At 41.5% G+C, this 144179-nt stretch overlaps 2 protein-coding genes and 1 pseudogene across 2 annotated transcripts; 2 read left to right on the top strand and 1 right to left on the bottom strand.

The window, feature by feature from the left end:
* The first annotated feature begins 38682 nt into the window (after positions 1-38682).
* Positions 38683-42086, top strand: TEX37 (testis expressed 37). The gene is made up of 3 exons (XM_055327065.1): positions 38683-38709; positions 39635-39727; positions 41664-42086. Exons 1-3 carry the CDS (start codon positions 38683-38685, stop codon positions 42084-42086), a joined length of 543 nt encoding a protein of 180 aa, XP_055183040.1.
* Positions 42087-63201: 21115 nt separating this feature from the next.
* On the bottom strand, positions 63202-128435 carry EIF2AK3 (eukaryotic translation initiation factor 2 alpha kinase 3). The gene is made up of 17 exons (XM_055327555.1): positions 127922-128435; positions 116263-116392; positions 94645-94839; positions 93513-93643; positions 91617-91851; positions 90190-90352; positions 89054-89194; positions 88063-88185; positions 86296-86516; positions 85827-85939; positions 83953-84075; positions 81014-81163; positions 79227-80004; positions 74972-75139; positions 69652-69753; positions 66233-66295; positions 63202-64397 (listed from the first exon to the last, which is right to left on the bottom strand). Exons 1-17 carry the CDS (start codon positions 128224-128226, stop codon positions 64197-64199), a joined length of 3342 nt encoding a protein of 1113 aa, XP_055183530.1. The 5' UTR covers positions 128227-128435; the 3' UTR covers positions 63202-64196.
* Positions 128436-128534: 99 nt separating this feature from the next.
* LOC129510877 (eukaryotic translation initiation factor 4B-like) lies at positions 128535-139916 on the top strand (annotated as a pseudogene).
* Positions 139917-144179: the final 4263 nt, after the last annotated feature.

Here is a 144179-nt window from a genome sequence, read left to right as displayed (position 1 = left end):
CAGTATCCACTGCCATCCCTGTTGCTGCTGCAAACATGTACATGGGTTTTTACAGAAGAGGAAAATTTTACTATCCCATTCAGACTTCCAAACAACCATTGATGATTGATGACCATTTTATTTTATTTTAATTTTTTTAAAGATTTTATTTCAGAGAGAGAGGGCACTCACAAGTAGTGGGAGGAGCAGAGGGAGAAGCAGACTCTGCTGAGCAGGGAGCCCAATGCAGGGCTCTATCCCAGGACCCTGAGATCATGACCTGAGCTGAAGGCAAATGCTTAATTGACTGAGCTACCCAGGCGCCCCAACTGATAACCTTTTTTTTTTAAGATTTTATTTATTCATGAAAGACACAGAGAGAGAGTGAGGCTGAGACACAGGCAGAGGCAGAAGCAGGGTCCATGCAGGGAGCCTGATGTGGGACTCAACGCCGGACCTCCAGGATCACACCCTGGGCTGAAGGTGGCGCTATACCGCTGGGCCACCGGGGCTGCCCCTGATAACCATTTTAATATGAAAACACACACACATACCAGTTTAACAGAAAGGTTAGAAAATGAAGTGGAAAGAATTTCTCAGAAACCAGAACAAAAATACAAAATGAAAAATAGGAGAGGATAAAGAAATTAGTGTAGTAAGAAAGTCTAACATCCAATAATATGAATTCCAAAAATTTTCAAGGAAGTGGAAGGAAAGTATAAAGAAATAATACAAGAAACCATCCCAGTTTTAAAGCCTCAGGATCCATTGAGTGGCCAGGACATTGGATGATAATAAATGACCCAGCAGGGCATACCATCACAGAAATTTAGCATCAGGAATAGAAAGAATATTCTGAAAGCTGTTAGAGTAAAAGTTAGAAGTCACACAGAATTGCGTCAGATTGCAGTAGTAATAACTGGTCAATGGGGGGGAGGGGAGATCCATAGAAGTGTCTTCAAAATTCAGAGGGATAACCAAAAAAGGAGAAACAAGCCCAGGACCCATTAACTGATGAACAGATAAATAAAAGTGGCATAGCGATACAAGGGAGCCTTGCTTGGCAGTAAAAAGGGATGAAACAGTGAGGTGCTACAACATGGATGAGCCTTGCAAGCATGATGCTCGGGAGCCAGTTATAATAGACCACATATTATAGGATTCCATTTATAGGGAGGGAATGGGAAGTGACTGCTAATGGATATGCAGTTTCTTTGGGGGAAATAAAAATGCTTTGCTCTCAATTCTCAGGGCTATTCACTGTTCCAGTGTGATCATTTGATTATTATACTCATTTGACCATTATAACTTTGTTGTTTTGCATGCTAAGATCTCTTGAAGAATCATCAGACTAAATGCAAGTGTCTTTTGGAATGGCCACACTTTATTGTTAACTAAAACATCAGTTATCAGTTATTCCCTTGTTAGAGTTTAGCTGCCTGGTAGCATGTGAGAACCTCCCATGCCCAAACTTGCCAGTCAGGGATACTTGTACCTACTTACCTGTCCTGCAAAGCCCAATGATGAGTGGTGGGAAGGAGTCTTTTCAAGTGGCTGAGAAATGAGGCGGTAGGGAAAACACTCAGCTCTCCTTGCAGGGGAGGCAACAAAGAGGACAATATTTCTTTTATCTACACTTGCAAAGACCTTTGATTCATTTATCTACCTGTTGTTTTGCTTACTACCACCTGGATGCAGGTACCGTGCCAGAGGCAGGAATATAGAGATGGATAAGCTATCAACTGCTCCTGAGGAGTTCTCCATATCTTGAGAAAAGTAGCAGGATGCTTGAAACACAAGCAGGACCTTGTATTTTGGTCCTCATATTTTTGCCAAATTTGGTCTATTCCAGTAAGAGCTTATCACCCTTCCTCAACTCTTACCCACTTGGTGTCATTAATTGAAAATTAAGGCAACTTCTTGTTTCATAGTAAAAATACATGGCATGGAAGGATTAGATGGCTGTGACGCTGTGGCCCTCTGTCTAGGATGACACATCCTGGCTAAGTCTGCATCAGTCAACAAATATTTATCAAGTTGTTTCTATGGGCCATGTTCTTGGAACAAGACAGACGAGGTCCCTTCACTTTGGCTGGAGGAGGAAGGAGGTGAAGTAGGGACTACTTTGGATAGAAAGAGCAAGGACAGGTGTCTCTCAAGGATGAGAATGAGACACCCAGGCTATGAACAAGTATTTTCCACCACACTGCACTGGGGGCACGCATGATCAGTCTTGCTCCACGGAGGAGGAGGAAATAGACTTTCACCCCCACTTTCTCCTGCTCCACCCCAGTCATTTTCTGTCTCCCACTCCCATGTCCCTCAGATGTGAAACAGCAGAGGACCATGGGTCAGATTGGAGAGGGAATGAGATCCAAGGTGAGTGTTAAAGAACAAGGAGGAAGTAGAGGTGGAAGAGAGGAACAGGATAGGTCTGGAAGCAGGGGTCTCCTTGCTTCTCTGCTGTTCTCTGGTCATTTGCCTGAAACGCTACACCTCTCCAAAGAATGGAGACTTATTCTTGTCCCAAGAGAAGGCTTGCATAAAACATTTTACTGATTTCTGAGCATTTGAAAAGTGTGTGGGAATCTCCCCCACCCAAGCTCACCAGCCAAGAATGCTCGTATCTCCTTACCTATCCTTCAGAGGCCAATGGCAGGTGGTGGAAACTAGTCTTTTCAGGTGGCCGGGGAGGCAGGAGGGGGAAACACACACCTCTCTCTGCACAGGAGGTAACAGATAGGATGGGCTCCCATGTTGTGCCTGCAAACATTAACACACATTCATAAAAAGCTGGGCTTTTACAAAGCATGAGGCCCTCAGTCTGTCATCAACCAGGCTGGGAAACTGGGATCCCACCTGAGCCATCCTTCTTCTTCAGGACACTTCACCAACCTGGCCTCTGAGAACCATAAATAAAGATCACTACGAATGGCTTTTCTGTCTGACCCTTTAACCTGAAATAAAAATAAAGCTTGGAGAATGTAATCCTGACTCAAGTCTCCTTCATGGGCTGCTCCTTCCCTTACCTGTTGACAGGTGCCTGCCAGACCTCACAGTTACCTTTGATTTAGCTGTAATGGCATCTCCACACTTAGCCAAGGTCTGCCCTGTAATCCTTTCCAAAGCTTAAGTCAATTTATATGGTAACCTGAGAGCCATTTCTTGCTTCCAAATGATGTCACTGTCTGTTAACACATACTAGAATGATCGCCAAACTCATGCTTAGGGCAACGGAACAGATCACTCTCGAAGCCAGAGCTGGGTTAAAACAAATATTTGACAAATTTTCAAAATAAAAAAGAAGCTCTGTTCCCATATGCCTTTTTTGATAAACTCCTGTGGTATTGCAATACTTATTTTCAGAGAACCGAGAGTAGTTCTTCTGAATCAAATTCTGCACCTGAGAAGTTGACATGTATTTATGGAGGTAAAGGTGGCAGATTTGAAACTGAGTCAGAGAATCACAGACATAATGACTAAAACCTCCAGGTGAATTTGAAACCACATATTTTTCTCCATTTGAACTCCGAAGTGAGTTTGCATTAATAAAAGCCCCAGCATTTGTTTGTTTGACCACAGTTCCTGGTACAAAAGGGTTTTAAATTTCTTTGTTCCCAATTTATTTGGGGTCCTAGAGTGAACAGGGTAGTAGTTTCTTTGTGCTAAATGGTATCTACTAACCATTTTGTTATAGGACAAATGGACTATATTGATTAAGTGGTGGACAGAGATCTGTGTTCGTGATGATGTGTTCACATTGTGCTTTCTTTTATTTATTTATTTATTTTAATTAATTAATTAATTAATTAATTAATTAATTAATTTAATTTTCATTTATTCATGATAGTCACACACAGAGAAAGAGAGGCAGAGACACAGGCAGAGGGAGAAGCAGGCTCCATGCACCGGGAGCCCGACATGGGACTCTATCTCAGGTCTCCAGGATCACGCCCCGGGCCAAAGGCAGGTGCTAAACTGCTGCACCACCCAGGGATCCCCTGTGCTTTTTTTTAAATGTATGAAAATGATTAACCTAAAGAGTCTTTGGCTTTAAATTTTATGAATACATCTAACTCCAAAATATCAATGTTCTCCTTCCCTACTGTATTGTTTTCCTATTGCTGCTATAGTAAGTTACTGCACACTTAGTGTTTAAAGGAATACAAATGTATTCTCTTAGAGTGTCGGGAGTCAGAAATCTGAAATCAAGGTGTTAAGAGGGCTATGTTTCTTCCAGAGTTTGCGGGGAAGAATCCGTTTTCTTGCCTTCCCCATCTCCTAGTGGTCCCCTGCTTTCCTAGGCTTGTGGTCCCTTCCCTCTGTGTCTAAAGCACACCATTCCAACCTCTGCTTCTGTCCTTGCTGCTATTTCTGACTCTGATCTTTCAGCCTCCCTCTTACAAGCACCCTTGTGATTCCTTTGGGCCCACCCAAATAATCCAGGATAATCTCCCATCTCAAGATCCTTAACTTAATCACACCTGCAAAGCCCCCTTTACCATGTAAAGTAGCATATTTCCAAATCCCAGGGATTAGAACACCAGGCGTCTTTGAAGGGGCGTTATCCAGCCTACTACAACCACTTTCACAAGTATTTCCGAACCAGGGAGCTGGAAGGCAGACTTCCAGAAGCATAGCTGAGATGCAGATGAAAAGCTGTTTACACACCCAGAGCACACCCCTCACTGCGGCTCACTCCAGGAGACAGCTTTTCTGTCTGCCCTCCACCGAAGCCTTCTCCCCAGCACATCACGGCAGCTCTGCTTCTTGCTGCGGGGTGGCCAAAAGGGTACTGGACCTGATGGGGCTTTAAGCAAGACCGTTGATCTCCTGAGGGCGGTTTCCTCATGTACAAAAGGGAAATAACTACACTGGTCACAGCCTCAAGGGGTGAATGAGGCGGGTGCTAAAAGTGCTTCATTAGCTGGAAAGATTTTGTAAGCACGGACTCCAGCAGGACTCATTTTAAGGTCGTGAGAGGAAGAAGAGACTTGAGATCTAGGGTTCCAAACCCTCATGACAGATATGACATCTGGGGCTCATGTGCCATCGTCGGTCACAGAGCTCATGACTGGTTCCGTGTTCTTTCCATTGCAACCCAATACAGTGGTGATGTGTTCCACTCAGTACACCGTGAGCCACTCACCAGGTTTCTCTACCCAGGTGGGTCTTGAGGCCCCCTCCACCGTTCCTGCTAACCAGACTTCTGCCCCCACCCCCTGCAGTGTTGATAAAGTGAAACTAAGAGCCACACATGGTAGCACCTGGATTCTCTTGAGTCTGTACCTCTCTTCTGTTTCTTACAGCTGATGTTCATTTAGTCCTCTCTTTTCCATCTACTCTGTTTAAAACCCTTACTAACCCTTACTGATTCTTGTTTTTCACCATCTTCTAGGGTTTTTTTTTTTAAGATTTTATTTATTTGAGAGAGAGAGAGAGAGCACACAGAGGGAGAGAGAGAGAGAGAGAAGCAGACTCCACACTGAGCAGGGAGCCCAACTTGGGACTCAGTCCCAGGACCCTGAGATTAGGACCTGAGCCAAAGGCAGGTGTTTAACTGACCGAGCTATTCAGCACCCCACTATCTTCTAGTTTCTTAAGGTAGAAGCCAAGATCGTTGATTCAGGTAGGTTGCTTGATGGAATATAGGATACTTGGTTAAATTTTAATTTCAGATAGTCTTTTAGTATAAGCATATCTCAAACATTTCATGGGGCATTGTCTACACTAAATAAAATTTCATTGTCTATCTAAAATTCAGATTCATCTGAGTGTCCTGTATTTTTAATAACAAACTATAGAAGTGATTCCTGAAAGTCTCATCTTTATCCTGTATTTTTATTTGCTAAGTCTGGCAACACTTTCTTAAGACCTTTCTTCATTTCTTTCTCTTTTTTTTAATTTTTAAAAAAGAATTTACTTATTTGAGAGGAGAGAAAGAGATAGCACAATTGAGGTAAGGGGCAGAGGGAAAGGGAGAAGCAAACTGCCGGCTAAGCAAGAGAGCTCAATGCAGGGTTCCACCCCAGGACCCCAAGCAGATGCCCAACCAACTGAGAGCCACCCAAGCGTTCAATGAGATTTTTCTTCATTTGTAATATAAGTATTTAATGTTATAAATTTCTCTCTAAGCTTTATCTGCATCACACAAATTTTGATGTTATTTTTCCATTTAGTTTAATATCTTTTTAATATCCCTTTTTATTTCTTCTTGAGTTATTTAAAACTATGTTATTTAGTTTTCAAATATTTGGAGATTTACCAGACACATTTGATTTCTATTTTAATTCCATTGTGGCCAGAGTACATGTTTTGCTTGATTTTATTCCTTTTAAATTTGTTGAGACTTGCTTATGGCCCAGAACATAGTCCACCATGGTAAATGTTCCATGTGAATTTGAAAAGAATGTATATTTTGCCATTGTTGGTTGGAGTCTTCTAAAATGTCAATTCAGTCAAGTTGACCAAGTCTTCTTACTGATTTTCAGTCTACTTATTCTGTCAAATATGGATAGAGGCATATTGAAATCTCCAACTTTAACTGCAGTTCATCTATTTCTCCTTGTAGTTCTATCAGTTTTGTTTCTATGTTGCTGAAGCTCTGATATGAGATGCTAAATCTTTAGGATTGTCCCATCTTCTTGAAGAATTGATCATATCATCATTATAACATTACTTTCTTTTCTTTGGAATCTGAAATCTTCATTGTCTGATGTTAATATAACCATACCAACCTTTTCTTTTTCTTTTTTTAAAGATTTGATTTTAGAGAGAAAGAGAAAAGAAAGAGAGAGCAGGGGGAGAGGCAGAGAAAAAGGCAGAGAATTTTTTTTTTAAGATTTTATTTATTCATGAGAGAGAGAGGCAGAGACAGAGGCAGAGGGAGAAGCAGGCTCCATGCAGGGAGCCCAACATGGGACTCAATTCTAGGTCTCCAGGATCACGTCCTGGGCTGAAGGCAGCGCTAAACCACTGAGCCACCCGGGCTGCCCAAAGACAGAGAATCTTAAGCAAACTCCACACTGAGTGTGGAACCCACCGTGGGGCTCAGTATCACGAACTCTGAGATCATGATCTGAGCCAAAACCAAGAGTTGGACACTTAACTGACTGAGCCACCTAGGCACTCCCCGTTTTCCTTTTCTTTTTAAAGATTTTATTTATTCCTGAGAGACAGAGAGAGAGAGAGAGAGGCAGAGACCCAGGCAGAGGGAAAAGCAGGCTCCATGCAGGGAGCCCCACGTGACATTCGATCCCAGGTCTCCAGGATCACTGGGCCAAAGGCGGCGCTAAACTGCAGAGCCACCCGGGCTGCCCCCATTTTCTTTTTAGTGTTAGCATGGTATATATTTTTCCATAATTTAATTTATTTTATATTTATATTTAAATCATGTTTCTTGTAAGCAACATCTAGTTGCTTTTTATTCAATCTGATAGTCTCTGACTTTTCATTGTGGTGTTTGGACAGTTTTCCTGTATTTTTATGTCAGACATTTAAAGTAGCTCTTTTGCCTGGAAGAAGGAATACCAATATACATATACTGATCAAAAGGTCTGGCCTTAAGTGCTATAAAAAAAAATAAAATGTTTTCAAGAGTCACATTTCATTATTGATGTATTTATCTACTTGCATTTGTTCTTAAAACTTAAATCAATACAAAACCCACCATGTTTTAATATTTAGGTTTATGGGCCCCTCTCCCAAAGAGTCTGATTTAAGTCTCGGTCTGGTCCTGGAGCCTGTGCTTCATGACACAAACTGCGCCTCTCTCTGCCATCACTGTGGTAACACCATGGCAGGAAGTTCTCAGATCACAGTTGGAGGAACACTAGGAAAGCAGCCAGGTTCACTAGAAATACCATCATCTGTTTTTCTTTTATTTTTTGAGGTTATCAAAAGTAGTGAATAATTATACTGAGGTTTGCCTTTCCATTCTCAGCTGTGGGACAACATGAGCCAATTTCCTTTTAATTCAAGCCAATTTCCATTGACATAAATTGAGCTCTCTGGGGAAGCAAATTTATTCTTCAGGGCTAGGTCTCCATCCTTTAGCAGAATCTTTGTTACCAAGAAATGAAAGAGAAGAAGAAAACTACTCAAATGAAATCTGAATTTAATGAGGACAAAAGGTTTTAATGATTTATTTAATTGCAACAATAACAGCATATGTATATAATAGGAGAAAGTATCTTGCATTTGCCAGTCATCTATTTTGAAACCTTTTCTTGTTATTGTTGTTGTGGTTGGTGGTGGTGTTAGAGATTTTTTTGCTCATGCTGATTTTTTCCCTCTGGAGTCTTTCTTCCCAACTACCCCCTATCATGGCCCAGCTGAATCTTGCCCATTCTTCAGGGCCAGCCCAAATAAGTTCCTTTCTACGGTTCTGCTTCTCAGATTTAATATAAAGCTAGAGTTGTTTATGCAAGTTGGTCATTTGGTAAATGATTTTCAGCCCCTTGGTATGCTGGACCCATAACACTAGAACAAATCAGCTTTGGAAGCCAGATGTCAAATGAGGAGAAGAAATTACAACCTGGGCCCGTAAATTGGGGGAAAAAAGTATTGGTTCCCTGGATGCTGGGATGGATGGGAAGTCCCACCTGCCAGAACAGGTGCTGAGAAGAAGCAGCAGGTATGAGGAGAAAGTACCACCAAATGCAGAGCACTAAAGATTAAAAGAATTTTTTTTCCTGTGTTAGTAAACATGAGTGTAAATAAATTCAGTAGACTTTTATTTAAAATTCTAGCAGCAAAACATCATTTAGCCTCTCCCATACCAGGAAGTCTCTGATGTAGCCTCAGCCAAATTGGCACAGAAGTCAGGCGCATGAACAGACCATGCAGTGAAAATCTTAGGCAACCCAGAGGAGGCTTCTGGAGAAAGTGACATAGGAACTGGGTAGTCTCGAAAGGAAGAATGAGCATTTCTGATGGTTTTTTTTTTGTGTGGGAATGGCTGGAAGTGCAGTTGAGGTTGCAAAGATGGGGGATTGGGTTGGGACCAGACCAAGAAGGACCTTAGATGTCAGAAGTTTGAAAGTCGTAAGAAGCCAGAATCTTGCACGTTGACATTGGAACTTCATCAGCTCATGCGGGGCCTAAGGGGAACGATACAGAGACACAGATGTGATATCTTGCAGTGTATGGCAATTAAATCTGCATTTGATTTGTGTTGTTGTTTTAATGCTCGTTGAAGTTTCTAGGCCGTCTCACCAATGATGGGCAGTGATCTGTGCACAGACTGAGCAGTGTAAGAAGATAGATCACCACGAGAAGGGGCTCTGTTTATCCACAAACACCTTGACAACTTGCCATGATGGAAAAGGAGACAGGCAAAATGGCAGGTGGAATAGGCAGTGGTCAAATTGGCAATGCTTCCCTTCCCTCTCTCAACTTTGTTCTTTTCCTGGCCATGTTTTTGCAGCCTGTGATGGCTTAGTAGTCTGTGGCCCTGACCCCAGTGCAGAGATCTTTTCAAAGTATTGCTTTCAGCACGTGTTCATGTGCTAATGAATATGATCTAGGTGGTTTCAAAGCTAGGCAGGAAGAGAAATAGGGATATCCAAGTTTCCAAACTGCAGCCCTAAGATCTGTACCTCCCTAGTGGCATCACCTCAGCTGCCATCTAAAACTATGTCTGAGTCCTTTTTCATCCTCATGTAACTCCTATGTCTCACCAATAATATAACCGCTCAATGGTCAATAGCAAAGGACTTCTCCTGGTGGTTGTTTGAATCTATACCTGATATTGGGATACTTCTCATGAAAGTATAAAATAAGAAAGACTATGGAAGAGAATACTAGACAGAATGGATGTTTGTTTTTTTTTAAGATTTAAAATATTTATTTATTCACGAGAGACACAGAGAGAGAGGCAGAGACATAGGCAGAGGGAGAAGAGGTTCCCTGCAGGGAGCCTGATGCGGGACTTGATCTCAGGATCATAGGATCACGCCCTGAGCCAAAGGCAAATGTTTCACCACTGAGTCACTCAGGTGCCCCTGGATGTATGTTTTAAATATTGCTTGCATTTTTTTTTTTTAAGATTTTATTTACTCATGAGAGACACACAGAGAGAGGCAGAGACACAGGCAGAAGGAGAAGCAGGCTCCCTGTGCGGAGCCCGATGTGGGACTCCATCCCAGGACCTAGGGATCACGACCTGAGCTCACAGCAGATGCTCAACCACTGAGCCACTCAGGTGCCCCGCTTGCATATTTTAAATCTTGGCTCAGATGATCAGTGAATTGTTTCTTTTATTATTATTGTTGTTGTTTATATTAGTTTAAGTATACTCCACGCCCAATGTGGGGCTTGAACTTATAACCCCGAGATCAAGAGTTGCATGCTTTACTGACTAAGCCAGCCAGGTGATCCTGAATTGTTTCTTTCAAAGTAAAGTTTATAAAATGAAGCATTTATAAATTAACACAAGTAGAGTATAGAACACTTAGGAAATATTCAAACATTGAAAGAAAAGAAATAATATATATTTCTGCCAACCTAATACATCAGTTATTAACATTTTGCTGATTTCCTTTCAGACTTTTTTTATACACAGTTTTGATATCTTTTTTAAATAATAAATTTCTGTGGGCCAGCCCTGGTGGCGCAGCGGTTTAGCGCCACCTGCAGCCCAGGGCCTGATCCTGGAGGCCCTGGATCGAGTCCTGCGTTGGGCTCCCTGCATGGAGCCTGCTTCCTCCTCTGCCTGTATCTCTGCCTCTCTCTCTCTCTCTCTCTCTCTCTCTCTCTCTGTCTCTATGAATAATGAATAAATAAATAAAAAATCTTTAAAAATATAAATAAATAAATAAATAAATAAATAAATAAATAAATAAATAAATTTCTGTCAAAAGTGTCAGGGGAGCACCTAGAATTCCTGACAATTACTTTTTACTTTTTATTTTTAAAGTTTTATTTATTTATTCATGAGAGACACAGAGGGAGAGAGGCAGAGACACAGGCAGAGGGAGAAGCAGGCTCCATGCAGGAAGCCTGATGTGGAACTCGATCTCCGGACTCCAGGATCATGCCCTGAGACGAAGGCAGGCATTAAATGGCTGAGCCACCCAGGCGTCCCTATTTTGGAACTTGAGAGAGGTGATCACTATTCAACATTGTGAACACAGTAAATGCTACTGAACTTTATAGTGTAAAATGATTAATTCTATATTATGTGAATTTCACTTGAATAAGAGTTGTTAGATACAGATATATAAAGGCTTATACATACATAAACTAGATTTTTCATACCTTAGAGATTTTATTTATTTATTAATGAGAGACACAGAGAGAGGGTGTGTGCAGAGACACAGGCAGAGGGAGAAGCAGACTCCATGCAGGGAGCCCGATGCGGGATTCGATCCCAGGTCTCCAGGATCAGGCCCTGGGCTGAAGGCAGTGCTAAATCACTGAGCCACCCAGGCTGCCCACCTTTTACTTTTTTTTTTATTTATTTATGATAGTCACACACAGAGAGAGAGAGAGGCATAGGCAGAGGGAGAAGCAGGCTCCATGCACCAGGAGCCCGACGTGGGATTCGATCCCGGGTCTCTAGGATCATGCCCTGGGCCAAAGGCAGGCGCCAAACCGCTGCGCCACCAGGGATCCTCCACTTTTTACTTTTTAAATGAGAGAGACACGCTTAGCCTGATGTCACCCAACTTCTGGATAGGTCAGTAGAAACACTTTGATATCCAGAAACCTTAAGACAAAAATGAATTTGGGCCATTATTTCCTTTGCCAACATTGAGCCCCTCTTCTGTGGTCTGCATGGTAGTAGGCATGAGGTAAGTTAAAAATTACTGAATTCTCCAGGTGGCTAGATGTGAAAAACAAAAATATGTTCATTAGTCAAAGCTGCTAGTTGACAGGATTTGAGTGATGACAGGGACAATGACCAAATCTGGAAGATAAATGGAAACCATGGAGAGAAAATGATTTTTTTTTCAGTTTAAATAACAACCTACTATGTGGTTAATGTTCAAAGATATAGCAGGATCACATGCTGTAACGACAGGACCGAATTGCCCCTTCAGGTAAAGTTCCTTCAGTTTCTGGATAAAGTGAGTGGCAGAAGGATGTCCCAGGGGGGCAGCAAACTGCCTTCAGAGGAACCCTGCTACTTCTCATGAAGTGGGCACAGTGTGGAGACAACACACAGCCCATAATAAGTCATCAACTTTACTTCTCCCCACAGGTACCCTGGACATGAATAATACTCCTCACATCTAATGATGACAACTGAAGTCCAGAGAGGTCCAGGAATGCCTGTGAGCCCACAGCCCAGAAAAGGTTGAAGCCAGTATCCAAACAATCTATTGTTTCTGCTCCTGAAAACAAAAAATGCCTCATCTCTGAATAAAGGGCTTGCTCTGTTGGCAAGGCAGGAGGATATACCAATCACCCTATCAGGTTCCCCAAAAAAACCTTTTATCTACAAATCAAAGAGCAGTATCTCCATGTCTTACTCAGCTTGATCTACAATGAGTAGCTAATCAGTGTCACCTTCAAATCACAATGGCAAATATTTTATTTCATGGTTGTGCAAAATAAGAAACAGAAGCCTGGAGTTCTGGAGAGCCAGTGTTTTTGTCTACAGGCTACTGCTTCTGAATAATACTAGTGATACCTCTGCTCATTTCCAGGATATCTGATTTATAAAATTAGGATGAAAGTACTTTGTGTTTAGCCAAATTAGGGAGGGTGGGGAAAAGATTCCTGGAATAGCATCTCTGGTTCCACAGTGGTTTATCTCTACTCTGGTTAATCACTTTGAAATTAATGGGGCCTCAGGGCCTTGGGGTTGGGGAATGGCATAAAAATGCACAAAGAGAGAATTTCACATTTTACTGCACTGCCAATGAACGATATGAAGTCAAAAGAGGGAAACAAACCAAAAAAAAAAAAAAAGAGAGAGAGAGAGATAAACTTTAGAACTAGAAAAATCATTGGTGATCTTCATGAGCCTTTCCCTCAGCCCCCCAAGTCAGATAAAAAGCCCTCTTTTGGGATCCCTGGGTGGCACAGCGGTTTAGCGCCTGCCTTTGGCCCAGGGCGCGATCCTGGAGACCCGGGATCGAATCCCACGTCGGGCTCCTGGTGCATGGAGCCTGCTTCTCCCTCTGCCTATGTCTCTGCCTCTCTCTCTCTCTCTCTGTGTGTGACTATCATAAATAATAATAATAAAAAAGCCCTCTTTTGCATCACTGTACTTAGCTGTAGGATCTTCAGTTTGTGGTAATATCCATGGAGTGAGGGACAAAGGGGTAGGCCATAATTGAAGGGTTAAACAAAATGCCTTTCCTTTTAATTGGTATCATGGTGATGATTATTTTCAATAGTACAGAGACACTGCATTTAGATTTTGGTAACAGAAGATTGAACCACACTGAAAAGAAAACAGAGGAGCCTCCAAAAACTCACAGCCTGCTTCAGAGCCCCCAGATTTTATGATGTTTCAGAGACCCCTGACTTCATTTTGAGCTTCTTAAAGTCTTGAGAGAAGCAACTGACCATCCCAGGGCAGGTTCATTAAGGAATTCAGAGGGTAGATTTTCAGGAGAGAGGAAGTGAGACGGTATGTCTGGGGAAAAGCAAACAATTCACATTTGAAGGTGGACTGAAATTTCTCTCTTGCCCTACCCCTCCTCTCCCATGACCCTTAAGATCCTTGATGCACCTTCGCTGAAGTACAGATCAAAGGGACAGGGTGCCTCTTGACACAAACTGAAACCATCCAGTTGTTTAATTATCTCTTGATGCAAAAGGCCAGGTCTTACTCTGCTCGTCCCTCAGTGTGGGCAGGTAGCTGGTTAGTACCATGGTATTTACTTTCTGGGAGAGGTTCATGTTACCTAACAGCACAAAAGTGGGCCAATAACAGAAAATCTTGGACTTAATTATCCATTTTGGAATGATCGAACTAATGACTCATTTTGTAACCAACATAATATCTTTTAAGCATATGAAATGTAGGCATTACACTCAATTTAGAATTTCATGCTAGAGAACCTGAATAGACATTTTTCTAAAGACAGGCAGATGGCCAACAGACACATGAAAAAAATGTTCAACATTTCATCATCAAGGAAAAGCATATTAAAAACACGATGAGGGGCGCCTGGGTGGCTCAGGAGGCTAAGCACCTGCCTTCAGCTCAGGTCATAATCCTGGGGTCCCAGTATCGAGCTCCAAGCAGGGCTCTCTGCTCGGCAGAGAACCTGCTTCTCCCTCTCCGCTGCCTACTGCTCCCTCTGCTTGTGTTCTCTTGTTCGCTTGCTCTCTCTCAAATAAATAAATAAATGAAATATTTAAAAATAAAATAATAAAATCACAATGAGATATCAGAATGGCTAAAATAAAAAACACAATAAATAATAAGTGTTGGCAAGAAAGTGGAGAAAGGGATCCCTGGGTGGCACAGCGGTTTGGCGCCTGCCTTTGGCCCAGGGCGCGATCCTGGAGACCCGGGATCGAATCCCACGTCGGGCTTCCGGTGCATGGAGCCTGCTTCTCCCTCTGCCTATGTCTCTGCCTCTCTCTCTCTGTGTGTGACTATCATAAAAAAAAAAAAAAAAGAAAGAAAGTGGAGAAAAAGGAACTCTTGTGTACTGTTGTTAAGAATGCAAATTGGTGCAGCTACTGTGGAAAATAGTGTGGACGTCCCTCAAAAAATTAAAAATAAAATTATCATATGATCCAGTAATTCCACTACTAGGTATTTACCCAAAGAAAATTAAAACAGTAATTTGGAAAGGTATATGCTCCCCAAGATTTATTGTAGCATTATTTACAATAGCCAGGATAGTCAAGATAGGACCAAGTGTCCATCCATAGATAAGTGGATAAAGAAGATATGGTACAATAGAATATTATGCAGTCATAAAAAGAATGAAATCTTGCCCTTTGCAACAACAGAGGTATAATGCTAAGTGAAAGAAGTCAGAGAAAAACAAATACCATATGATATCACTCATATGTGGAATTTAAAAAACAAATGAACAGCAAAGAAAAAAAAAGAGACAAACAAAAAACCAGACTCAAATACAAACTGATATTTGCCAGAGGGGAGGGTGGGCTGAAATAGATAAAAGGGATACACTTACAGTGATGAGCACTGAGAAATGTATAGAATTGTTGAATCCTTCTATTGTGCACCTGAAACTAATATTACACTATGTTAATTATACTTGAATTTAAAAAATTTACTGAGACACACCAAAAAAATAGAATTTGATGCTAACTGTATACTTAGTCTTAAAAAAAGGTCTATAATTAAATTGTCAAATTCCTTACTTTCTCTGACATCAAACTAAAATATTCTCTGCTAGTTCTGCTTGAGCATCAATCCGCTTTTCTGTCTCAGCTTCGAGTTTTAGGAACATGAGGAGTTTCAGTAACGGCAGCTCTGTTTAAGGATAAAGTCACAACATTTCTGCTTGTAAGGGCAGGAGGATACTTTATAAATAGCAGTCCAAGTCCAAACTGAGGCCTAAGAGGCAATGTAATAGCTGAAAAAGAGTGGACTTTTAAGCCAACAAATGGGTTACTTTCCAGCTTTGTGATCTTGGGTTTCAGTTTCCTTATCTGTAAAACTGGTGTTCTGATAGATTACAGGATTGTTATGAGGATTAGTGATAATATTCATGGGGTAGGAAGTACATGATCACTTTCTAAATGACCTTGGGTAAAGATTATAACAATGGCATATTAAAGTTGTATCATATTATACCATATTATGGTTTACCCATTAGTACGCTAATTATAAAATACAACTCCAGTGAATTTAGGAATTATAAGAGTTGTGCTTTCAAGTCAAATTTTGACCTACCGATTAGATATTTTGTTGGAAGTGACATGTGTACGAAGCACTTTTAAATTCAAAGTCCCCTGCAAACAGTAACCAGAAGAAATGACTGTATTGTTAACCATTTGTGTTTCTCTTGGAAGAACAGGTGGACAGCTTTTGTAATAAAAGTATAACCTATCCCAACTGCCCCCTCCAATGGACCTGGTTTTTAGAGCTCTGGAACTGTAGCAATACTGAAGGAGCACTGCAGGACATCTACAAACCAGTTCAAAGGTAGGTTCAGATTGAAAATTAAAGGTCTTCACATTAGCGGCAGCATCAGTTCAGCCAAGAGACATTGCTAAAATTTTATGTTTTGTGAGATTGAAGGGTTGGTTATAGTAACATTTTTTTTTTTTGAAACGCAGAATGTAAAAAAGGAAAAACTGCTCTGTGATTCAGAAAAAAAAGGTAATGGTGCAAGCTCATGAGACAATATATCATAATATGTGTGTGTGTAGGAAGGGAGAGACAGAGAGCAGAGAGCACAGCGGTTATAAAATGTATGTCAGAGGAAGAGTATTTGCTTCATAAAAGATTCTCTGTTTAAACCAAAAAAAACAGCTTATCACTGGAGTCTGTGGATTGCCCCCCAAGGCTCTGGGAATTCCTCAAAGGTGTAGGTATGATTTTTTTGCATGTGAATAGATTTCCACGTTTCTGGAGAAAACGTCCATGGCTTTCATCTGATTAATAGTAATAATAATAATAATAATAATAAAGGAATGTGGAGGGTGGCAGTACAGTTGCTTTAAATATTGAAATTTTAAAAAATAAAATAAAAAATAAAAAATATTGAAATTTTATTTTTTATGTCTTTAAAGATAAAAAAAATTTTTTTAAAAAGTAATCTCTACACCCAACATCGGGCTCAAACTCACAGCCCTGAGATCAAGAGTTACATGCTCTACCAACTGAGCCAGCCAGGTGCACCTAAATATTGAAATTTTAGAAACATTTCAAGTGAGTTTCATTACCTATTTATGGGAAATGTTAAAACTGACTATAAATAGCCCTTGTATTATGGTTCACCAATGAACACCTTAATTTTAAATGCAAGTCAAGGGAACTTGGGAACCATAAGAGTTGTGATTTCTTTCTCTCTTTTCTTTCTTTCTTTCTTTCTTTCTTTCTTTCTTTCTTTCTTTCTTTCTTTCTTTCTTCTTTTCTAAAATTTTATTTATTTATTCATGAGAGACACAGAGAGGCAGAGACATAGGCAGAGGGAGAAGCAGGCTCCCTGTGGGAAGCCTGATATGGGACTCGATCCCAGGACCCCAGGATCATGACCTGAGCCAAAGGCAGACGCTCAACCATGAGCCACCCAGGTACCCCAGGCATTGTCCTATTAATATCTCCTATCAACATCAGGATCTGTTAAGCTGGACACTATTGGTTGTTTTAGGTTGAACAAATAAAATTCACTAAGTTGTGTGTAAAATATAAATGCCCCTGTTGGAATGGGTACAGCCATCGGTGGATTTGGAAATGTGCCTCATGGCTGGGTTACAGGGGCTCCTGACTAACCAGCGGGGAGCAGTGCCCGGAATCAGCACAGAGCGGATTATCTATACCAGCTAGCAGGACCCTGTAACTGAACTGAATTCTGTAGTGGTGGTGGAAGCCCCAAAGCAGAGGGAAGTCAACTGAGTTTGACACTTAGTGTGGCATTTCATTACCTTTGTAACTTAGGGCAAGTTTCTTAACCCTCTGGGCCTCAGTGTCCTTATCTATAGGATGGGCTTGATAATGGGAGCTCCCCCTTAGTGCTATCACAAGGATAAAAAGGAGGTAAGCCTTATTAGGGTATTTTGCATAGTACCTAATACTACATAGTAGATACTAAGTTGTGTGAGTTAATAAGTACTTACTGCAAAAAAAAAAAAAAGTACTTACTGCATGTCTGACTTGATACTGAATTTTAAAATCTGAATTAGCTCTTGTAAAAGTATCTCTGAGGTAGGTGCTAGTAATATCCCTGTTTTATACAGAAGGAATCTGGGCATAAAACATTTGAGAAAGTTGCCCAGAGTCAAGCAGCTAGAGAAGGAGGAAGGCAGATTCGTCAGGATCTGCTGGATCCCCGCCATGGTCACCGCACTGTCAGCCAGGTCTTTGTTAGATCAGGATTCCTCTATGCCTGGCACTGGCCTTGAGCTTCCAAATCCCTCCACACCCAAAGTGGTGGCAAAGGAGGACAGAGAGTAAATCCCTTAGCCCAGAAAACTGTCTCTAGATCACTCAGATCCCACAAAATGTACCAAATGGACACACAAACAATGGTGCATTAGGTTTGTCTAGCATCTTCTCTATGTGGGGACAAAAATCTGTGCCTAAGGAGTTTATGTGTTGGAGGAATCTGGAGGAAAGCTAAGCTTTAAGTAGTAGTGGGGGCTCTGGTGAGAGGGTAAGAGCACTCAGAGAAAAAGGATCATCAGCAGCAGTTAGGGGTTTGCCTCCTTCAGTGTATGATTTGCCTAAGGCGAGGTCTGAAGGAAGTTTTCAAGAAGTGCCTCCTAATTGCAGGATGACTCCCCACCCTCTTCCGAAGCCACACAGGCTCTACTTTGCCTTTTTGGCCCAATCGGTATCCTCAGATTTAACAGTAGGGAGCCTGGCCTTTGTGACTACCCAGCCCCCAGCCCAACAATCCTATCTTTCTGGCTATTAGTGGCAATATCAGTGTGAAGGCCTTCCCTAGATGGAGCCCTTCATTTGGCCACATGGGTGGGCCTTGTCATTTTAATGAGATCGAGTCACTCAGAAAGGGAGACAGGCTGTCTCAGGGCAGCCCAGGTTGAAACAGCATTCCTTTTAGCCGATCACGTCTCACGTCTCCTGGTTTTAAGAAGCAGAACTTATACTTCTGCAGAAATAGATGTTCTGCACACCCACTGATGGATTGAATCATGTTCAAGTTATTTTTCTGGAAATACGTATGGAAATACACTTGATATTTCAGATTTCATAAGTGGTCAAATGAAGCAAAACAGAAAGGACATCTGTGCAGCAAGAAGATGGTAAAATCGTCTTCAAATATTTATAATATTGAAGTGTACATAATGGTGTTATGGATGTCCCTCCTTCCAGCCTCAAGAAGGGATTGGGTTTAAAGGATGTGAAGAACTGGCTGTATTCAAAAGCTGAAATCTTTGAATTCAACAGTTCACTTGGATATGTCATACCTCATCAGACTGACCATGTTCAATGCATACTTGGGGGATAAACTAGAAAGAAAATCAAGGAGGCAATATGCTGTAATCAGGGTATCAAAAATAATAAAATAAAATAAATAAAATCAGGGTATCAATTACCTTGGTGAGAGGGATGTTTGGGATCAAGAAGAACCTTGGAAGATCTGGTGATTTGCAGGGTTCTATTTCTTGACTTGGGTAGAGGTTATATACATACAATGTGTTAGAATAATTCATTAAATGGTACATGTATATCTTAAGCATTTTTCTTTACGTGGACATTTTCACAATGACCAAAAAAGAAAGAAGTTACCCATATAAGCCTAGGCCTCCCTCCATTCTCTACCATTTCAGTCATCAGTAGCACCACCATTAAGGATCTAAGACCTGAGCATTATTCTTGACTCTTTCCTTCCATGCCTCCATCCATTCCATCAACAGCCCAGAAAGTTCTCTCCTTGCTTCAGGCCTCAGCATCTCCAACTGCTCCCACATTGTTCAACCTCAGCCATGTCTTGCGTGGATAGCTGGTCTCCTCTTATCCACCTGTTCTCCTCATACAAACCATGAACTTATAAAAATACTGCCTATTTGAAATGATTATAGATTCACAGGAAGTTGTAAACATAGTAGAGAGAGGTCTCATGTGCCTCCAGTTGTTCTGAGTGTTAAGGTCTTCTGTAACTACACTGTACCATCAACACAGGAAGGTGATATAGGTATAATCCCTGGAGCTTGTTTGGATTTTATCAGTCTTACTTGCTCTTGTGTGTGTGGAGTATGTGTGAGTGGGCAGGTGGGTCTCAGTCTATGTAATTTTATCACAAGTGTGGTTTCATGTAAGTACACCACAATCAAGACATAGCCTAATGCCCTGGAGATCCGTTCACGCTGCTGTATTGGTAGTTGGTTTCTTTTCAATGCTGACTAGTATTCCATGATACGGATGTGGAGTAATTTTTTTTTAAAGATCTTATATATTTATTTGAGAGAGAAAGAAAGAGAGAGACAGCACAGAGAATGAGTGAGAGAGACAGACTGCTCGCTGAGCAGGGAACCCGATATGTGACTTGATCCCAGGACCCTGGAATCATGACCCGAGCTGAAGGCAGACACTAAACGGACTGAGTCACCCAGGTGCCCCTAGAGTAATTTTTTTAAAAAAGGATTTCGGCTCAGGTCATGATCTTGGAGTTGTGAGATCAAGCCCCATGTTGGGCTCTGCACTGGGCATGGAGCCTGCTGGGGATTCTCTCTCCTTCTCCTCCTGCCCCTCCTGCACCTCTAAAAAAAAAAAAAAAAAAAAGAGCACAGTCTTGCATCATTGCAAGATGCCTATCAGTAGTATCTGCAGCCACTTGCTTTATATTCAGGGAGGGGCCACCATAAATCTGTGTGCCCATCCCTGACTCGGTTGTAAGGCAAAGGAAATAATATACCCTGACTAGTATAGACCTGTGCTTCTCTACATCTGGTCTTTGGGCAAGCAGCATAAGGATTTGCCGAAAATACAATTCCTTGGGATCAGAATCTGAATGAAGGACTCAGGGGAATGGTCCAGCAATCTGCACTTAACAAGCCCTCTAGGTAATCCTGATGCACAGTCAAGTTCGAGAACTGTGCTTGGAAGTATCAGATCCCATCTGTGGAGCCGGTGGTGGAGTTTTCCTATCCAAACTATATAACCATTACACAGTGGCAGAAGGACAGAATGGATAATGGGGAGGCAACCCTAGTGGCCACTACCTTTAGTGGTTATGACAACTATCATGATAGCCAGCTTTTACTGAATATCTATCATATGCCAGGTCACTCTGATGAACACTTCATGTGCAGGATCTCATTTGATCCTCACCACAACCCTGTGAGTTAGGTACTATTATTATCTGTGACCATTGAAGAAACTGAGGCCCAGTGCAGTTGAGTAAAGTTATTTAGGGTTGCACAGCTAAGTATCAGGGCTGTAGTTTGAGGCTATGTGCTAATAAAGAGCCAGCTGCCATGATGTGAAGTGAACAAAACAATAGAGGAAGTTCTGGGTGTGTTAGGGGCACTATGGAGGCACCTAACATGCTCTAGTGGGGGTCACAGAGGACTTCCTGAAGGAAGTGACAAGCTGAAGAGGAGTTTGCTGGCTGGGTAAAGAGGAGGAGGAGGAAGAGTGTGCAGGGATGTGGAGTCCAGAGACGGCTTGCCATGCTTGAGGGACTGGCTGGCTTCAGTGTGATGTTGGAGATGGGAGGCAGGGAGTGGGGAGAGAGGTGGGCAGAGGCTACACCTAGAAGGGCCCTGTGGACCAAGTGAAGAGGTTCAGCTTTGTCCTAAGTAGGAATAGTAGGGAACACAGGGAGTTCTAACCCTGGGGGGATGAATACTTGGGACAAGACCTCTAAAAAGATTATCCTGTCTGCAGGGTAGAGAATTGAGCAAAGACAGAAAAGCTGCCCCTTTGCAGGCAGGGGTCCATCTCCATAAAAATGATGGTGGCTGGAAGAAGGGTATGGAGAAAAACTGACACATTGAGGACTTGGTGAGTAACTGGGTAGCTCTTGATTGTCTGGCTTGGGCTGATGGGTGACCTTCTTCACAAAGACCTCATCACAAAGATAAGAAAGAGAAGATTTGGGAGAGTGAAGCTCAGTTTTTGACCTGATAGACTTAACAAAAATTGCAATGAATTAAATATGTAGGATTTTTATTAGTAGTATTCAGTAAAATTGACAGTGTTGTATTAGTTTCAAGTGCACAATAGAACGATTCAATAATTCTGTATATTTCTCAGTACTTAAGATAAGTGTACCCCTTTTATCTATTTCACCCTCTCTGGCAACCCCCAGTTGTTCTCTGTATTTAAGAGTCTGGTTTTTTGTTTGTGTCTTTTTTCTTTGTTCATTTGTTTTGTTTCTTAAATTCCACACATGAGTTAAATCATATGGCATTTGTCTTTCTCTGACTGATTTCTTTCACTTAGCATTATACCCTCTAGGTCTGTCCAGGTTGTTGGAAATGGCAAGATCTCATTCTTTTTATGACTGCATAATATTCCATTATACCATATATTCCATTATGCCATATTTTATCTGCTCACCTATAGATGGACACTTGGTCCTACCTTGGCTATCTTGGCTATTGTAGATAATGTTGCAATAAGTATAGGTGTGCACATAACTTTTCCAATTAGTGTTTTTATTTTCTTTGGGTAGATACCCAGTAGTGGAATTACTGGATCATATGGTAATTTTATGTTTAATTTTTTGAGAGACATCCATACTGTGTTCCAGTGGCTGCATCAATTTGCATTCTTACCAACATTGCTTGAGGATTCCTTTTTTCTCCACATCCCTGCCAACATTTGTTATTTGTCATGTTTTTTATTTTAGCCATTCTGATAGGTATAAAGTGATATCTCATTGTGCTTTTAATTTGCATCTCTCTAATGATTAGTAATGCTGAGCATTTTTCATGTGTCTGTTGGTCATCTGCATGGCTTCTTTGGGAAAATGTCTATTGAGGCCCTCTGTCCATTTTTTTTCTTTTTTTTTTTTAATTTTTATTTATTTATGATAGTCACAGAGAGAGAAAGAGAGAGAGGCAGAGACATAGGCAGAGGGAGAAGCAGGCTCCATGCACCGGGAGCCCGATGTGGGATTCGATCCCGGGTCTCCAGGATCGCGCCCTGGGCCAAAGGCAGGCGCCAAACCGCTGCGCCACCCAGGGATCCCCCTCTGTCCATTTTTAATTAGATTATTTATCTTTATATATTTTAGATATTAATCATGTTTCAGATATATCATTTGCAAATATCCTTGGAGAACAAAATTTGAAGATTACACAAACAAATGGAAAGACATTCTATGCTCATGGATTGGAAAAACCAATATTGTTAAAATGTCCATACTACCCAAAGCAATCTACAGATTTAATGCAATCTCTATCAAAATACCAATAGCATTTTTCACAGAACCAGAACAAATAATCTTAACATTGCATGGAACCACAGAAGCCCTGAATAGCCAAAGCTATCTTAAAAAAGAAGAACAAAGCTGGAGGTATCACAATCCCAGATTTCTAGGTATACTACAAAGCTGTCATAATAATCAGAATAGTATGGTACTGGCACTAAAATAGACACATAGATCAATGGAACAGAATAAATAACCCAGAAATAAACCCAGATTATATGGTCAATCGATCTTCTATAAAGGAGGCAAGAATATGCAACGGGAGAAAATCTCTTCAACAAATGGCAAAACTGGGAAGCTACATGCAAAAGAATGAAACTAGACCACTTTACTACACCATACACAAAAAACAAATTCAAAATGGATTAAAGACCCAAAAGTGAGGCATGAAACCATAGAATTCCTAGAAGAAAACATAGGCAGAAATTTTTCTGATACTACTATAGAAAAATTTTTCTAGATATGTCTCCTCTGGCAAGGGAAATGAAAGTAAAATACATATTTTTAAAAAAATATATAGAGGGACACCTGGGTGGCTCAGCGGTTGAGCATTCTCAGGGCATGATCACAGAATTCCAGGATCGAGTCCCCCAGGATCTTAAAAAAATAATAATAATAAATAATAAAAATAATTTAAAAAATAATAAATACATAGAGTTGAGGATTTTTGGGGGGATAACTATCAGTTGGTGAGCTTTTACTGTTCAGCAGATGCTTTATATACATATATGTTTGTGTATATATATAATTTTGAATGCATTCAACTACTCTACAAGGCAGATATTCTTTTAAAAAATGTTTATTTAGGGATCCCTGGGTGGCGCAGCGGTTTGGCGCCTGCCTTTGGCCCAGGGCGCGATCCTGGAGACCCGGGATCGAATCCCACGTCGGGCTCCCGGTGCATGGAGCCTGCTTCTCCCTCTGCCTGTGTCTCTGCCTCTCTCTCTCTCTGTGTGTGACTATCATAAATAAATTAAAAAAAAATGTTTATTTAAATTCATTTAACACATAGTGTATTATTAGTTTCAGAGGCAGAATTTAGTGATTCATCAATTGCATATAACACTCTTTACATCAGGTGCTCTCCTTAATGTCCATCCCCCGCCCTCCTCTTGCAACCTTCAGTTTGTTTTCTTTTTTTTTTTTTAAGATTTTATTTATTTATTCATGAGTGATTCAGAGAAAGAGGCAGACACATAGGCAGAGGGAGGAGAAGCAGGCTCCACGCAGGGAGCCAGATGTGGAACTCAATCCCGGGACTCCAAGATCATGCCTCGGGCCAAAGGCAGGCACCTAACCGCTGAGCCACCCAGGGATCCCCTATATCCACATTTTCTTTATCCATTTATCTGTCTTTGGACTTCTGGGCTCTTTCCATATTTTGACAGTTGTGGACATTGCTGCTACAAACATTGGGGTACATGTGTCACTTCCTATCACTATGTTTGTATCCTTTGGATAAACACTGTAGTAGAACAATTGCTGAGTCGTAGGGTAGCTCTTTTTTTTTTTTTTAAGATTTTATTTATTTATTCATGAGAGATACAGAGAGAGAGGCAGAGACACAGGCAGAGAGAGAGGCAGAGAGAGAGAAGCAGCCTCCATGCAGGAAGCCTGATATGGGACTTGATCCTGGGTCTCTAGGATCACGCCCTGGGCCGAAGGCAGGCGCCAAACCACTGAGCCACTATCCACTAGCTAGTAGCTAGATAACCACTAGCTATCCCCATGGGTAGCTCTATTTTTAACTTTTTGAGGAAACTTCATTCTGTTTTCCAGAGTGGCTGCACCAGTTGATGTAGGCATTCTTATCTGCATTTTCTGTAAGAGGAAGCAGAGATAAATTATCTTCCCTGGGAATCACACTCAAGTGGTAGGACAACTGAATTGAACCTAAGTCTTCGTCCCATGCAGGGAATCATGCTGCCTCCCCAAACCACAACCATCACTAAAGCCTTCTATGGATCAGGTATATTCATGAGTTATTTCTAATCATTTCTATAGTTATACTTACATGATTAGTTATGTCTATAAAACCCACTCTAGAAAGTGAAAGGGTGGGACATGTCCCTTGTTCACTCATACATGTCCAATGCCAGGCATATATTGGGTGCTCAATAAATATTTGTGAAAAAAAAAAAAGAATAAAGGTAGGAAGGAGAGAGGGAGGAAATGGTGAAAGTTCCGGGCATGTTACACATAGGTGGTTAATCAGTTTTAACCAGTGAAAAGGTTACATTCAAGGTTTTGATTGAAAGAGTAGGGAAAAACAAAATTCTTACCTGTGTATACTACATGTTACAAATGAATACAAATAGAAACTCTCTGGGAACTGAAGATAGTTTTTTTTTTTCCCACCAAGCTTTAAAACTTTTGTTTTATTTTATTTTGTAAACAAATTCTTGTTTACAGCTCTGAGCTGTTTAATGTTTACTAATTAAGTGAGTCAATAAATGTATCTACATTTATTGTGCATGTATCTACACAATATGACTTGATGTCTTCTTATTTTTTGTTCTAAATTTTTTTTTGTTATGTCTGATATTGCTGGACTATAACAGAGGTGCCCACTTAAATCAGGGTTCATTTATTTTTAAATATTCTCTACACCAGGGGAATGGAGTACTTGACTAGGGTCACTTGACTACTTGCAAAAATGCTTCACACCAAGATATGATCAGTCATAATGGGATTTTGAAATACTTACCTGTGGACAAAATATCACTAAGGCCTTCCTCGGTTGTCCCCAAACTTCAGGGCACAAAGGAATTCCTTGAGAGCAAGTTTAACATGTTGATTCCCATACCTGACCCCAGTCCCCCATCAGATTCTGATTTGGAAGATACGTAGTAGAGTCTTGAAACTGTGTTCTTAGCAGTCACTTCGGGAGGTCCAAGGACCACACTTTAAGATAGACCAGATCTTAAATACTAGAAAGTATTTGTAACCGGAAGAGTTACAAAAAGTATTTGTAGCCCACTGCCAGGTTGCGTTATGAGGTGCGAAGGGGCTGACCTCAAATTGACTGGCCAATCTGTCAGCGCAATTCCTAGGAGAGATGCTCCTCTCGGCACTTCATTCCAATGTGATGGCATGAAGGGAGATCCCCTCACAGATTACACCACTGGTGCCAGGTCAAGCAGGGAGGGACAGAGGTGTGACTTACTGGTCACCTTGCCCTTTCAACATCTAAATGGCCCGACCCACCACTGACCCCAGATTCATGGCCCAAAAGGCATTTGGAAGAACTTAGGAAAGTTGACAGAGGCACAAGGAGAAAAATTACACGCTGCTAATATGTTGCTGTAACTGCTAGGCAGAGTAAGATCTCTAAGGGATAATATTCTTCTAATTCTTTTGGGCATTGAATCTTCACCATTACCATTTTCATCTTCATCATCATCATCATCATCATCATCATCAAAAACAATTACAATAATCAATTGTTACTGAATACCCATAGAATGCATCTTAGATTTATTATGGGCAAGAGACCCTGAGGGTTATGAATTTCCATTCCATTTCCAGACCTTTGAGCCAAAGCATCTTATCGACCCATCTCCAGAGACAATGAATCATTCTTTAGTATCTTCACAGAAATGGTTTTCTTCTTCTCAAGAACATGGACATCCTTCCATTTCAGTTCACCTGAAGATCTATCTTTTTTTTTTTTTTTAATTTATTCATGAGAGAGAGAGAGAGGCAGAGACATAGGGGAGGAGCAGGCTCCATGCGGGGAGCCTGATGTGGGACTCGATCCCGGGTCTCCAGGATCATGCCCTGGGCTGAAGGCAGCGCTAAACCGCTGAGCCACCGGGGCTGCCCAAGATCTATCTTATTTTCTTTAAAGAACACTAGTATTTCATAGTGTGGGTGGACCCATATCTATTTAATCAGTTCCTGCTGATATAGATTTAGCTTGTTGCAGGTATTTGTTATTTCAAGCAATGCCATAATGAACATGTCATGCCTATCTTTGTACATGTGAATGAGTGATCGTTGATGTAAGAGCAACATCTAGAAGCATAATTGCCAAAGGTCAAAAGGTACAGCCATTTCAATTTTTGGCAGGTACCTCCTGTTGCCTTCAAAAAGATTATGGCAGCCTATACTCATAACAATAGTGTGTGAGACAGGGCAGCCTGGGTGGCTCAGCGGTTTAGTGCCCCCTTTGGCCCAGGGTGTGATCCTGGAGACCTGGTATCAAGTCCCATGTCGGGCTCCCAGCATGGAGCCTGCTTCTCCCTCTGCCTGTGTCTCTGTCTGCCTCTCTCTCTGTGTCTCTCATAAATAAATAAATAATATCTTAAAAAAAAAAAAAGCGTGTGAGGCAGTGCCTGTTTTCTTCACACGAGGACTGGATATTATATTTAAAACGTTTTTGGCGCTCTGATAGGTGGGAAATTGCCTCTGTTTGTTTGCATTTCTTTTGATTTGTGATGATGTGGTTATCAGTCATTTGAGTATTTTAATTCTGAGAAATGCCTGATCTTCTACTAAACATTTGAAAAATTATTAAACAAGTTAATTTTTTGGAAATATGTTATTTTAAAAATCATAAGCTTCACTTAATGAGAAAATGTATGCTATAAGGCCACTGAACACCTCACCCCTCACTTACAGCACATATTTTGAGCTTTATTGTAATAGAAGAGAGAAGCTGATCATCTGGATGGATTTTTTTAAACATTTTATTTATTTATTCATGAGAGATAGAAAGAGAGAGAGAGAGAGAAAGAGAGAGAGAGAGGCACAGACACAGGCAGAGGGAGAAGCAGGCTCCATTCCATGCAGGCAGCCTGACGTGGGACTCGATCCGGGGTCTCCAGGACCACACCCAGGACTGAAGGTGACGCTAAGCCACTGAACCCCCCGGGCTGCCCTGGATGGATTTTTTTAAAAAGGTTTTTGGTTTTTATTTTTTTTAAGATTTTATTTATTTATTCATGAGAGACACAGAGAGAGAGAGGCAGAAACACCAGGGCTGCCCTAAAGTGTTTTTGAACATTACTGAAACAACAGTAAAATAAAACAAATTATGGAAATTATGGGCAGCCCGGGTGGCTCAGTGGTTTAGCACTACCTTCAGCCCAGGACGTGATCCTGGAGACCAGGGATGGAGTCCAATGTTGGGCTCCCTGCATGGAGCCTGCTTCTCCTTCTGCCTCTCTCTCTCTCTCTCTCTCTCTCTCTCTCTCTTTCTCTCTCATGAATAAATAAATAAAATATTTAAAAATTAAAAAAAAAATTAAGAATTATAAGGGTGCCTGGGTGGCTCAGTCGATTAAGTATCTGACTCCACTCAGATCCTGATCCTGGGGTCCTAGGATAGAGCCCCTCATTGGGCTCACTGCTCAGAGGGGAGTCTGCTTCTCCCTCTCCCTCTGGCCCTCCCCACTGCTAGTGTTCTCTCTCTCAAGTGAGTAAATAAAAATCTTCAAAAAAAAAAAAAAGAATTGTAGTCTGAGTTCTCTCTGCCAGTCACCAGGGTATACATGGCCTCATGTCCTAGTACTAAATCTTCTTAACAATTCTTTGATGTTGGTAGGATTCTCATCCTCACTTCAATAGAAAATTCGTCCCCCCTTTCTACAGGAGAGATTAGAGAAACACAAAAATGAAGCAACCAAAGATGAGGACTGTGAGGCTTTCCAAGGCCCCAGCCATGGATAGGACAGTGGTCATTTTTTGTGTCTAGGACAATGTTCCTGGCTTATGTGTGTTCAAACGTAATTATCCAGTTGTCTTGTTTTTGTCATGATCCATCATGATCACAGTGGTCTTGTCCGACATGGGTATTGTGGGAAATTGTTTGTGTTCAACTGAAGAATACCACATCCTCAGTATGGGTGCCAGCCTCCAGGATCAGGGGCTGCTTTTCACTTTGTGAGGGAATTCAGGACATTGTTTGAAATGAAGACTATCCCCCAAATTCCAGCATATAACTTGTCCTCTTTAGAACCCCATCCTGGGACGCCTGGGTGGTTCAGTGGTTTAGCGCCTGCCTTCGGTCCAGGGCGTGATCCTGAAGTCCCGGGATCAAGTCCTGCATCAGGCTCCCTACATGGAGCCTGCTTCTCCCTCTGCCTGAGTTTCTGCCTCTCTCTCTGTGTATCTCTCATGAATAAATAAAATCTTAAAAAAAAAAAAAAAAGGAAAGAAAAGAAAAGAAAAGATAGAACCCCATCCTATTTCTGTCCAGGGCTACAGAGGCCATAGGGCCCAGTGACTGAAGACATGAACTGGCTGCAGACAGTTGGGGCTGAAATCCTGCCTCTGTCACTTACTAAATGTGGGGGACCCTAAGCAAGTCATCTATCCTTTCTGTGCTTCATTTTCCTCATTTACAAAATGGGGAGAGTAAGGAGAATCTACATTGTAGGGTTTTGGTCAAGCTGTCAGGACAGAACCCAGCACAGAGATGTGCTCTGTTGTTACCACTATCACAAAATGTCCATTCAATTCTCAAGTGCCTGGCCGAGTGTAGGAGCCTCTGGCTGCTATCATTTCTTCTGTTGCCTTCCCCCTTCTCTGTCTGTGTTGTGCACCTCTCCCACACTGATCTTCTTTAAAAAGTCCCTTTCATCATGTTCTTTTCTTTTTTTTTTTTTTTTTGTAAAGATTTTATTGATTTGAGGGAAAGAAAGTGAGCAAGAGAGAGCACCAGCGGGGGAAGGGCCAGAGAGAGAGAGAGAGAGGGAGAAGCAGACTCCCCACTGAGCGGGGAGCCTGATGCAGGGCTTGATCCCAGGACCCTGGGATCAGGACCTAAGCCCAAGACAGACATTTAACCAACTGAGCCACCCAGATGTCCCCTTTTTCATTATGTTCTGTTGAGTCATATGTTCCATACTCTTGTTTATTGAGCATGTGCTAGGTAGGGGCCAGATGTGGGGCTTGAGCAGGGCATTTACAGCATTCTCATCCATTCCCCTGAAAGGTAGGGGCTTTTAATCCCTTTTACCCCGGAGAAGGAAACTGAGAAGATACTATAAGGAACTTACCCAGGGACACCTGGTTTGTAAGCGGCAGAGCTGGGTTAAAATGCAAAATCATCTGACTCTCAAAACTCTTTGCTATCTATACTAGGTCTCCCCTCTGAAAGTCCCCACCTCTTCACCCTGCATGGAAGGTGTTTGGTGTGCAGCCCCAGCCTGACTGTTAAAAAGCCCCCAAACAACCAAAGAACACTCTTGGAGGGTCTAGCATTTATGAGTCTAGTCTGGCATGCTCAAGAGAGGCAAAAGGCAGTTAAATCTTTTGGGGCAGTAAGAAATGCATACCTAAATAAAGACATGGAAATGGCATCAATTAAATGAGAGATATCTCCCGGAGTATTATGTTTAGAGACAAGGGATGTGGATGAGCATGAGCAGGCAGGAAGGGATTCTCTCCAGAGAGAGGGGGTTGCCTGAACCTTCAGAGATGAGCCAGATTTGGACAAAAGAAGGCTTTTTATTTAACACTTGATTTCATCCCATCGTTTCTGCCACGTGACTAGTTCCCTCTTATACCAGATGGCCCTCACTCACTTCTGGCCCCCCTCCCTGGGCCTACTCACTCTCACTTTGGGCACTTCCTCCCCCCTCCCCATCACCAGTTTGTAAAGTTCTTGATGGCAGGAACCTTATCTTTTCCATCTTTCTTTATCACGGTGCCCCTTCCTACTTCTACCCATCCATCCTCCAGGGACACACATAGCATCTGACATCATGCCTTGCTCACCTAAGGGAGACAACAGTTGCATTTGTTGTTGTTGTTTTTTAAAGATTTTATTTATTTATTCATGAGAGACACACAGAAGACGAGACATAGGCAGAGGGAGAAGTAGGCTTCCCCCGGGGAACCCACTGGGGGACTTGATCACAAGACTCTGGGATCACGACCTGAGCCCAAGGCAGATGCTCAACCACTGAGCTGCTCAGGTGTCCCCAACAATTGCATTTTGAACAAATGAAGCAGAAGACCCTAAGTTCTTAGCCCAGGGTAACAATTTTCCAGGCTTTTTCTGTATCAGTTCTGGCTTCCTGTGTGCATCTACCACCCTGCATGCCCCCCAGGTTGGGCCCTGATTGGCTCTCTGCACTGGTACAAGTCCTTGGAAGACTGTGGTCCTCACCTCCATCCTCTATAAAGAGCTAGGATGGCCTGGCCATAGTTTCCTTGTAGGTGAGTATAAGAATCAGAAGAATCTCCCGTGAAGCTCCTTAAAAGTTAGACTCTGGGGGACACCTGGGTGGCTCAGTAGTTGAGCGTCTGCCTTCCCCTCAGGTCCTGATTCCGGGGGTCCTGGGATCGAGTCCTGTATCAGGCTCCCTGAGGGAGCCTGCTTCTCCCTCTGCCTATGTCTCTGCCTCTCTCTGTGTCTCTCATGAACAAATAAATAAATAAATAAATAAATAAATAAATAAATAAATAAATAATCCCAGAGCCAAGACTCTGGGCTTGGCTCCTTCTCCCAGAGTTTCTGACATGGAAGGTAGCAGCAGAAATCTAGGTTTTAATGCGTATCCAAGGGACTCTGAAGCAGGTGGCCACTGGGGAGCCTTTGGAGAGCGCCTACACTAGGTGACTCAGCTAGGGCCTATGAATCCAGAATGAAAAAAGTTGGCAGACCCTGTGTTTGGGGCCGATGAAGGCATCTGTGGGAGGACAGACCTCTCCGAAGCACAAACGGGTCTTAATTTTCAGAGCTGTCCACTTGAAAGCTAATGAGCTGGTTGTGTGAGTCCCCAGGGGAAATCTAGAAGAGCTGAACTGTGGGCCCATCTAGCGTCCGGCCCCCTCTGGAAGACGCGGTCCTTCCGCTTGGCCTCTTGCCGCCTGAGCTGCGTGGCAGGGGCTGATCTAAGACCACGGATCTGTTTTTGTTTGTTTGTTTGTTCTCCACGGGAAGAGGTGTCCATTTCTGCGGAGGGCCCTCCCGGCTAAGGCACCCTGTTTGGGAAAGGCGACGTTGGCTAAGCCCTTCGGAGGCTCCTGGCTCCCGGAGAGGGATCAGTATCCCCATCGCTCTGGGAGGAGGCCTTTGTAGTGTCGACTTGCTGTTTGTGTTTCAGCCTCTAAGGGAAGGTTTGCTCCTAATTAAAGGCGTAAATGCTTTAATCCCTGGCCTGAGGGCTTCCCATAGCGCATTAGCCGTATTAGGAAGGAAATGGATTGTAATCCCTTTAATATAAGCCTGGAGGAACTCTGAAGGCTTCTGGTTTGGGAAAAGAATTTCCTCCTGTGATTTAACAATATTAACATGCTGAATTTGCATAGACAGAAACCTGAGGCCCAGCTTTCCCTCCAGAAAGAGCCAAGCTGATTCTCTCGCAGATGAATGAATGCTACAGTAATTAAGCTCCTACAGCATACCAGACCCGATGCCAAGGCACATATTTTTCTCCTTTAGTTTTGTCATCCAACCCTGTACATATGTATTTTGTCAATAAGGAAATGAATGAAGATAGAGAAGTGAATATTCTCACAGGAGGAAGGGGAGGAGGATCTCCGTGAGAGCCTTTGGTGTGCCCTGTGCTTTTTGTATACACTGCTTATGGATTGCTGTCCACACGATGTTTTTTATTTATTCATGAAAGACAGAGAGAGAGAGAGAGAGAGAGAGAGAGAGAGAGAGAGAGGCAGAGACACAGGCAGAGGGAGAAGCAGGCTCCACGTAGGAAGCCTGACATGGGACTCGATCCTGGGTCTCCAGGATCCCGCTGGATGGAAGACGGCGCTAAACCGCTGGGCCACCCAGACTTTTAAACAGTGTGTGTTCTTTTAAACAATGTTTACTTCACCCTGACCATGCTTTTAGAAATACGTTCATGTCGGGATCCCTGGGTGGCTCAGCGGTTGAGCATCTACCCAGGGCATTATCCTGGAGTTCCGGAATCGAGTCCCGCATTAGGCTCCCTGCATGGAGCCTGCTTCTCCTTCTGCCTCTCTCTCTCTCTCATGAATAAATAAATAAAATCTTAAAAAAAAAAAAAAAACCACTCATGTCAGTTTCATTTGTGCAATTTAATTGTCTTACCCTACACAGTTTGAACCCAACACTTGTATTTAGGTTTAAAAAAACAACAACAGGATTTGCTTTCTGGCTTATTTTTCAGCCCTGACAAATGTTGAAAAGATCCCTTTTGCGTGCTGCTAAAGGAGACAGCAAGGACCATGAGAAACTTACCTGTGTTATTTCAGAGAAAGAACACGGGTCATACCACGAAAACTTAAACGTTGGTACATGGCGATTTTGCCAGGCTTCAGGGTGAGCTTACAAAAGTCCCTCACTCTGTCGTAGTGTGGATGGAGGAAGTCTCGGTGCTTCAGTTCTCAGTGAAGAAACGAGGATACAGGCTCTCCGAGGGGACTTTGCCCACCGTTACAGGATTCGTGATGCCTTAGCACCCCTGGTTCTTGGTCACATCGCTTCAAAGAATGAAGACCAGACAAGGAGTGATGGGCAGCAAAGCAAAGTTTATCGAGCAAGATTATAAAGCTCGAGGAGAGGGAAGGGGATCTGAGTAGGTTGCCCTCAGAGTTTCTAAGTTTGGGGGTTTTTATGGGGTCTTTTGAGGAACTCTTTTAAGCAATCAGGGTGTGATAAGTCGTGCCAATCAGGGCTTTGGTCACATATCTGCCTAACTGTTAGGTTAATGTCCATGTGCTGATGCTCCTTTTTTTGCTGATGTCTGGGGGCTTACGTCTTAATTGCCCCTTGCCCGTAATATTGACAAAAGGTTTGGTGGTTAATTGTCTTATTTTAGGACAGTTTGCAGAAGTCATTTCTGTGTGGTCCTGTCTAAGCTGCAGAACAGGATGTCAGTGCAGTTTTCTTTTAGCTGTCCTGACTCCATATTTCCTTGTAGGGGACCCCAGCCCCGACTACCTCACTGTCCAACTAACCCCTATCACCATGGACCAGTGGCCTCAAGTGGCCCAACTGAGGCCCCGCCCAGCTCCTGCAGGTTGTCACATTGATGCTGCTGCATTAACTCTGAAGCCCAGAGATTCTGCAGAAACCTGACCACAGTGAAATCGGCAAACACCGAAAACCAGAGAGAAGACTGAGTACTGGACCCCTCTCCATCTCCTCACTCCCATGGCCTGATTTCCCGTCCTGCTGCCCTTAAGGAGGGCAGCAGAGAGTTCTTCAGGGCAGCCTCGCACTGCGGGGCCACGTGGGAGGGAGGCTATGTGCCCCAAAATGCGGCAGACCCTCTCTGTTCACTTCAAATGCCGCCTATATCACCAGCAGTTCCAGAATGTCTGGAGCTTTCTTCCCAGGGCTATAGATTCTCTTACCCAGGTGTTCACCCCGCTTCTCCACTCGGAAGCCACGCAGGCTGCACAAATGTAGTCAGTGGTCTTACCCCCAGGCTGGCTCCTCCTACCTTACCAAAGGGCAATCAACCCCTAACAGCTCATTTCAGAAATCTGAGAATCATCTCTAATACCTCTCTCTATCTTGCCCTTGCCAATTCCTGATAAAGATGAAATTCTATAGAGTTTACTTCCAAAATTCCTCTCCAATCTACCCCCTGTTCTCCATATCACTACATCTCCTCCAACCTGTCCCAGCCACCATTGTCATCAGCCAGTGGCCTAATCACCAGGATCCTGTCTCATCCTCCTCCCAGCCCATTGTTCACCAGTGATGTTTTTGATAAGTTGCTTCATCTTTCTGCTTAAACTCCCCAGTACTTCCCACTATTTTCAGGATAAAACCCACTGATCCTCCCGTACCCCACTGGAGGAACCACCCCCCACCCCTAGCCTCATCTGGAGCCACACGTGGCCTAACACAGCAGCCTCCATCTTCCACATAGGACCAGGCTCCCCTTAGCTCTAGAGTGGTCACGCAGGCCAGAACATCCCTCTTCCTCCCTAGGACTGAGTTATAAAGTCACTACTTGACGCGGGTCTTCCTTCCAAGACTGGGTCAGGTCCCCTCACCCCACTTCTCTTCCATGGCATTGTCACAGTTATAATTAAAGACTCACTTGCATAAGATCTATCATCACACTGTAACTTCATGAAGGCAGAGGCCTCTTCTGGCTTACTTCACTCCTCTGATTATAGGCCCTATACAATGCCTGGCAGAGAGCAGAAACTCAGACAATGTGGGTGAACCCTAACATGAAGAATACCAAGGACCACCAAGGACCATCACAGACACATCCATTTGACTTTCTACATTCATTTCTGGTGGAGATTACACCTCTGTTTCACAGATGATCACACTGACTTCTATTGAACTTACATGATTTACCCAAGGGTGTGAAGATAGCAAGTATCAGGGTTTATTATTTTTTTTAAGATTTTGTTTATTTATTCATGAGAGACACACAGAGAGAGGCAGAGACATAGGCAGAGGGAGAAGCAGGCTCTCCACTTGGAGCCCCATGTGAGACCTGATCCCAGACCCCGAGATCACGCCTTGAGCCGAAGGCAGCAGACGCTTAACCTCTGAGCCACCCAGGCATCCCGCAAGTATCAGGATTAAAGGCAGAACTCCAAAATCAACTTGGTAATATTTTCCTGAAAATGTCCTTGAGGCACAAAAATCCCTTGCTGTGGCCCAGTTGTCCCCTCCACTTTCACCTCTGCCGCCTTTCTGTTCTTCACTCTGTCCTTTGTTATTTTTTTTTAAGATTTTATTTATTTAGTCATAGAGACAGAGAGAGAGAGAGGCAGAGACACAGGCAGAGGGAGAAGCAGGCTCCACGCAGGGAGCCTGACCTGGGGCTCAATCCCAGGTCTCCAGGATCACGCCCTGGGCTGCAGGCGGCGCTAAACCGCTGTGCCACCGGGGCTGCCCTGTTCTTTGTTACTTTCTTCAGTATTCTGTTCACACAAGCACGTCGTAAATCCCTACATGTCAGTAGCAGTGGACCACGGGATGAAAAGGTGACTAAGACCAAGTTCTTTACCTGAAGGATACTACAGTTTGTTAGGGGGATTAACTACTTCAGCTCTCCAACCTTGAATTTGTTGGAACTGCTTCAGTTGTTAGCTACGTAAACTCAACTAAAACGGGCCTCAGCAGGAAAAGGAACCCAATGGCTCACGTAAACTGCAAAGTCCAAATGTAGTTAGGCTTCAGGCATGTTGTATCCAGGGACTTAGTGTCCTCATGATGCAGTCACTCTCTGCCTTCATCCCTTGGGTCTTCTTTTCTGTGCTGATTTTATTCTTGACCAGGCTCTCTCCACTTGGTGACAAAGATGGCCCCAGACAGCTCCCGGGTTCCCACAGTTCTTAGTACCTGCTGTCTCAGAAAGAGGCAGACTCTGCCAGGAGCTGGGGGTGATGCTTCTCAGCCCACCTTGGGTCATGAGCCTCTCCTTGAACCAATCACGGTGGCCTAGGAAATGGAATATTCTAGGGACAGCACACCCGTTTAGAGCTGGAGAAGAATCAGTATCACACAAACCACATGATCCCGATAGGGAAGAAAAATAGTTCTCCAAAAGGAAACTGGCATGCCATTACAGAAAGCAGAAAATCAGAGATTCACAACACCCTTGCTCTTGGCCTCTTGCCCTCACCCACTCCTCTCCTGGGCCCTTCTCATTCCACTTTGTTCCTGTCTTACAGGCATTGTACTCGCTGACCTGTGCTAAGAAGCCCTATCCTCCAGATCTTTCCATGACTGGTTCTTAAGCTTCCGATCTCTTCTCTAATGCCACTGTCTCCAAGAGGCCTTCTCAGATCCCCCTGAAGCAACTCATTAATTCTCTCACACTTCTTTTTTTTTTTATTTGCTGGATCTGAAGGAGCAGTTAAGCAATTATTATTTTGTTTACTCTGTGTTTTGCTCTCATCAGAATGTAAACTCTGTGCAATCAAGGGGGTTCCCATCTATTTTGTTCACTTGTTGCATCTACACAGTTCAGAACAGTGCCTGACACCAAACAGTGCTCAGTAAATATTGGTTGGATAAACGAAAAGAATCTAGTGGCATCTAGTGAGAGACCAAGGAGAGCTTCCTGGAAGAGGTGACCCTTAAAGAGAATGAATAATTTTTATTGTCTTAAATACATAAAACAGGGCAGCCCGGGTGGCTCAGTGGTTTAGTGCCACCTTCAGCCCAGGACCTGATTCTGGAGACCCAGAATCGAGTCCCACATTGGAGCCTGCTTCGCCCTCTGCCTGTGTCTCTGCCTCTGTGCGTGCGTGTGTGTGTGTGTGTGTGTGTGTGTGTGTGTGATGAATAAATAAATAAAATCTTTTTTTAAAAGGTATGAAAGCCTAAAGGTGTGAAAGAGGGTGAAATTTTGACGGAGGAGGGACAAGCCAGCTTTTCAGGCAACAGCACCCTGGAGGGGCCATGGTATGCAGTGGATGGATTCGCACACGATCTGATGTGCGAAAAGCCATGTGGGGTTCTGTTTACCTCCCTCTCCTGGAAATGACTGATTCTGTAGAGTATTGGGTAGCCAGGGTCTCCCCGGTACCTTCTAATGCTGCTGCCAGAGTTCACATGGGATCAGGCCTTCTGGAACACCAGCGGCTTGCCGTGGGAGGGTGAGCCAGGAACAGAGGAATTGACACCCAAGAGGTTAGCCAATCACCCATCACAATGACCAGGGACTATGACCAAAGCAACCTGCATTACATAGGTGGGGGTTCATCTCAAAGACAGGTGTGGCAGTGGGACACAGTGGCAGCGCTCTTCATGCAGCAGGGGCACCTGGAGTTGCAGGGGCAGGAGCATCATCGTCCCCCTGAGAGAAGGAGTGGTAGGTGCTGTTTACACCGAAGCTGGCCCCCAGCCCCAGGAAAGGAGCTGTCTGTGCACAAAAATAATGGGACATGGGGACTATTTGAGGTCTGGCAAAACCACCGTGCTGAGCCACAGCCTACTGAATGGAGTGAGGCTCAGGGACCTGTTCCGCGGGACTGAAGCAGAGTACCCATCAAGAACCTAGGGGTCTGTGCACACTGGATAGGATGAGCTCAGATTGCTCCCCTGTGCCCAGCTGTAAGGCTCCCCACTAGGACTTCAGGGCTGGGGGCAGCGAGGGGCAGGATTGGACCTATCTGCTGCTCTTGTTCAACAGGGAATGCAGAGCCCTGCAACTTTCTTCAACCTGGTTATCCCCAATCCCTGCTAGAAAACATGATTTGTGTTTCTGAATCAGGCAGGGCACCTCTAAGTCCTGGGTCTGCAGCCTGCTTCCTCAGGCCAGACCAGAGCCCCGATTCGGTGGGACCATCCTGGCTCTGGGAGCCCGTTCTGTGTTTATCTTTGTGACTGGCATTAGTGACATTATGCTGATGGCTTGAAATAGGCCAAGATCAGAGCATTTACACCTAAGGAACTGGTAAATGCTATCAAGAGTGTTTATTCATTTTCCTAAAAAAAAAAAAAAAAAAAAAAGTGGTTGTTAAAGATTTTACCAGCACACTAACTGCCCTGCTTGAGAGGTGAATCTGATGTTCTCATCAGCTCTGATTCCTGCTGGGCCTTCTCCTGCCCCTTTGTCCCAGGACCCCTGTCCACCTGCCCATTTATCCTTGCTGCTGCCATTAACCCTTGGATGACTGTATAATGTGCAGGGTGGCCCTAGGAGGATTGGGTTGGTTGTGCTTGGTGGCACAGCTTTGGGGATGATGGCAGTTTTCCCCGACCTTTCCTGATTAGAGACCTGTGGCAGAAGCAGGGCTAACCAACTTGTCTGTGTCTAGGTTATCTGCTATGGCAGGTGTGGTGTACCCCAGACAGGTGAGTATTGTGGATTTCTGTCCCCTGTGACCACCGCAACATTGAGCAGCTTTAGCAAACAGGCCCTGGCATCTTGGGGCTCCTTCTGGTCGTCATTCTGGAATGGTGTGTGTGTGTGTGTGTGTGTGTGTGTGTGTGTGTGTGAGGAGGGATGCCGGGGTGGCTCAGCCATTAAGCATCTGCCTTTGGCTCAGGGCATGATCCTGGAGGCCCCTGGATGAGTCTCACATCGGGCTCCCTGCATGGAGCTTGCTTCTCCCTCTGCCTATGTTTCTGCCTCTCTGTGTGTGTGTTTCTCATGAATAAATAAATAAAATATTTTTTTTAAATAGGCAGAGGAAAGTAAGGATTTACAATTTTCTGGGAGTTCATTTATGTATTCAGCATGCATTTATTAGCACCCTCAGTGTGTCAGGCTCCATGCTAGGCTTTGAGGCTGCAGAGATGAAAAAGATTAGGTCCTAATCTAGTATACTTCATTTAGTCAATTACAATTACCATAGTAAGTGCTGTAATGAGAGATGCTAAATGTGCTACAAAAGCAGAGGAGAAAGAGTTCAATTTGGGGGGTGGTAAGGAATAAAAGTGTGGGATAGCTGTTTTGGGAGAGAAATTTCATCCGGGTTTTGGAGGCTATGTAGGAGTTTGCCAGGACTTGAGGAATACAACTAGCATTTCCAGCAGGAGATAAGAGCATGTGCACCTGTGAAAAGTGGAAAGTAGTAAGGTTGGAGAACAGAAGGCATGGAGGGAAGCCAAGCAGGGCAAGATGGTAAAGGTCAGTAGAAGCCAGATGATAAAGGCTCCGAATGCCAGTCTCAAAACTTGGTCTTGGTCCTATAGACAATGAGAAGCCATTGAATGCTTTTGGGTGGAAGAATAGCAGGATGGGATCTCCTGTCTTATACTCTCCCTTGCCCTGCAGGCCCCTGTGGATTTAGACATATACCAAAGCTCCTACATGGTTGACTATCAACCCTACGGGAAGGACAAATACTCCAGGGTCACACCACAAGAGGTAAGAAGTCACCCAATCTTATCTTCTGTTCAATGGCCCACTGAAATTATCTTTACTTCATTTTTATTATGTGTGGATATTGGGGGCACTGATTTAGAACAATATCTGTTGCCAGGATATCTAAAGAAGTCTTTTATGGGTATGCTTTGGGTATATGTTTTAAAATGTACATCAATGCTAAGTCATGCACATGAGAGGTAAATAATATACATTCACAGTTTAAATACCATTGACAAAACAAACACTAGTATACCCATTATCAGCCAGCTGAAAACCGCACATTAGTAGTCCCCTAGATGGGACCCCTGGGTGGCTCAGCAGTTGGGTGTCTGCCTTTGGCTCAGGGCATGATCTGGGAATCCCAGGATCGAGTCCCGCGTCGGGCTCCTGCATGGAGCCTGCTTCTCCCTCTGCTCGTGTCTCTGCCACCCTCTCTCTATGTCTCTCATGAATAAATAAATAAAATCTTAAAAAAAAAAAAAGAAGTCCTCTAGAGCTGCCGCGGCCCTTCCCTTTTCCCACCTCCCGAGGTAGCCACTATACTGACTTTTGCATTAATCATTCCCTTGTGTGTCTTTTAAAAAATCACTTAAATCTGTATGTATGTATCTCTTTAAACAAATATTGAGGTTTGCCTTTGAGCTCTATTATATACTGGATCATACTATTTGTACTTTTCTGTGACTTTTACTTTTTGCTGAACATTATATTACACATAATACATTATTCATTTTCTGCTGTGTAGTATCACATTGCATGAATGTGCCACCATACATTTGTCCCCTCTCCTGTTGGACATCAGAGTTTTTACTTTTTTGCTGCTCCTCCCACTGCCCCATGCCGCAAGGCAGGTTGCACAGCCCAAGGCTCAAGAGTCCACCGCCCCAGGAAGGGCAATTGCCTGTCACAGGGAACATCCCTATTTGTCAAAGTGGCTGTGTCGATGCAGTAGAGGCAGCCTGTTCTGTAGTTCTCCAACCTTGCTGCCAACTCAGTATTAAAAGCCTTTCCAATTTTGACACATTTGGTGGGTTTGAAATGATATTTTTCTTGTGCTCATAATTCTCATTTCACTGCTTATTAATGAGGTTCAGCATCTTTTTGTATGCTTACGGATATTTATTGTTCTGTGAGATATCATGTCTTTTGCCCATTTTTTTTTTAATTGGGATGATGCTTGTCTTTTTCTTCTTAATTTGTAGGAGTTCTTTAAATATTCTGGACATGTTCCATTTGTCAGTTATACATGTGGCAACACTCTTTCCGTGAATGGAAATTTTCACTTTAACATAGTCAGCTGTTGCCTTCTTTCCCTTTATCAGGTGTTCTTCTTAAGCCTCGTTCAAAAAATCCTTTCCTGTCTCCTGATAACTCCTTTGAAAATAAGAAGAAAATCTGTACAAAAATGGAACAATTTCTGGAATATATTATTTAGTGGAAACAAAATGCAGAGCGGGATTATAACACACATCATTTGTGTACAAATTGAGGTGTGTGAAAGAGGGGTGAGAAAGAGACTTCTTTTTCACTAGAAACCCTTTTCTATTATTTCAGTATTTCCCTGGGTCATAGTATATATCACCATTCAAAACCCAATTTTATTTTATTTATTTATTTATTTATTTATTTATTTATTTATTTATTTATTGATTGATTTTATTTATTTATTCATGAGAGACACAGAGAGAGAGGCAGAGATACAGGCAGAGGGAGAAGCAGGCTCCATGCAGGGAGCCCAACGTGGGTCTCGATCCCGGGACTCCAGGATCACACCCTGGGCCAAAGGCAGGTGCTAAAACCACTGAGCCACCCAGGGATCTCCTAATTTTTTTTTTTTTTTTTTAAATAAAGAGAAGTGTGCTCTGTCTCGGATGAGGCCAAGGAAGCTTCACCTCTCACCTCTCTCAGCCCTCCATGCATGTGATTTATTTCACAGCAGGTGAAGCTGGATGCCCAACTCCGGGACAAAGAATTGTATAGGCCCATCCCCAGCTCCAAGCCCAAGCTAGAGGATGGGTACCCCGCCTTCAAAACACTCCACATGACCGCCAGAGACCTGGGGCAGCCTGGCTTCTTCCCCCCGCAGGACCATGGGACCGCAGCAGAGGACGAATGCAGGTTCACCAGCATCTGCCATTCCGTGTACCCCGCTTCCCACACCCTGTACCTGGCCCAAGGTGATCCCAACCGGGGCCGCCAGAGCACCAGCTTTCCATGCCTCCTGGAGCCTGAGCGCCAGCCTGCGGCGGAGGTGGGCAAAGGCTACTTTCTACTGCCTGGCTGTCTCTGTCCTTATCACCACAAAGTCAAGTTCCCCATCTTGAACCGATGGGGCCCCTTGATGCCATTTTACCAGTAGGAAGGGCAAGAGCCCCTTCGGGGGTGCCGTGGCAATCCTCCCTCTTCCAAGGAAGCCCCCCCCCCCCCGCCGTGGCCCTGGGAGAACTGAAAATAAAACCCTGCAAAGGTGTCACCTTGTTAGCTGGCCAGCCCTGGGACGGCATCCCCACCGTGGCACCACTTGCAGAAGGAGGGGGAAGGGGGGAAAGTTGGTGCATGGAGCCTGGATTTGGGTAACACCTCATTACAACGAAGAGCCGTGGTGAAAAGGTTCTTGCTGTTTTAGACATTTTCTTACAAAGTGGGAAAAATCGTGCTTCCCGTAGTTGTCTACACGTTGAGTGTGATTGTAAAATACTGCTGGGTCACTTTCCCTCGGTACGCTTAGTTTGCTCACCGCCCCCACCCCTTAATGATCAGTGTAACCATTTCCAGGGCCTCATTTTATACTTTCCTTCTTGGTCAGTGGAGCTTTTTGTAAACATATACCTGTGTGAGTCGGTGAGGAAGCCAGTGAAGCCACCGAACAAAGAGCTGAAGAGCCGTGGCTTGAACAACATACTAGCTTCTCCCCGGTCTAAGAGTTCAAAGGGAGGCCAATGAGCAGGGCAGGGCATCACTGCTCTGCCCCCATCTCTGGGTCGAAGGTGGCTGCCATAGACTAAATTGTGTCCCTCTCCAAATTCATAGGTTGAAGCCCTAACCTCTCATGTAACTGTATTTGGAGATAGGGCCTTTAGGAAGTAATTAAGGTCAAATGAGGTCATAAGAGTGCGAGCCTGTTCTGAAAGGATTGGCAGCCTTCGGAAAAGAGGAAGAGGAAGAGAGCTCTCTCTCTCTCTCTCAGCATACACACACACACACAGACACACACACACTCTAAGGAAAAGCCATGAGAGGACAGACATAGCAGGGAAGGCAGCCATCTGCAAACCAGGAAGAGAAGCCACTCTAGAGACCACCTCTGTCAGACATTGATCTCAGACTTCCAGCCGCCAGAAGTATGGGAAAATAAATTTCTGTTGTTGAAATAAAATTCTGTTGTCCTGTGATATTTTGTAATGGTAGCCCCCAAGCTAAGACAGTGATCATTCAGGTATTGACATTTTCCTGTTAGCAGAAAGTGAGAAATACCCAGAGGGCCACAAGGCAGAAATGATATTCTTCACTTCCAATCCTGTCCTCTTGGCCAGAGTTCAGCTCATGGTCCCATCAAACTGCAAGGCAGGCTGGGAGATCTACCTATATCCTGGGTGGCCATATGCCCAGCAAAAAATGAGAAGTTAGTAGAATAGAAGGAGAGGATTATTTGGATGGATGACTATCCATTTTTGCCACAACACATGAGAAGGCTTTCCCATTGGAATCACCTTATACATCAGTGCTTCCCTAGGGGATCTTGTTAAAATGGAAATTGGGAGTTGGTTGGCCTTGGGTGAGGGCAAGATTCTGCATTTGCAACAAGCTCTCAGGTGTGCGGTGCTAGACAGGAGACCATACCTGAGTAATGAGGGTCTACACAATACTCTGTGTCTTCCTTTTCTCTCAAGTCATTATTTATGGGTCTAGTTATTTTTTTTTAAGATTCTTTTTTTTTTTAATTTTTATTTTTTTATGATAGTCACACAGAGAGAGAGGGAGAGGCAGAGACACAGGCAGAAGCAGGCTCCATGCACCGGGAGCCCGACGTGGGATTCGATCCCGGGTCTCCAGGATCGCGCCCTGGGCCAAAGGCAGGCGCCAAACCACTGCGCCACCCAGGGATCCCCCCGGGTCTAGTTATTTTTAATGGCTGCCCAATATTCTATTGAATTGATGGATCTTGATTTATTAAACTGCTTCCTTATTGGGGGGCAGTCATGCTTTTCCAATTCGCTTCCTACAAATTATGCAGCAATAACAATTCCTGAACACATATCCTTACAAATGATGCTTTTATTTTTCCTGTAAGACAGAGTCTCACAAGTGCTGGGTTTGTGCTGGGTGGGGTGGGTGTATGGTGTTAACAGATACCACCAGAACGGTCCCCTTCCTCCCAGCCCCCTTATTCCCATCTCTTCACCAGCGTATGGATATTAGCAATCTTTTTTATTTTTGCCAATCTAATGAATAGTAAATGGTATCTTATCATGCCTTTAATTTGCAATTACTTGGCCACTAGTGAGATACAGGATCTATTTTATATCATTAGCCATTGGGCTTCCGAGTCACATCTTTTGTCCTGAATTATCTTTTTCCTTATCAACTTATAGGAGTTTTTATGCACATTGCCCACGTTAGCCCGTTATCTAGCACATGTTCCAAGCATGTTCGGTCTTAACTTTTAAATATACAATTTTAAATATGTAATCTGAACATATTTTTTTCTAACATAAAATTAATACCTTCAGTAGAAAATGTTGCAATGTGAAGAAAGGTGTGAAGGAGAAAAAGAAATCACCTCTAATCCCACTGCTCAGTCAGTGACAACTACTGTTAACATTTTGATGCCCAGGGCGGCAGATAATGGTTAGATCCTTGGGCTGTTGAGCCAGACAAATCTCAATTCACCTCTGAGTTTACTCTGTGCAGCTGAAGGGTATTCTGGAAAGTTATTTCATGTCTCTGAACAGCAATGTGCTCACCAGTAAGAGGCATTAATTAATTAATTAATTAATTAATTCCTACCTTCTGAGTAAATTTGCACAGCATCTGAGATAAAGTCAGTGTTCAGAGAGACCTTTTATAGACATTTTTACAAATCTCATTACTGAATACATAATTTTAAATCCTGCTTGGTCTTCATTGTACTAACTATAAGCATTGCTTCTCAACCTTAAAACTTTATAAATATCCTTGCACGAACATACCATAATTACTAATGTTAAACATTCAAGTTGTTTCCAGTTATGTATTTTTCTCTACAAAATAATATTTTTTTCTGGAATTAGGTAGAAAAAGAAACGAAATTACTGTGTCAAAGTGTATGGATATATTCTCAGTGAGTATTACCAAGCTGCTTTCTTTTTATTTATTTATTTATTTATGATAGTCACACAGAATGAGAGAGAGAGGCAGAGACATAGGCAGAGGGAGAAGCAGGCTCCATGCACCGGGAGCCTGACGTGGGATTCAATCCCGGGTCTCCAGGATCGCGCCCTGGGCCAAAGGCAGGCGCTAAACCACTGCGCCACCCAGGGATCCCCCAAGCTGCTTTCTAAACAGGTGTGTCTTTAATATTAAGGAATCACATGTGTTAGGTGCCATGGTCGCATTGTGGTTATGTTAGAGAGATTTCATTTGGAAATATTTACAGAAGAGTTTATTTATTTATTTATTTATTTATTTATTTATTTATTTATTTATTTTGAAGTTTACTTTAAAATGCTATAACAAGGGCACCTGGGTAGCTCAGTCCGTTGAGCGGTTGAGCATATGGCTTGGGCTCAGATCATGATCCCAGAGACCTGGGATCAAACCCTGAAAGGTGGGAGGGGGCTCCTTGATCAGCAGGGAGTCTCCTTCTCCCTTGCCTTCTGCCCCTCCTCCCTGCTTGTGTGTTCTCTCTCTCAATTAAATAAATAAAATCTTTTTAAAAAAAATGCTGTAACAAAGCAGTTTTATAAGAACAAGGGAATAAATAAAACAAGATCAGCGACAAAATAAAAGCTGTAGCTGATGATGGATGCTCAGAAGTCCATTGTCCTATTCTCTCCACTTTTGTGTGCATTTGAAATTTCCCATCACAGACATTAAAAACAGGAGGAAATGAGGAAGGGAGGGAAGGGAAGGAAGGGAGAAAAAAAGAAAGATGCACTCCTTTAGACTATTGCTAGCCATTTGTAAGCATATCTAATTCATAATATTTTTGTTATCATTGCATCTTTCAGCAAGAAAGAAAAACACGAAGGAAGGTAGGAAAGGAGGGAAAGATGAAGGAAAGGAAGGGAGGGAAGGGGGAAGGAAGGAGGGAGGGAAGGGAGGAGGGAAGGGAGGGAGGGTGGGAGGGAGGGAAGGGAGAAGGAGACTCCCTGCTGATCAAGGAGCCCCTAGACAGTTTTAACACATAGTTATTTCCACAAAATGATTTAGGTGAGGTGAAAACATTCCTAACAATAGCCACCCTTTAGGGAGCAGGCTCTGCGCTGCACACATCACACACATTATTTTGTCCTCACATAACGGTGAAGAAACAGAGGTTCAGGGAAGTTAAGTGACACTCGGGAGGCACACATGGTAAAGCCAGAATTTGAATCCTAGATTTATCTGATTCTAGCCCCAATGGCCCAGTCATTTTTAGAATGTTGCATGCCATTTTTATTCTAAACAAATGATGGAAAGCCCTTCAGTATGATAGCTGTCTTGCTCCCTAATGTCCAAGTTTCCGGGATTAACCACCCATTGGGGGAACAATCACTCAACCAAGATGGACAGATGCCGAGCTCCCTCTGGATTCTAAGTCTGAGGTGTTCAGGAGGTCATAACCCCCATCAGACTCATGAGGGCTGTGACTCCCTGTGCTTAAGATCTGAAATGGACCACAGAGACAAGCCCGAGGGCTCCCTGGGAGGGGACATGCCCTAGGGCTCCCTGGGAGGGGTCATGGGCAGACCGGGGTTCTGGGCCGCTGGGTGAGGGCAGGAGAGCATAGGGAGGGACTGGCTCCAGTGACCAGAATGACTGGAGACCCCAACACGCCACACTTGAGATGCTGGCCACACAGTCCCATGGGGAGGCTTCATGGTGACCCTGAGCTGTGTCTGGGCAAGAGCCACTGAAGTCCAGAGAGCCCCCCTCAGCAATCTCTTTCTGACTGGGCCGTTGCTGTCCCCACCGCAGGCACTCAGGAGCACCTCCTGCAGGTCCTCCCCATATCCCCCCCCCCCCCCCCCAGCGATCTGAAGGCACAGGTCATTATTCCTCATCTCCTGCCTAACCTGGCTCCATGGCCCTCCACCTGCACACGACCCTTCCCACCCCAGGTCCCCGCCTTCCCCAGGTGCACACTGCCCACCTCTGTGCCTGTGCACTTGCTGTTTCTTTCTGTCTGCTAGAAACACCCTCCACCCCCCACCCCTGCCCGTGCTGAGTTATTGTCTCCTTGGAAAAGCCTGTCTTGACAATCCCCTGTCCCTAACAGTTTGCCTTTCCTGCGAGAGTTCCCAAGTCCTGTGAGTTCCCATGTCTCTCAGAGGGGTGCTGTAAGGCCAAACACCTAGGGCCGAGCAGAGAAGCTCAATCATTGCTAGAACTTTTTAATTTGTATTTTTATTGGTCTTTAGAATTATTATGGTTTTATTTATCTCCAAGAGTGTTTTATTTATTTTTGTTACTCCTGGAACCTGGCATACAGTAGAGGCTCAATAAATATTGAAGGAATGTAGGGGGTAGGAAGGAGGAAGGGCTTTCCAAAGGGAAGCCCAGCAATGAGGTGGCCCCAGGCCTGACCTCGGGGCACTTTCTGCAGCAGCTCTCCTGGCTCTTGCCTCTAGAAGCTTCAGGCTCCCTGCAGGGTTGTGAATCCACCTTCAGCCAAGGAAGTTCTCAGTACCTGGTGATGTCAGGTGAAGTTACCTGAGTGACATTCCTCAGGATGGCCCACAGCTTTGCCCACTGAATTACTCTTGCCCAGATGCCCACTAATTACTCTTTACCAGATGGAGTTGTCTTTGGGAAGACAGCAGGACTGTGGGAACTCCACACTGGCTTTGGGCCACCCTCATACCTTTCCCAGTCCCTACTTTGGCCCTAGTGCAATAGCTGTGTTTAATTAATAGATTCAGGAGAAACCTGCTTTGCTCAGCAACATTCTAATATTCGCAGAAGAATATTCCCAGGTCCTGGTTCAGTTTACTCCTGGGGCAGAATACGGCTGCACACCAGCAGCCATCCCGGCCATCTTTATTCCTCATGCATTTTTTTAGAGCCCCCAGAAGTACCTCAACATAAGCGAGAAAGCACATAGTGCCACTGGGTGTGCCAGCCCATGTCAGGCACAGCACAGATATTACCCTATTACAAACCTACTATAAGCATCACTTAATACAGCTGTCAACCCTATTTGATAGTTGCGGAAACCGAGGGCTCAGGCAATTTGGTCAAAGGTCACAGGATTTGGAGTTAGGCTTCTTTCTTCCATGAAATCTCACTTCCATAAAAGCCTTCACTTTTGGGGGTACCTTGGCTCAGGGCATGACCCCAGGGTCCTAGGATCAAGTCCCACATTGGGCTTCCTGCATGGAGCCTGCTTCTCCCTCTGCCTGTGTCTCTGCCTCTCTCTCTGTGTCTCTCATGAATAAATAAACAAAATCTTTAAAAACCAAACCAAACCAAACCAAAAAACCCCTTCAGTTTTATCATCTATAAAAAGAGAGTAATTATGTTCCTTTTACAAGGTACAAACATGAGTGAACTAAAAAAAAATTTTTTTCAGGTTAATAAAGTGCCCCTTTCAACTATTAACATAAAAGACAAGGAGCTGACACCTGTTTTGCTGCCCTTGCTTGGAGATTTGCCTGGCCCAGCACCGTGCCCCACCCCCAGCATGAAGTCAACCTGAAGGGATGTTTTTGTCATTCCTTGGCCTGGGGAGGAGCCCTGATTCTGATGCTGCAGAAACAGGATTGGGAGGCTCCAAGATAATGCTAACAGCCCTTACATGTGTATATTCTTCTGAGTTTACAAAACACAGCCACAGATGGTATCTCCCTTCAATCTCATTTCATCTCAGTGACATAGGAAATCTTACTCCCATTTCACAGAGGGTACCAGCTAAAGGCTGAGTGGGGATGCAGACCCCCGCTTGTTTGTACTGTGCCTTTTCTAGATCAAGCAGCCATTCACCACTGATCCTTAGCTCTGAAAGAGTGCCTTGTATTTGAGCACCTCGGTAAAATGCTGATTCCTCAGTTCCACCAGGTCTGGATGGAGGGTCACCAGGTCTGAAGCAAACTCCAAAAATCTGTATTTTTATCCAGGTCATGTGAAGGTTGGGTCGCTGGTGCTATGTGGGTCACACTTTGAGAAGCAGCAGAGGAGGATGTGGAATTCTTGGAAGTCTCCGGGTAGACACTAGTAAATCTCTGCTGGTGATAAACATAACTGGAGGGGTGTGGGAGTGGTGGGCGTGAGGGCTGGAGGAAGATCAGAGCAGGTGTGCATATTGAAATATCTCAAGAATGTTTGGACCAAGCACCATGCCGGAATGTGTTCATTTATTTCCAAACATTAAATATATATTTTGCTTCTATGAGGTACCTAGAGTAGCCAAACCTACAGAGACAGAGGGTAGAATGTTGGTTGCCCACGGCTAGGAGGAGAGGGGATGGGAGGCACAACAGTGTGATTTTACTTACTGCCACTGAACTATACACTTAAAAATGGGTGAAATTGGGTACCTGGGTGGCACAGTGGTTGAGCGTCTGCCTTCAGCTCAAGTTGTGATCCTGGGGTCCTGAGATCGAGTCCCGCATCAGGCTCCCGTGAGGTACCTGCTTCTCCCTCTGCCTCTTTCTCTGTGTCTCTCATGAATAAATAAATAAAATCTTTTTAAAAAAATGGGTGAAATGTACCTTTTATGTTAGGTGTATATTTTATCACCATATATATATATGTGTGTGTGTGTATCTATGTATGTGTATATATGTGTGTATATATATGTGTGTGTGTATATCTATCTATCTATCATCTATCTATCTATCTATCTATCTATCTATCTATCTATCTATCTATCTATCTATTCCCCATAGTAAAGGGAGCTTCTCTAAGTATGACCTAATATCTGGAAACTATAAATTAAAAAAAATAATAATACATTGCTTACATAATAATAAAAATTTCTGCATGGAAAAAATTGTACAAAATCAAAATACTCAAAATCAAAAGGCAAAGAACAAACTGAGAAAATATTTGCAATACAAATGACAAAAGCATCTGAGTCCCTTGTATACCAAGAAAAAAAAGACCAACAATGCAAGGAAAAAAATTCCTTTTTAAATTCAATTATTTGTGCTTTTAGAAAATATTTGTTTAACACATGTGTGCCTGACAGAGTTCTAAGTGCTGGGAACCTAGCAAGAAATAAATAAACAAATAAAAATAATATTCAGATGAGGAGATTCCATACCAGTTGGGGAAAATGACAATAAACTAAATCAGGAAAGTATATAATGGGTTGGAAAGTAATGAGTGATAGGGAGGAAAGGAGAGCAGGCGTGGAGGACAAGACAGCTGGGCTGAGGGGCATAGGTTAAGTGGTTCATCAGAGCAGGTCTCACTGTGAAGGTGATATTTGAGCAAAGCCCCGAGGGGGAGAGAGATATTCTCACGGTGATGAGTGGGGCCAAATGACCAGGAAAGACCCTGAAGGGTCAGGCCTGGGAGGCTGTCAGGGCAGCACAGTGAGGTCAGGGAAGTCACAGGGTCCAGCACAATTGTCTACAGATGGGTGAGCGGGTCCAAAGGCTCTTAATGTTCTTTCACATGAGATGGGAGCCACTGGCAGGTAATGAGCAAAGAGATGACATAACCCAATTTTTGTTTTTGTTTTTTTTTTAAAGATTTTACTTACTTATTTCAGAGAGTGACAGAAAGAGAGCACACATGGGGGGAGGAGGAAGGACAGAAGGAGAGGGAGAGGCAGACTCCCTGCTGAGGGACTCTATCCCAGGACCCTGGGATCATGACCTGAGCCAAAGTCAGATGCTTAACCAACTGAGCCACCCAGGTGCCCCCCTAATTTTTTCCCAATTTTTAAAGAAAGATCTTGGCCACTGGATTACAAAAAGTCTCAGAGGGACAAAGGCAGAGGCAGAGAAATGGATTAGGAGAATCCAGGCAGGAGATGCTGGTGACCGGGACCAAAGCATCAGCCATGGAGAGAGTAAGTGGCTGGCTTTGGGATGTCTTTGAAGGGACAGCCAGTGGAATTTATTAAGAGATTGGTGGGGGGCACGGGAGAGAAAGAAAGGTGTCAAGATGACTCCATGTTTTGGGCTTGTGCAAAGGGGAAAGGTGAGCTGCTTTTCTTTGAATTGGAGACTGATGACAATTGAAATGGGTTTTGGAGGGAGATCAGTTTGAATCAGGCAATATTAAATCCAAAATGCCTCTAGAACATCCAAGTGCAGATTTGAAGAGGCAGTTGGCTACACAGGAGAGGTCAAGACCAGCTGGAGATCTGAACTTGGCAGTCAACAGCTTATGGGTGGTATAAAAAACCAGGAGACCTGACGCCATTGCCAAGGTGAGGAAGTGGTCCAAGGCCTGACGTCTGGGGCAGGTCAAAGTTGAGAAGTCAGGGAGATGGGGAGGAGCTGTTAGGTGGGAAGATAACCAGGGGAATATGTTCTGGAAACCAGGTGAAGAGAGGTGTCAGGGAGGAAGGAGTCATCGTAGGATCGGTGGGGTCAGTTGCTGCTTCAGGGCCAGCAGGTGAGAGCACTGAGGATTCCTGCCAGATGCAGAAAGGTTGTTGACAGCCTGGCAAGGAGCCTGGGGTGGGGCTGGGGGAAGAAGCCTGGCAGGAGAGATTGAGACAGAAGAAATGGGAGCACTGAGAACAGAGAACAGTTGAGAAGCTTTGAAGTAAAGGGGGGTGGGGGGAGGGGAACAGAAAAATGGGCAAGGATGTGCAAAGGTCACAAAAAAAGAAATACATATGGCTTTTAAACACATGAAAAGATGCTGGACTTCATAATCAAATAAACCACTGAGATGTCATTTTACACCTAGTATTAAGAGAAGTTAATACTATATCGTTGGGAGGGCAGAGAATCCAACCATCATTCCTTGTTTTAGGACTTTTAAATTAGTACAGCCTTTCTGCTAGGTAAAAATGCACTTACTCTTTAACTGTGTAATTCTACTCCTTGGAATGTCCCAGTGCATAAAGTCACACAGATATTCAATGACTATGTACAGGTATATTCACAGCATCATTATTTATAATATTTATAATATAACCCTGGAAGAAATCCAGATGTCCATCAACTAGCCTCACGGCGCAGCCATACATCGAACACAAGCAACTATACATAGACGTGACAGGATCGTTCTGGACCAGTAAACAAGGAAAGCAAGTGTGTATCATCTCTCATTTGTGACGAAAGGCGACACCTAACATACATGCCTGTGCAAGTCTGGGAGGCATCTAGGAACACACACAAGAAACTGAAGACAGGGGTGACCCTGACCCTGGAAAGGTAGACTGGGGTTCAAAGGTGGAGACATATTTTCCTTTTGCACTGTTGGAAATTTTACCCACAAACATGTACTGTGTTAAGAGTTCATTTTAAAATAAAAACTTTCGGGGCACCTAGGTGGCTCAGTGGTTGAGCGTCTGCCTTTGGCTCAGGGTGTGATCCCGGGTCCTGGGATTGAGTCCTGCACTGAGTTCCCTGTGGGGAGCCCTCTGCCTATGTCTCTGCTTCTCTCTCTGGGTCTCTCATGAATAAATAAATTACAAAATAAAATAAAAAAACTTCTAGTGAGGTCATACCATGCAGAGTTGGAGAAGACTTTCGGGTGATCTAACCCAATGGTTCCCACACCCCAGTCCATGGTCGGGGCTGCATCAGAATCACCGGGGGGCTGTGAGGACACCGAGCTGATGTGCAGAGTCGCATCTTGAGGCCCTGTCTAATTGTGTAGGTAACCGCTCCTCAGGCCATTCTGCAACAAGGCAGAAGAATTCGGTGGGCACTGTGCTCACCACAGCATGTCAAGCATGTCAAGTGTCAAACACTGCTCTGGGGGCTGTCCTCCACCCCCAAACCCAGGAACAGTCAGGTAAGAAGACCCCAGAGAGCATCCCTATCGATAAGAAGAGACCGTTGATAAAGCAATATAATAGCTTGCATGAACTATTTTACAGAAGATAACTCATGCCTTTAGCAACCCTATCTCTTACTATCCCTGTTTTATAGATGAGGAAACAGAGGCATAGAAAAGTCACAAGCTAGCGGCAAGCAGTTGAGCTAGGATTTGAATCTCAGGAGTCTCGCTCTTAAGATTATAAATATGATGAGGGGCGCCTGGGTAGCTCCAGTCAGTTAAGCATCTGCCTTCGGCTCCGGTCATGATCCCAGGGTCCTGGGATTGAGCCCTGATGGGGCTCCCTGCTCAGCGGGAGTCTGCTTCTCTCTCTCCTCCCAGCTTGTGTGCTCTCTTTCACATAAACAAGTAAAATCTTAGGAAAAAAAGATTATAAACATGATGAAAAGAAAAAAGAAAAGGATTTGGCCTGACAGAGTGGAAGAGCCCCTCCGGTAGGTGGTGAGAGCAGATCTCCTTGCTAACCGGAGAGACAAAGACTGCAGGGGGACAGACTCGTGGCAAACACTGGGCCCTCTGATGGAGCTGATGGCTGACTGCACTCATGGGACAGGAAGAAGGCCAGCATGACTGGCTGTGCCAATTGAGAAGGACAGACTGAGTGAATATCTGATCACTTTATTTTTTTATTTTTATTTTTTTTAATATCTGATCACTTTAAAGCAGCATTTCTCTCTGGTGTGAACTTCCTTAGGTGGTGGGGAATACCTGCATTGCCTATTCCATTATATGCCAGTCCTGTTCTTTAGGAAAGTCTTCCTTGGCTTGAGTTTTGCTGACTTCCCCCAACAGCCACTCTCTCTTCTGGATTAAGAGAACTCTAAGTTCTTTAGGGGGCCATGGCCACCTGGACTAAAAGCCTACATTTCCCAGTTCCCCTTGCATAAAATGTGGCCATCTAAGTTTCAGCCGAGGGGCCATAAGTAGAAGTGACGTGTGCATCTTCCCCTCCTCCATCTAGTAGCTTAGACAAATTGTGAGCCAGATGAACCTTGTGGATGGTAAGACAAGAGAGAAGGAGGTTGGATGTCTGAGTGGTACCCAGCAGTCATATCAGCTCTGGAATGTCACATGGGAGAGAAACAAACTACCAAAGGTTCTCAACCTTGACCAAACATTAGACTCACCTGAAGGAGCTTAAAAAAAAAAATGTTTATTACTTGTCCTCTCCTCCTCAATTTCTGATTTAATCAGTCTGGGGTATAGCTTGAGCATTAGATATTTTAAAAGTTTCCAGCCACGGTTGAGAACCGATGGTTTGGGCGCCTGGGTGGCTCTATCGTTAAGCATCTGCATTTGGGTGAGGTCATGATCCTGGGGTCCTGGGATGGAGCCCTATATCGGGCTCCCTGCTCAGTGGGGAATCTGCTTTTCCCTCTTCCCTTCACCCCACTTGTGCTCACTCTCTCACTCATTCTGTCTCTCAAATAAATACATAAAGCCTAAAAAAAAAAAAAAAGAAAAAAGAACCTGGGATGCCTGGGTGGCTCAGTGGTTGAGCATCTGCCTTTGGCTCAGGGTGTGATCCTGGGGTCCCGGAATCGAGTCCCACATCTGGTCCCCAGGATCACATCCTGGGCTGAAGGCAGCGCTCAACCACTGAGCCACCCAGGCTGCCCTCTCCTTAGTTTAAAAGTCAAATTCAGGGATCCCTGGGTGGCGCAGCGGTTTGGCGCCTGCCTTTTGCCCAGGGCGTGATCCTGGAGACCCGGGATCGAGTCCCACGTCAGGCTCCCGGTGCATGGAGCCTGCTTCTCCCTCTGCCTGTGTCTCTGCTTCTCTCTCTCTGTGTCTCTCGGGAATGAATAAATAAAATTAAAGTAAATAAAAATTTGGAAAAAGGTTGAATTCATGAGCTTGGCATTGGAGGCCCTGCACCAGGTGACCAGCTAAGCCTCAATTCTGAATAATCACCCTGTGCTTGCTCAGCTCAGGAATAATGACTGAACCTCAGTCTTCCCTCTAGCTGCCTAGCTCCTCAGCTTCTCTTTTTGTCACCTCTTTTCTCCTCCCTCTATCCACATGAACCCTCCCCTCCTCCAAAATCCCTGCTTCCTAGATTAGATCTCAAGATTACAATCTCTGACTCTCCTCCTGATCAACCTTCATCCCAATGATGGCAGAAGAAGGAGGAGGCATGTCACCTGACGTCAGATTTGAAGAACAGTCCAGCAAGAGCAATGGGACTATTTGCTGGGCACAGCTTTTTAAAAGCCAAAACTCATCAGAGCCAGGACTAGTTAGGATACAGGTTTAGGTGTGTATAACACAAACCCAAATCAACAGTGCCATAAACCATAGGTTCTTTTTTTTTTAAATTTTTATTTATTTATGATAGAGAGAGAGAGGCAGAGACACAGGCAGAGGGAGAAGCAGGCTCCATGCACCGGGAGCCTGACGTGGGATTCGATCCCGGGTCTCCAGGATCGCGCCCTGGGCCAAAGGCAGGCGCTAAACCGCTGTGCCACCCAGGGATCCCCATAGGTTCTTTTTTTTAAAAAAAGATTTTATTTGTTTATGAGAGACACACACACAGAGAGAGAGAGAGACAGACACAGGCAGAGGGAGAAGCAGGCTTCCTGGAAGGAGCTTGATGTGGGACTTGATCCTGGATCCCGGGATCATGCCCTGAGCTGAAGGCAGATGCTCAACCACTGAGTCACCCAGGTGTCCCATGAATTTGACTTTTAAACTAAGGAGAGGGCAGCCTGGGTGGCTCAGCAGTTTAGCGCTGCCTTCGGCACAGGGTGTGATCCTGGGGACCCGGGGTCAAGTCCTACATCTGGCTCCCTGCATGGAATGGAGCCTGCTTCTCCCTCTGCCCGTGTCTGTGTCTCTCATGAATAAATAAAATCTTAAAAAAAAAATTAAGGAAGACTAGGAGCTTTCAGAGGATACTAAGTAGGGAATAAATCACATGGCCAGATTTGTGCTGTTATATCAGTATGAGAATTGGAGGGGGGGCAGTTTTGAGGTCCAGTGAAAGGTAATATATAGACACAACTTACTTGAGTCTTAAGTCTTACTAGATGCCTCACGTTGATTTACTTGAAGCTTTAATCACCCTAGAGTTCTGGCTGAATGCACTTGTATTGCTTCCAGGCTGCTTTTTTCCCAACCTGCATTGGTCCAGATTTTAGCCATCTGGAGGAAGGTTATAGCTCCGTTCCCCACAGGGGTTGCTTGGGAGATACTAGCAGAATTACTTGTGGCCCTACTGCTTTTTATTGATGCAGCCCAGAGTTCCAGCCCACTCTCTCAGCAGCTGAGGCTACAGGAGGAAGACTGAAATATAGCTAAAGCCTCACATACAATCTATTGCAAATATTAATGTGCATATGGATCACTTGGGGTTCCTCTTGAAATGTGGATTCTGACCCAGCAGGTCTGGGATTGAACCTGATTCTGCATTTCTGCCAATGTTCCCAGTCCTGCAGCCACACTGCAAGTGGCAAGGCCTACGCTTCTCAGCCTTGACTGCACCTGGGAATCACCTGGGAGCTTTAAAAACTCCCAATACCTGGGCCAGACACCCAGTGCTTATGTTAGAGGGCTGGAGCCATATCCTGGCTGTCAGCATTATTTTTAGAGGACCCAGCTTTTTAAACTGCCTTCAAGATCAAGAAGAGTGTTTTAGAATTATCTAGGAGCTTTTTTGTTTGTTTGTTTGTTTTTTTACTGTAGGTTCTAGGGCAACCATTTTATTTTAGTAAGTGCTGCAGGTGAATGATACTTAGACTTGGAAGCTTTCCCCTATGAAGATGCCAGAGGGCAGTAATTCCCGAGAAAAAGGCTGGCAGGGGGTTGGGGTGGGTGGTAGTGGGAGGCGCTGATTCTCAGAATTAGCAAGTGCCCTAGACTCCGGGCCTCTACAGCAGGGAGGCAACAAGGAGTAAATCACGGTTAAAGAAACAATCCCTTCACTTGCCTTTCCCACTAAGGTCAATACATCTGCGTGACTGTTCCTGTAGAACAGATCCCAGAAGTAAAATCGCTGCATGATGAAGAATCGGCTTTCAGATTACGACAGACACCTACCCAGAAAATTCACTGAAATGCGCCCCAGGTAAATCTTTCTGCCACGTAGGGAGGACGTGGCTTTCACTTGCAGCTCCCTGGTGAGTAGCGAGGTTGAGCTCTGGTCATTCATTGACTTACTGACGACTCGCCTGGTTTGCGGGACTATACTCGTGGGGGAGAAGGCCCTGGACTTAGTAACCCCCGGTGCCCTCCCTAAGGTGGGGGCGGTAACCTCTCCCGAGGGCGCCGCGAGGCTAAGGCTGAGCTCACCTCGGCGCAGGGCCGGCTCCAGGCCTGGGTGTGCGGCGGGCGGCCGAGGGCCGCGCAAGCCGGGGGGGGGGGGGGGGCGGGGGGCGGGGGGGGGTGACCCTCCCCGGCCCGCGGAGGGCCCGCGGCTCCCGCCACCTCCTGCGGCCCCGCGCAGCCCGTCCCCCGCCGCAGTTCCCTTTCCCGCCGCGGCTCCGCGAACCGGCCCCAAACCCCGAGCCTTCCCTCGGTGTCTTGTCGCCCCCTCGTGGCCAGTGTGAGCTCCGCTTCCCTCCCGGGGCCGGTTCCTCGCGAACCTTTCCTGGCGCCGCTCCCGGCTGCGCGGGCGCTCGGCCCGACCCGGGGAATCCGGGGGCGCATCCACGCACATCTCTGATCTCCAAACCCTCTGGCCACACCGCGCCCCGGCTCCCCGCGGGGACCATCGAGGGTAGACTCCCAGGCTGCCCTGTTGACCGGCAGCTTGGGGTCACAGTCCTGGAAGAAAGCAGGAATTAGCAAACTCGACCCCCTCGCCCTGCCCCGCAGGCAGCCCCAGACCCCTCCGGATAACCGCGGACGCTCCTTGGTTGCTCTAATCATAACCATGTTTTCACATCAGCATCACACGTTATCCTCACGCGATCAAACGCCAGCCTCTCTAGACCTTTGTCGCAGGCCTTTCCAGTATCTACATTTCTGCAGAATCATTTTAATGCTGCATAGTTTACTGTGCGATGGTTTTTCTTTCCTTCTTCACCTCCCGGTTTCCTTCCTTTCTGCTCCTTGAGTGCCCAACAGTAACAGCCAGCACTTCTCTCCGTATCTTTCCCTCTGGTCTTATAATCCTAGAATTGCACATAGGCACCTATTCGTGTCACTCTAACCCCTACTGCCGTCTTCTGGTCCTCGCAATAAGTCTTGCCCAAATATGGCCATTTTGGAGTTCAGGAACCTGACGTTATGACTTCATTGATCTATTTGCTGAGTGCCTACTACTTATCAGGTTCTGTGCTAAATATCACTCTTAGCTGAATCTTCACAGCATGTTATTTGCAGTTGAGGGAATGGCAGAAAGAAAACTGTAAAGCAGTAAATAGTAACCTGGCCAACAGTGATGCCAAAGCCTGGTGAGGTCTTGTCACCTGTCACTCCTCTAAATGCCCTCTGGATTGAAGGGGACTCAGTGAAGTGGAATTGTTATGCTAAGAGGGTGGTGGGATGATGAGGGCATTATTACCAGTTTCCTGCTGTTTTTCTCCAGTTATTTTAATAATTGCGTTCCTTCCTCACACGCAAAACAGCAATCAAAAGGTCTGGGTTGCAGAGGTCCTAGTAGAATTAAATGAGATCCTCTTAAAGCTTTCTAAAGACAGAACAGGATACAAAGATGAGATCAATGGACATATTGCAAATGCGGCTTATTAGTTTCCTTTTTTCTCGTCTTGTTAATATTATCAATCCTGAAAGTGGTGTATTCATTGGAAGAAGTCAGACAATACTGAAATTAAGTTAATTGAAGTTAATACTCTCCTCCTCATTCCCCTTAACTCTAGTCTCCTGAGGTAACCAGGGTGGCATCGTGTAGGGTGTAGATACTTCTAAACTCTATGCCTGCGGAAATATTTCATTTAAACAGATGCAGAAGCTGTTGCATCTGGACTATTCACACTCCTCTGCTACTTGCAGATTTGTCATTTATCTGCTTAATAGACAGTTGATAATCCCACTCATGCTGCTGACTCTTGCATGACATCCATAGTATGAATGCATCCTTACTTATTTAGCCATTACCCCAAGTATTTCTTCAAATTAAAAAAAATATTTTATTTATTAATGATAGACATAGAGAGAGAGGCAGAGACAGAGACAGGCTCCATGCTGGGAGCCCGACGTGGGACCCGATCCCGGGGCCCCAGGATCTCGCCCTGGGCCAAAGACAGGCGCTAAACCGCTGAGCCGCTGAGCCACCCAGGGATCCCCTGAGTAGTTCTTCAAATGGAGACAGAACATCCTTCCCCCTTCATTACTTCCCAGCATCAGACCCTCTCCCTGCCTCTGGGCAGGCTTGTGACCTTTCTGCATAGTGAATATTGTCCCAGGCTATTTCTGGAGGCACCCAAGCTCTGTGCCGGCAAACCACATTATTCTTTCTCCTCTTCCCACCCACATTCTTGCCACTGGCAAGATAGGAACTGATCCCCAAAATGCTGTCATCCCAACAATGTTCGCTGGGTGCTCTTTACAAGCTCATGTCATTTCAGCGGGAGGCAGCTAGGGAGCCACACACTGATGCCCCGCCTTTGGAGAAATCCTTCGGAAGGCAGCATCACAGAGCAGTGGAGGCGGATCCTCCTCTGGCCGGTTGGGGACCAGCGTCTGTAAGGTTTGCCAAGGGAGCTCTCTGGGCTGCTACTGCCCTGGCTTGGGCGGGGCCTCTTACTCCCTCTGCATAAAGGCCTCCTGCCTGATTCTCCAGCTCCAGCTCCTTCTCCCTCCAGCCAACCCTCCTCCTCACTTACCGTAGTGATCTTGGCGATCTTCAAATATTGTTACATCATTTTATAGCTCAGCCACTTTCAATGGCTTCCCATTTTCTCCAGAATAAAGCCCTAACTTTTTACCACAGAGTCCTAGGACTCTGGGAAACTCCTCATTTTTCAAAGGGCACTTCTGTCCCCAAACCACATCCTTGTTCTTCTGGATTCTATCCAAGTTCCTGCACCTGAAATTGGGGAGCCAGCTTCTCCTTCACCTATGGTCGGTTCATTCCAGGGTCCTGGCCTTTCTGCCTCAAAAATCATCCTCAAATTCACCTATTCTTTCCACTCCCACTACTGAGGGCTGTCTTCCTCATTCCTCCTCTTCCCCACAAGCCTTCCCCTGGGCTGTCACTGCTACCTTCCCCAGTCTTGTCTTCTTTTTTGTTTGTTCCCTTCCCTTCCCTTTTAAAAAGTATTTATTGGGATCCCTGGGTGGCTCAGCAGTTTAGTGCCTGCCTTTGGCCTGGAGTGTGACCCTGGAGACCTGAGATCAAGTCCCACATCAGGCTCCCTGCATAGAGCCTGCTTCTCCCTCTGCCTGTGTCTCTGCCTCTCTGTGTGTGTGTGTCTCTCTCTCTGTGTATCTCATGAATAAATAAAATTTAAAAATATTTATTTGCGAGAGAGAAAGATAGCAAGAGCAAGCATAAGTGGGGTAGGAAAAAACAGACTTCTTACAGAGCAGGGAGCCCGATGCAGGGATCCCAGGACCCTGGAAACATGACCTGAGTTGAAGGCAGATGCTTAACTGACTGAGTCACCCAGGCACCCCGTCCACTTGAATTTAAAAGCAGCTTATGGCAAAAGCATTCTGAGACATCCTGTGGTCGAATTTTATCATATCTGGTATGTTTATGTCAGTCATGTGTGGATACACGTGTCTCATAATGTGTTGTTTGGAGGAGGGAAAAGAGCTCTACCTCAACCATTTCCTTCTTGGTGGGGAAAGAGCTGAAAATGAGCCCCCTGGTGGCAGCTACTGTAGTTGCATGGGTAGAATCCGGAGGGGGATGTCTCCTTAAGCAGTGCCCAGCAAATCTAGTTATGGAAAGATCGAATGTCCCCAGAAGTGGACCAGAAAGCATTCAGAGTTTTTGCTTAGCCCTTGACTTATGCAGGAGTAGGGCCGAGTCACTCTATGGCCCGTGGTTAGGTTGGAAACTTGTTCTGTCTCCACTTTCTCATAGAAATATAATTGCGGGATCCCTGGGTGGCGCAGCGGTTTGGCGCCTGCCTTTGGCCCAGGGCGCGATCCTGGAGACCCCGGATCGAATCCCACGTCGGGCTCCCGGTGCATGGAGCCTGCTTCTCCCTCTGCCTATGTCTCTGCCTCTCTCTCTCTCTCTCTCTGTGACTATCATAAATAAATAAAATTAAAAAAAAAAAAGAAATGTAATTGCTTTTAGTGCAAATACATCCAGAGAAAAGTTATCTGTGAGAAACCATATGGACAAGAAGACCACCCCCCAAAATCACAGATGTCTGTTTATCAGTCTACTACTGGAAGGCAGAGGGCAGGGTAGGTAGCTCGCTTTTGAAGTTCTCACAATCCTCCTGACCTCCAGACCAGCACTCACTTCAAGACTGTGGCCTCCCAGGAAGGTGGAACCTGAAACCTGGAAGATGTGCCTGTGCTTTCTTTCCCCTGGCACCATGTCAGTAGGCATGCGTAGGAAGCTGAGAAAAGAGCTACAGGGGGCCTGCACTGGGCAGAGCCACACGGGTGCCAAGTGTCCCAGCCATTTCTTTTTGTTTAAATGAAAGCAGAAAGCCCCCATCCTTTAGGACACTTCCAGGGTTTGAGACTTCTGTTTTTAGCATTAGGATTGTTCAACCATCTTTTCTCCATTTTTGCCAAATATTTATTGCAGTGACGGGTATGTGTCTTTCCCTCCTCATCTAGCCGCTTCCGGAGGGCTGCAGCTGTGCCAGACATACCGGACGTTCTCCCAATCCAACCGCACAGCTGTCATCAGGCACCAAGCTTTATGCTTGATTTGTTGGGATGATGAGAAGGTGCACACCTGCTCCCCAGGCCTTGGCTATTAAGAAGGCTGATCTGCAGCAGAGGACTGGCTCATCTGCGGCTTGACAATGATGAGTGATATTAAGTACGAAGTGCTAGATGGAGAGGCAAAGTGTGGAGGCAGGGAGCTCAGAAGAGTGCTAGAAAAGTAACAATTGGAAGGGAGGGGTAAGGGGATCCCTGGGTGGCGCAGCGGTTTAGCGCCTGCCTTTGGCCCAGGGCGCGATCCTGGAGACCCGGGATCGAATCCCACGTCAGGCTCCCGGTGCATGGAGCCTGCTTCTCCCTCTGCCTGTGTCTCTGCCTCTCTCTCTCTGTGACTATCATAAATAAAAAAAAAAAAATTTAAAAAAATAAAAAAGGGAGGGGTAGGGTATGGAGTCAGGAAAAAGGGGTTTTGTGTGTTTTTAAAAAAGGTTTTATTTATTTAATTCATAAGAGACACACACAGAGAGAGGCAGAGAGACCTACATAGAGGGAGAAGCAGACTCCTTAAGGGGAGCCCAATGTGGGACTTGGTCCCAGGACTCTAAGATCACACCCTGAGCGGAAGGCAGACACTCAATTGCTGAGCCACCCAGGCGTCCCTGGAAAAAGGGTTCTGAGTGAGAATGCAGGAGACTTTGTCCTGGCTACACTGAGGACTTACTAGGTCTTGCTGGCCCAGCCCCTGAACTCCCCATGCCTGCTTTCCCACACAGAAGTAAAATGAGGGCAGCCCGGGTGGCTCAGCAGTTTAGCGCTGCCTTCCACCCAGGGGGTGATCCCGGGTCCCTCGTCGGGCTTCCTGCATGGGGCCTGCTTCTCCCTCTGCCTATGTCTCTGCCTCTCTCTCTAGTGTCTCTCATGAATAAATAAATAAAATCTTTAAAAAAAATTAAAATGAAAGTAGGCCTGGAGTGCCTGAATGGCTCGGTTGGCTAAGCAGCTGATTCTTGGTTTTGGCTCAGGTCATGATCTCAGGGTCGGGGCATCAAGTCCTGGATTAGGCTCCAGGCTCAGTGGGGAGTCTGCTTGAGATTCTCTCTCTCCCTCTCCCTCTGCCCCTCCCCCTGCTCATATTCTCACTCTCTAAAATCAATCTTTTTAAAAAAGGCTTGGTTTTGTCATAAATGAAAGGAGTCCAGTGACTTTTGAAACAGACTTTGGGAAAGAGCAGAGAAGACCTGCTTGGAATAGATTAGGTGAACTTTTCTTGAAAGTAGGGTTATGGGGCACCTGCCTGGCTCAGTCTGTTAAGTGTCTGCCTTCAGCTCAGCTCATGATCCCGGGGTCCTGGGACTGAGTCCTGAATCACACTCCCTGCTCAGTGGGAGCCTCCTTCTTCCTCTCCCTCTGCTGTTCCCTCTCTCAAATAAATAATAAAATCTTAGGGGAAAAAAAAAAAGAAAATAGGGTTATGACACTCCTAGACCTATGATTTCATTTTATAAATTTGAAAAGCGACCACTTGGGGCTAATTCCCCAAAATAAGAGTCAACTATAAATAATTTTTTAAAGTTTTATTAAATCATTTAGACTTGAAAGAAGTCACAATACTTAACACACTTAAGTGTGTCTGTACACCACCAACCCAAATGGATTGAGTTCAGAATTTTTATAAATAAAAAATAAACATATTTACAGTGAAAAATAAAAACATGTTAGCAAGTTAGATGATGAAACTGTTACCTATAATCAGTTTTGGGAAAGTACCAACCTACAGGATTACACATAAAACATTTAAGATTTCATTAGGTTTTTAAAAGTCCATAATTGAAGAAGTTAGTTGTAATATATGATTCATATCTTACTACAGCTTTTTACTTCCCCAAACCAGAACTTTTGGCCAATTTACACAAAAAGCTTCATTTTCCCTTTATTGGAGGTAAAAGTACAAAAAGCTCTTAAACTCTCCCTAGAACCATCTAAGGAATAAAGCTATGTAATGCTACAAATATCACTATAAAACTAGCTATGGACATAAACCATTATACAATTTGTGCTACTTGTCCTCCAAAATAGTGCAGGTTCCTCATTTACACACCAGGACAAAAATGGAGTCAGCTTTTTTGGAAATTAGTTTCAAAATCATCATCTTATCTCTAGAAAGCATATTTCTAGAACAATATAGTTACCACATGTAGAACTCTCTTCTGTACTATAAAAATATTTCCCTTTTAATTCTCTCTCTGTATTTTAGGGATTGTTTCTACCTTTCCAGGCAAAGGTGAGGGCTATAAAGCTTGGCAGCCATTTTCAAGAGACCAACGAAGAAGAAGGACAACACGTGATTTACTGATAGCCCTCTCCTGGAGTTTAGCAGTATAGAGTTGGCTCAAATTAGGTTATGCCCCCAAATCCAGTTTAAATATGACTTAGAAAAAGCAGTCCAAAGTAAAATTGAGCAAAGAACAGAATTTTCAAGTTCATAATTTTGGAAAGCCACATTCCTAAGAGGCTATTCTGTGCCACCCGATAGGGGTGCGAGCATACATTAAGGCTAATTGCTTGGCAAAGGGCTCCGGGAGTTGCTGGACTGTCTTGAATGCTTTGTTCCGGATGAGCTCATGGAGCGAGACCTCTGTCTGAGAACTGTTTTTCCCGGAAGCTCCAAGTCTTCAAATACAGCATTTTCAATGATGTTGGTGGCTTCAGGCCGTTCCATGGGGGATGGAGAAAGCATGTCTTGAACCATCACATGCTGAAATATAAAAATCATTTTATAACAAAGGGCCAGGTTTAGACCATGAAACAGTCTATGAAATCAGGAGTCAGAGAACTTTTTCTGTAAATATATTAAGTTTGCAGGCCAGTTTCTCATGCAAGTTCTCAACTTTGCAGTTAAAATACAAAAGCAGCCACAGATAATAAGTAAACAAATGGGTACGGGTGTGTCCCAATAAAACTTTATTACAAAATTAGACAGTAGACTGCATTTGGCCTGTGGGACATAGTTTGCTCACCCCTGCTCCAAATAGACACAGCCCATTTTGTGGTAATTGTCTGTTTTCTAACATATAATAAAGGGTCTTAAATCATATCCTTGAAATACAGACATAATCTGACTTTAAAAATAATTCCATCTTATAACGGCATGTGAATGTACAATTGTCTTAATAAAAATTTCAATTAAAAATAACCATGCCAGAGATCAGTACTTAATCCCTTTCCTCAGTTTTTTTTTTTTAAGTCCTTCTTAATGTAATCTTATTCTTATAAGCCACCTTGGAGGGATGCCTGGGTGGCTCAGTGGTTTAGCACCTGCCTTCAGCCCAGGGCATGATCTCAGGGTCCCAGAATCAAGTTCCACATCGGCCTCCCTGCATGGAGCCTGCTTCTCCGTCTGCCTGTGTCTCTGCCTCTCTCACACAGGCAGACGGAGAAGCAGGCTCCATGCAGGGAGCCCCATGTGGGACTCCATCCTGGTCTCCAGGATCATGCCCTGGGCTGAAGGCAGGCGCTAAACTGCTGAGCCACCCAGGCTGCCCTAAATGAATAAAATCTTAAAAAAAAAAAAAAAAGCCACCTTGGAAATTGATTCTTTGACTTTGCAAAATATTTAACAAAATAAATTTTAGTAAAACATATTTCATCTTAGCTTAGTGTATCTTTATATTATAAAGTCTCTTTTTAAAATATTTTATTTTATTTTATCTTTCAATGCAATCCTTCATTATGCTTACAATACTGACAAGTAAATTTAGATTTTTCCTAATTTGATAATTAACAGATAGTTTAATTTACTTCAACTTAATTATTTAAGAAAATTCAAGATATATCAATATGTAAATTTTTAAATGATGTGTTTGTGGGGATCCCTGGGTGGCGCAGCGGTTTGGCGCCTGCCTTTGGCCCAGGGCGCGATCCTGGAGATCCGGGATCGAATCCCACGTCGGGCTCCCAGTGCATGGAGCCTGCTTCTCCCTCTGCCTGTGTCTCTGCCTCTCTCTCTCTGTGTGTATGTGACTATCATAAATAAATAAAAATAAAAAAAAAATAAATAAATGATGTGTTTGTGGACCAAACATAGTACGGGATGAAAATAACAAAGGCAGTACAAAACAAACTTCAAAGATTCATTACACACAATTTTCACCATTAGGACCAGTTTAATTTCTACTTCCTATTCTTCTGAACCATTTTACTGTGTCACTCTGAGTGCTTGAACTCCAACACACATAATCAATGTGCCCCCCCCCCTTTAAACAAAGAAGCCAGTTTTTAAGTTCCCTCCCAAATTCACTAAAATAAATTAATGGCACAGTCACAGCAGCAGCTCTATTCCCTAGAGTGTGCTAGGAGTTCAGCCGTACTGAAGCGAGAGGATGCTACAGTGCACACACAGGAAATCACCCAGTGGGGAAAACAGAACACCCAGCTCAAGTTCCAGTCTGTGATTTTTAAGAAGTTGTTTCTCTCTACACCTTGGCTTCCTTGTCTGTAAAATGGGAAACTGATGAATTAATTGCTAAGAACCCTTTAGGTTCTAAATTTGATTCTAAGGAAAAGAAAAGAAAAGATTATAATTATACAAACCTCACGAGGATATTTCTGAGTAAATAGTGGCGGAAATTTGAGATTTCTTACATCAGTTAAGACCTAAAAAGAGAAAAGTGTTACTTGTTTTTAAATGTTTCAATACATGTTATTTATTTAATTATTTATTTTTTTAGATTTTATTTATTTATTCATGAAAGACACAGAGAGAGAGAGGCAGACACAGGCAGAGGGAGAAGCAGATAGAGGGAGAAGCAGGCTCTACGCAGGGAGCCCGACGTGGGACCTGATCCCGGGTCCCCAGGATCACGCCCTGGGCTGAAGGCAGCCAAACCTCTAAGCCACCAGGGTTGCCCCATGTTATTTATTTAAACATATTTTTTGATGCTCTACCGGAGTGACAAAGGGGAAAGGTTGAATATTAAACAGATGGAAAACTTATCAACAGCTTTTCTTGGCTTGATGATAATCTACACGTTAATGCTTCCTGACCACAGATGTACATGCCATCAAATTACTGAAATCTAGGAAACAACTCAGATATAATTATGTTTGAATTGTATATATTATACTGATACCTGAATTTAATGGAGAATGGACTGATTTGTGTAAAAAATAACTCATTTATGAGTACACATTTGTGACTTAAGTGGGTAACCTTTTCTATTAGTATCTAGCTAGCCTCTTTGTATATGATATGAAAGAGTACATTCTTTCTTCCTCTTCTTCTTTCTTTTTTTTAGTAATCTCTATGCCCAACATGGGGCTTGAACTCATGATCCCAAGATCAAGAGTCACCAGCCAGGTACTCCCTTCTTTTTTTTTTTTTTTTTGAGTGAAAGAAACCCACCAAACCCAAGTCGATTGTGCTAAATTCTGAGTATAAAACTAAGCTTTTTTAAAAAACAAAACAAAACAAAACTAAGCTTTTGAAATCTTACTGAAAAGTTTTCATATATAACTTTATGTTCCAGAAGAGACAATATTTAAAGCATATAAATATACATAATTGAGATTCTCAAAGAGAAGATACTGAGTCCATGTAAAAAGAATGAAATGTCATAAAAAGGAACAATCTTGGACATTTAAAAACTGGATTGTCAAAATACAAAATTAGGAAATTAGAATAACAAATTAAGGAACTCTTGCAAAGAACAGTATATGAAGAGACAAACAGATGGAAGGTAGGAGAAAAAATTAGGCATTTATAGGAGTAAGTCAGGAGTTCCAGAAAAAGAAAACAGAAAAAGTGGAGAAGAACTTATCAAAAACACAAGAAATTTACTAGAACTGAAGGAGTCCCATCTTGTTACTGAAGAAACCTACCAGTTTAAAAACATTCAATAGGAGAGCCCGGGCAGCTCAGTGGTATAGCGTCACCTTCAACCCAGGGCATGATCCTGGAGACCCGGCATCAAGTCCCACGTCAGGCTCCCTGCATGGAGCCTGCTTCTCCCTCTGCCTGTGTCTCTGCCTCTCTCTCTCTCTCTCTCTCTCTCTGTGTGTGTGTGTCTCTCATGAATAAATAAATAAAATCTTAAAAAACAAAAAACATAATAAATGAGAGGGAAAAAAGGATCAGTGTAAGGGCTAAATGTCATAACAGCACTGATAAAGGAAGAGCCCTAAGAGTTTCCAGAAAGGAAAATAAAACAGTTCCAAAGATCTCACGTCCAAGTGGCACCAGCTCTTCAGCAGCAGTGCTGGGACTATAAGGCAGTACCCTTAAGGTTCTGAGGGATATTATTTCCAATCTAGGATTAGAACCTGGCCAATTTATCAACAGGTTGAAGAATATAAAATATATTTTAGAAACCTGCAGATGCTAAAAATTTCTCTCATATGTTCTTTCTGAGGAATTTACTGCAGAATGTGCTCTAGCAAGGGGCAACATGAACTCTAGGAAACAAGGGATCCATGCCAGGAGCAGGAAGTATGTCCTGGGAAGACAACTTATGTCCTGGGAAGACAACTAGAAAGTAATCACTTCACACTGGAGGACAAAAGCTTTGGCAAGAAAAGACTCCAGGAAAGGAAAAAAACAAAACAAAAAAACCCCAGATATACAAGCTATACTGAAGCATGGGGGAAAACATTTTGGACATGTGACAGAACATGCTAAAAATTACAACAAAGGTTCATAGAAAACTCAGCAATTGAGAAAAGGAGATTCTGGAGAAAAAAAAAAAGTTGTATCAGAAAGAAAAGCAAGCCAGAGTACATTTGCTTTAGCACAGAATCATTTTCATGGTCAAGATAAATACTGACTTCATTTAACCAAATTTTTTTTGCACAACTACACTTTTTAGTCATTTTTTATTGAAAAGAAAATTCACTGTTTCAGTCACTTCAAAGTGCCCTATTCAGTGATTCTTATTCTATCCACAATGTTGTATAACCACCACCACTATCTCATTACAGAACATTTTCATCACCCTGAAAAGCAGCTTATTAAGCAGCCACTCTTCATCCCCTGGCAACCACTGATATACTTTGCCTCTGTAGGTTTGTATATTCTAGATATTTCATATAAATGGAGTCATACAATATGTGGCCTTTTGTGTGTGGCTTCTTTCACTTAGTGTAACATTTTCAAGGTTCATCTGTATCGTAGCGTGTGCCAGTATTTCATTTCTTTTCATGGCTGAGTAATATTCCATGGCACAGGCATACCACCTTTTGTTTTTCCTTTCATCAGCTGATTGACATTTGGGTTGTTTCTACTTGCTGGTTATTATGAAGATGCTACTATGAACACTTGTTTGTATATGGACCTATGTTTTCATTACTGTTGGGGAAATCCTAGGAGTGGGACTACTGAATCATGTGTGACTATGTTTGATTTTCTGAGTAACGGTTGAGTTGTTTTCCATACCAGCTGCACCATTTTACATTCCTGCTGGCAAAATATGGGACTTCCAGTTCTCTGCATCCTTGCCAACACTTATTTTCTGTTTTGTTTTGTTTATTACAGCTGTCCTAAATTCTGTAAAGTGTATCTCATTGTGGTTTTGATTTGGATTTCCCTAAAGAATAATAATGTTGTATTATTACATTTGTGTATCTTCTTTGGAGAAAGGTCTACTCAAAGCCTTTGCTCATTTTTTAATTGGGTTATTTGTCTTTTTGTTGAGTCATAATAGTTCTTTGTATGCTCTGGTTTACTAGAGTTTTACCAACTATATGGCTTACAAATATTTTCTCCCATTCTGTAGGTTGTATTTTTACTTACTTTCTTTTTTTTTTTTTAAAGGTTTTATTTATTTATTTATTTATTCATGAGACACACACACACAGAGGCAGAGACACAGGCAAAGGGAGAAGCAGGTTACCCTGCAGGGTGCCCAATGCGGGACTCAATCCCAGGATCACGACCTAAGCCAAAGGCAGATGGCTCAGCCACTGAGTCACCCAGATGCCCCTATTTTCCACTTTTTTTGAGCAGAGGGGGAACTTACCCTGACTCTCTCCATCTGAGTGCCGAATGGGTACAGCAATTCAAACAGAATGAGGCCTAAAGAAAAGATGTCCACTTTATGAGAGTAGTTGTTCCCATGAATCTGAAATACCATATAAGGAAGAAATATTAGAAAAAAATTAACAGAGATCATACAACTGATACTTTGGCATTTGTGAATCCCAAAGCTGACCTAGTCACTCCTTGGTTTACATATAAATGTATCGGTAAAAACGTGAGAAAAAAACAAAAACAAAAACGTGAGCAAAGAGTTAATAATCTCCGCAGCCTCTTTTCTTCAACTCACTACAGCAAGAGTAATTAAACTACTCAGCATTACAGAAGGAAAGCCCAGGTACTGCTCTGAGATATGCATCAGTAAAATAGGCCCCAAGAAACCTGGAGCCTTGCAATGCTAAAAAAGTTTGTGGGAGCCAGTAAAAGCTACTCAACTACCCCCGAGGTGAAGATTTTCAAAGCCAACACTATCTAAAGCAGATCTCTCATTTCTAATCATCTTAGACCTCACCCATTTTTATGAGAAAATCTTCATTACTCCAAACCACTAATCAACTGCGGTTAGCCCTCATTACAGCACTTAATTATGGACTACTTTGCATTCTTAGTTGTATTTTACGTGTGCATATTTCTTATTGTTCACAACTAGATTATAAAGTCCTGGAGGGAAGGAACTGCCTCTTTTGTGTTCCATCATCCGGCACTGGGCTAAGTATAGAGAGGGCCCTCAATAAAAACTTATTTGTTAAAATGAACAGACGAATTACAGCCCAACTACTCTATTAAAACAAAGCCTCATTCAAATTAAAAGTGACCTCCTGGGACTTAGAAGAACCCTTTTATTTGTGAAAATTACCCTAGGCACAGAACTTCATATTTGGCAAACGTTAGAAGAAGGGCTTCACTTTGAAACTGCTCCATAGAGGCATTTCTTTTCTTTTCTTTTTAAGGATTTTATTTACTTATTCATGACAGACCCAGAGAGAGAGAGAGAGAAACTTAGGCAGAGGGAGAAGCAGGCTCCATGCAGGGAGCCTGATGTGGGACTAGGTCCCTGGACTCTAGGATCATGCCCTGAGCGAAGGCAGACACTCAACCACTGAGCCACCTAGGCGTCCCCATAGAAGCATTTCTTAATGAGGGGACTCCAAGCCCTCCACCACCTCCTGTCTACACTGCAGTTGACATTCATCAACCTGGCTCCTTCCACCAGCCAGCCCACCTCTGCGTGCAGGGCGTATTAGATCGAAAGTTTCAATGAAAGTTTCAATGACCCCATCAGTGGCATAACCTTCCCCTTTTCCCCTTACCTTTATCTTATACTTGGGGTTTGGGAAGTGTTCAAAGACAGTATGTTCAAAAAGAGAGCTTACAGAGGTGCTGTGATAAGAACACACCTTCTACACTATTTGGAAAATATAAACTAACACACTTTCACGAAAAGCAACTCAGAAATAAACGATTCTGTTTAATAGTCCTCTTTACTCTTGTTGCCCAAAGACAGTGGAAAAGTGGACAGAGATTTGTACACTGGGATAGTTACACGGCAAAATCTTTAAGTAACTAAAATGTCCAAAATGTTGAATGAATTGTTTACCAGAATACTATAAACTATTCTCTAAAAACATTTAATAAGGTAGGAAATGCTTGATTTTAATATTTTATCCAAAATTTTATGGATGAGAATCCCACTTTGTTTTCCAAAATAAGATATGTATAAATACATGTTGTAAGGCGTGTGTGTGTGCGCACACACACATATATGGAAATATAACCACTGTTAATGTTTTAGAAAAGTAAGTGATTTTTATTTTTTCCTTACACATTCCTGTATTCCCTCTATAGAGAATAGATTCATATATAATGAAGGGGGGAAAAGTATTATTAAATACACTTAGAAAAAAAATGTAGTTTCATGAATACAAAGTGGTCTTTACAAAATATTTAAAAAATAAGGAATTAAGTTGAAAAACACAGGGGGGTAGGATATAACATACCCTCTGAAGGTTTAAATTGATTGCTTTATCACTGTGCAATACTAGAATGAACTATATTTCTTGGTAATTTCAACCAAGTAAAAATTAGCTGCTCTGTGCTCATTTTCTCCTAGTAGGATAAGAAAATTAAGAGCTTTGATAAAATATATTTTATTTTATTTTATTTTATTTTATTTATTTATGATAGTCACACAGATAGAGAGAGAGAGAGAGAGAGGCAGAGACACAGGCAGAGGGAGAAGCAGGCTCCATGCACCGGGAGCCCGACGTGGGACTCGATCCCGGGTCTCCAGGATCGCGCCCTGGGCCAAAGGCAGGCGCCAAACCGCTGCGCCACCCAGGGATCCCCGATAAAATATATTTTAAAACAATGTTTTAGTACAGCTTCTGAAGTTTGAGTAAGACAATTCTTAACCAACTGAGCCACCCAGGCACCCTCTTGAGAGACTTTTAAAGGGACATTTTATAAAGTGACAATTTCTATATTTAAGAATGTAAAGTTTAAGAATGTAGAAGAATAGAGAAGAATAAGGAAATTATTAAGAGAATTATGGCTGTCCATTTTTAACTACCATATTTTCACTATTGTGTATTGTCTATGGCAACATTTCCCTAGCTATCCTTGTTTTTTAGTATCATCAACAACAACATAGTATCACTTATCAACATAGTACCACTTATAATGAATCTCTTCCTTTCTCAGAATGGCAACTCTTTCCTCCAACAAACACATACCCACATGTGTGCACATGCACACATGTCAGCCACAAGCCATGATCCAGTCAACACAGCAGTGTGTGGGGTGGCCAAGATCACCTAGTGTTTATGTTCTCACTGACATTCACATTCATTCATCCACCAAACATTTCTGCACACCTGCTGAATTCTAGTACCATTGCAGGTGTTGGGAATAAAGTAAAACAATAGAAAAAGCAAGGTCTCCCTTCTTTCAGAGTGTTAAAAATGCTTACTGAATTTTGATGTTCCATCATAGACAAATACCCACAATTACCTGAAAATGTTATTAAATATTCCTCTCTTTCCAATCATCTATCTGAGTGATGTCAGATTGTCTTCATTTATTTTAGCCAAAATAACAGAGCAACAGATTAAATACAAAAGCAGATATGAGACTCCAGCTCATTTTGTTGTTGTTTTAAGTAGACTTATACCCAGTGTGGACCCAACATAGGGCTTGGACTCATGGCCTGAGATCAAGAACAGAGCTGATAATCAGAGTCGGATGCTTAACCAACTGAGACACCCAGGCCTCCAGAGAATCTAGCTTTTTTATATATATATATATAAATTTATTTTTTATTGGAGTTCAATTTGCCAACATATAGAATAACACCCAGTGCTCATCCCATCAAGTGCCCCCCTCAGTGCCCGTCACCCCCACCCCCTGCCCACCTCCCCTTCCACCACCCCTAGTTTGTTTCCCAGAGTTAGGAGTCTCTCATGTTCTGTCTCCCGCTCTGATATTTGCCACTCATTTTTTCTCCTTTCCCCTTTATTCCCTTTCACTATTTTTTATATTCCCCAAATGAATGAGACCATATAATGTTTGTCTTTCTCCGACTGACTTATTTCACTCAGCATAATTCCCTCCAGTTCCATCCATGTCAAAGCAAATGGTGGGTATTTGTCGTTTCTAATGGCTGAGTAATATTCCATTGTATACACAGACCACAACTTCTTTATCCACTCATCTTTCGATGGACACTGAGGCTCCTTCCACAGTTTGGCTATTGTGGACATTGGAATCTAGCTTTTTTTAAGTCAGATATTAAAGAGATCTGCAAAAATCTTTTTTTTTTAAAGATTTTATTTATTTATTCATGAGAAATACACAGAGAGAAAGAGAGGCAGAGACACAGGCAGAGAGAGAAGCAGGCTCCATGCAGGGAGCTTGATGTGGGACTCGATCCAGGGTCTCCAGGATCATGCCCTGGGCTGCAGGTGGCGCTAAACCGCTGAGCCACCGGGGCTGCCCAGATCTGCAAAAATCTAAATAAATGTCACTCTTCTTGCTAATTTGTTTTTTGTTTTACAGAATATTTATTTTTCATAAAAATACTTTTAAGATGTGATAGGTTTAATATTGCTAGTTTTAATAAATAACATTTTTATAAATTTCTCAATTTTATCCTCTAATATAGAAAATATCGATAGATAAAATCCAATAAGAAAAACTCTTAAAGGACAACTGGGTGGCTCAGCAATTGAGCTTCTGCCTTCAGCTCAGCACATAATTCTGGAGTTCCAGGATTGAGTCCTGCATCGGGCTCCTGCATTGAGCCTGCTTCTCCTCCTTCTGCCTATGTCTCTGCCTCTCTCTATGTGTGTCTCTCATGAATAAATAAATAAAATCTTTTTAAAAATTAAATTAAAGAAAAAAGAAAAACTCTTGGGTTTTTAATCATGTTTACAAGTATAAACAGGTACTGAGACCAAAAAGTTTGAGAACCACTGATGTAGAAGCATATATAAGCTTGTGAGTATCATTAGCTGGACTGGGCATGCTTCTCCGATGATCCCAAAATGCCCTGTTCCCACCACTCTTCCAGGCTGTGTCCTGTTCACAGTGCTTTTCCTTTGGTGACTAAGCATTCCACAAGGCAATAAATCCCAGCCCATCTATCTCTATTTTCTGCCATGGTACATTCTAGAAGTTGCTTGTGAATTACCAGAACGAGCAGCTAAGGACAGTACTTCTGGCTCTAGCTGGTTCTGAAACAAGTTTCTACACAGCTTACACAAGAAGAACTGGAGTGACATTTGGGAGAGAGGCATTCAAAGTCTTTTTCTAAATTTCTGGTTACTATCAGGTTCTTTTTTTTTTTTTTTTAAGATTTTATTTATTTATTCATTAGAGACAGAGAGAGAGAGAGAGAGAGGCAGAGACATAGGCAGAGGGAGAGGCAGGCTCCCCTCTGGGAGCCTGATATGGGACTTGATCCCTGAATTCCAGGATCACTCCAAGATGAAAGCAGAGCTTAACTGCTGAGCCATCCAGGTATCCCATATCAGGTTCTGATTCAGGGGTGAGCACATGTTTTATGCCTAGTGTTTTTCTTAAGCCAGCCCCAACTCAGGTTGCAGAAATTGCACCTTATCTCTGCTGCCTGTGAACACTATTACCAGTTTTCATAATTTTCAGATTTTATTTTATTGGGTATTTTAAAAAGAATGTGGATAGAGATTCATGGGGCACAACTAGCTTGCAGCCATGCTAACTAAAAATCCATTTTTAATTCTTTTTTTTTTTCCATTTTTAATTCAGAAGGAAAAGGAAAAACTTGCCTGTTCTGGGCTCATATACAGTTTGGTCCCCACTTGTCCTGTATGTCTGGCATACGCTGGCATTGGGGTCAGAACCGTCTGCTCTTCTTCATCCTGGTCCATTGCAGTCACTAATCCAAAGTCTCCAACCTTGACCACATCATCCACTGTAAAGAATATATTGGAAGGCTGGAAAAAAGCAGACAAAAAGTATGATTAAGTGTGTATGGAGAAGTAGAGAAAGTGAAGAGAGATTTATTTATTTATTTATCTATTTATGACTTATATTTGAGAGAGAGACAGAGCATGAGCATGAGCAGAGGGGAGGAGGCAGAGGGAGAGAGAAGCGGACTCCCCATGGAGCAGGGAGCCCAACATAGGACTTGATCCCAGGACCCTGGAGCCTAACACAGACCAGACACTTAACTGACTGACCACCCAGGTGCCTGTGAAGAGAGTAATTTAAATGACTATAGAAGATAAATACAAGAAACTAGGTACTCTCAAGCATTAAACAGTAATATGAAAATAAAAGCAATCCTTTCGATGCTAAGCAAGTACCTCTGAGTAAGGAAAAGGGAAGGGTAGCAAAAGTAGTGAGTATTTATTGAACATCTATTTAAATTCTTAGAGGTTCACATTCTCTAGGGCCCAGTCCTCAATCTCAGTATTCTATATAATCTCCTTTGGCTAGCTTTTTATGTTTAAGACTTAAGCCATGATAATAATAGTAGTAATACCAGCAAATGCATATATAGCACTGGTAATGCACCAGGAGCTGTTCTAAGCAGTTTACTACTATTAATTCATGTAATGCTTAACAACCCTATTAGTCCTCTTAGACCCTCATTTTAGGATATGAAAACTCATGCCGAGAAGTTAAGTGCCCAAGGTTTTCCTCCTAGCAAGTGGTGGAGCAGAGATTCAAATCCAAGCAGTCTGGCTCCATAAGAAAAAGACTTCTGGTTCACTGCCACATGACCAGCATTCGGTACAGTCCATACCCTATGGTAGCTAATCACTTCTATTTGATGAATGAATGAAACAGACTGACCTTTCATTTGTGTCTGAGCGGGGGAAGTAGGCTACAGAGGAGAATAAGAGCTCTTCACTAGCACTTCTTCTAATAGGTGCTACCTCTTCTAATACCCATATGCTCCCATTTACTCCCAGACCGGTCTTGAGTTCTAAACTCTGATATGTAACTGTTTATAGGACATATCCAACCAGATGTCTCATAGGCTCCTCAAACTTCCCTGTGTGAAATATATCATCCTTCCTTTAGCACATTCTCTAATTCCAGCTAACATAATCAAAATTCAGAGCCCTGAAAACAAGGAAAAAGGAAGCCATTTAGTTCATGAAACTGAATTGCACTGGGCTTCAAATACTGCAGGACAATTAACATTTTATTCCTGAACTTCAAAATATGATTCTACAGTGTTGACTTTCAAACAATTAAATTATTGCATATAACCAAAGTCTATAGTAATAACCTCCTGCTCTCCCACAAATGACCTTATGTGAGAGACAATGCAGACTGTGATGCCTTAAATTTCATGTTTCCTCCTCCTGTCTCCTACCTTCTAGTGTCCATTGTTATTTACTAAACACTATAATAGACTTTTTTGGGGAAGAGGGGTTTCCCAGTATCTATCCCCTGTGCTTCCACCAGAAATACCATGACTTGATTTTGGGAACTCCCTTTTTCCCAAATGTGCAGCAATGCCGTGGTTCAGGTGGAAGCTATTCTGAGGTTACACCCAGAGGTTATATAAATCAATCAGCAGGACTCCATCTCCTGGCCAGGAAACTGACTTAGGGATGGATATGTGTCTTTGGCTTATCAATTAGAAGGAAACCAAGGACTTCTGATCAATACTGGGGAAAAGAGATACTTTTCTCTCATGCCCTATCCAACCACCTCTAAAGATTTATATAACATGTAGTCCTGAGAATTGCTGGCTGCTATCCTGGGACAGTAAAGGGAGAGCATGCCTGAAAATGGAAAAAGAAATGGCAATGGGACACAGGCAGGTTCTGGCTGCATCACTTGAACCTAGATAAAGCTTTACCTGAATCTTGGACAGTTCAACTACATGGGCCAATAAACTTCTTTTTGGCTGCAGACAAAAAGACTATTCAAAACAAAATGATAAGAGAATATAGAATGTGCCAGGCACTGTACTAAGGATGTAACAGCTGAACAAAACAGACAGGAAACCAAAGGATAAATGATAAAATTGTGATGAGAATTTAAATGAGAAATACCAGGCTATATGGGGCCAAGATGTATTTACGGAGCTGGGAAAAGCCCAGCATGAAGCCTAGCTAGAGTGAAGAGAAGAGACTGGAAATAAGTCTGGAAAATCAGGGTGCTGGAGAGTGCCAATGACAAAAACAAATGTGGGGATGGTCCGAAGGTTAAACATGGAACTCAAAGACATGGGTCAGAGTGAACAGAATGTAGAGCTATTTAAACTGGGAATAGAGGGATCCCTGGGTGGCTCAGCGGTTTAGCCTGCCTTCGGCCCCGGGCATGATCCTGGAGTCCCGGGATTGAGTCCCACGTCACGTTCCCTGCGTGGAGCCTGCTTCTACCTCTGCCTATGTCTTTGCATCTCTCTCTCTCTCTCTCTGTGTCTCTCATGAATAAAAAAGTAAAATCCTTAAAAATAAATAAACTGGGAATAGAAATTTTGGAGGTAATTTTTTTGGCACCCTAGAATTCCTTAAAAACAATGTACCTTTACAAAGGAATAAACTTTTTGATTTCTAGAAAAACTAAGGGGAAATGTATTTTCTTCCTGGAATTTTTTGGTGCACAGACAAGCATGGAAAGAAATCTTTAGACAACACTGTAGCATTTAACAACTCTTCACTAATATCTCATTAACATTATAAAATCAGCAGAAGAGTACTCATTATTAGTGACAACATAATTATATTGCCTTTCTTTTTTTTATACATTGCCCTTCAACATAGCATCTTGTGTGTATAGTAAGTAGTAAGTACAAAAGGAATGTGTATACCACTTAATTGTTTCTCACCAAATGATAAATGTTTATTATATTCAAATAGCCAACACTCTCTCAAGTTAGGGGTATCTATCTGGCTTCCTGGAAGTTGGTTGTCTTCTCCTTTCCAACCAAAAGAAAATAATGTCTGAACTATTCATTCAGTGCAGAATAATTCCTGTGAGTCTGTTTGGGTCCATATCGAAATCACTGAAGCACAGTGATAATATATAATTCAATAACAATTACTTGGGAAAATAGGAACTAATTCTAATTCTTGTCTCCCTTTATTCCAAACTCTTAAGATATATTCAAGGATTAAAACACATACTGCCAATAGGAGTAGAAAATAACTTGTCCAAGTAGCTACTTTGGTGCCTAAAACAAAAGTTTTTGGTTACATGACAGAAAACTGAAAATACTTCAATAATTGAAGCTACTTCCATCAGAAAAGTGCTTATATATTCACGACACTTACTGATGATCACTCTGAGCATATGAAATACAGCAGAGAGTTTCATATAGTTATTTCAGAAACACATATCTAGGAAATATTGAGGATTTCATGTAAGAATCTTATATAATTTAGCATAACACACAAAAAAATTTAGCATAACACATTGGTACAATATTCAATATCATACTTAATGAAAACAGAATCAAAGGCTTTAGAACTGCAAAAAATAACCTGGCTAACTATTTGCTTTCTTTCTCCATCTGGTTTCTCTCTGTCCTTCCCCAAAGCCTAAATGGCTTAGGAATAGGGGCAAAAAACCTGGAGACGTGCCCCAACTCGGAGCTGGCTAATGAAGGAAACTATGTCTCTCTTTCCACTTGGGTCCCTTTTCACCATGCTACCTTGGGGCTTTCAGGAACTTACATCAGAGTTACCCAAAGCCTTAGGAAAACAGGATAGATCTTTTCATGGTAGATTTGTCTTTTTCAGTAGGAGGACTGGGAGTAGGGAGCCCAATGCGGGACTCGATCCTGGGACCCCCGGATCACGCCCTGAGCCAAAGGCAGACACTCAACCACGGAGCCACCCAGGCGACCTTCCCTGAAGTTTTCAAAATACAAGACTTCTTTCTCTGGCAGGTTCCTCAGGCTACTTCCCCAGGCCTCTCCTCCCCTATCTGATACCTTTCATGTCCTTTGCCCTTAAGGGCATTTCAGTTAAAAACTGACAAATCCTGAAAGTACTGTTTTCAATCACACAAAATCAGACTGAAACCCAGGGCTGATGTTCCATGAATACAGACCTTGAGATCCCTGTGCATGAGCCCTTTACTGTGCAAAAACTCTACTGCCTCTGCGATCTGTAGGAAGATGTGCAGGCACACGCTCCTCTCTCGCTCCTCTATGGTACACCGGCTGTTCATCCAGTCTTTGAGGTTTTCCTTTCTGCAGAGCTGCATCTGGATGTAAAGATATACATTCGGGGAACTGGGCTGGAGTTTTTCTGCAGTGTTTTTGCTGAGATCTAAACTTAAAGTGGTCGGTCTTGGAGGAGAAACAGAGAAAGTAGGTTCAGAAGAAGATTTGCTACTGGAATGCTTGAAAGCAGTTTGTTTATTAGCACAATGGTTGCCAATATGCAGTCGCTTAGTTTTGAGCTCTTCTTTGCTGGATGCGTTATCACAGCCGGAATCTTCAAACACTATGGAAGAGGATGTTCTCTCCCTTGACCTTTCATAAGGAGAAGCTCCAGAAGGACAAAGTTCAGAGGAGTGCCCATTGACATTGCCATCCAGAGTACCATCTTCTATATCACAGTCCGTGACACAGCTGTCCTGGAGGTTGCATGCTGCATCCACTGACTCACTGGTATCTCCATGGTCTGTTCCCGAAAATTCTAGTGGAGAGAACTGGCTTTCAGAGGAACTTGTCTGGCCACAGGAAATCCCTACTGAAAAAGACCTCCTTTGTGAAGAAGGAGCTATGATTTCAATATGTTCCTTTGTAGAGAAAGGATCCATTCTGCGTATTTTAACTGATGGTGCGTCCATTGGACTAGGAGAGCTGAGTGGCCAGTCTGTGCTACAAGTGGGACAGATACAAAGGCAAGAGAGGGAATTTGTGATTAACTGATCTGAACTACAATCTTTATTCTAAAAGCTTTATCTATAAGAAAGCCAGTTATCAAATGACAAACACACAGATTAAATAAAAACTTGCTATATGAGACAAAGAACATCATGTCCCATTCATTTCTTTCAAAAAATTTAAATTGGAAAGCTTAATTTTATAGCTGAAACAGTTACCTGGGATTGTCATGCCAGAGCAGCCAGGGCCTTTGTGCAAAACACAAAGCACTGAGGGACCACCAAGGTCAGGATTCTTCAGTGGCCACAATTCTGAACCCCTAGTCTGAATTAGGGCAGCAGCTCACAGTGCCTTGACCATGGGGCCACCTCACTTGGTCCTTCCGTGGTTTGGCTACTGACTGCATCTATAAATTTTGCCTTAACAAGTTACTTCATGTGGATGTAGGGCTATATTTGGTACTTTTAGGCAGGAATTTTACTGCCAACTATTTGGTAAACAGTCTATACACAGCTTGCTTTCTCTTTGTTCTTATTTAGTCATTTTTAAAAGAGCCTTCTTTCCTATTGCAGAGCATATGTAATATGAGAATTATCTTCATGTTGTTTAAGTATTTTTAACTGCCAATAGCTTTAAACTAGTTTAATAGTTTCAAAGGAGTTGTAAATTTTTAACTACTGAGAAACTAAAAATCTAAAATAAAAATGGTGACAAAAATAGACAATATCTCTTAATGAGAAAAGCCACTGTACTGTAAATCCCTTAGTGACTTATAATTCATAGAGCCCTATCTAAAAATTATTTTTAAAATTCATGTTCTTAAAAAATAAACTTTTCAATTAATAAGTGACTAGAGAACATTTTAAAAGATGATGACAGAGAATAGCATTTTTTCCTAAAACAAACAAAACTCCTCTCTAGTTACGGAAATTTTATTCACAGAAGCAAAAAAACTAGCCTAAGAGAAAGTACTAGTTTTTAAGTCTATGACTAGCCAAGTTACCTTTCATCTTTTACCCAAATTTCATCCATTTTTTCTTGCCACTTCTCTGGTGGTGCTTCCAACCAAGCATTGAAATATCTAACAATCCCTGGATGGTCAAGCTTGGCTAAAGCTTTAACTTCTCGCATTACCTTTTCCCGAGCCAACTCTCTGAAAGAAAGAAGACAACACTGAAGGTTGCTCTTACCTGAAAAAAGTCATCATATCTAACAGTGAGAAGTAAGAAAATAAAACTCTCTCTTGAATCTAAAAGCCACATAGCAGGTTTTGCAGTTTAAAAGATACCCATGTATTTTAGGATTTTCTTTTCCTTCTAGAAAGAAGTGCTATGAACACATTACCTCATTCAAATAAAGCTTTCTTGGGTGACTAAAAATGAATGACTATAGACCATTAAAGATTATTGCTTAATGTCTGTTAAATCTATAGGACAATGAATAGGTATAAATGAAGTATTCAGAAAAGAGCTCAGGATGGCAGCTTAGGAGGATGGGGAATGACCATACTGGTATAAACATAATTGGCACATATTGCAATCCAAAAAACCTATATTAGAATGTTTGTTTTTTTAAAACAAGTCTCAAATACCGAATATCACAGGCAATGCAGTTTAATTAGAAAATAATTTGGATTTGATTTTCTGCTTTGATAGCTTTTCTGGTAGAACTAATCGTACATTTCTAGGCCTCCCACTATCACTGAAGCAACATCATAAATACAAGTTACATCCTCCTCCCTCTCCAGGAGATGGTCAGCTACTTCCACTTTGCCCTCTGCGCTTGGCTGTTGGTCAATGCCCCCACTCTCCCAATCTAAGAATTCTTGGATTTTTGAATTCTTTAACTTCTAGGTGCCCACATTCAGTATCCAAGTCCTATCAGCTGCTCCTTTTCAATTCATTATACTCATTCCTTTCTCACCCATCCCCACTTCTCCTCACAAATGTTCTGTATCTTGGGACTAACCTTCTGGAAAAAAATAAAAAATCTAACATTCTTGTCTCTGACCCTTTGCTCATGTCAGCCATCCATACACACCACCTCCAGAGCTACCCTCACTTTGATCACATCATTGCTCTTCTCAAAGACCTGACTGTCTACAAAATAAAATCTGAACTCCCTTGCTTGGCATTTAAGGCTCTGTAACTCTTCTCCTCCATACTCCCCTACCCTTATCCTTTATTTCACCCATGTCAGAACACATATCGTGCTCTACACCACCTCCAAGTGTTTTGCCTAGAGCCTTTCTTAGGCCATTTCACATAGTCGGCCATCCCTTCCTTCCACATCTGTCTACTACGCAACAGGCTACTTTTGCATACCCAGAACAAATATCACCACCTCCATAAAGTTTGTCTTCCTTGATTTCAGTTACATCTGTACTTTTTTCATGAGAAGCTATTCACTAATCTGTCACCAGGTCACAACCTTCCTCGCATTGTAGTTATTTGAGTATATATGCAAAAGCCTCAGACTTTTTGGTTCTTGGGGTAGAAGCTTTGCTTAATTTCATATCCTATGTGGTGCCTTGCACATATGAATATTTAAACTACTCAAAAATTATATACCAAGGAAAATAATTAGTTCCATAGTACACAAATCCCTCCTAGTCCTGTGTCCCTAACTGTTGGACAGAATGTTTAACTACTAATTAGAAGGACAATACAGCAATTAGTGCACATTTAATCAAGAATCAACAGGAGCTTTCCAAAATAGATGGAAAAGAAGGCATTATTCAAAGCCCATCATCTTAAGCATAACACTGTTCTGAGTCAGAAATGCTACTTCTAGCTCTATCCTATGGAAACAGATGTGGTAAAAAATTTATATAAAAGATGGACATGGGACTTCTGAGTGGCTCAGTGGGTTAAGCATCTGCCTTTGGCTCAGGTCATGATCCCAGGATCCTGGGATTGAGTCCCATATCAGGCTGCCTACTCGAGGGGAACCTGCTTCTGCTTCTCCCTTGCCCTCTCCTCCTCCTCCTTCCCAATTGTGCTCTCTCTCTCTCTCTGTCAAGTGAATAAACAAAACCTTTTTTTTTTTTTAATTTGGACACTGCAAAGTTGTTTTTAACTGCAACAAATTTGAAACCCAAATGTTTAACAAAAAGAAATAGTTAAAATATTTCACATGTATCAATTGTAGTGTTATCTACACTACATTTATCTATGCCATAAAATACTTTAAGTTTATTTTAGCATTTTAATAAAATATTCTTAAAAACATGGAAAATGCCAAGGATACAATAAAGGAAGCAATAGATACAACTGTACTGTAATGGTAAGTATGCTACTAACTGGATGAATTTATGATCAGATAAAAAATTATCAAGGGGAAAACCCTAACATGGTAACAGTGAGGATTATCAGGAAGAGAAGACACAGATAATTTTTGTTTTAATACTTTTCCCTTAAAATAAAATAAAAAAAAGGGCGGGGGGATCCCTGGGTGGCGCAGCGGTTTGGCACCTGCCTTTGGCCCAGGGCGCAATCCTGGAGACCCGGGATCGAATCCCACGTCGGGCTCCGGATGCATGGAGCCTGCTTCTCCCTCTGCCTGTGTCTCTGCCTCTCTGTCTCTGTGACTATCATAAATTAAAATAAAAAATAAAAAAAAATAAAAAATAAAACTTTTCCCTTTTCCACAATAAACAGATTATTTTTAAATGGTGTTATGTAGTAAATATGATAGTCATCATAATTCACTGTGGAAAAGTCCTGATTAAGAATCAAAAACAAGGGCAGATTTTTTTTTAAGTTGAGGCAAAGCAATCTAAAGAGATCACCCCTTTTAGGACAGCTGGTTACCTGGTGGCACTTAGAGGCTAAGATTCGGGAGGTTGAAAACTATTTTTGGAGTATAGCAAGAAGGACATATTGCCTAAGGGATGAGCAAGATGGTGCTAGGTCCAAGCCCACTAACAATGCCTTCCCTTACCTGTTGGGGAGGCGGATTCTCTTGATAGCATAATTGCAGTCATCTACTTTGTTTTTGGCTTCAAAGACTACTCCAAACCCGCCACGACCCATACACTGAACTGGTTCAAAATCTGTCAGATAGCTTAAAAAAAAAAAAAAAAAAGGAAAATTTAATAATTTATGATTTGCACACTCATATTAATTTAATAGTTGGCTCAGCTGATTAAAGCATGGAGTTAGGAGGAGAGGCAATTGATCCCAATCTTCCATGGGCCAATTACCTTCACAGAGAATGAAGAACAATAATCTATACCCCTAAAAATAGCTAGTAAAGGCACTTTGGTACAAATTCACATCTCCCCAACTATAAAGCTCATGAAACTCACATGCTATTCCTACAGGGGCAACTGAATTACTGTCCTAAAGAAAATAAATGTATCTTCTGAAAAAAGAGATATCTTATGTATGATTTAGATTCTATAAAATATAAGTATCATCTTGCCTAAGATCCTAAGTGACAAATGATGAAGTTGGGACTTGAACCCAGAGCGCAGGTTCTTCATAATGCCTACAATATAGCAGGCCTTCAGTAAACATTAGCTATTATTATTATAGAGCTTCCTGTCTTTGAAAAACAATCAGTTGTACTCTCCATATTGAATAAAATTAAATCTAATTCAATTTCAGAGTACACAACACATATTCTGGTTCTCTTCTCAAAGGCCTTATAGATGTATGTTTACTCACTTTACCCTACTCCTCTTGTCTTTACCTAACTCTTCCTTATTCATAATTTACAGTTCAATGAAAATGTAACCTCATTTATAATGCCTTCTGGAATCATCGCAACCAGACTGAGTGACTTAGAGTTCATGGCTTTTTTCCTTAGATGTTTGTTTTGCCCAGTATTGTCTTCTCTCAGCCCCTCCAGGATAGGCCCAGTCATTTTATTTGTCACAAAGCTGAAAATACCGCCCTGCACTCAGTTTTTCAGAGTAAATGTTGAGTGAACAATGAATGGCTTCAGTAGTGGATTACCTCATGAGAGCCGTCACATCCCTAGTTCTCTTCCCTCTCTGCCTGCTGGTGTTGCTGGCCACTGACATATTAGTCAGCATCCTTATCAGAAGGGTACTAAAACTTCTGCCATTTCTAGTCACCTAGGTAAATTCTGCTTTGGAAAACTTGTAGCTAAAACAAACTGATTACAGTCAATTTTTAACTTGTGATAATACAGTATGAAGGCAGCTTAGATAAATTAGGTCCACACATAATCCAAGTGTCACACATTTTAGCTGTAATTTTCATTTGGTTCCGTCATACCCTAGATGTTATGCAGTAAGGTTATGTATAAGTTCCTTGTCCCTATATCACCAAGTGCTAAGTATGATATCAAAACAAAGGGGAAATGTAGGAATAAACCATGTAATATGAAAAATGAACCACAGCACCATCCTATATCAAAAAGTATAAAAACCCCTATACTTGATAGCTGCTGATTCCCTACTTTTACATTACCTTCAAATTATCTGAATTGCCTACTTTTTAGGTGACTCACCTCCCTCTTCTAGTTTTAAAATGACCTATGGGTGTATTTCCCTCCATTTTTCTACTTCTCATTCTAGATATAGACGAAATAAATAATGAAGTCATCTCAATATGAACTTAATTCTGAACTTCTATAACACTATTTTTATCCTTCTTGGGGTACATATCATTTTTAATAAATTCAAGTCACTTGAGGGTTAAGTTTGTGTCATATTTACCTGGATATTCACACATTAAAAAAAAAGTTAAACAAGACCTTAGAGGTCATTTCTTCCTTGATTCAAACAGTTGCCACCAGAAGCTGTAGCACACATGTATATACTTTATGTATGACAAGACTCTTACCGTGATACATATCCAGAATTTTTTATGTCATTCCAGCTGCTGTCCTTAGCTTCTCCACTTACAGAATCATATTTACTTTCAGTTTGACACTGAGTTTCAGATTCCTTCCTTTGCTGATAAGGTGGGGGAAAAAATCAGTTTCAAAGCTGACTTGAAATTAGCTAACAATCTTAAGCTATAAAATAACATTTAAAAAAATAAATAATATGGACAAAAATAAAAGTATTATAAGAACACAGAAGATAGCATTTCCCTTGATAATGGGAAGTGAAATGGGAGGGGTGAAAGCCAGATTGCAGCAGGCTGAGGAGTGAAGGAATATTAAGTTAGGAGAAATAAACGGATGGGCAACAATGATTTCATGGTGAAACTTAAGTAAATGGCTTCTTGCCCCTGCATTCCCCGCACCCCCCACACACACTATTCTCCCGACACTCTGAAATATATTAGATTCTAAAAAATGTCTTACTCTGTGAGGATGAGGATGGAAAAGTCTACGGACAATAAAAGTTGTTGCTATGATACAAAACAGAATAGTTCCAACTATTTCTTTCCACCAGTGTAAGAGGAGAACAGGATCCTTTTTGCGAATGTTCTTGTTGTAATTTGGGTTATCAAGAAATCGGACTGTGATATGTGTGCTCCGTTTGCTTCTCTCCCTCTTGTAGTATGGTAGATAATAACCATTATCTTCAAAAACAAACATTAAAAGTTTTTTTAAAAAAAGATAAAGCAATACAGATCCACCTTTGTTAAAAATTATTTTCCTATCCCTTCTATTACTAATTCATTTTATTAAAATTTCATCTCGTCTTTAACACTTTTCGATAGCCTCATTACCCTTTTTTCTTTTTTTCTACACTAACATATTTTCCTTTGTTCCGTAAGCATCACAGATTTTCTTTGTACAAATAATAAAACTAGAAAAAAAACCCGTAAGGGCCATCCTATTCATTACCTTCTTGATAATCCAATTATTTAAATATATAAGGAAGAATCAGCAGTATTCTATCTTCCTTCAAAGACTTTAAACTTTAGTCTCATTTGGCATCAATTAAATACACATTTTATTGTAAATCGTTCTTTGTAAACTCAGAAGAAAAACATCTCTAACAGTCTCCTTGGTTCATTTCAAGCTGTCAAAATGCGGCTATCCTAGAAAGCATACTGCCTGTTTGTCTTCTATTTTGTACCACGTGGACAGATAATTCTCTCTTAACCTGTATTTTAATTGGCATCAGATAAAGACTGCTACCTCTAGGTTAGAACCTTCTGTTTGTCAGTTTTTTATTTTTTTTAAAGAAAATCTGTTTTTTATAATTTTTTTTTATTTATTATTTATGATAGTCATACACAGAGAGAGAGGGAGAGACATAGGCAGAGGAGAAGCAGGCTCCATGCACCGGGAGCCCGACGTGGGACTCGATCCCGGGTCTCCAGGATTGCGCCCTGGGCCAAAGGCAGGTGCCAAACCGCTGCGCCACCTAGGGATCCCTGTTTGTCAGTTTAAATTTTACAATAACTTCCCAGTTCTAGCATCTAGGTGATTGATGAGGCGTTTGTTTTGTCTAATGCAGATTTGACAATTTTGTTTAATATCTAACTGTTGAAAATATTTTCATATCTGAATACATCCTAACTTCAAATACCCAGGAATGTATTTCATGTCAAATTTTACCTACTCTTGACTTTTGCACTAATTTCCCTTATCAGAGCACAAAGTTAAAATCCCCTCATTTTATAGCATTTTCATATAGCAGTATGGGAAACACCTATTTTCTTCATTATACACGCTGATATTATATAGATTATATTAAATAGGTTAATAACCTACATGAAAGCTAATCATAAGAATTAATGCTTACTGAACACTTAAAATTTGTGAGACACAGCGTTAAGACTATATGTGCATTATCTCATTTAGACCTCATAAAAACCCAATAAATAAATATTATAATTACTATCCTTGCTTTACAGATGAAGGAACCAAGATGCAGGTAACTTAGGTGTGCCCAACCTAGTATGTGGCAAAACTGGGTTTTGAACACTGGCAATCTAACTCTGGAACCTGCACCCTTGGCCACCATTCCTACTATTCCTCTGAAGGTATTTTATATTTTCTACCTTCCAATTAACTACCTTTCATTTGAATCCTACTAATTAATTTCAAACTAATAAATAAACTAAAACAAAAAATAAAACTCGATATTTTCAACACAAGCTTCATCACACTTACCATATGGGTATTGCAAGATTGAAAGTGCACCATTACTGTACTCTTCGTGAGAGAACTTATCATTACTAAGACATTTGTCAAATTCGTCAGACCCTACCAAGACAGGAGTTCTGGAAGGAGAATCTAAAAGAAAATGGTAAAATCTTAGTTGTTAAGATGTCAGTGAAAATGCACGTATCACATTCATACAAAAACCAGATATTTAACCACAGTTCTGCTCAAATATGTTGTCAAACAAATGGCTCACGGTTCTTTAACAAGCATAGTTTTGTAGAGAAGATAAGTCACTTAAAACAAGTAACTAAAATAGGATGTGATATATGCGATATAAAACATACAAGCTATGGAAAGATAACTGAAGGAATTAGATGGCCTAGTATTTGGATTCAATTCGTTTAAGTGTTCAAAGAACATGACATAATAACCAGATAATGTTTCACAAATACTCTTTCTTTTTAAATTTTTTATTAGATACTGAGAGAGAAAAAGCATGAGTGAGGGGTGTGGGGGGGTGGGGGAGGGAGAGAGAGAGAGAGAGAGAGAGAGAGAGAGAGAGAATGAATATCAAGCAGGCTCCACCGTCAGTGCAGAGCCGGATGGGGGGTTTGATCCCACAACCCTGAGATCATGACCCGAGCTGAAATCAAAAGTCAGATGCTTAACTGATTGAACCACCCAGGTGCCTATTTCATAAATATTCTTAATATGTTAAGACCTAAATGATACTTAGTCATGGTCAATGAATGGTTAAGGAAGTTTCTATGTTGTCTAGAAATATTTTTTAAGACTGATTTCTTTAGAAGCAGCTTCTGTTTCAATGAAATCATGTTGTAAAGGATAATTAAAATTCACTGACTTCTGAAATACCAGTTTGTCAGAAAATAAAGAGGACATAACAGTTCTAATCTCTGTAGTATCCATACTAGGACAAAGAAGATGATAAGGCCTCTGAACACTTCAATAATATTACAAAAGTTAATAATTCACTTACGAATTAAGGGTTTCCACTTGATGGTTGGCAAAGGCATAATTGCATATTCATTATTGACAGATTCCAAAGCCTTGGGACTTGTAGGAAACTTTTCTGAAATTCTGACTGATGACTGGAGATACAGCTGACCTCTGTACATTCCTTAATCAACGAGAACACTGTCAATTATATTTGGAATCAAGCACCAATGTTTTTTTTCAAAATTATTCATTTTGATTTAGTAAAATTAGATTAATCTGTTATTTCTTCCTGTGGTACATAACTCTTTTCAAAGAAGAATCAAGCCTGAAGTACTCCAATGTGACCCAAAGGTTATTTAATAAAAACAGAAGAGGAAAGTTACACACAAATTACAATGTTTCTCACTGAATAATAATTTCCAGCAATTACTGAAACATTTCCAGTAGGAAAGTTCAAAGAAAAGAAATCACTATATACTTATAATAAAACTCATAGCTTGGATGAAGTAACTTTCTTTTTAAGGAAACCAAAACATCTGTAATTTCAGACACTGCTAACACACCAGTTAAATACTATCATGATACATGTGTAACATGTTATTCTTTCAAAGTCTTGCATTCCATTGAGATTGAGGAGCAGACAGCACATTCATTGAGCTTAAAAAATTTTATAAGTACTTGACCACCAACTAGTACAAATAGTTAGACTCAAAGATTTGCAAATTTTATTTTGCAGAGGCCTTCAACCACCCAGAAGCACACCAGAATTCTGTTATTATTTCTCAGATAAGTTTTAAAGACAAATAGAAACAAGCCTTATCTTTGGGAGAGGGGGCCAAATTGACATAGATGCTGATATAAATGTAGACAGTTTCAGCCTCTGAGGATATAGGAGTAACAGGATACAGCATGCTGTATGTTGCCATATTCCTAACCTTTCTAATATAGGTCTCAGAAGAAAAGAATATGCCACAGTATTTGGAAGTTTCAGAATTGGATAAATGGGAAAAAAACAGCAGGGATGGAAACCAAACTATAAATCTTAAGGGCAACCTAAGCCAGAGAATGTATTTAGGAATTAAAACTACTACAGGCACATGTGAAGTAGGCAGGAACAACGTGGGAATAAACCTTAAATATTAATGTCTTATCACTAGATGAGACACGTCTACTCACCCAGGTAAACACTGCTTTCTGTGGCTCCTCGAGCAGCTTCTACAATGTCTTCTTCACCTTCTAAAACTTCATCGTTAGATGCGTAACTTGTATCATCAAAAAGACTGATGGGAATGACTTTTCCATCTTTAACCAACCAAGCAGATGCAATGGGAGTACAAAACTAAACAAAAATGTAAAAGAAATTTCACATTATTTCAAGCAGTATTTATGTAATTCAACTCCTAACATGACATTTAAAAATCACATTTTACAATTTCTCCAGCTTTACGAGGTATGATTGACAAATAAAAATGAATATGTTTACAAAATGCCATGTTTTGACATATGTACACATTATGAAATGATTAGCACAATCAAGCTAATTAACATATCCATCACCTCGCAGTTATTTTTTGTGTGTGGCAAGAACATTTAAGATCTACCTCTCTCATTTCACAATGTATATGCATATCAAATCATCATGCTGTACACTTCAAATGTATATAGTTTTTATTCATCAATTGTGCCCCAACAGACAAAAAAAAAATTTTTTTTAAAGATTTACCCTTGGGGTGCCTGGGTAGCTCAATTGGTTAAGCATTCGACTTTTGATCTCAGCTCAGGTCTTGATCTCACAGGGGTCATGAGTTCAAGCCCTGCATTGAGATCTACTCTCAACAAATATTAAGTATACAATATAGTATTATTAACCTTAGTCACCGCATTGTACATTACATCTCCAGAACTTATTCATCCTGCATTATTGAAATCTTGTACCCTTTGACCAACATGTCTCCTATCCCCCGGCCCCTGGCAATTACCATTCTACTCTGTTCTAGGATTCCAACTTTTTAAAATTCCACACGTACGTAAGATAATGCACTATTTCTCTCTCTGTGCCTGGCTTATTTCACTTAGCATGTCCTCCAGTTTCATACACGTTTTTGCAAATGACAGCATTTCCCTCTTTAAGGCTAGATAATATTCCACCATGTACATAAACACATTCCATTTTCTTTAACCATTCACTTACTGAAGGACACTTAGATTCCTCCTACATCCTGGCTACTGTGAATAATGATGCACTGAACACAGCAGTGTAGATATCTCTTCGAGATACTGAGTTCACTTCCTATGACTATCTTCCCAGAAGTGGGACTGCTGGATCATATGGTAGTTCTATTATTAATTTTTTGAAGCACCTCCATACTGTCTTCCATAGTGGCTGCACCAATTTACAACCTCACCAGCGGGGCACAAAGATAGAAAACAATCTCACCAGCACTTCTTTTCTGTCGTCTTTTTCAGAAGACCCACTCTAACAAGATGTGGAACTACAAATTTCTTAAAGCATATAGAACAGGCTGAGGATCCCAAGTGACAGTTATTTCCCTCTAACTGATACATTTGGTCAAACAGGGAAAGGAAAAGATGTTTTCAGGTACCTGGTATTCCCATTCCAGCTGTCCTCCTTTCTTACTGAACGCCATAACCTTCCAGTCAGCAACTGAGACCTTTATCACTGTGTCCAACATGGCAGCTTCCTGTTCTTCCACATCTGAAATAATTTTAGACCCTTCTTTGTTCCCACTGGGCTTTAAGGTGCTTTCAATAAATCCAGCTCTAGTTTCCATGTCTGGAATATACCGAAGTTCAAAGTGGCCAACACTGAAATTCCACCTTAAATTTACAAAGGTTTGTTTTAGAAATATACACTTAAGTAAAGGGACCAAATAACAAAGAATCATCCTAGATTGGAGAAGCAAACACTAAAATTTTGTCAGGAGAAAAAAAAACAGAATTTTCTGGGAGTGCTCTGCTGACTTATGCCACAAGAGGGCATCACTTTGTCCTGATCCTTTAGAAACAATGGTTCTGCGTTGTAAACTGACAATGGCTATGGGACAGGTTTTCTCCCAAAAATTAACAAATGTTCCTATGTCCAAATCAGAGCGATTTTCTCTAGACACATCAAAGTTACCTTAAAATGGGGGTAGCAGCAGTCTGCTCTCTTTATTACAGTCTGGGCACATTTCATTCAAGTGCAGAAAAATTAATTTAAAAAAATAGTGCAGAAAAATTAATGTATCCTGATAAACCAATGTACACAGTAAGATGAATGCATTGATTTTATATTTATATGAAAACATAGCCCCAAAAGGCAATGAGACCCAGTGTACCAAGCCTGAAGGTCATACCACCTCAGCTCCAATCTGAGATCTCCTGAGATCTGGCAAGTCATTGAACCTTTCCTGAGTTTCACTGTCTTCATCCACAGAGTGACAGTAATAATGTTTCCCTTATAATTAATATACAGAAAAATCACTTAACTATTAATAATATAACGACCTGTCACTAAGATATAAAATGGCTTGATAAGTCTGAAATCTATTGCAAAATATACTTAAGGAACATGACTCTTCTTATTCTGGTAACTCTTAGATCCCAGACTCTTCCTATTTTGGTAACTTAAGTTGGTAAATTAAGATGGTTATCTGTTCCTATTGGTGGCTGGACACCCAGCAAGCACTCAAATACTTAAGGAAATAAAATCCCATCAGGATAAGAAGGTCAGGTTGCCAGCAGATGCAAAGTCCTATTCACAGTCCAGTGAACATAGAAATACTTTCTTAACTGAGTTTGAGAAAACAGGAAAGGAAACTGAATTATAACGCATCAGATTAGACAAAATCGGAAAGTCTGGTTCACTTTCAAAAGATAAAGATGAAAAAAAAAAGATAAAGATGAGATCTCAAATGATTTTTACTACAGAGACAAGTTAAAATTTAAAAAAGCTTTAAAAAAATCAAGCATGTCATTTAGGACCAGCCATTATCTTACTTGTTAACCACATATTTAAATGTAGAAATTACATAAAGAATTCATTATTTGAAAAGGGAAACAGATGTTTGACCAAATAAATTACACTTTAACACTTTAAGAAAATAAACTAAAATGTATTTTAAAATTGGGTTTGTCAAAGATACTAAGAAACTACTTATTGGAGAGAACCAGAGTCAGAGGCCCTAGCTGAAATAAAGCACATTAACTTTGTCCTAGGAGTGTTCTGAATTCCAAGAACTGTGATCAGTAAGGCTGCTATAGTCATTGTATGGACCTCCTCCTGCTAATCACCTCCAGAGCACATGGTGGGAGTTTCAATCCAGAATATGTTAATAATCAGGAGACTATTTTTATTTTGGGGCCTACATTTCTCTTCAAAGAGTTGTAGGATTTTAGGACAAGAAAATAGTTCAGGAAATCTCCATAAAGAAAAATCTGAAAAATCTGGGTTTCGCTGAACTTGTCTTTTCAACAGCAACATTTCTCTGAATACATACTTCTCATTGCCACTGCGAGGTCCGACAGCTCTAACGGTTTTCTGGGAGCGTTGCAGAAGTAGGATGTCTTCTTGTTCTATGTCATCGTTATCCCACTGGCGACAACCCAAAGCTGAACAGATGTACCTCACCTGAAAAGAGATACAAGTTTTGCGAAGAATACAAGTTACAGGAGATTAGAGACATTAAAAGAATCTATGTGATTTATTAAAAAATGAGGAGATCTGTAATAAATACCCAAGTATTAAGAAGTATCAGGTAGACTATCAAATCCTAAAATAAGTTACTTAGAACCATAAAAGAAACAATACATATTTATTTCAGGGAATGGTTTTTAAGGATTTAGGTAATTTTATTTGGAGGGTTTCCATGGAATATACAAAAAGAAACAGATAACTAGTTGTGATCTCCTAGCAATAATATCATTAATAAAATTCCAGGTGAATTTTTAAAAATTAGCCTCAGAGTTCCTATTTGAATGGAGTATTAAGTTTTTAGACTTAAACCTTTACTAATAGCTATAGTATGTAAAAGTGCCTCCCTCAAATCTTCATTAGAAAGAAAAAGGACTCTTAGCATGATTGAACTAAAATCCTCACAGAAAGAAACATACCTGCTAGAATATCAGAATTTTGTAGCAGCACAACAAATCACAGAACCAGATGATTGGGTTCAATCCCACTGTTTTACAGACGAGAATACTGAAGGCAACTGAGGATCACAAGGCCTCCCCAGTACAGTGCAGATGCAGGGAGTGGGGAAGGCAGAAACATATCAGCAAGAACGAGATGGGGCTATGAGCCTAACACTTAGATAAGGAATCGTTAGTGTTTGAAAAATTCAAAGGTCTAAAGGTCATTTTTCTATTCTTCCTCATTTTAGTCTTACGTCTATATATAAAATATTCACATATCAAGCTTAAGGGATTAAAAAAAAGATAAAGTCTAGTGTGTATCAGTTGCATTTTACATGTTATTTTGAAATCTTCACAATATTCCTAAAGGTCATACATTTTTGTTGCCATTTGGACAGATGAGGACTCCTCCAAATATTAGTAAATTATTAATAAATTAATTCTTCTATCCCTATTTACTCTGATTTCTCCTCTAGACAATTCAACATTTTCACTCACCTTGCCACTATATGCACTGAGTCCATATGTAGTGAGAGACTTTCCGCCAACCAAAACAACATCATCTCCAAATTTATAAGAAGATTCAAGAAGTGATTCAACTGTAAAAGGAACTGTTTCCATGCTCTCACGGTCCCGGTCCCACTGGAAGAGGTCTCCATCCAGGGAAGGAATGATCATCTTATTCCCAAATACCTAAAACAAAAGCTAACTTTTAAAGGGATAATAACTTTAGTAACTAAGAGCTGGAGTCTTGAGCCTGATGTTCTCTAGCCTCCTTCTGAGCAGCATGTGAAGTGGTACAGTTCATCAACCAAAAAGCAATTTGAAAGAACTGCCAGTCTCTCCTGGGGCTGACGCATAATATTCTAGTATGGCTTTTCTCAAACTCTGTTATGGATGTGCCATAATGATAAGTGAACCACCAAAAGAAAGTTTTGTGATCAAGTGAGTTCAAGAAGAGGTTACAGGAGTTCTTATAGCAATTAATATGCTAATGTACAGGGGCACCTGAGTGGTTCAGTTGGTTAAGCATCTTATTGATGATTTCAGCTCAGATCATGATCTCAGGGTCTTGAGATCCAGACTCTGCTCTGGGTGTGATTCTGCTTAAGATTCTCTCTCTTTCTCTCTGCCCTTCCCCTCCCCATCTCCCCGTGTTCTATTAAAAAAATGATAATGTACAATATGACTTTCTAGTAAAGGTCTAGTAAAGGGATAGTATATGCAGTATCTTCCAGACCTATTTTATCCAGGGTAATTACTGTCACAGGCTCAGATCCATGGAATACAGGTTGATTAAAGCAATATCCCAACCTTTATTTACTTTCTCAAATCTGCTATAAGCTGCAAGCCTGATAACAAAGCTTCCTGATTTTAGGCTCTTAGTTGTCCTTCCTTCTTTTACCAATGTGTATTGAGGGCCTACTATGTGCCAGGCATAAGTATACTGCTTGGGAGAGACCACTCAGCAAAAACAAAACAAAATAAAACCAAACAAACAAACAAAAATCCAAAACAAACCAAACCAAAATAACTGCCCTGTGGAGTTCAAACCCTGGTGTTGAGACACAAACATAATGAATAATCACAGAGTACGTGAGGTTATACATACCATAGGAAAAAATAGAACAAGATAAAGTAGGACAAGAAAACGTGCATATGGAGGGGGAGTATCAATAGGGAGGCTCAGAGTAGGCCCCACTGAGAAAGTAACATTTGCGTAAAACTTGAATCTGGGGGGAGTTAACCATGCTTATATCTGGGGAAGAGCCTTGGCAAAGGCCATAAGATGCAGGAGTGAAATGTTGGAAGAAGCACAAAAAACACAATCAGGCTATAAGAGGCAAGAGTGGAGGCATGGAGAGCAAAAGGCGATGATGGATTTGATTAGGTTGACAGCACTGGAAGTGTTGTAGGTGGTCAGATTTGGGATATAATTGGAAGGCAAAGCCAACAGGATATCATGGTGGATTCTATATAGTATAAGCAAAAGAAAAGAGTTCAGGGGTTTTTGGCCATAAACATCTTGTTTTTTGAGAAAGGGTTTTAGTACATGACTTTGTGATATTGGCCTTTTGGCATTTAAAAATATATACAACTTGACTCGGGTGCCTGGGTGGCTCAGGTGTTAAGTATCTGCCTTTGGGTAAGGTCATGATCTCAGGACCCTGGGATCGAGCCCCCCATCGGGTTCCCTACCCAGCATAGAACCTGCTTCTTCCTCTCCTCTCTGCTTGTGCTCTCCCTCTCAAATAAATAGATAAAATCTTTAAAACAACAACAAATTTCAGTATCATTTAAAAAAAAATAAAAATCTATACAACTTGAGTTACTTCACCTAAGGCACAAATACTTTCCTGACCAGGCTCAAAACTTCAGAAAAAGGGAATATAAAAGAGAATACAAATAATATATTTATTATGAGTTTAATAAACAAAAACAAAGGGCACCTGGGTGGCTCAGTCATTTAAATGCCTGATTCTTGATTTCAGCTCAGGTCATGATCTCAGGGTTGTGAGACTGAGTCCCACATTACACTCTGGGTGCAGCAGGGAATCTGCTTGAGATTCTCTCTCTCTCTCTCCTTCTGCCCCTCCCCCCACCAGCTCGCTCTCTCTAAATAAATAAACAAATAAATAAATAAATCTTTGAAAAATAAGCAAAAAACAAAACTCCAAACAAATGTTGATCTCAACTTTTTTTTTTTCTTAAAGATTTTATTTATTTACTCATGAGAGACACAGAGAGAGAGAGAGGCAGCACAGGCAGAGGGAGAAGCAGGCTCCATGCAGGGAGCCTGATGTGGGACTCGATCCCGGGTCTCCAGGATCAGGCCCTGGGCTGAAGGCGGCGCTAAATCATTGAGCCCCTGGGGCTGCCCGATCTTAACATTTTATAGCAATATTTCTCTATGTACTTCTCTGTTCCTCAAGTAGACTCTTATCTTTAAAGGGATATTTACCTGAAACCGTCCTTACAGTCACTGAGAGTGCTTACACAGCCTCCCTCCCTCTAGCTGGCCCCCACACTTTGGGATTCTCTTCTCATCCACTTTTTTCGTTTTCTAGTTCAAATCCTTATATCTCCTGCCTGAACTATTATAATAGCCTCTTTACAGTTCTTACCTGGCAATTTCCTCAAACTAAACTCTACATATCTTCTAGATTAATCTCTGAGTCAGAGTTAAGCTTGTTATGACATACTTCAAAAATTTTCAACAGTTCTCTATTATCTTCTTATTAAAGACCCCAATCCTAAATCTGATATTCAAAGTCCTCTACACATGACCTCAAACAACATTTTCTTCCTTGTCTTCCACTTTTCCCCACATGGGCAGAAATTGGGCATCGCCACTTACATATATGTAATGTTACTGTTATTGTCCTGTTATGTCATTGTCAATGTCACTTCTTCCTGGAACACCCTCCCATACCAACACTGCCTACAGACACCTCATCTGGCCTCCAAGTTAGCAGCACTTATGCTTTTGCTTTGAAATCCAATAAAATGATAGCAGTGTAAGATTACTAAGATCTTCCCATTCCTTAACACTGTACTTTACCTTTTGCTGTAACTATAAACTGATAGCATTATATTCTCAAAAATTGTTTGTACCTCTAAGAAATACTTATCACATACACTAATATTCTATATTTCTGCCTATACAATGTTTATACAGTGGTTGTAAAAGTAATGCACCTAAACCTGGTGCCAAGGTTTTGTTATCCAACTCCACCGCCTACCAAAGGACCAAGGCTCCTCAGAGAAATGTCTGATTCTAGGGCTGGGGCAGGGAAGGGACAAGATGAGATTTGAACATTTTATTATTTTAAAGAGTAAGGATGTGCACAAAAAAGAAGTACACCACTGACCACATCTGGGACAACTTAAGTACCAAAATAATTAAGTACTGAGTTATAAAGTACTGAAGAAAAAAAAGAATTCATGAGTTCAAATAGATAAATAATACATAGGGGAGAAGGGAGGGCTCTTCCTTCAATGAAATGCCAAATGTCTACTGGTAAATATGAAGGGAGGGGTGAAGTTGGAAAAATAAAAATTTTGCTACCATCATAGTAAAGACAGCATTAAGAAAAAATCAGCAATAGTGTTAAGACTAGGGATGGAAATTTTGATGAGGAGTAGGATATTTGCCCAATCTTAAAGTGTCTCCCTGTGGGCTGCTTATTAGTTAAAGAAACTAAAAACAGAAACAAAACCAAAAAAAACCAGTAATTATATAGTGGAGAATTCAGATAAGATCTTGACCAGATGATCAAAATTAACATCATCGATGAGTGACAGATGTGACACCATGAGAGAGGGCACTTCCCCCATGCAGGATTCTAAGCCAAGAATGCACAACCTAGATCTAATCACCAGGAAACACTAGACAAGCATATAATGAAATTTCTTTTTTCCTTTTGAGAGAAAGAGAGAGAGAACAAGACACAAGCGGGCAGAGGGGGGGTATGGGGGGGGAGTTAGGAGGGGCAGAGGGAGAAGGAGAGAGAGAATCTTAAGCAGGCTCCATGTTCAGCACTGAGCCTGTTGCTGGGCTCGATCTCAGGACTCTGAGATCATGACGCAAGCTGAAATCAAGAGTTGGACTGAGTTACCCAGGGGCTTCAAAATGAAGAAATTTCTATACTTTTTAAATAAAATGGCAGAGAGACTGTATTCTTCAAAATGTTAATATCATAAAAGACAGAGTCTGTGGGAAAATCTAGATAGGGCAGCCCAGATGGCTCAGCGGTTTAGCGCCACCTTCAGCCTGGGGCGTGATCCTGGAGACCCAGGATCAAGTCCCGCGTCGGGCTCCTTGCATGGAGCCTGCTTCTCCCTCTGCCTGTGTCTCTGCCTCTCTGTGTGTCTCTGATGAATAAATAAAACCTTTAAAAAAAATCTAGATAAAAGAATCTAACCAGAAAAATAAATGTACTACCTGTCCCTAGACCACAGGGTATACTGGAGGTAAAGGACACTATAAGAGGCACCCTTTGTGGATATTGTGGGTTTGGTTCCAGACCACCTCAATAAAACGAGTCAAGTTTTTGGTTTCTCAGTGCCTATAAAAGTTATATTTATGCTATATTGTAGTCTATTAAGTGTGCACTAGCATTCTGTCTACAAAATAATGTACATATCCGAATTTTAAAAATACATATTGAAGTATTTAGGAGTAAAGGGCCATGATGGATGGATAGCTGATTCATCTCCAATTGTTTTAAAGATAAGGAAATGTGTAGGAGGGGTTGGGGGAGAGAAAGGGTAAGAAAGAGAGACAACTCAAATGATAAAGCAAACAAGGCTTGGGGTAGGTAAATCTGGGTGCATAAAGATTGGTCCTTTTGGGGTTTTTGGTATAATTTTTAAGGATTATATTTATTTATTCATGAGAGACAGAGAGAGAGGCAGAAATATAAGCAGAGGTAGAAGCAGGCTCCCTCACTGCAGGGAGCCCGATGTGAGACCTGATTCCAGAACTCCCGGATCACACCCTGAACCAGAGGCAGGTGCTCAACTGCTGAGCCACCCAGGTGACCCAGTAACATTTTTATTTGTGCAACTTTCTGTAGTTTGAAATTATTTCCAAAGAAGAGGTTGAAAAGAAAAGAATGGTACTCAAGGGCCTTGTAGAAGCTTGGCCATTAAACTCAGAAGGCCATACCATTAAAACAAAGGTTCATCATAATCCCAGGTATTTCAAGATCACTATCACTCTTTATTGAAAAAACATTTGATTTTTAATAAACTCTCAAATGGCATCAGCATGTATACCACCTCATATTACCTTAGAGTTTTCCCATTATCATTTTACTCTTTGCTTTCTTATTTTTTAAAAATTAAATCTTTTTATCTTTCATTAAAGATACATTAGACATTAGTATACATACCCTATGTAAACAATGTGTAGCCAATAGGACAGCCCATTTTGAGTTATATATCAGTTAGAAACTCAAGTATTTACTATTCTCTACCTCTGATATTATGTTAGGTATTCTTTCTTCTATTCACTAGAATAATAAATTCCAATGACAAGGGATGCCTGGGTGGCTCAGCAGTTGAGCATCTGCCTTCAGCTCAGGGCCTGATCCTGAAATTCCAGGATCAGGATCAGGTCCCACATCAGGCTCCCTGCAGGGAGCCTGCTTCTCCCTCTGCCTATGTCTCTGCCTCTCTCTGTGTCTCTCCTGAATAAATAAATAAAACCTTAAAAAAAAATTCCAATGATGCTAAAGTGAAAAAATAGGTATTTCAGTCATTGGCTCATATCAACAGTAGTAGTAGTTAAGTACAAACAAGGAAACCAGGTGTGCATCACTGAAATACAGAGGAAGAGGGGTTAGGGAGTCTAGAGTAAATATGTAAATATGTATTTCTATTGTATTTTGACTTTCCTTTTCCACTAACCATGTCTTTTCTCCTAAAGCAATAACAGATCCTTAAGAAACACAGTGACTCCTAAGTGCTGCACAAAAACCCCCAAAACTAAAAAACAAACAAAAAACTGTCAAACTAAATATGGACTAAAATTAATCTCTGCTCTAAGACTGATCTATATGCCTTCAAATGTAAAAGGAAACAAACTCTTCCACAATTAAAAACAAGGTTTAGTGTTTGCTTCGGCAGCACATATGCTATAGAGAAATTGTATACATGTATACATACATACACACACACACACACACACACACACACACACACACACACACACACATATATATGGTTTAAACAGCCAAGAAGATTTGAGATGATGGACCATATTGAGAAAAACTGACTTATTTTACAAGTGAAATCTTCAACAGCATCAACTCAGTGAGAAAAGTGCAAACTCCAAAACAACAAAAAAGCATTATGATTCAATACTAATCATCATGTCGTATTTTTGGATTATGATTTTAACAGCTCACTTTGAAATAGCTGCTCTTCGCTAATTGGCTGCTTATGAGTCATCCACACGGCTGCTAACCTTTGCACCAATCTTTGTGAAGTCTTTCAGGCTGCATATGTGAAAGCAGATGGTGCTTTTCCTTGAGAGCCACAAGAAATGCTATATGCATGCAGTTCAGGTAGTATATGAGATGACATCAGCCCTCACCAGAGCATTACCTCACCCTCCCAGCACAGGAATGAGTCACTCAGAGAGTCAGCTGCAAATCTCTTGGTAGAAAAAAATGTAGGTTACGGTGATGTGATGCATTTTCACATTCCACTGATTCGTCTCTGCAAGCAGCTGTTTGTTCTGATTCGCTGCTCTGCCTCTCAGACTAATTGTGTGACTCGTTTCCTCTCTCATTTTTTAAAAATATAAATTCTTGTTATTTTACGTTTTTTTCCTTCTCTATTTGTTTTTTCCTGTTCATAATTTAAAAATAAAAGGTTGTCACATTGGTCGGCAAACTCAGTACCAAGAGCCAATCAAGATCTTTATCCATGCAATCATAAAGCAGTATGGTAAAATAATTCAATTTCTATTTCTAAACCAAACTTAAATGGTATAATGAATACCAGTGGCACATGTAATCAGGGGGTGCTATTTGAAATTAGAATGTGAAAATGAGAATTCTATTTCTAGGTGACAGAAAGAACTTCAACTGAGAAAATGTAGGATGTGCTACTATTACTAAAATGAATATAAGCAGCAAAAACGAAATTTTTCTAACTACATAAAATAAATTTTTTAAATGTGTTTTTTTTCTATGTGCCCCTACCCTACCATTGACAGGTATACTTTTTTGGGGGTAGATTCAACTTTAACTTATTCTGAACATTTTGAAACACATAAAGTATAAAGAGACTAATGAACCCCCACGTATCTATCACTCACTTTCAACAATAATCAGAGTTTGCTAATTCTTTCATCTGTTCTGCATCTACCTACTATATATATTTGTTTACTAGAACGTTTTAAAGTAAATCCCAGCCATCATGTCATCTCACCTATAAATACTTCAGTATTCATCATTGAGAAGTAACTACCATGCCAATATCACATCTAACAGAATTGGGAGTAATTCCTTAACATCATCTAATATTTAAACTTCCCTGATTGTCTCAAAGACATACAACTGGTTTGCTCCAACAAGGAATTCCAGCTCCATGTATTACATTGGATTCTTTTGCCCTTCATAGGAGCCCCTTTAATTCCTCTTCTTATGCACTGATTTGCTTGAGAAACCAGATTATTATTTATCCTATAGAATGTCCTGCAGTCTGGATTTTGCATGTCATTTAAATTGTTCTTTTGTCCCCTGTATTTTCTGAAAAGTGTGTAATTAAACCTGGAGCTTTGATATGATGCAGGTTTGGACTTCATAGGTGGCGCTACAGACTTCCTTTTACATTGAAGGTCAGAAACGACAGCTTATAAAACAAACGTGACCCACTGCCTGCTTTTGTAAGAAAAGCTTTATAGGGCCATAGTCACACCCATTATTGTATTATCTGTGATGGCTTTCCCACTACAACTACATAGACCATCTGGCCCTCAAAGCCCAAGATATTTACTGTGTAGCCCTTTATAGAAAAAGTTCGCCAACCCCTGTGTTTATGTCATATTTGTTACTAGTAATAAGTAGATTTGGGGGGGGGGGTCAGTCCCCATTTTAAAGTGTTCCATCAACTTTTCACCATCTCTGTATCAATTCATTACCTACTATTTTAATAAAGGGAATAAAACAATGACTTCTAATTCTATATTCTTTCTGCATTTATTGGTGAGAGTTTTTCTATAAACAAGAACTTTCCCTTCTGTAGCTTTGGCAGCTAGATTTACATACTCTATTATTTTCTCAAGTAGTGACTTAGGCATTAAACACTTTCAAATCCAAAGAGTTGGATCCAATGTGTTCCCTAACCAAGAAGGAGGGAAAAGAATACACTGGCCCTGAGAGCTAAAAAAGCCAAGTCCCAAGTACAAGTTAAGAAGCAATAAAGTTAAAAAGGAGGAGAGGGTGAACAAAAAGGGTTATAAAAAGTGTGTGGTAAGACTCAGACTTGTCAAGAGTACAGATAAGGAAGAATGAACACAGACTATAAGGGGAAAGGGCAGAAAAGAATTATTCTAGAATATTCACTGAAGGGGCACACATCTCTCTCACCTCAAGAACTCCAAGCATCTTTATCATAATACAATAGCTGATGCTTCCAATTGTGATCTCAAGGAATACAAGATAAAATTCACAAAGTCTGGGAAGATGTAAAATGCATGAAAAACACTCCATTGGAAGTGTTAATTTACTGACTTTTTTATTATATGGAAATCCCCTTTTCCCTGAACAATTATTTTCTGGCCCTGCTAGCTGTTTTGCTAACATGGGGCAATAGCAGGCATTCAACATATGTAATGGAGCCAGGTGCACAGGTGACGAGTATACCTCACCAGCCTCATTCCTGGGTCCCTGACTCTGCATGTCACTTGCTACATGACCTTGGATGAAAACTAACATTCCTGTTTTACAAAACTCCTCATATTAGCATACTGTACTTTTCCCTCAAATTCAGTCTCCATGGCTATTTTTTTTTTTAAGATTTTATTTACTTATTTATGAGAGACACAGAGAGAGGCAGAGACATAGACAGAGGGAGATGCGGGACTTGATCGTGACCTGAGCCAAAGGCAGACACCCAATCACTGAGCCACGCAGGCATCCACTGGATTTTTTTTTTTTTTAAAGATTTTATTTATCTGAAAGAGAGAGAGAGCATGACTAGAGAGAAGGGGAAGAAGGAGAGGGAGGAGCTTAGTGAGGAGCCTAACACAGGGCCCAATCCCAGGACCCTGAGATCAGGACCTGAGCCAAAGACAGACACTTAACTGACTGACCCACCCAGATACCCCTCTGTGGCTATTTTAAAAGATGCATCTCTGGTCCCTAGGCTACTGAAGTTTCTACCAGGCTAAGGGTTATTAGGCCTCCTACTTTTCTCCACTCCTATCCCTGTTCCCCAAAATTCCTCCATAGTCAAAACAGAAAGGGATTTAATTCTCTGGAATTAAATTAAGACCAAAGGAAGATTTGGAAGTAAATGAGGAATAGGTACAGAGAAGGAATAGAAGTAAGTTTACCTATTGTTGGTTCTGAGTGACTGAGAGAGCTCTCCAGGCAGAGATGGTGAGGAGGCATTTGCCTGTACAGGTCTGCTGCTCAGAGGGGAGGTCTGGGCTGAAGAGAAAATTAGAACTGCTGCTGTCATAGGAACAGAGACACACAACCCCCTTGAAAAAGAATAGGGTGAGAAGGTGACCTATACTTAAACTTCTAGAATTCTAACATTTAAAAATTCTGGCAGAGTGATGAGTCAGAGGAAACCAAGAGAAAAAAGTGCTTCAAGAGATTGGCTTTAGTAAAATTCTAGAAATTTTCTTGTTTTTTCCAGGTTTCTCCAATTGCTAGTTGGTGTGAATACTTTATGAATGTTTATAAATACTTCCACAATTAGAGATAACTGGCTTGTAATACAAAGGACTCACTGAGACAACCCTTTGATTCATCAGAGGTTCAGTGAAAAGTTTCAGAGCAAAAAAAGAATGTCAAGGAACCCTTTCCATTTTGAATGTGGAAGAATCTCTTCCACTTCAAATCCCTCATTGGTTTCAGATGGCTCAGGAGAAAATCCAAAATGCTCAACACAGCTGACTAGACCCTTTATAACCTGGCTCTGGCCTCCCTTAATAGCCTCATCTCTACTACTCTCCCCTAGGCTCACCTTTGTTGCCATCCTCCCCTTCCACCAGGGTCTTGAGCACACCATGGTGGTTCCCATTGCAAGGCTTCCACACAGGCCATTTTCTCCCCCCACCCCCCCCTCCGAGCAGTCTTTCCCCACTGCTCCCTGGGCAGCTCCTTCCCAGGGCAGCTCCTTCTCCTCATGAGACCTCAGTCATAAACATCCTCTCTTCTGAGAAAGCTTCTCTGGCTTCCTTATCTAGGTAGGTCAGGCATCCTTGCTAAGTCTTAGTTTCACCATTCCACGTGGCTGTTACCACCACTCAATTCCATGATTTATGCTATAATTACTCTGTATCTGTCTTCTCAGCTGGCTCCACAGAGTGCCACATGAGGTCCACAGGGTAAGGCTCTCATGTGTCCTGCTGTACCCCAGTGCACAGGCCTGCCAGACTCCCATCCCACTAAAGAGTTCTGGTTGGGATATGGTAAGGTCACGTACCCCCAACTCTCCCAGTAAGGATGTGTAATAGGCATAAAGTACTTAAAATAGGCTATGCAGCATGCTAAGTCTGCTATATACATGCTATCTTTCAGCAATTATTCTGGATGAAGCACATTAAGAATTATAATTATTAGTACAGAATGCAGATATGTTGCTAAGTACTGAAGTATTTCAAAAAGTAGGAAGTGGGACACCTGGGTAGCTCAGTGGCTGGGCATCTGCCTTCAGCTTAGGGCATGGTCTCAGGGTCCTGGTATCGAGTCCTCCATCGGGCTTCCCGCAGGGAGCCTATGTCTCCGCCTCTCTCTCTCTGTGTCTCTCATGAATAAATAGATAAAATATTAAAAAAAGAAAAAGAAAAAGGCATGAAGCGTTGCTGTTTAAGACACTGAATGAGGCTGCTCTGGCCAGCTCCTGTAGGACCCAGCAGAGAATGGTAAGGAAGTTGAACCTTACTTTATGTGTAACGCGGAACCATTGGAGGGCTTTAGGCAGAGGAGGAACAGGTAGATGTGTTAACATCATTCAGAAGGCAGCATGAAGAGTGACGACAACAGATAACAGAGGAAACAGGTGAGCATTGGGAGGCCTGGGCAGTTCATATCATAGAGATATGATGCCAGCCATCAGCTCTATCAGCAGAGACTTGTATTTTGGGATGTCAACAGCACACAAGTTCTGTTTAAATCCAAGAGCCCAGAGATCATAACTTATTAACCAGCATCCTTTTTAGGACCATACAGCTTGTTTCTAATTTTTAAAATTATGAAAAATGTTATGATAAACATCTTTTGTATTTCAGATTCTTTCTTTAGGAAAGACTGCCAGAAAAGGAACTCTTAGAAGTTTTCCCCCAATGCACAGATTTCTTAAAAGTATAATTTGAAATAATTTGATTGACAGAAACGTTGCAAAAATAGTATGAAGAATTTCTATAAACGATTCTTTTTTTTAAAATGATTTTATTTATTTATTCATGAGAGAGAGAAAGGCAGAGACACAGGCAGAGGGAGAAGCGGGCTCCATGCAGGGAGCCCCATGTGGGACTCGATCTCTGGTCTCCAGGATCAGGCCCTGGGCCGAAGGTGGCGCTAAACCGCTGAGCCACCCGGGCTGCCCTCTATAAATCTTTCATTTAGCTTCACTTAAGTTACCATCTTGAATTGGAGGAATGCTATTGACTAAATTATAGACTTTATTCAAATTTCCTGAATATTTTCACTAATGTCCTTTTTCTGGTCCAGGATCAAGTCTAAGGTGACATACTGTATTCATTTATCATATTTTTCTGTTTCCTTCAATCTGTGACCGTGCCTTAGTTTTGCTTTGTTGTTCAAAGCCTCAGACCTTATTAGGGCTTTTGAAGAAAACTAATCAGGTATTTTATAGAATGTCTCTAAATGTGAGTTTGCCGGATGGTTTCTTGTGATTGAATTGAGATTATGTATTTTTGGCAAGAAAACCAGAGAAGTGATGTTGTGCCCTTCTCAGTGCATTATATCAGGCAGCTCTTAAGGCTGATAAGTCTTATTTTTGTTGTTAACCTTGATCACTTCATTAAGGTGATGTCTGGTGTCTGTCGGGTTTCCCCACTGTACAGTTATACTATTTTTCCTTTTGTAATGAATAAATATTTGGATGATAGGAGATTTTTTAAGACTGTAAAAAAAAAAAAAAAAAGCATGAAACACTGGAAAGAGGGCACAGGCTAAGTCCAAAAACCTAGGGTTGAGTCTCAACTCTCCTACAACAGACAGAACTCTGAAGCATTTTGAGCCCCAATTTTGTCACATGAAGAACATAGTATTTATTTTACAAGGCACCTGTGTGGCTCAGTCGGTTAAGCATTTGACTCTTGATTTTGGCTCAGGTCATGATCTCAGAGTTGTGAGATCAAGCCTTGAATTGGGCTCCAGGCTGGGCTGGAGCCTGCTTAGGATTACCATCCTCCACCTCACATGCAGTCTCTCTCGAAAAAAAAAAATTAAAAAGAATATTTATTTTACAAGGTTATGCAAGGATTAAATAAGAATAGGTTTGGTACCACTTTGCACACTGTATGTTACTAATCAAACAAGAGTTGTTAGGTATATGTAGTGCTACTTTGAACCTCTCATATAATTCATGTGTATATACATATATATGTATATTTATTAAAGAAAAATGTTTAAAACAAAAACATAAACTCTTCATCTTGGTATCTGTAAATTCATCATGAACCTTCCTTTATTCTCTGTAAGATAACTTCAGAAAGTAACTACAGTTCATGAACACCAAACTTCAAAAATTGCAAAAAACCTTTTAGAATTTATTTATTTATTATTTATTTATTTAAAGATTTAATTTGTTTATTCATGAGAGAAAGAGAGAGAGAGAGGCAGAGACATAGGCAGAGAGAGAAGCAGGCTCCATGCAGGAGCCCAATGTGGGACTCAATCCCAGCACTCGATCCCAGGACTCCAGGACCATGCCCTGGGCCGAAGACAGGCACTAAACCGCTAAGCCATTCAGGGGTCCCCAGCTTTTAGAACTTAAATAGCTGCTCCAAAAGTAAAGTCAAAGAGAAAGTAGAAAGCTTAATTATGTCATGTCAATGATTTCTTCCCCAACTGTGGATTCATAACACCCATTTAAAAACAAAGCCTCAAAGCTAAATAAAGATGAATTCAATGTAAGAATTAAAAATATCAAACTGTTACCAGTTTTGATTTACCAGAAATCTCTATCAACCCTAAAATTCTCCTTTATTATATGGAAATTCTGAAGGATTATAAACTATTGATTACAAAGATGAACAATATTAAAGAAAAGTTAACAGGTGTATTTTTGTATATTTTATTTCTTCAAAAATGATACACTGTGTATGGAACATAAAATGGTAACTTTTAATAAGCTAAAACAAGCAAGTGACTAGATGACTAGATGCTAGAATTGACTATTTGTGATGTTAAGAGAAAAAAAATGTCCCAGCCCTGTGTGAAGCAGACTTTTTTTATTTCCCTGAAAACATTGAAATTACCATGATGCAGAGAATAAAGAAAGCCTTTTTGCTGAAAGTAAAGTGTTCCTGGGAATCATACCTCACAGACTAAGGAAGGAGGCAAGGTCAACAACTAGTTAGATGATCTAACATAAGGGGTTATGAAATCTTACAGTATAGAGAAGGGATCACACGTGACATGCTTAGGAGGAAATGTAGGTTTTTGGTTTTTTTTAAAGGAAATGCTGAAGAAAAAACAAATCTTAAAGCAATTTTGTTACTTATTATCACTAAAGATTATGAATTAACACCCAAGAGCAGTGAGATGCCAAGGAGATACTATTCCATTCTTTCTTTTTTCAACCTATAGTCACCTTATAGAACAAAATAGGAAAACTATTAGACTAACTTTTAAGCATACTTTTTAAAAAATATTTTATTTATTTGAGAGAGAGAGAAAGCACAAGCAGGGGGATCAGCAAAAGGAGTGGGAGAAGCAGGCTCCCTGCTGAGGCAAGGAACCTGAACTCCATGGGGCTTGATCCCAGGACCCCAAGGTCATGACCTGAGCTGAAGGCAGATGCTCAACCGACTGAGCCACCCAGGCATCCCCTAAGCATACTTTTCATATTCATGGTGGAAAACACATATTTTAGTAACTATTTCTCCCTTCAGTTAGGTCATTATACATTCATGAAGTAGATAATGTGCATGTGAAGTCAATTTCCTAAAAAATAAGTTCAAATCAATTTCTCACTTGGCAACATGCATGCTGGAGTAAACTGGTTTAGGTCACAGCAACGCTTTCAGCCATGCTAAGAGATTAATAAAACAAAATTAAATCAAAGCACTCTTTCATTTCTATAATTAAAAGAAAAGCAATTAACCTAAGCAATTATTTACACATTGGCTTGCTACATGACTGAATTGACAGTGACTTTTCCCAACAAACTGCGATCTTCAATGACGGATCAGGCTCAAAACGTGCTAGTTTATGGACAAATGAAAAAATGCAAAATGACCAGACATATTTCAGTGCAAATAAGAGAATCTTTAAAAGAGATTACAGATCCTCTCTTAATAAAGCACTACTCAAAGGCTCTACTGTGGGCTCTTTGTGAATAAATCAAGTTAACCATTAAGAATCTCCCCCACCTATAAAGACTCTTCTCAATGAATGCAGTCTGATGAGGGGTGAGGAGGAGGCTGGAAAGCTCTAGCATCATAGTTGCCTGTTTCTGCACCTGTCTGAAACAGAAAGGCGGTGTCCCATGGGGAGAAACATGCCGAAAATAAAACAAAACCCCAAACTCTAGCTATAGACTTATAATAGAGTTGTTTGTTCTTTTTAAAGGCGGAAGAAAAAGCCATTTTAACAGAAAACTGAAACAAAAAATAAATATGGTATCTCTAAGTAAAGAAAAGTCAAAGGTATTATCTAAGGACAAATTAGTATGTTTACAATTATAACATGCATTCTTTTTTTTTTTTTTAAATTTTTATTTTATTTTATTTATTTATGATAGGCACACAGTGAGAGAGAGAGAGGCAGAGACACAGGCAGAGGGAGAAGCAGGCTCCATGCACCGGGAGCCCGACGTGGGATTCGATCCTGGGTCTCCAGGATCGCGCCCTGGGCCAAAGGCAGGCGCCAAACCGCTGCGCCACCCAGGGATCCTATAACATGCATTCTAAATAAAGATTAGGAGGGCATCTATGTGTTTATAAATGTGTTCCAAGACACAGAAAAGTAGACAGTTCAAGGATATTATATCTACTTAGATTTGGTGAAATGTGATCCAAATGTCACCCAGAGACTTCAAAGAAAACTCATGCTAACATGTTACAAAACAAAATTTTAAGACAACCAATGAGGAACCACAGCAAAATCTCCTCAGTGTTTTTTCAAGGTTTAATGTGCATATAAATTACCAGAGGAAAGCAAATCAGATTTTACCTCAGGTAGTCTTTTGGAAAATTAAAAACATAATTCTTAGCTACTATTATGTAAGTATTAGGTTTAGACCCTAGGGCACATGTGTTACAGCTAATGGAGTGAACTTAGGTTTATCATTTATTCTCTCTTTCTCTCTCTCTCACACACCTATACACAACAGTTTTAGCTTGGTTTATTATCAGTATTCTTTTGAGGAAGTTTGTAAATACCTAGTCAAGAGTAGAGTGGCAAATCAGATCTATGTCTCAAGATGCCTCAACCTTCCTGCAGCACACCATTCTAAATGTAATGTAAAATCCTTGTTTAATGGAACTGTCAATCTCTCTTATCCTCTAGGAACTTATTTTTCATTGACATAATCAAAACACCAATAAAATGACATAATATACTATTTTATATGCCTTTTGGATCAGAGAAGGTTAAGGACATTTTAGAGTAGGCCCAGAGGCAATGATATACACACCTAATGGTAATTTCTAATGAATTTGTGCTTTATTTTTTAAAGAATCCTTAAATGTAGTTTTTTAAAAAGGGGGAAGTTGAGGGATCCCTGGGTGGCGCAGCGGTTTGGCGCCTGCCTTTGGCCCAGGGCGCGATCCTGGAGACCCCGGATCGAATCCCACGTCGGGCTCCCGGTGCATGGAGCCTGCTTCTCCCTCTGCCTGTGTCTCTGCCTCTCTCTCTGTGTGACTATCATAAATAAAAAAAAAAAAAAAAATTAAAAAAAAAAAAGGGGGAAGTTGAAAACTCCCTCTAGATCATTTATTTGGGTGTTTCATGTATCTGATGGTATCTGATTCCTGAAGTTACAAAGATCTTAGGATTTAGTGCAATCTCTAATTTCACAGAGGAGGAGATTAAAGCTCTACTGAACTAAAGAATCTAGCCAGGCCATCTAGTCAGTTAATGGGACAATCCTGACTAGAACTCAAGTCTCTGAATCCCAGCTTCTCCTCCACAATCCCACACAGTGCAATCAGTTCCTGCATGGCTTTACGTTATTATTGCAGCAGAAGTACATGTGATTCATCACCAACTGCTCTATCATTAATAATTTAAAAATGTTTATATAGTGGATCAGTCAGTACACCACCCAACTCTTGATCTTGGGGTTGTGAGTTTGAGACCCATATGGGGGGGTAGAGATTAATAAAAGTTTAAAAAATTATTACATAATTTTTATGTAAAAAATAAAAATACATACATAAAGTAAATAAAATAAAAATACATACATTTTATGTAAAAAATAAAAATACATACATAAAGAGATCTTTATCTCTTTACCAATTGCTTCACAGGGAATACATTTTCCCTGGCATTATAGGTTTTATCTGTCTCATCTTCATACCACTCTCAATGAAAGCGTGGAGAAACTGACATTTTAATACAGGAGTGCCTGCAAGGAGCCACGGATCTTCCCACCATCATCTGGGTGGCTTCAGCTTTATCTCCATGCCAGTTCCTTCTGCCTGCTGCACTTGCCCCTCCTCCCTGCACTACCCTTTTCTACCAAATGCTGGGCTTCAGACAGTGCAAATTAACTATTTCTCACAAAAAGTTAGAGACTTTCATTCAAATAGCAGTTTTAAATCCTCTTTCTGCGGTATTTTGTCCAACTTCTGAACACAACTTGCAGATGCAACGCACACCTTGCCAAGGAATAGATGACTCAAGCTCACAATACATCCATTTCTCTTACAAATATTCTTATAATATTTCTATCATATACTAGATCAGCAATTCTCAAACTGTGGTCTGTGGATGCTTTTAGAGGTGCAGAGTCAAAAGGCTTTGCTACTAAGGTGTTATTTGCTTTCTTACTGTGGTGATATTTGCACTGATGGCATATAAGCAATGGTGACTAGGGGCATCTGGGTGGCTCAGTCCCTTAAGTGTTTGACTTGTGATCTCAGTTCAGGTCTTAACCACAGAGTCATGAGTTTGAGCCCTGTACTGGGTTTCATGCCCTACTTAAAAAAAAAAAAAAAAAGCAATGGTGACTAAAACTGCTAGTGCCTTAGACGAGAATCAAGAGAATCAAACACCAAAATAGCAGTCATTGTATTCTTCGCTGGTACACACTCAGAGTAAAATGAAAAAAAAAAAAAAAAAGAACAAAAGAAAAGAACAAAAGGAAAAGTTTCACTCAAGAATATTCTGATGAAGCAATAAAAAGCATTCATTTCATTCATTTAGGACCTAAGTACACATCTTTTTACTCTTTTTGCATGACTACCAAGGAAGTATGCACCAGCACTTCTGCCAAATACCCAATGAAACACATCTTGAGGAAAAGCACTTGTGTGATTGAGCTGTGAACTGTCTGTTCACAGAGTTCCATTTCTACCTAAACAACTTAGGGGAAAATGAAGCTTATAAGGCTTGGGTATCTGTCAGACATTTTCTCAAAAATACATACACAAAGTGAACTTCTTACTTCAAAGAAAACAACTGACCATAACTGTGATAAAATTTCAAGTGAAGATTAGAATTTTGGAGAACCTGTCTCTACCAATGTGAGCTCAACAGTTTCCCAGGACTAAAAGACTTTTCTGATGAGATCAGTGGTGATAATAGCAAATCTGATCTTTAAAATAATTCTGTTAGGAAATATGTCAACAGCTGGAGGATCGGTATAACTCACTGAATTTGTCAAATGATGTTAGAACATCATGCATGAGTAAAGGGCAAGACAGACAGACGGATGTTAATATAACAGAGTACAAAATGTTCACTGATACGGTTTCAGATTCTACAGTGCAACTAACCTTTAAGAAACTTCTACTTGTTTTGGTATAGTATCAAAAAAAGAATGACCCAACCATCTGAAAAGGCTTCAAAAATACATCTCCCTTTTCTAACTACATATATGTATGTGCCCAGATTTTCTTTTTCATATAGTTCAACCAAAACAACAATGCAACGCATTAAATGCAGAAGCAGATATGAAAATCCAGTTATCTATTAGACCAGAACTTAAAGAGATTTATAAAAATATAAAACAATGCCACCACTCCTCTCATTGAAATTTTTTTCAACTAGAAAACATTCTTCATAACAACATGTTTTTATGCTATCATCAATGGGTTCATTTTTAAAATTATTTAATAACAAGTCTTTAAAGTTTCTTTTTAAATTTCTAACATAGTTTAAGTCTAGGTAGACATAACCCATGAAGAAAGTTCTTTGGAGCCCTCCTCAATTTTTAAGAATATAAAGGGTCCTGGGACAATACAGTCTGAGACCTGCTGTACTAGAGGAGCAGCCTAAGTTTGTAATGGGGAGGTGCACCCACATGGGGAAATGGCTCCAGAGCAAGCAGAAGGGGGTATGGTTAGGCCAGCCTGGGTTCAGTCCCAGCTTTATCATCTAGTTGGTCTGCAATTTCAAGCAAGTAACTTCTCTGAGCTTCAGCTTCCTCTTCTACAAAATGACATCAACCTCAGGAGGATCTGTGTGAAGATTACATCATGTGTAGAGTACGTAACATGTATACTACAACCCCAGAAACATGTTGTTTCAAGAAATGGTCTCAAGAACTTGTGGGGGCAGTAAAGTCTAGTAAATCTATTGTGTTATCCCAGATGGTCAGTACTTTAGATTTTCTTTTTTCTTTTCTTTCCATAAAATAGAAAATGAAAATCTAGATAATGCAAAGAGGTCTCCTGCAAGCTTGGTGGCCAATGAGCTTTTCATTTATTGTAAGGGTGACACAGAGAAACTTTGCAATATACTTGAGATTTAACATTTCAAAAGCATGCTATCCAAAGGATCTAGGGTTTGCAGTGGGTAGGAAGGAGGGCACTTAAAACAAGAAAGCCGGGATCCCTGGGTGGCGCAGCGGTTTGGCGCCTGCCTTTGGCCCAGGGCGCGATCCTGGAGACCCGGGATCGAATCCCACATCGGGCTCCCGGTGCATGGAGCCTGCTTCTCCCTCTGCCTGTGTCTCTGCCTCTCTCTCTCTGTAACTGTCATAAATAAATAAAAAATTAAAAAAAAAAAATAAAACAAGAAAGCCCTAATAAACCACAGAAAATGGTGTGGACTGGGGACGAGAAAGTTGAACTGTACTTAAAATGGCTAACATAATTTAAACACACTCAATAGCACTCAGGATATTACAACTATTTGCATTCTACTTTGTCATACCATGCAACTTATCTTTTGTTCATGTGTAACACACACATGCTTTGTACCACTATGACATGCCGTAATATTACCTCAGATGTAAACAGCTCAGTCTTCTGATTTTGCTGATCATCTTTTTATATCTAGTTTAAAAATAAAGCAAAACATGCATACCCAAGCATAATCCCAGCAGAACACAAATCAATGAATGTTTAGACTGAATAATAATTCATTTCAATATTACACCTGATTCAAATTTATTAGTGTAATTTACAAGAGAATTGCTATTTATATCAATAATTCACAATATAACAGAAGTTCAGTATTCTTGACAGATATTTTTTAGCAAACTGTACCATTCGATAAATAGTAAGCACTAGGAAAGCCTAGTCAGGGCTTAGCACACACAAATGTGGAGACTGAGCACTGCCATTTCCCTTAGCACCTGCCTGGGTGCTCCAGAAAAGCATCCCGGCTGGGTTTATAGAAGACCAGATGGGGCATTGGCAGCAGTATTCCCATCAGAAAATCTCGTCACCACTAATTACATCATCCTTAAGCCTCTCATGTTAGGTTTTTCAAATCTGATACCAGCTGGAAAACTTTTGGTCTGGTTTGATTTTTAAGTAGGCTCTACACATAGTGTAGAGCCCAATGCAGGGCTTGAACTGGCAATCCTGAGATCAAGACCTGAGCTGAGATCAAGAGTCGGCTGCTTAGGGCAGCCCCGGTGGCGCAGCGGTTTAGCGCTGCCTGCAGCCCAGGGCGTGATCCTGGAGACCTGGGATCAAGTCCCACGTCAGGCTCCTGCATGGGGCCTGCCCTGCTTCTCCCTCCTCCTGTGTCTCTGCCTCTCTCTCTCTCTCTATGCCTATCATAAATAAATAAATAAATAAATAAATAAATAAATAAATAAATAAATCTTAAAAAAAAAAAAGAGTCGGCTGCTTAACTGACTGAGCCACTTAGGTACTCCTAGCTTTCTAAAAGGGATGAAATTAAAAAAGAGCATTTAGAAAGAGTGTCCCAGAGGAACATAGCTTGGTTAGATATATCAGAGACTGAAGGTATTCAGGAAAAGAGGTGACAGCTTCCATGTCAGCAGTCTCAGTTCAAATGAGGGACTTACTTTAAATGATTTAAACAAAAGAATAAAGCTCTAGAATTGGACAGAGATTTAATCTATCAGAGTCAAGACAAAAGCTGAGAAAAATAAACTTCCCTCATTTAACCCGCCCCCTGCCTCAAGTAAGTAGGTAGTGTCCTTACTTATTGCTGAGAATACTACAGCTCTGAGGAGCTAAGTCACTGATTAAGTCTTGGAGTCATGTGTCTTAGGAGTTTTAGAAGCACCATCTCTCTTTTTGTTTTTGCAAATAATCAAATTTGTCTAAAATTACATTCTAAAAAAATTCCATGCTTATAATTAGGATGTAAGCTTTAGGTAAGATGTAGGGAATAATTCATGGGATTTTGCAGCATATGTTTCTAACTATTAGGATACAGTTATTTATATTTGTTTTATTATTCTTAGGCACCTTGTGGTAATAATAAGGGAGAAGAAATGATGATCATTTTATAGCTATGAGCTATGCTGATGGATACAGCACATAGTATTCACAGTTACTCATGTATATGAATAACTCATTTAACGTTCAAAACAATTCTAAGAAGTAGGTGACACTAGCCACTTGTTTTAAAGGAGGAGAACTGAGAACAGAAAAGTTAAATAGTTGCCAGAAGGAGACACAGCTTGTAAGAGGCAGACAGGTCTCACACCTAGGCCATCGGGTGCTGGGCAAATACATACTACTGGTATCAGTAATTGCTCATTATAGCTATTTCCAATCAACATTTAATAGAAAATTCTTACCTCTGGTTTGCTGAGGCTGGATGAAACCAAGGAGCCGGATCCCACGTCCAAATCCCACTGTTTTTTACCATGATTCTCAGGATCCAAGGCAGCAATTCGCCCATCTAAAGTGCTGATAATCACTAATGATCTATAAATTTAAAAAATAATAAGACAAAGTTTAAAAGGTATTTACGATATTAGGCACCTCACTGCATACACTGGAAAGAAAACCGGACCATCCCCAAGGACGTTGTCTATTGCAAGAGGGAGGGCCCACCTCCTCACAACACTTACAGTCTTGCTATCACTATTTGTCTAAGGCCTACCAAGACCACTGCAATATAGTCTTCAGGTCACTTATGAAAAGCCCCAGACTCCTCCGTCATTCCTCATTCCCACACTGTAATCCCTCAACATTCTCAGTGCTGTCCTCTTCTTCCTTCCTTAATCCCTGAAAGCCTTGACCCTGAAACACACTTTTTCCTGAATGTCCACTTGCCTTCTTGCTTGAGTAGAAACCTGGCTCTTCCTGAGAACATCACTTTTGAAGCAAAGAGGATTCTTTGCTCTAAAACCCTTGACCACTCGGTCCCATGACAGGGTGGGAGTACTTCTTGCACCTCATTGCTGTTTCTAGATTACTTTCTCTCCTGTCTAAAAATCCTCAGGATCAGATTGCTCTGTCCACTATCCCCCCTAGTTATTGTCTTCTGATGCTTGGGTTACTAGTCTCACTCCTTGAGGATTTTAGCTCTTGGTTTAACAGTCACTATTAACACATTCTTTGGGTTTTTATGACCTGTTTATACTTTGCCTCAACCACTGCCCCATATGGTGAGACCCTAGCTCTTGGCATTACCAATCACCACAACTCCCCTGCCTCACACTGAAATTTCAAGCATTCCAGCCCCCACCACCAAGCCCTTTCTGGCTCATTTCCTCTGCTTCCCTCACTCCCACTAATCTCTGACCCCACTAGAGCCTACATGTCATTGATTCTGTCACTTTTACCCTGAGCTTCAATACTATTAGGCCCTCACTTCTTTCATACCCAGTTTAAATCCCATAGTCCTTCATTTGGAGCACTTCCTGGCCCCTGACATGTCACACTTGACTAGCACAACTCTAACTCTAGTTAAATCCAATGCTCTGCTTTTTCTCACTCTCACTTCTGTGCTGTTGAATGTGGCCAAAGAAAAACATAATCATGCTGACTGGACTCACTTTAATCATGACCACCAACATGAAAAGGGCTATTAATGCTGCTCCACCATCACAGCATACTACCGTGGTCTATCTACTCACCTGCTGTCCGAGGTTAAACTATATTATTTCTCTTTTCTCCTCAACTTCCAACACTAGCTTTCCCAAGCTCATGTGTCTCAGGGATAGATATAATCAAAAGGAATCCCACCATCACATCTCTCTCTTTATCACCACCTGGACCCATGATTCTATCTTCCCTCCTGTTACTGCAGGTGAATTGTTCATGGTCCCATCCACTACCAACACTTCTGCTTAGACAACAGATCTCTATTTGCCAGTCCTCACATCTCTCTTCTTGCTCTTACATCAATTATTTCTCCTCTACCAGAGCATTCCTCTCAGCTTTCAAACCTATCATTCCCCCAATTAAAAACCAAACCAGTTAGACAAAATGAACCATTCTACTCCCTCTAAGTTTTCAATCCACTCCTTGTCTGCCTCTGGAACAAAACTCCTTGAAAGAATTCTTATACATTGTCTCCAGATCTTCTACCCTTCTTCCATCTTGAACTATTCCTAATAAAGATTTTGCTTCTGTCACTCCACTTGAAAGGTTCTTATTGGGGTCCTCAATGACCTTCATACTGAAAAATCCCATGGTCAGGTGTCAGTTCACGTGACCTTCTCGCAGCACCTGACCAGAGATTTCTCCTGCCCTTCATGAGACACACTCTGCATGTGGCTTTCAGGATACTGTACTCTCCAGATTCTTTTTCTTACTTGCAGGTTACTCTTTCTCAGCCTCATTTTCTGATTCCTCCTCATCTCTTCTTTCAAAGTGTTCTTTACCTACACGTACTTTTTTTGATGGTCTCATCCATCCAGTCTCATAGCTTAAAATACCATCTATACGCCGGCAACTCAAATTTTTCCTTCTCCCTGAACTCTGGACTTATATATACCTAACTGCCTACCAGATTTATATGGTAGAATGACTTCTCCAAAACGACTTCTCTAATTCCCTCAGGTCCTTTGCAGCTACTGTTCCGTCTGCCTGGAACATATACTCTCAAATATATAAAAGGTCCTCAATAAATATTTGTTGAATGAAAGATTATGTTATATAGTTGTTCTACAAATTTGTTACGTATATTTGTCTGCTTTAAAGACCATGAAAATTCCAAGAACACATGATGTTCCACTTTAGGATTACAAAATACAACTTTTATCTGTTCTAATCCACCTGAAGTACATTGTATACAAATTCAAAGTGAAGCAATAAAATGATCAAGACAAACAGTTCAATAAACTCAGTTGAAACCTTTCAAAGAACTTAATGTTTCTCAAATGAATAAATTTATCAAGGGGATAAATAAAATTGTCAATCTAGTTTCCAAACTATACACTAATTCTCATTTTGAATTTTTCAAATGGCAACTCTTTTTTTTTTAAAAAGATTTTATTTATTTATTCATAGAGACAGAGAGAGAGAGAGAGAGAGAGGCAGAGACACAGGCAGAGGAAGAAGCAGGCATCATACAGAGAGCCTGACGTTGGACTCGATCCAGGGTCTCCAGGATCACACCCTGGGCTACAGGCAGTGCTAAACCGCTGCGCCACCAGGGCTGCCCTCAAATGGCAACTCTTAGTCTAATTTGTGAAAATAAAGATTTGCCACTTACAAACTCTAGTAATTTTAGATAACCAAAAGAAAGGAAACAACTCAACTCCCCTCCCTACACATTAACCTGCTTTCTAAAGAAATCTACCAGGAATTAGGGGAACAGACAGATACTCTGAGAAAGAAAATTATTTTATAATGAAGGGTATAAAAAATTCATACCTTATATGTGTCAACTTACAAATAAAAGAACAGAATCTAATAGTGATCCAGGGTTCAGAACCAAGTGAACTCTTCCCTAGTACCATTGTAGAAATGTCTAATTATTCTGGAATTATTAACCACAAATAGATGGTTGAATGAAAACCACTCTAATTGAAACAAAATTTAGTATAAACAAACAGTGATAACCATGAGAAATTAAGGAGATCACTGCAACATTTCAGATACTATTTTTTGTTTTTAATTAAGAACGAACATTGTTTATCACCTTGGACATTCTACTTATAACAACGACAACAACAACAAATCCTGTAATTTTTCTAGGTATGTAGGTATTTGGGCTAGAGGTATGCAGAGAAGAATGGTAAAATTCTAGGTCTCATTTTCAAAACAAGGAAAAAATCCAACAATAAAATATGCATGTGTATCTTATGTGTATACAAAAATATTTTAATAAGTCACTTGGAGTTCAATACCTAACTATTCTTTCACTGACAACTTATCATATAGGGTGCATTTAACTGAGTCAAAGATTTTGTTTTTTTTTTTAAACAAGATAGTTTCAGATTTTGTACTATATCTAGAAAATAAGTGTAAATTTGGGTAATAATTAAAAGAAATACAAACGTGGGAAGGAACAATTAAGTATATCATTCTCTTAACTGCTTTTTTTTTTTAAGGTTTATTTATTCATGAGAGATACACAGAAAGAGGCAGAGACATAGGCAGAGGGAGAAGCAGGCTCCCTACAGGGAGTCCGATGTGGGACTCAATCCCAGGACTCTGGTGATGAAGGCACTCAACCACTGAGCCACCCAGGTGTCCCTTAACTGCTTTTGATATTTAATGTAATCTGGTTCTTAGGTTTGAATGGGGTACCTTAATTATTTTTACCCTCTTAATGGGAATAACAGTAAATCCCCTACAACTCTGTAAGATGTTAAAAACAAACAAACAAAATCATTCACATTCTTATCTGCTACAAACTAGCCATAATATTCAGTGTGGGCTTCTTCCCAAATATGTCTCTGGAAGGAAGTACCCCTTCTGCTGTGGCTGAAATGAGCAGCACTACAGTGCAAAAAAGAGATGCTACAATTTAGACTATTGTGTCTAATCACATTCTAAGAGAGAGATGCTGGGATTGAGAAAAGCATCAAGTAGATAGATAATGCTGAATGCAGGGATAAACAGAGGACAGCCATAAGCTTAGAATAAACATCAGAGATAAAAAATGAACATCTCTCCCCAAATAGGGGGACTATAATGCCATTTCTACCCACAATCCATTCACTCTATTTTCAGGTTTCTATGAACAAGATGAAAAGCCCTTAACTTATTTAAAAATTGAAGGGACCACAGAGGCAGCATTTCCAGTGGAAAGAACTGGAGCATTTTCTTTTTCTTTTTAAGAACTGGAGCTCTGAAGTCACACCTGTATACACATCCCTATGGCTCTTCTCCTCTTCAGCATAACTCAAACTTGCCTGATCATAAAAATAATCCGGAGTGCTTGTTAAAAGCCAGTAAACATTCATGGGTCCCATCCCACCAGAGGGGGCTTGGGAGCTAGCCCCTGACAAGTAACCCCGGTGAGCCTTGCAATAAGACCAGCTTGGCAAATATTGACTTACCTCAAAGGGCTGTTTCTTTGGAGTAAAGAAATAATCTCTTACCCTGATTGAAGAAGGCCTATTGGTCAACTCTGTCAATAAACTCTTCAGAAATTTCTATCTCTCACACCTTGCTTTAGTTTACAAAGGCATTTGTTTGGATTACTCAACAGCAAGCGCTGTTCTCTTACGCATGATCCAATGCTTCAAAGCTATTCTCAAGGTTTTCCACGATCTCCTCCTGCCGGATCCATTCTCATCAAGTCTGTCCCGCAGCAGCAGCTGAAAGAGTGACTCCTCATTCTGGACCTTCTCCTTTCCCCGACTTCTACAAGGACACTTCTCTTCACCCCATTATTCCTAGTGCTCTCAAACTCCAGCAAACAGGTCATGGAGTTCTAGCTTTATCCAATGGCCACGGCTTTGCCTTTACCTGTAAAGTGAGAGCTCCCAAACCTATACAATGTTTACTGTTCACTGTCTCTCTCCCTGCTCTACTTCTGCATTTTCATCAGGGCATGCTTCTTACCCCCACCGTGTGTTCAGCTAAATCTTCTCTCCCACATCCTTCTCCATCTACCTTGTCACTTAACATTTGCATCAGACATCAAGTCTACCTTCTCCCTCATGCTCTACATTTAGACAATAGTCATGTACTACTGATTCTATTTCTGAAGCTTTTGAATCTTTTCCTTCCTTTGTTAGCACTGCCCTTGTCCTAGAGCCAATTCTCACTTCTCATCAGAACATTTTCAAAAGCCTTTCTGACATATTTTCCTGCCTCACATCTCTGTCCCTTCTGCAGTTCCAACAGTTTTGTTTCTATAATAGAGATCTGATAAACTTCTGAAGCTTCCCATGCTCACAGAATAAAGGCCATACTGCTTGCTATAGCACATTGAGCCTTTCGTAATCAGCATAATCCCCCACTCCACTGCCGCATGTGCACGCGCACGCGTTTCTTAACTTTTCAACAAAGTTCCCTTTTAATTTATTCTTTATTTCACATCTTAAATGATTTCATTTAAGCAACAAACATTTCCTTCTAATGAACTCCCCCATTTTTAGAGGAAATATTTAATATCACTCAAAATACTGAAGATTTCTGAAAAGACATAGCTAAGAATACTATATTGTTTGATACAATTCTAGTTCAAAACCAAAAAACTTGACTGTTTAATTAGCCTTCTCCACACTGGATATCTAATTCCATTTGGTTATTTAAAAATACTGACAATCTCATGGATCCCCATTCTTACCTTTGCAGATCTATAGATGTCCAGGAGCCCTGGCTTGGGAATCACTGCTCTGGACTCTGCAGCCTAGACTAGCCCTGACACTTCACATTCAAAGACTCTCTCACTTGATACTTCCATTGTCTTTACTCTCAAACTCCTCTTATGTCACTCACTATCCATTCTAGTATAGTTAATTCTTTAACACAATGATCTCCCTGTCAAGACTTAGGGCTCAAGGGCTAGCTCAGCTGCCCATCTATTTACCCGTGGCATATAACAGTTAAATGCAGTAAATGTTTGCGAAACGAACATAATGAACTAAATAAAACATCTTAGTTGGGCAGATACTATTATACATATAAAACAAAACAGAAAAAAAAAAAAACAGAAACCAAGAAAGATGTGACTTGCCTCAGGTCACATACCAAATAACAGGTTTTGAACAGACAGAAGAATGAATTTAGGTTTTTAAACTCTATCATTCTGTTAACAATAAGTTTTCATTATGTAGCCACTACTGTATTACTACAATGTGCAGCTTTTATTCATCCCAGAAATCTCATCAAGATACCATTTATTCTGTTACTGCTCTGATTTGCCCTCTATTGAGCAGAAATGACCTTATGACACAGTGAAGATCCTATTTAAAAAAACTGTTTGCTCTGACTTAAGTCATCCAGAATGCCTGCTTACTTACAATTAAGTTTATCAGAGTCTAGAGTAGATCCTGAATTCTTTCATATAATAATTCTAAAGGAGGCTTACTACCTGTAGAAATTTCCTATGTGGGAAAAAGAAGCAGGTGACAAGAGAACATTATATGAAGTGAATAGTTTCTACATTAACAAGTGCTTTTTTTTTTTTTTTATGATAGTCATACATAGTGAGAGAGAGAGAGAGGCAGAGACACAGGCAGAGGGAGAAGCAGGCTCCATGCACCGGGAGCCTGACGTGGGATTCGATCCCGGGTCTCCAGGATCGCGCCCTGAGCCAAAGGCAGGCGCCCAACCGCTGCACCACTCAGGGATCCCACAAGTGCTTATTTTTTAATTGCACATTTTCTTTCTTTGAGAGGAGGGGAAAATAGAAAACAAAACTCTACAAAATTAAAAATGTGATTTGGTTCAATCTGTTTTTTGATATAGCCAAGAATCCTCCACCTAAACACATGCTCTCATTCAAGAAAGCATATGTTCTTGTTCAAAAACAAACTAGTATTAATTGGACTATACTTCTTAGTCCTCACCTACTAAGTAAATCTTCAAATCAAACTTCCTTTATTTAAACATATCACAAGACTAGCCCTGCACCCAATCAAAACAAACATGTCAAAAATTACCAACTGTACTTTATAACTGACATATCAGCTACACCTTAAAGAAATACCATTTGAGTTTTCAATATTATAGACAACATGAATGACAGATACCCTTTCTCTATTAAGTTAAAGCATTTTTGGACACACTTTCTACTTTGTTCTAGGAAACATTTTTAATCAAAATATTTTAATCAGGGGATCCCTGGGTGGTGCAGCGGTTTGGCACCTGCCTTTGGCCCAGGGCGTGATCCTGGAGACCCAGGATCGAATCCCACATCGGGCTCCCAGTGCATGGAGCCTGCTTCTCCCTCTGCCTGTGTCTCTGCCTCTCTCTCTCTCTCTCTCTCTCTCTCTGTGTGTGTGACTATCATAAATAAATAAAAATTAAAAAAAAAAAAACAAAATATTTTAATCAAATTTCCCCCTTCACATTTAGTTCTGCAACCTACCAGTTCTCCTCTTTGTATTTCAAAATATTTTGCAGTAAAAAATGTTCAGCAGCCTGTCTCTTACAAAAAGAGGAAAAAAACCAGATGGGAGTTCCCAGGCAGTATTTAGGAAGTGAAGAGGCATGCTGGAGCTACAGCTCACAGAAGCTGATGAAGACCCAGTCCCTTTCTGCAAAATGCCTCAGTGTGTAAAGGCTTCATACTTTAAATAAAGAACAGAGTATCCTCAATCCTCTCACATATCATATCTAGAGCCCAGGTGTCAATAAGCTAAAAAGACAACTGTAGACAGGAAGGAAATTCATTACTTGTCTAAAGTATGTTTATTTTGGCTTACAACTTGCCATGAAAGTTATGCATAAATTCTTCTTTAAATAGGATTTCTAGTTAACTTAAAAAGTCTGGGGTCAGAAAAGTGAGCAGTATTGGGACCAGATGACTGAGTTCCCTTTTAACACTGTATTCTATTATTCATTGGTTATATTAGCTTAAAACAACAACAACAACAACAAACTTAATTATGAGTCTGAAAATCTGAGGAACACCAGATTCTGTACCATGATTCACATCAGATCAGTTTGTGAAAAGACAGACAAGAGAGAAAGAAAAAATGAAATCATCTTAAATTTGCAAAATATTTTCATGTTATCTCATTAAATACAAAGAACTCAGTTTACAGATGACAAAGAAGCATCATAGATTAACATAAAATTTAGTATACTGTTGTTAGAGGGGAATTAGAGGCAGGGCGGGGGGGGGGTAGGCAGAAATATGTTACAAATTAGTGTGATAGTTAAGATAAAATTAGTTCTTAACAGCTCTTGAGGTCCTCAGAGGCCCTCACTATGAGGATGCCTATTCCATCCTCCAAACCCCGAGTAACACTTAGCAATTTGCCATTTGTGTTGGAGTCAGGAAACTGGTAACTCCTAACTATGCCAATGTGCACAAAAACGAGCAGTGAGGCGGTTATTGCAACCTTCTTCCCAGCTTTCCTTAGTGAGCATCCCATTTAAATTTCAACTAAATGTAATGTTTAACAGAAGCACTGACAAGGCTGCTGTCAGAAAGACAAGTTATTTTAGCTACTTTTTAAAGAAAAAAAAGTTTATTCCCTAATTCACATGCTCTTGAGATGTAAAGTAAGCAGTTAAGATAAAACCAATGAGAACTCCACTGAGGAAAGAAAAACGAACCAGAGCGTCTCCTATTGCTTTCCAGGCATCGAAAGACAGCATGCAAAAATAGCGACCTCAATTCCCCACCTCCCTCTTTTTAAAACAGTTTTTCAAGTACCATAGCTCTTCACAGTTGTTTGTAATAAACATTTAGTTAATTCAAATCTGTTCCCCTAACCCTCCTCCTTTAAACAAACAGGATATTGGTCTATTATTATGGAACACTGACTGGTATTCTCCAGTTTTTCACTTTTTTAAGGAGCACTTAGGAAGAAGTTTTATAAACCCTGCATACATATCTTTTGTCGGCACTATCAATTTACTTATCCAAGGCTTCTCAAACTTTCTACACTACCTCAAGCTACCTGGCAGGCCCCTAAACACAGGTCTATCTCTTCCTAGACAATTCTGTTAGCCGAAGATCACCTACTCGCCGCCAGGCACAGTCTCCTTGTTTCCACTCTCCTTGTTTCTGAGAAGGAAGTAGTCCTCCTGTTTGCCAAGTAGATCCTCTCCAACTACCTCCACCTCTATTCCTTTCTTTTTCAACCTGTTTACACAGGCTCCTTCCTCTGAATGTATAAATGTTTCTAGAACTTGCCTGCTGTCAGGCTGAACAATGCCATAAAGAGGTGTGGGGCTTTAAAAGGATGAATCCTTACCATCTAGCAATCTGAGCACCCCGTCTCAATCTGTGGACAGGAGCTTCATGAGAGGAGAAATCAATTCTTATTCACCAGGAACCAAGATCCTGTCTCAAATCTCTCAAATCTATCCCTTCTGTTCTAGGGATATAGAACAATATACATATAAAGTTTATTGTTAAAAACAACAAACTTTAATCAAACCTGACATTCAAGTTACCCTACACAACACTTCTCAAATGGTATGTCTCAAACTATCATGTGCATGGGAATCATCTGGTGATCTTGTCAAAAATGCATATACTCCTTCAGTGGATGTTGCCTGATTCTGATTTCTAACACGCTCCTGGGTTGATGACGATGCCACTCGTGTTAGACTCTACATATAGAATCTGGTCCCAACATAGTTTCTAGCCTCATCTTCCACAACTCCCTGCACACACGTGTGCATGTCTGTATCTCCCTCATACACAGAGCATGCATGCACACACACAGGTATACAGACACAGAGCATGCCCAGACATGTACGTGCACACACACACACACACACGTATACAGACAAAAACGTTCCCCAAACATACTTTCCAGCTTTTGTGCCTCTTGCTATTTCCTCAAGTCCAGTATCTGCTCATCATGATCCTACTCATATTTCATAAACCAACCCATTCTGCCACAGCCTTCTCTTTTTACCTACTTCATCCCCATACCCCACCCACTGAACACCACAGAAACCTTGGGACAGTCAGGGCATTTCATTTGCACTGGTTCTGCTCTATAATGTCATCATGGGTCTCTTCATTCAATCCTCACTGCGAGGCAACACTCACCTCCTGGAAGACAGACTATCTGCATAACCCTTAACCCTAGGGCATCTTGTGGGTTGTAAGTGCTAATAAGTACCTGCTGCGGAACATCTGTACTCTAAGAAAAATGAAACATCTCACTTTACTTCACATAACTTACTTTGGGCAGGTGCTTCAGAAGTTTAAGATAAACAAAAAGACTCTTCCAGGAAAGTTCATCCATTAGCAAAATCTATGAAAATATTGTCAAATATGTGCTACTTAAAAGGAAAAAAAATCTACATATAAACATTTAAATAGTGCCTAGAAAATGTTAGTACTTATCCCATTTTAGTAGTTTCCAGATATACAGATCAAGGTTCTGATATTTAACTGAAAATTAAATCTAACTTGTTAGGATCTAGCAATTGCTATATTCAAAGCTTACAATACTTTCTAACCCAGATTCCAGCCTTCTCTGGTTTAATTTACCTAATGCTCCTTCTATCACTCCATTTGTTAGATGGGACATCACTTTCTCCCCAGTCGTGCTGAGATTGGCTGCCCGCAAAATGTTTTACCATTAAAACACTGACTTTTGTGTTCAGATTTCGAAGTGCTTAAAAACATGTACCTTGCAGTAACATTTTTAAGGAAGTTAACCAATCAACCAAGACAATCCGATTTCAAATGTTTACATATCTTAAAACCCTCTAAATATCAAAGAACTGCCAAAATTCAAGACCTACCCGCAGCTCTTAAACTTCAGTGTGTTCAAGAATTACCTGGAGCGCTGGTAAAACTTGCGCAGATTCCAGGTTCTTGCCCCAAGACAGTCTAATTCAGTGCAACTGGGATGGGGCCTGAAAAAACTGTACAGTTAACCAGCATCCCCAGGTGATTCTGATGCAGATGTTCTGTAGATCTCAGTTCACGAAATACTGACCTCACCCCTGGCCCAGGGGCCACTACAGGGTTGCGTTTAAAGGGAAAGGTAGAAATGTCTTTGCGAAGTCCTTTTCCCAAACGGTTGTCAACCCAGCAGAGATACGGAGTGACTCATCAAAGAAGTAAAAGGGGAGGGAGTCCTTGCAACACGAATGAAGTTCGAAAACAAGAACAGAGGGAAAGTGATGTTTCTTCCCCACCTTTGCGCTCTATTCTCTCAGCATCCCCCAGACACCTTCAAGGATGCTGCTTTGGCCTGCGAACAGGGATAAAGGCCTGTCGCTGGCCCGGGGGATGGGAACGCGGCCCCGCGCTCGCTCCCGGGTCACCGGTGGTCCTTCCTCCGAGAGAGGCCACCGCCTACAGGGGACCCGGACCCCGGATCCTCCGCGGCACACGTGCCGTAAACAAGTGGCCTCCCGGGTCGCCGGTGCCGGCGCTCAGCCTGAGCCGCTCACCTGCCGCGCGGCCGTAGCTCGGCCTCGTCGTCGGGATCCGGGTCCCGGGGCTCCTGCTCAACCGCGGCCGCCGGCACTGCCTCGGCGTCCTCCACCGTCACTTCGGCCGTGGCCACGGCCCCCGCCGCCGGCACCCGCGCTGCAGAAGTGGGGGCGGCCGCCGCGCCTAGGCCGAACGCCGCCTCCGCCTTGGGCGCGGGGAGGTCGGGGGCGCGCCCTGCGGCCACCTTGCTCGCCGCCAGCCCCAGCAACAGCGGCAGCAGCAGCGTCCGCGCGAGCCGCCCCGGGAGGGTGGCGCGCTCCATCAGCGGCCCGCCCCGCTTACGGGCATGGAGGTGCAGCCGCCGGCGTCTGCCTCTCCCGCCACTGGAAGCGCCCGACCGGGACCACAACGCGCCAGGCACCCCGCCGCCGCCCCGACGGCCCGGACAGCCGAGCGGAGATCCACCGGCCACGTCTTAGCCCGGCCTCCGCCACCGCCACCTGAGTGACAGCCTCCCTCAGTCATCGCCCATTGAACAAACTTTCCGCGCGTCTCCCCGCTGATTGGCCGCAGCCACCGCCACTCTGGAGCTGCAGGCAGGTCCTCTTGGAGAAGGTGGACTTTCCCCGGATGTCAACATCAAGCCGACCAATCAAATCGTACTGCTCTCTCCCGAGGCCCGGCCCCCTTCCGGACGCGGTTACCAATGAGAAACGCCCCTCCCCGCAAACTTCTCACCTGATTGGTAGGCCCCGCAGCACCCGGAATACATTTCCCCGGAGCAGATTGGCCAGCGCTGAGGTGGCCTCGCCCCCTCGAAATGAGGCGCTGGAGAAGACGTGCAGATCATTGGTAGAAGTCGATGCTCCTCCAGAGGTCTGAGGTAACTTCTTCCTGATTGGTTGGAAGCGGCACTTAATACGTGGCCGATTCTGACTGTGGAGGGGATGGTCCCAAGTGAAATCTATCTCGAGTGGGAGGCGAGTCCCCGGTGGCGGGGAGGCGGCCGACCTTAAAGGAGCTGCCGCTGTGGTTCTTCTAGAGCCTGGCCTGTGTGGAAAGGCAAAAGCGAAGCAGGGAAGATAAGTGACTGTACGGGACGTGTTGGTCCCCAGAAGTGGAAGGGACAGGGCAGGCTCCTCCGGAGGGTATCCTGCCTGTGGCCACGATGATGCTCATAATTACAGCCTGCTAGAGATGCTGGTGACCCACAGAGGAGCCAGTCTACCTGACACGCCCCCTTCCTCGTTCTAAAGGGGAAGGAGCCCAGGCCCAGTGCACTGCCCCCTAATTTGTCTAAAGTCACATACCTAGTATTTACAGAACTGTGACTTCATCCGAGCTTTCGGACCCTGGTCTGACATGCTTTGTGCCTCACTCCAGGGCTCTGACGAAGAAAGAGAAAACCGCAGAAGCCCAAACTGCAGAAAATTTGAACGTCCAACTAAGTCATTGGAACTTTTCCTACAGCAGCCAAAGAGACCCTGAACATTTTTTGAGCAGATGGATGAGACGGTAAAATGTGTCCATCTGCAGTGTATCCAAAAGAATACCGTCAAAGATGAGGAAGCTAGCTGGGAGGCTCCTGCCTCCTCAAAACTGAAAATGTTTTTTAAAGACATTGGCATATAAACATGCTCTAATGTCCTCCCTCCAAAAGCAAAACAAACAGCCCCACTTCCTCCTCCACCTCCTGCCACATTTTCCAGCTCTTCAGTACATCAAAGCTCTCCAGTGTTCTATCTCCTTGTCTTCAATTTCTCTTCCCTCCCTCTCAAACACACTACAGTCAAGCTTTCAAGCTCACAGTTCTACCAAGACTGCTCTCACTTTAGCCATCGCTAAAAAGACAATTCTGTCTTCACCTTATCAGCTATATTTAACCCAGTCATTCAGTCTTTCTTGTATAAAACGCTTTTCACTGGTTTCCCAGCCCCACAGGCCAGCCAGGTCATAACCCTCATTAGGTGTCGTTTTACTTGAATCACTTTAAGGGCCTTATCTCCAAATACAGTTAGGTTCAGAGGTACTGGAGGCAAGGACTTTATAGGAATTTGGAAATGGGGGGCAAGGGGGTGGATACACAGTTCAGCACCTTACACCCAGATACCTTCACTTCTTTCAAGACTCTGTTACCTTCCCAGTGCAGCCTCTCCTGCCCACCATTTTTAAAATTGAAACCTTCCCACAGATCACTTCCTAAACTCCCCCCTGCCCTGCCCTGCTTTATTTCTCTCCTTAGACCTTAAATACTGTAATAAATGTATTTGTTTTGCTTATTGTCTGTCTCCTCCTTCCACTCCTATATAAGTTCTTTTTTTTTTTTGAAGATTTTATTTATTTATTCATGAGAATGAGAGAGATATAGGTAGAGGGAGAAGCAGGGTCCATGCAGGGAACCCGATGTGGGACTCAGTACCATGGGAATAAGGATGTGAATAAAAGAGGCATGGTCTCTGCCCTTCTGAAGCTTAACATTTCTTTAGTTAAAGAGACTGACACTACTTTAATAATCACATATATATTTATATTATGAAAACAAAGATAAGTGCCATGAGGAAAAGTCACAGAGAGAAGAGCACAGTGGCGGAAAATGCCAGTAAGGACAGTCAAAGTTTACACTCAGAAAAAAACATGTGAATATTTCCATTTAGGAAAAAGAAGAGTCATAGTCATAAATCATGGTCAGCTGACTGGGAAAATAACTTGGAGAAGACAAAACCTGTCAGTTTGGGAACAGCATGGAGAGTCATGGTGGCTGCATGGGACCCCTAGACTATGAATGTGAGTTCCATAGGGAAGTGTAAAAGTAGTTGAGACTAGGCAGGATAGCTGATCAATGACCCTGAGCCAGAAAAAAAAACTACTGCTTAGGTATCTGAGCCAGGGTTGCTCAGTTTAGAATTGAGATTCTAAAACTGAGCATGGTCTGGAAGGTGAGCAAAAGAGGTCAGTGATTTAGAATCATGGGCTCAGTCTATTAGCAGAGAAAGTCTGTACCGGGTGCTGCCTGAATTTGCCCTCTGCCAAGAGCTTTCCTAAAATCCCCATGAAGGGGCCTCTGCTTACCTTTCATAGGCCAAGACCATGTCAAATAATCATCCAGAACTAAATAATCATCCAGAACTAAAAAGGAAGCATACTGCTATTGTGAACAAAACTAGGGTTCTGCTGGTGAGGATGAAGGAGAGAATTTGTAATCTACACTATTGCAATTTAATATGTGTACCTATAGAAAGTGCCTGCTTGGATAAGTTTCAACAAATGTATATACCAGCCAAGATCTCTTGGCTGATCGTATATACCAGCCTTGAATCTCCTTACAGGTCCTTCTTCCACCCCAGGCTCTGGGTAATCATCAATTTGTCTTCTGCCACAACAGATTTTCTAGAATTTTTTTTAAGATTTTATTTATTTATTCATGAGAGACAGAGAGAGAGAGGCAGTGACACAGGCAGAGGGAGAAGCAGGCTCCATGCAGGGAGCCTGACGCAGGACTCCATCCCAGGTCTCCAGGATGCAGGACTCCATCCCAGGTCTCCAGGACCACACCCTGGGCCAAAGGCAGTGCCAAACCTCTGAGCCACCCGGGCTGCCCAGATTTTCTAGAATTTTTAATGTAATTATATGGTATATACTCTCTTTTTGTCTGGTTTCTTTTGCTCAATATAAGTTTTAAAATTATATTTTATGTTCCTGTATGTAGCAATACTTTCTTCATTTTTATTGCTGCATTGTATTCCATTGCAAATCAGTGTACATTGAGATATTTCCAATTTGGGGCTATTCAAGATAAAGCTGCTATGAACCTACATGTACAAGTCTCTGTGTAGATGTGAGCTTTTATTTCTCTTGAGTAAATCCCCAGAAATGAAATTATTGGCTCATGTGGTTGATATATTTTAACTTTATATGAATTTGCCAAAAAGTATTCGTGCTCTGGCTAGGTCAGTTAATCCCCAGGTGAAGGGTGTGAGAGTATAAATTTCTGTTATTTTAAGCCATTGCATTTGGGGGTGGTTTTTTACACAGCATTATTATGGCAATAGTCAACAGATACAGCACCGTATATTTCACTGTGTGGCAAACTCTGTTGGGTGCCTACCCATATAAATTCTTCCCTTTGTAGATGCTTTAGATAACAATCTCACTAAAGAAAATATATAAATGTCCAATAAGCCTAACGGTGTTCCAAGGTGGTTTCATTTTACACTGGTACCAGTGGCATATGAGAGTTCCAGTTGTTCCACATCCTCAACAACCTTTGTATTGTTAGTCTTTTAATTTTTGCTTTTCTAGTGAGTGTGCAGTGGTATTTCACTGTGGTTTTGGTTTGCATTTACCTGATGACTAATGATTTTGAGATTCTTTTGATGTGCTTGTGTAACATTTATACTATATGGAACTCATACCCTTCATCTTGGCGGGGGTGGGGGAGGGGGTTGATCTAGCCAGAACAAGTCTTTTTTTTTTTTTTTTTTTCAGAGACAGAGAAAAGAGAATGTGAGAGAGCAAGAGCATGAGGTGGTGGGGAGCATGAGGTGGTGGGAGCATGAGGGGCAGAGGGAGAGAGAAAAAGAAAATCTTTTTTAAAAGATTATTTATTTATTTATTTATTTATTTATTTATTTATTTATTTATTTATAGAGCAAGCAGGAGGAGGGGCAGAGAAAGAGTGAGAAAGTCTCAAGCAGACTCCACATTCAGTGCAGAGCCTGACCTGGGGCTTGATCCCATGATCCTTAGATCATGACCTGAGCCAAAAGCAAGAATGGGACACTTAGCTAACTGTGCCACCTGCAGAGCACATCTTTCTTATGGCAATGGCAGAAACACAAGAGAAATGAGTGGAAATTCACAGGGCCTCTTAAAACTGGATCCAGAAGCGCAGTACTGTCACCTTCACTCACATGCCATTGGCCAAGGCGAGCATATGACCAGGCCCAACATGAATGAAGCTGGAAAATATGCCTTGCCTCTAGTGAAACTGCAAAGCCACATGACAAAGGACATAGGTCTAGGATTTCAGAGAGAAAAAACTCCAGTCTAACACAAGTGCTATGAGAATAATCAATTATATCTGTGCCTGAGTCTAGCATGAACAATTGTTTCAAAGTTGTATACACAATGAGATCATTCCATGTCTACTAGAACAGCTCTTTGAACAAAAAGTAGCAAGTGCTGGCAAGGATGTGGAACAGTTAGAAGGCATATATCGTTGGTCTGAAGGCAAAATGGTAAAACTATTTTGGAAACACTTTGGCTGCTTTTTATACAATTAGACATACACCTATCATATGAGCTTACAATCCCATTCCTAGTTTTTTACCCAAGAGAAATCAAAACATATCTTCATACAAAGATCTATATGTTTATAGCAGCTTTCCTAATAATTGCCCAAACCGAAAACACTGATATCTATCAACTAGTGAATGGATAAACAAATTGCAGTATAGCCATGTGATGGAATACTACTTAGCAATAAAGAAGAACACCACACATGCATATTTTCAAACCTCTGCTTTTTTTTATGGTGAAAAAAATTAGATTTATAGCCGGCTGGAATCAGTTTTTTTTTTAAGATTTTATTTATTTATTCATGAGAGACGCAGAGAGAGAGGCAGAGAAACAGACAGAGGGAGAAGCAGGTTCCATGCAGGGAGCCCAATGCGGGACCCAATCCCAGGAGGCCAGGATCACGCCCCGGGCCAAAGGCAGGCACTAAACCACCAAGCCACCCAGGGATCCCCTGGAATCAGTATAGATGATCCCAATTTTGTTGGCAACATCCAAAGCATCATAGTCAGGAGCCAGTCGAATGTATGCTTTCTTCTCTCCATCGGGCCTGATCAAGGTGTTGACCTTGGCCACATCAATGTCATAGAGCTTCTTCATAGCCTGTTTGATCTGGTGCTTATTGGCCTTGACATCCACAATGAACACAAGTGTGTAGTCTTCTATTTTCTTCATGGCTGACTCAGTAGTCAGGGGGAACTTGATGATGGCATAGTGATCAAGCTTGTTTCTCGTGGGGGCGCTCTTTCGAGGATATTTGGGCTGCCTTCAGAGCCACAGGGTCTTGCCTGGGTCGTCGGAATGTACATGACATATGTTATCATCTTATTTTTCTGACTGTGCACGCCTTTCAACACTGCTTTCTTAGCTTTCAAAGCCTTTGCTTTGACTGGGAGGGGCAGGGGCTTCCTTCTTCGTCTTCATGCCATCTTTGTGAAAGGGCCAAACCTCTGCTTTTATATTTCTGCTAACATCTCTGTAGCCCAAGTATGCCACACAACCAAGTCCAAAGTGAAAGGGCAGGGAAACAGCCATTACACCAAGAGGCCATGGCTACAGTGGGATGTGAGTGTTTTATTATTTTTTAAAATTTATTTGAGAGTGAGAGAGTATGAGCGGGCAGGGGTGGGGGGTTGGGAGGGGTAGGAGCAGACTCCCTGCTGAGTGGGAACTGATGTGGGGCTCTATCCCAGGACCCTGGGATCATGACTTGAGCCAAAGGCAGCCCCTTAACTGACTGAGCCACTTAGGCACCCCTACAGTGGTGATGTGTGTTATTATCACAAGGGAGAGAGATTTGTGACCATACTTTATTCCACCACACCCATTATGAGTATTTGTTCCCTTATCTGAGTGACTTAGTCTAAAGAAATGCCTTGAGGCTTCACCAGGATAGTAACTGATAATTATCAACTTCTGAATTTACATAGTTTGGTCTTGTCCTGGACAGGTATAGATGATTCTTTCTGGTCCCGGTGGAGATCTCTCTAAAAGTCGGATCTTTGGCATGTATGCATAAGTGCAGAAACGAATCCCTATGTATATACCCACACATGCAAATATACATGGACTGACTGTGTGCATGTGTTCTGGTCCAGTTATACATGGCCTTCCTCCAAAAGAAGTTGAGTCTCAAGAGATTTTCAGAGGCAGAACTTTTGAGTAGAAAAGGATTTTTCCTAACTGCTTTATAAATTGCAAAGAATTCTATTTCATAATTGTATCAAGATTTTACATTATGCTGAGAAATATCAGTGCCTTTTCTTCAGTCTTACCTTTTCAAGATCAAACTCATGTGAGCCTGCCAGGAATAGGAAAGCAGCCAACATTCCCTTAAATGCACGAAGACCCTTGCATTGGAAAATTCTTACTCAAGGGCTACATTGCTTTTATTTTCTATCTGAAGGAAAAGGAGGGGGTAGTTTTGTTCTTCCAGTTGTATGTAATTCTTGCATTTCAGGGCAAAATATAAACATTAATCAGCACTAATTTTGGAATGCCAAGTAACTTGCTGTGTGCTCTGGGACAATCTGCTTCTTCCTGAATCTCATAGTGTCTTCTGTGGTAATTTGCACCAGGCATTCCTTGGTCACTTGTGTCAGGGGCTCTCTTTGGTTACTTAGTTCCATTTTTCTTTCTTTATTTTTTAAATATTTATTTATTTATTTGAGACAAACAGAAAAAGAGAGCATGAACAGAGGGGAGGGACAAAGGGAGAGGGAGAAGCAGACTCCCCACTGAGCAGGGAGCCAGCACAGGGCTTGATCCCAGGACCCTGAAATCAGGACCTGAACAGAAGGCAGACGCCTAACAGACTGAGCCACTCAGGCATCCAAGTTCCATTTTTTTTTCTTTTTAAAGATTTTATGTATTTATTCATGAGAGATACAGAGAGAGAGGCAGAGACATAGGCAGAGGGAGAGCCAGGCTCTCTCCGTGAGGGAGCCTCATGTGGGACTCGATCCCAGGACCCCAGGTTTACTACCTGAGCAGAAGGCAGAGGCTCAACCACTGAGCTACCCAGTCATGCCTCCAGTTCCATGTTTCATATAAAAAATCTAAACAACCAGGTAGCAATAAGTAAACATAAATGCAAAGTATCACTTTATATCACTAATCATAGATAAAATTATTTCTCTCATGGGATCACCAATATATTCTTAAAATGGTCAACACGTACAGAATAAAATATTTTAAATTTGTGTTTTTATTTAGGTGATAATTTTTTTAAAAGATGTATTTTATTTATTTTAGAGGGGAGGGGAGCGGAGGGACACAGGCACTCTTATGACCCTGAGGTCACAACCTGAGCAGAACCAAGAGTTGGATGCTGAACTGACCACACCACCCAGGTGCCCTGATAATTAAAAAAAAAAAAAATTTAAATATAATTATTGGCTCATCTGGCTAAACCTCTTCAACATTTTGGGCCTAGGCTTGCATTTGTGTTTATTGAATTAGCACCAAGTAATACTATTTTAATTCTCATAAGCAACAGAGAAAAAATAAGCTACATATTTATATATGAAAGATTCATTCCTGTCAAATAAAAAACAAAAGACACAGTGTCTCTGAGAGCAAGGGTTCTACATAGTTCAAATAAAGAAAAGGGTTGGGAGAATCAAATCCTTACACCACACATAATTTTATAAGGGATCCAGACTGAAAACTGTATCTTAGCTGTCAATATTTGAGAAACTACTTCTAGCTCTGATGTAAGAGCTGGTTTTAGACCAAATATCTCACCAAAAATGATGGTAAATTAGATTTTTTTTTAAAAAACAAAACTTTAAACATATCAGAAAGCAACCACGACATCTAGGACACAATGGGCTATGAATAGGAAAGAAAGAATATAAAAGGAGATCAGGGTAACATTCTCCATCATTTCCCACCTAAGATATTTGCTGAATTATAAGCAAAAAAGTACAGGGCCTTAAAAAAAAATGCAGGTCCTAGAGCCCAAGCAAAGAGGTGCCTCCTAAGGGAGATTTTAGGAGTCTCGGGGCTACCAGAACAATATATGGAGTTCAGGGCTAGCAAGACAGCCAGGATTGGAAGGGCTCCAATCCCAGAGAAAAGAGAATTGTTGAAAAGTGAACTGATATTCCAGCTCCTTTTCCCACCAAGGTATTTGCTGATTCCTTAGCCAGGCACCACCAAGTGTATAAGAGATTAGAAGCCTAAGCAGAAAGAACAGAAAGAAGCAGATAACAGGTTGGCAAGTGAAACAGTTTCATTGGGCTGGAGACTCAAAAAGTGGAAATCAAGTCCCAGCAAGGAGTTGGAGCTCTGAAAAACACCTCCAGTTGAGACTCTGGACATACTATGAATGGAAATAAGGACAAAGTGGAAATAAATTTACCTCAAATAGCCTCAAAATACCATATACCTTAATTGGGTTAGGGTGACCTGCCCCTACTCTTTCTGCTAGAAGAAAGTTAAATTATCTCTGGAGAAGGAAAGCATTATTTAGAGCCTCCATAATTATTTATATACAGTGCTTAGCATTTGAACAAAAATCTACAAGTTATATCAATAAATAGAACCAAGTGACAGAAAATCAGAAGAAAAACACAGAAATAGATCAGATCCACAGGAAATTGAGATATTGATGATGTCAGATACAGGCTATAAAATAATTATGATTAATATCCTAAGTGCATTTGCTTCCTCTATGTCATTTCATGGTTTGATAAATAGTTCATTTCTTTTTTAGCACTGAGTAATACTCCTTGTCTGGATGGACCTCAGTTTATTTATCCATTCACCTATTGAAAAACATCTTGGTTGCACCCAGGTTTTGGCAATCATGAATAAAGCTGCTATTAACATGCATGTGCAAGTTTTTGTGTGGACATAAGTTTTGTAGTTCATTGGGTAAAAGGTAAGAGTTTATTTAGTTTTGTAAGAAGTCAACTGTCTTCCAAAGTGGCTATACTGTTTTGCATTCTCACCAGCAATGATTTAGTTTCTGTTGTTCCACATTCTTGCCAGAATTTGGTATTGTCAGTGTTTTGGATGTTAGCTGTTGTAATAGATGTGTAGTGTATCTTTGTTTAATTTGCATTTCCTTAATGACACATAGTTTGAGCATGTTTTTCTATGCTTACTTGCTATCTATATATCTTCTTTAGTGAAGTGTTTGTTCAGGTCTTTTGTGGGTTTTTGTTTTATTTTTACTGAATTGTTCTTTTTCTTATTTTTGAGGTTTAAGAGTTCTTTGTGTATTTTGGATAACAGTCCTTTATCAGAAGTGTCTTTCACAAGTATTTTCTCCCAGTCTGTGAGGAAGTCAACTTTAAGATAAGAACGATTACTGGAAATATAGGGGGACATTACTAATCATAAATGGGTTAATCACTCTCCTTCTCCCAACATGGTAGCTCCAGCCAAAAAAAAAAAAAAAAAAAAAAAAGAATATGAAGGGGAAGACTATCTTCCTAACATACTTTCTGGCTGAGGATGGGAGAATTGATAGAGGAAGCATCTGTGTCCCTAAACCAGTCAGCTGGGCTGATGAAACAGATAACCTGGAAGATGTTTCAGCCACTTGGCACAGTACTGATGACTATGTGTATAGGACTCCTCCAATTGACCATTCTATCCTGCCTACTGCTCCGTGGGCTGCTCAGAAACCCAATATCAAGCAGACCCATCTTCCCAAATTGCCACCCACACTGCTTTTCTAGGGAATGTGCCCTGTGCTGTGACAGAAGACTCTGTGAGGAATTCTTTGAAGGATTAAATATCAGTGCAGTACATTTACCATGTGAACCCAGCAACCCAGAAAGGTTGAAAGATTTGGTTTATGCTAAGTTTGCGGACCTGAGTTTGAAGTCCTTTGCTTAGTGCCCTAAGCCTCAAATGAAGAGTCTCTAGGCAACAGGAGAATCTGAGTGGATCTTGCTTGTCAAACACAGAACAAAAGCAGGAATGATCATTCCTCTGGTGGAGATAGAAATCAGAATTCTGACAAAACAGATACACACTGGAGGGCCCATCTTGCGACAGATAGCTTTGATGACTATCTGCCTAGAAGAGGCAATGATAGCTTTGGAGACAAAGGCAAGATTGTTATGATTCCAGCCAATATCATAATGGGCATTAGGATGTGGTATCATGATGGCCCACACCAGGATATGGATTGATATGGGGGTTCTGATCACTATGATGACTGAAGCAGCAGAGACTATGACAGAGGCTATGATTCCAGGATAGGCAGTGGCATTTGGTAGTGGGTACTATAGGGATGATGTCTATAGAGGAGGGAAGGGACTGCTATGAAGACAGATATGACAGAAGAGATGATTGGTCATGGAACTCCAGAGATGATTACGCTCAGGATGATTATAGGCATGATGATAGAGATGCCCCCAACCAACCAAGTCTGAAACCTTGGAGTACTTACAACAAGAATGATTCCTCTGCTAGCACCTCACAGCCCATTCGAACTGCCTGTCTATGGAGGGACAAAGCTTGTTGACCCAGGTGCTAGAGAAGAAGTAGGGGAGCAGCTACAGAAGGAGCAGAAGAAAGAAGGAACAGAAAAGTGTCAGCTGGATGCGCAAAACTATAATGTCAGCCTCAGGAGAGATTCCAAGCCGGCAAAATGAAGAAACTCAAGAAAGGGAATGGTTAAAGACAGGAAGTGAGTCATCACAGACTGAGACCTCAGCCCCATCTGGCAGAAGTGCACCAAGGAGAGAGCATGAGAAGTCTCTAGAAAATGAAACACTCCATTAAGAGGAAGATTGTCACTCTCCAACTTCTAAACTTCCCAAACCTGAACAGCCTCTAAAGGTAATACCAGCCCCTCCACCAAAGCCAAATATTTGGGTGCACTGAAGTTCTAGCCCTCCTGTTGGATCTCAGAGCTCAGACACAGAGCAGCAACTCCACTCTACAAGGTCTGGGGTAGTTCCTGTTCAACTATCTGAGAAAGGACCATCATAGAAAGACGAAAATAAAGTATGTGGGATGAATGTCCCGAAAGGTCAAAGTGGGAACTCTAGCTGGGGTTCAGGAGATGAGGGAAAAAGACTACTGAAAGGAGTCACATAGGAAAGATGGCAAAAAAGTTCAAGTCCTCCAATCTGTACCTGAGCCAAAGAAACTTAAGAAAATCTGGCCTACAAGTTCCATTCTGCAAGCAAGTATGCTGCTTTCTCTGTTGATGGTGGAGATGAGAATGAGGGAGAAGATTACATGGAATAGATCTCTACATCCTGTGCTCCCTCCTAGTCTCTCACAACCCTGGAACATTCGAGAGCAAAGCAAGCCTCTATACAGAAAAGATAAAATAAAACTCACCATCTCCTAGGGAGAAAAAAAGAAAGGGGATCAATCTACTAGGATGATTTAATAGTTCGGAAATGGGGGATTTTCTGGAACTTGTTTTAAAGCAGAAAGTCCTGTGCACACTGGGATATGTTTGTCACCATTTAATTAATTAGCAATATAGTGGCAAAAGGCCAGGGAACCTGGGTGTCAAGCTAGGTGAAGTCTTCCTTGCAGTCTCTGGTTTGCTGCGTCTCCCACCCTTCCACCAACACACCGGCAACTCCTCTCACCCTGCCTAGTAACCCAGTTACAGCTCTGGTGCGCCTGCCTGTGCCTTCCTTCTGTGGCCACATGGCCAGTACATCTACCATCCTGGCAGTCAGACTCTATCTTTCTCAATGATTTTGTATTTAAAAGAGGGAAAAAATACAGCCTTTTCCTGCTTAAAAGGGGGGATGTGAAAGAAAGAAAGAAATATACATATTTCTATATCTTTGCCTCTATATCTCTGGAAGAGGAAAATAGAGTTGCTCTGGTAAAACAAACAGGGTGCGCGATCCTGGAGACCCGGGATCGAATCCCACATCGGGCTCCTGGTGCATGGAGCCTGCTTCTCCCTCTGCCTGTGTCTCTGCCTCTCTCTCTCTCTCTCTCTCTCTCTCTCTCTCTCTCTGTGTGTGTGTGACTATCATAAATAAATAAAAATTAAAAAAAAAAGAAACAGGGTGGCCAAGGCACAAGGGTGAGAGGATAGGAGGGAGACTTTTCCCTTTTTTATCAGCTTTATTAAGATACAATTCATATACCATTCACCAGTTTAAAGTGTACAATTCAATGGTTTCTAATATATTGACAGATATGTGCCACTAGGAAGCTTTTAAATATTAAGAAGTCTTTTGTTTGTGTCTTTGGATCAGGAACCATAATAGTATATCAATAACTACCACTGAAATTAATTATTAGTTATTATTAGTAAGCAGTTATTACTAATTATTAATTAGTTATTATTAGTTATTAATTAGTAAAAAAAGGTCTATATTACCCTTGGGTTCTGTGCCAAGCATGGATCCTGCTTGAGATTTTCTGGGGTAGCTCATAAACTGACTTCAGTATTTTCTCCTTGTTTCATACATTCATTCAATTTTCAACACATATTTTAAATTTCTAGGCTGTGGCTAGAAATCCCATAGGCACTGAGATTTCATACTAAGACAGAAAGTAATCTTGTTCTCAGGAACATGCAGTGTTCATTTAATATGTTCCTAGCAAAATTGGTATCCCTATAGAGGAACAGCTGATTAATATCCCCTTCTGCATTCTGAGCCTCTCAATAGTTGGAGACACACGTTTGGTGCTTATGGGATACATGCAATAAAAAATGAAATAGAGTGCAAGGCATAACCCAAACAGAAGGATCTCTCAATATTTTAATGAAAATATTAGACGGGTAACTTTTGTTGCCAGCAATTAGAGAATGGAGGGAAGCTTCTCTAAAGACTAAGATCCAGGTCTTCCCACCCCTTGCCTCTCCAGGGACCTACCTCTTGCTGAGCATTGTTTTCAGAATAGCACTTGGTACTGTTTCAGGTACATTTTCAGGTGCTTGTCACCAGGTGTTTATGGGCAGCCTGGGTGGCTCAGTGGTTTAGCACCGCCTTCAGCCCAGGGCGTGATCCTAGAGACCCTGGATCAAGTCCCACGTTGGGCTCCCTGCATGGAGCCTGCTTCTCCCTCTGCCTGTGTCTCTGCCTCTGTGTGTGTGTGTGTTTCTCATGAATAAATAAACAAAATCTATCTATCTATCTATCTATCTATCTATCTATCTATCTATCTATCTATAAAAGGTGTTTATGTTCGTCTTCAGTGTTCTTTCTTAATTCACTCTGATTTACTACAATGAATCTATATTACATGGGTGGTTTTGTTTTTGTTTTTTTGGGTTTTTTTTGTTTTTTGTTTTTTTTTTTTTAGAGAGAGAGAGAAGCTGGGCAGTGAGCAGAGGGAAAGGGAAAGAGAATCTCAAGCAGAATCCATGCTTGGTACAGACAGAACCCAACATGGAGCTTGATCTCACAACCCTGAGATTATGACCTGAGCCAAAATCAAGAGTCAGACACTTAACCAACTGAGCCACCCAGGCGCCCCTACCTGTGTATTTTTTAAGTTAAAAATAAGTTAAAACTTAAGACCTCCTACAAGAAGCCTTCCCTGACTCCTCCCTCACCTCCCCATGATAGGTTTTGTTCTCTTAGTGTCCATAAAACTGATACTCACCTCTAGCACAGAACTTACTATAAGTACCGTATAAATATTAAAAGGTATTTTTAATCACCTGGTTAATTACCTAGGTCCCCTTTAGACTGTGATTTCCTAAGGGTAAGTGCTGTGCCTTTCATAACTGAGTCTCTAGGGTCTTGCATGGAGACTGGTACACAGAAGCTTTCATATTTCTACCTTCCCTAAGTATCCTGCTTTTCACACCCAACTCAGTCAACAACTAACTCCACACTTATTCTCAAACAGCCCAAAGAAGACTTCTTCTCTTCAATAGGCTGACATGTCTTACTAAGCCCTGAGTACCCAACCATGAGTGATGAATATGAGAAAATAAGGATTCCAGATGGACTTGATGGGCACACCTATCTCAGGAATGCTAGAAGTTAAGGCAGCTCCCCAGACATGTGATTTAGGTGAGAACTATATTCATTCATATATTCATACTTATGGAATGAAAGGTAAAGAAAGGGAAGGGGATGGCGAGTTAGGGACTGGAACTAGATCTCGAGACAAGATATAAATTGGGGGCTGGAAAGGCAAGGAAGGCACGAATTTCTGCTTTGGAAGATAACTTGATGGAGGACAGATAGCATCATACAAACATTGAACTTACACAAATTCAATTAGGTATACTTGGCAGAAAGGGAGGCGGGAAGAGGGAAAGTACAAAAGGGGGAGGGGAAGAAAAAAGATACAAGAGAAATAATCAATTAAATAATACAGGTTTTTATTTTTTAAAAAGATTTATTTATTTATTTGAGAGAGAAAAAGAGAGAGCTGAGGGGGGTGAGGCACAGAGGGAGAGGGAAAGAAATCCTGAAGCCGACTCCCCCTGAGCGCAGAGCACAATTGTAGGGCTCCATCCCAGAACCCTGATATCAGATAACCTGAGCTAATGAAGAGTCAGACACTTATAAGCTACCCACATGCCTCAATAATAAGGATTTTTATGTTTTTTTTTAAATGTACAGGTGATTTTACACATTTCACACAGTGTTGTTCCTAAAGAGCTTGAGAAGGGAGAAGTGACATCGACTCTACCTTTAGTGTGCAGGGATTCAACTTTAACCACTTGGATTATTAGAAGAGCTTAGAAAAAATACAGATGCCTGGATCCTACCCTCAGAAAATCTGGTATAATTAATTGGTCAGAGGTGCAGCCTGGGCTTCAGGTTAAGAGCTCCCAAGTGATTTTTTTTTCCAATTAAAAAAATTGAGGTAAAATACACATAACATAAAATTTACAATCTTAACCACTTTTAAGGCTATAGTTCAGTGGTATTCAATATATTCATAATGTTGTGCAAAATCATCACCACCATCCATCTCTAAAATTCTTTTCATCTGTAAAACTAAAAATCTATACCCATGAAACGACAACTCTCACCCTTTACCCCAGCCCCAGGAAACCATCATTCTACTTCCTGTCTCTACGATTTTGAATCTTCTAAGTACCTCATTTAAGTAGAATAACTTGTCTTTTATTACTGGCTTTTTTTTTTTTAAGATTTTGTTTATTTATTCATGAGAGACCCAGAGAAAGAGGCAGAGACATAGGCAGAGGGAGAAGCGGGCTCCATGCAGGAAGCCTAATGCGGGACTCAATCCCAGGACTCCAGGATCATGTCCTGAGCCAAAGGCAGACTCTCAACCGCTAAGCCACCCAGGAAATCCCTGGCTTATTTCAATTAGCATAATATCCTCAAGGTTCATCCATGTGGTTAGCATGTGCCAGAATCCTTTTCTTTCTTAAGGCTGAATAATGCTCCATTATATGTATATAACATATTTTGCTTATCCAGTCATCTGTCATTGGACACTTGGGTTGCTTTCACATTTTAGCTATAGTGAATAATGCTTCTATGAACCTGGGTGTACTAAAATCTCTTTGAGACCCTGCTTCCAGTTCTCTCTTTAGGA

Source organism: Nyctereutes procyonoides, unplaced genomic scaffold (assembly GCF_905146905.1).
Source record: "Nyctereutes procyonoides isolate TBG_1078 unplaced genomic scaffold, NYPRO_anot_genome, whole genome shotgun sequence".
Lineage (NCBI taxonomy): Eukaryota > Metazoa > Chordata > Mammalia > Carnivora > Canidae > Nyctereutes > Nyctereutes procyonoides.
The sequence above is the reverse complement of the archived record's forward strand: the minus strand, read 5'-3'. Positions and strand labels throughout refer to the sequence as shown.

Bases quoted from the DNA above. Each gene is read 5' to 3' on its own strand.
- TEX37 (XM_055327065.1), top strand. From the start codon at position 38,683: ATGGCAGGTGTGGTGTACCCCAGACAG. The intron at 38,710-39,634 runs GTGAGTATTGTG...CTTGCCCTGCAG, and splicing joins GTGTGGTGTACCCCAGACAG to GCCCCTGTGGATTTAGACAT. The intron at 39,728-41,663 runs GTAAGAAGTCAC...TTTATTTCACAG, and splicing joins CCAGGGTCACACCACAAGAG to CAGGTGAAGCTGGATGCCCA.
- EIF2AK3 (XM_055327555.1), bottom strand. From the start codon at position 128,226: ATGGAGCGCGCCACCCTCCCGGGGCGGCTCGCGCGGACGCTGCTGCTG. The intron at 80,005-81,013 runs GTAACTTGGCTA...TCCCACTTGTAG, and splicing joins ATTTGGGTAAAAGATGAAAG to CACAGACTGGCCACTCAGCT. The intron at 64,398-66,232 runs GTTTGTATAATT...TTTATATTTCAG, and splicing joins CTCAGAAATATCCTCGTGAG to CATGTGATGGTTCAAGACAT.